The sequence below is a fragment of the Oncorhynchus clarkii genome, chromosome 21 (genome assembly GCF_045791955.1).
Source record: "Oncorhynchus clarkii lewisi isolate Uvic-CL-2024 chromosome 21, UVic_Ocla_1.0, whole genome shotgun sequence".
In the NCBI taxonomy this organism is placed as follows: domain Eukaryota; kingdom Metazoa; phylum Chordata; class Actinopteri; order Salmoniformes; family Salmonidae; genus Oncorhynchus; species Oncorhynchus clarkii.
Window position 1 is genome coordinate 12027711 of NC_092167.1, and position 144179 is coordinate 12171889.

Below are 144179 nucleotides of genomic sequence, written 5' to 3' on the forward strand. Positions count from 1 at the left end.
CGGAGCGCGCTGCCACGTTACCACGAGCAACAGTTTATATACAATAACATGACGTCATTTCATTGCTTCTAGAATGAATCCCCTCCTCCCGACCTAGAATCAAGTGAGGTTAATTATGGATGATGCGAATTTTCGCAGCTTTTTGTTAAAAATCGCGCAACATTTCAAAGTCCTGCTACTCATGCAAGGAATATAGTATATGCATATGATAAGTATGTGTGGATAGAAAACACTCTGAAGTTTCTAAAACTGGTTAAATCGGGTCTGTGGCTATAACAGAACGTGTTTAGGAGTACAAATCCCTGGTAAAACTGTTCACCAAAAACAAAACAAAAATATTCATCCGCCATTCAATCAATTGTTTAAGACCAGGGAAAATATATGCAAACCCCCTGTAAACGCCTACAGCTTCCACACGATGTCACCATTGCTATCAATATCCCTTCCTTCCCTTCTCCCTTCTTCTGACGCACCACAGGATGTTGTGAAACGGAAAAAATGGACGATGTTTTCCAGACTTGCTGCTATCGAATACAGATCGCACCGTGATCAATTTGATACATCATTAACGTTTATTAATACCTAAAGTTGGTTTAGAAACGTCGTTTGAAGTGATTTGTAAAAGTTTATAGGCGACTTTTGTAATTTTAAAAAGTGACGTTGCGTCTTGTAAATGGACTTTTTGCAGCATCAGACTGGCCTTCAGCAAATGACATTTTGGGTATACAATGACGGATTTAATCGGGAAAAAGACCCAATTGTGATGTTTATGGGACATATAGGAGTGCCAACAAAGAAGCTCGTCCAAGGTAATGAATGTTTTATATTTTATTTCTGCGTTTTGGGTAGCGCCGGCTACCGCAAAATCTGTTGTTTACGTGTCGTGCTGGTATTTTGGGGGGTGCATGCTATCAGATAATAGCTTCTCATGCTTTTGCCGAAAAGCATTTTACAAATCTGACTTGGTGGCTAGATTCACAACGAGTGTAGCTTTAATTCAGTACCTGGCATGTGTATTTTAATGAAAGTTTGAGATTTAACGAGTACTAAGTAAAGTACTATAGGTGGCGCTCTGAAAATTCCGCTGAGCTATCCCTCTGCAGGGATCACCTCCATAAGAAGTTAAAAGTTCATTCTAACTCACTAACACACTCACAGGTCACACAACATAACTGAATTCACTTTTGACCCCTCAACATTATCGATCACCACTTAGCTGACAGTTCTAATTAACAGAAAACCTAGGAATGCACTCACTGTCTTATCTAAAACACCCCAGAGCTAGGTTTAGTCGGTTCAACCATAGGTTATCTGTTTACTTAAACCACAACCCATTTCTTTCTTCCTAGTTGGAATGGTGTTCATTAACTTTAATTACTCCTTGTCTGTGTCACACAATTCCTTCTTATGAACTCATATTGTTAATCAGATATAATAAAACAGAGTATACGTTTACTTAGTTACAGTTCTATTTAAAATAAGGATATTGTTTATTCATTTATTCATAATATTTCTAACATTGCATGTGGAAAATTGCTGTTATTTCAGCTCATGAAACATGGGACCAACATTTAAAATGTTGCGTTTATATTTTTGTTCAGTGTGTATATACTGTATTCTAGTCAAGACCCATAGTATTAAACTGTTGATGTACATACAGTACAGTGCATTCGTAAAGTATTCAGACAACTTAACTTTTTCCACATTTTAACAGCCTCATTCTAAAATGATTAAATGTTTTTTTCCCTCATCAATCTGCACACAATACCTCATAATGACAAAGCAATAACACATTTTTATAAATGTTTGCACATTTATAAAAAACAAAAACAGAAATACCTTATTTACATAGGTATTCAGACTCCTCTAAATTGAGCTCAGTTGCATCCTGTTTCAATTGATCACACTTGAGATCTTTCTACAACTTGATCGGAGTCCACCTGTGATATAGTCAATTGATTGGACATGATTTGGAAAGGCACACACCTGTCTATATAAGGTCCCACAGTTGAGAGTGCATGTCAGAGCAAAAACCAAGCCATGAGGTCAAATGAATTGTCTGTAGAATGCTTAGACAGAATTGTGTCTAGACACAGATCTGGGTAAAGGTACCAAAACATTTCTGCAGCATTGAAAGTCCCCAAGAACACAGTAGCCTCCATCATTCTTAAATGGAAGAAGTTTGGAACCCCCAAGACTCTTCCTACAGCTGGCTGCTCGGCCAAACTGAGCAATTGCGGGAGAAGGGCCTTGGTCAAGGAGGTGATTATAATAAAAAATGACTCAAACCATCTGCCTCCCGTGTCTGCATCTGTGTCTCGTCTGGTGCCCTTATAGTCTGACAGCTATCAGTCTAGCAGTTGAACAGATTCACTGCCTGAAATACCCTAGACTGGGCCAGATGTGAGGGAGTGGACAGGTTTAACCTCTATGGTGGATTCAGGGAGGTAGACATAACAGATATGCCACCATGTAATTAATGACAGCTAAAATGGAAATTATACTTTATGTAGATAGTGTCTCATGTTTGAACCCAGCATCATGTCTCATTCACAGATCTAACAGTCAGGAACCTGCATATTGAAAATAGTTAATATAATCCTGTAAAATCAAATCCATTTAAATCAGACATTTGGGGACTTGTTTTGGGGGCTTAAGTGATTGTAACGTTGAAGCAATGTTGAGGTCATGACACCTTTTCTTTTACTTCTTATTTTGTATTTGGCAGGTATTGTGTTTTCAAAACCTCATAACATTTAGATGATCTTTCAGGTCATAAAAAATATAATGAGTCCATGATGATGATGATGATGATGAAGGAGAACATGTGATTTAAATGACACTTTCTACCCTTATTCAATGTTTCCTCGCTGCTCAGTGTTCCATGTCACTGTCTCTTCCCCCTCAGCACCTGCAGTAGGTCCCAGCTGTATCAGTACAGTCACTGTGCAGTCTGACTGAGGGAGGTTTTTGTACGGCTCTGTATCACTGTGTGAACACCCAGACACTGTTGAGGTAGTGTAAACTCTGACAGTAGTAATCTCCTGCATCTTCAGTCTGGACTCCACTGATGGTCAGAGTGAAGTCACTCCCAGATCCACTGCCACTGAATCTAGATGGAGTCCCAGACTGAAGGGTTTTAGCCCAGTATATTAGGAGTTTAGGAGCTCCTCCAGGTTTCTGTTGATACCACTGCAAAAAGTGTCCACTGCTGTCACTGTATACAGCACTGCTGGTCTTACAGCTGAGACTGACTGAGTGACCCACTGAAACAGCTTTCACTGCAGGAGTCTGGGTCACTGTGACCTGGCCTCTGGACTCTGAAACAGATGGCATGTGGTATTAGCATTCAATTGTTCATTCATTTGTCCATATAGCATATTCACTAAAACAGTAATAAGGTTATAAGCCTAATATTGCAATGGTCCGGAAAATGTTGTGTGAAATATATTACCTTGGAGACAGAGGGCAAGTATCCAGATGAAGATGGTGATAAAAGTCATGGTTGTTGTGGGTTCTGTTGTCATGAAGGACAGCTCTCAGTCATGAAGTGTTAAACTCACAGGGCTATAAACACTCCCAGACCACTGAAGCATGTGCTGCCAATGCAAAGTGTCCTCTCTATGCAAATCTCCCTCCTGGAGCAAGGCACTAGACAGGACAAGAAATTATATGGTGTAACTTCTGGATCACAACATTCCAATTGAATGCTTTTAGCCCGTACCATCCAATATTACACAAAACACACACACTCATAATATTGATTTATATGGAACTTGTTTCAGATAACGTATGCCTCATTTGGTAACTTATGGGATATACAATGAGTATACAAAACATTAGGAGCACCTTCCTAATATTGAGTTGCACCCACCCTTTTGCCCTCAGAACAGCCAACCTTTTTTTCGGGGCATGGACTCTACAAGTTGTCGAAAGCGTTCCACAGGGATGCTGGCCCATGTTGTCTCCAATGCTTCCCACAGTTGTGCCAAATTGGCTGGTAGTGGATCTCTACTCTGAATAGCTTGTTCCGTCTCATCCCACAGATGGTCATTTGGATTGAGATCTGGTGACTGGGCAGGACACAGCAGTCAGCTGAATTCACTGTCATGTTCGTACAGTTGAACCATTCCTGGACAATCCTAGCCTTGTGGCATGGGGCATTATCCTGCTGAAAAAAAAAAAATTGCAGATGGATGCATTGCTGCCATGAAGGCATGCATCTGATTGGTAATGATGTTCAGATATCCTGCCTGTGGCATTCAAACGTTGCTCCACTTTTGTCAAGGGACCCAATATGTGCTTTGAAAAGACACCCCACACCATCACACCACCACCAACAGCCTGTAATGTTGACACACGGTATGATGGATCCATGTGCTTGTGGTTTTCTCCATACCCTAGTCCTCCCATCAGCGTGAAACAGCAGGAACCAGGATTCATCAGACCAGGCAATGTTTTTCCAATTCTCCAGTGTCCAGTGTATTCGTTCCTTAGCCCACTGCAACCACAGTTTCTTGTTTTTTGCTGAAAGAAGTGGAACTCTGTAAGGTTGTCGGCTGCCATATCCCATTCATGTCAAGGTAAGACGAGTTGCATATTTTTTTATGGGTCTTTGGGCACCAATGTTGTACTAGTCTGTCAGTTAACTAACTGTAGCCCGACTGTTGCTCTGCACAATTCGTGTCAGCCTCCTTGGTCGTCTTGCATCAATGACCCATTTTCAACCACTTGCCTGTCGTTGGCTGGATGTGCTTTGGGTGGTGGGCCATTCTTGAAACACACAGGAAACTGTTGAGCGTGAAAAACCCAGCAGCATTGCAGTTCTTGACACACTCAAACCGGTGTGCCTGGCCCCCATCGCCATGCCCCATTCAAAGGCACTTTGAACGGGGCAATATTTGCTCTTACCCATTCTCCATCTGAATGGGACACATACACAATCCTTGTTTCCATTGTCTCAAGGCTTAAAAATCATTTTATAACCTGTCTCCTCCCCTTCACTTACCCTAATTGATGTGGATTTAACAAGTGACATCAATAAGGGATCATTGCTTTCACCTGGATTGACCTGGTCAGTCTGTCATGGAAGGTTCCTAATGTTTAGTCCACTCAGTGTATATCATCCATTGAGTGACTGTTTTCAGTTTAAGATGTTGGTTGGTCAAATAATAAAGGGAACAAATCTATGATACTCTCTAGACTGTAGTCCTCAACACTATCACTGGTCTAGTCCACAACACTATCACTGGTGTAGTCCTCAACACCATCACTGGTCTAGTCCTCAACACTATCACTGGTCTAGTCCTCAACACTATCACTGGTCTATTCCTGAACACTATCACTTTGTCTAGTCCTCAACACTATCACTGGTCTAGTACTGAACACTATAACACTGTCTAGTCCTCAACACTATCACTGGTCTAGTCCCTAACACTATCACTGGCCTATTCCTAAACACTGTCACTGGTCTAGTCCTGAACACTTTCACTGTGTCTAGTCCTGAACAATATCACTGGTGTAGTCCTCAACACTATCACTGGTCTAGTCCTCACCACTATCACGGGCATAGTGCTGAACACTATAACACTGTGTCTAGTCCTCAACACTATCACTGGTCTAGTCCCTAACACTATCACTGGCCTATTCCTAAACACTGTCACTGGTCTAGTCCTGAACACTTTCACTGTGTCTAGTCCTGAACAATATCACTGGTGTAGTCCTCAACACTATCACTGGTCTAGTCCTCACCACTATCACGGGCATAGTGCTGAACACTATCACTGGTCTAGTCCTCAACACTAACACTGGGCTAGTCCTCAACACTATCACGGGCATAGTACTGAACACTATCACTGGTCTAGTCCTCAACACTATTACTCGTTGTTACGAATCTCTTTTGGCCCGACAGTCTAGGGGGGGATGGTAGTGAGACCCGTAACATAACTCATGTAAATTATAACAGTGACAAAGTAAAAGTGAACGAAATAACCAGGACAACTGAAATAATACCGTCAAACTCAGGGTTTATTGTAAAACACACGGTAATGGGGGGGAGCAGGAAAAGGGGCTGAGCTGGACCCAAGGAAAGAAACAAATATGCAAAAACACCCCTAAGCTAGGCTAGCCTATTTCAACAACAGCTAACTAACTAACCAAAAATACAGTGGGTGGTCTGCCCAGTTCTAACTAGTGTGTTTTAACAAAGTTTACCTACGGGTAGTGTATGCCCATGGGCGACTTGTCTTGGTTTCCCCTTTTTCCCACCAGCAAACACCATAAACAAAAACAATACTCACAGGAGATGACAAAGTGATTTGGAGGTGCTCAAACAAAAGAAGAGGTTAATTATTACACAAAGAGCGAGATCTACATACATGGCATTTACAAAGAGATTGTGCTACTGAAATCTATCAAGAGCAGAGATCTACCAACATGTCATTACAAAGATTGAGCTCTCCTGAAATCTACAAAGAACAGCTATCTACCAACATGGCATTACAAAGATTGAGCTCTCCTGAAATCTACAAAGAACAGCTATCTACCAACATGGCATTACAAAGATTGAGCTCTCCTGAAATCTACAAAGAACAGCTATCTACCAACATGGCATTACAAAGATTGAGCTCTCCTGAAATCTACAAAGAACAGCGATCTACCAACATGGCATTACAAAGATTGAGCTCCTGAACAAACAAATGATGGGGTTTTTAAACCATGGGGAAGGAACTGTGATAGGGTAGGAAACAGGAGGAGGTGTGTCTTCTGATTGATGGGTTGATTGTTGACTGATTGGGGAGTGATGATTTTCACCTGTGAGGGGAGAAGGAGAGAAAAGAAACACACACAGGATACACACAGACACAGGATACACACAGACACAGGATACCTGTATCCGTAACACTCGTCTAGTCCTCAACACTGTCACTGGTCTAGTCCTCAACACTGTCACTGGTCTAGTCCTCAACACTGTCACTGGTCTAGTCCTCAACACTGTCACTGGTCCAGTCCCTAACACTATCACGGGCATAGTACTGAACACTATCACTGGTCTAGTCCTCAACACTGTCACTGGTCTGGTCCTCAACTCTATCACTGGTCTGGTCCTCGACCCTATTACTGGTCTAGTCCTCAACACTATCACTGGTGTAGTCCTCAACAATATCACTGGTGTAGTCCTCAACACTATCACTGTAATGAACAGTACTGAACAATATCACTGGTCTAGTCCTGAACACTCTCACTGGTCTAGTCCTCAACACTATCACGGGCATAGTACTGAACACTATCACTGGTCTAGTCCTTCCCCCCCGCTCTTACAGCAGGTTCCAGCTGTAGCAATGCAGTCACCGTACAGTCTGGCCGAGGGAGGTTTAATTACGGCTCTCTATCCCTACGGAACGTATCTGGGCTCCACTCATGATCAGAGTGAAGTCATTCCTAGATCCACTACCACTGAATCTAAATGGAATTCCAGAGGTGCGAGTTCTAATAGAGTGGATGCAGAGTTTCGTTTTTTGTCCAGATTTCTGTTGATACCACAATATACAATAATGTCCATGTGTGACGCACCATTGTAACAATAACTTAAAGGTCCAATGCAGCCATTTTTATACCAAAATCAAATCATTTCTGGGTAACAAGGAAGTACCTTGCTGTAATAAATTCCCATTAAAATAGGCAAAAATAGCTTTTAAGCAAAAAACTAGAATAATTTTGCTAGGACTGTTTAGGAGGGGTCTGAGTAGGGAGGAGAAAACTGAAAACTGGCTGTTATTGGCAGAGAAATTTGGAACTCTCTTTGTTATTGGTTTATTAACCAATTTGCCACATGGGGATGTCACCATGGAAAGCCGAAACTCCATCCAATGCAAACCTGCTAATTAGGTGTACTGTAGTAGGATGTCCCTTGGGGGTATCCGTACCTATGTATGACATGCGAGGGTTAGGTTAGTAAACATGCTGGAGATAGAACCTCGTTGTTGTGCGTCCTTATTTTAGATAATACTACATGGTGTCAGAAGTGGTTTTAAAATTCACATAAACGAGAAGGACGTACCAAGTAAATCATACATTCAAGCTGTTTCAAAGCAGGGAGGGCACATTGTTGGAGATAAAACAGCGCATATCATTATTTTGCTAGCTAACGAGCAAGGACTAAGTTACTGCTAAGCAACATGTTGCAAGAGGAAGAAGCTGGCGGGATTTCAGGGTTTGCGACTCCAAGTTTAACGGGCTCTGGCACAAACACGGACAGGCCAGTGGCTAGTGCTGACGGATTTTGCATTAGTCCCCCAAGAATTTTGATTGTATGGACATTCAAAACTGTCCGAAATGGATCAGGCGCTTTGAAAGGTACAGGGTAGCATCAGGCTTAAACGTGAAAAATGAGGCATTTCAAGTTAATACACTGATCTACTCTATGGGTGATGAAGCTGAGGATATATTAAATGCTTCAACGTTGACTGAGGAAGAGAAACTTAACCACAGTGCCGTTAAAGACTGTTTTGAAATGCATTTTGTATGGAGACACAACATTATATTTGAGAGAGCTAGGTTTAACATGCGCAAACAGGAGCAGGGTGAAACCACCGACAGTTTTATCACAGCTGTTGTAACGATTGTCGTAGGGAGAAGGAGAAGAGGACCAAAGTGCAGTGTGGTACGTGTCCATGATCACTTTAATAAACTGAACACTGAATATAAACGAACAAGAGAATAAAGGAAAACCGAAACAGTCCCGTATGGTGAAAACACTGAAACGGAAAATAACTACCCACAAATCATAGTGGGAAAACAGGCTGCCTAAGTATGGTTCTCAATCAGAGACAACGATCGACAGCTGCCTCTGATTGGGAACCATACCAGGCCAAACACAGAAATACAAAACCTAGACAACAAAATATAGAATGCCCACCCCAACTTACGCCCTGACCAAACTAAAACAGAGACATAAAAAAGGAACTAAGGTCAGGACGTGACAGCTCTTCACAAACTAACAGAACATTGTCAGTGTGGGGTGCTCAGGGAAGAGCTGATCCAAGATCGGATTGTAGTGGGAACAAGAAATATATCACTTTCCGAAAAGTTACAGTTGGATTCCCAGCTTACCTTGTCCAAAGCTGTAAACCAGGTTAGGCAGAGTGAGACAGTAAAAAGACAGCATACGATGCTGCACGACAGCAGCTCCTTGCAGAGCGAAGAGAGTGAGGAAATAAATGCATTTGCAAACCGAGCTAAAGAAATGGAGGGAAACACAGAACAGAGACAGACGTGGAGAAAACAATCACAGACAGTACCCGTAGCTAGTTCAAATGTTTGTCTCAAATGTGGGAAATCCCCTTTCCACAGATGGAAAGATTGACCAGCAAAGGATGCGGAATGCAGGAAATGTCACAGGAGAGGACACTTTCAGCTGTCTGTCGATTAAAGCAAATGCATGAGGTCTCAGAGGAGGTATAGCAGGACAGCATCTTTCTGGGAGAAGTAAGGGAAAAGAAGGCTGGCATTCAGACATTAAACTCAATGGGGAGGTTGTGTCATTTAAACTAGACACTGGGGCAGCAGTGACAGCTATCCCAACTAGGCTGTATAGCTAGCTATAGCAGAGATGGCCCTTTGCTCTCTACAAACAAAAAACTGTACGGGTCCAGTAATAAGATTTTACCAGTTGTAGGGCAGTTGGAGATTAAACTGGAGAGTAAAGACAAAAGTGCCATCCAGCCTGTCTTCGTCATTGACTCTCTAGCCAGACCGTTGCTGGGGCCACCAGCAATTGAAGCATTGCATCTCATTGAGAGAGTGAGCAAACTGGAGGACCCAGGTGAGGTTTTCAAAAATAAATTACCAAAAGTGTTTTCTGGTCTAGGAAGGATAGAAGGTGACTACAAAATCCACCTGAAAGAGGATGCTGTCCCCTATGCCCTTACCACCCCCCGCCGTGTGCCTATCCCTTTATTGGCCAGAGGAAAGGAAGAGTTGGGGAGGATGGAAGAAATTGGGGCGTGTCTAAAATAGAGAGTCCCACAGACTGGTGTGCAGGGATGGTAGTGGTCCCAAAAGCCAATGGGGACATTAGGATCTGCGTGGACATGACTAACTTGACTGAGGCACTCTGCAGAGAGAGACACATCTTACCATCAGTGGAGCAGTCGCTGGCTCTGTTGGATGGCACACAAGTCTTCACAAAGCTGGATGCCCGCTCAGGTTTCTGGCAGATACCGCTGTCATCAGAGAGTAGGGGACTCAGAACGTTTACAACACCGTTTGGCCGTTACTATTTTAATGTTTTGCCATTTGGAATCGCTTCCTGTCACGTTCGTTGTAATGATGAGACCACGGCGCAGCGTGAGTAGAGTTCCACATAATTTTAATAAACTGAAACTCACTGAACAAAAACAACAAACAACCAAACGAAACGTGAAGCTAATGTTGTGCACTCAGGCAACTAAATGTAGACAAGATCCCACAACACAAATGAGGAAAATGGCTACCTAAATATGATCCCCAATCAGAGACAACGATAAACAGCTGTCTCTGATTGGGAACCATATCAGGCCAACATGTACATACAAAAAAACCCTAGACAAAAACTACCCACCCTAGTCACACCCTGACCTAACCAAAATATATAGAAAAACAGGGATATCTAAGGTCAGGGCGTGACAGTACCCCCCCCCCCCCTCAAAGGTGCGGACTCACGGACGCAAACCTGAACCTATAGGGGAGGGTCCGGGTGGGCATCTACCCTCAGTGGCGGCTCCGGTTCGGGGCGTAGTCCCCGCTCCCTACGCTGATCCCTCCGCTTCTGTGGAACCAGACCGTGGATCATTGCCGGAGGCTCTGAACTGGGAACCACTGCTGGAGGCTCCGGACTGCAGATCGTTGCCGGAGGCTCTGGACTGGGAACCCCCGCTGGAGGCTCTGGACTGCAGCCCCCCACTGGAGACCCCGGACTGGGGACCATCGCTGGAGACCCCGGATTGTGGATCATCGTTGGAGGTTCCGGACTGTTGACCGTCGTTGGAGGTTCCGAGCTGTGGACCGTCGTTGGAGTTTCCGGACTGGAAACTGTCGCCGGAAGCTCTGGACTGGGAACTGTCGCCGGAAGCTCTGGTCTGTGGAGGCGCACTGGAGGCCTGATGCGTGGTACCGGCACTGGTGGTACTGGACTAGTGACACGCATCTCAGGGCGAGTGCGAGGAAGAGGCACAGGACCTACTGGACTGTGGAGGTGCACTGGAGGCCTAATGCGTGGGACCGGTACAGGTGGCACTGGACTGATGACATGCACCTCAGGGCGAGTGCGAGAAATAGGTGAACAGAAGGACTTGAGTTCCTGTATGTTGTTGTGACCACACCACGTCTCGTTAACCATAAGGCATACGCCCCCGCCCCTCTTCTTACCAGAAAGATGTTTGTTTCTGTCGCAGCGATGCGTGGAGAAACCAACTGGCTGCACCGATTCCGTTAGCGTCTCTCGAGTGAGCCATGTTTCCGTGAAGCAAAGAACGTTACAGTCTCTGATGTCCTTCTGGAATGCTACCCTTGCTCGGATTTCATCAACCTTGTTGTCAAGAGACTGGACATTGGCGAGAAGTATGCTAGGGAGTGGTGCGCGATGTGCCCGTCTCCGGAGCCTGACCAGAAGACCGTTTAGTTTCCCTCTTTTACGACGTCTTTGTTTTGGGTCGCAGGCTGGGATCCATTCCGTTGTCCTGGGTGAAAGGCAGAACACAGGATCCGCTTCGGGAAAGTCATATTCCTGGTCGTACTGATGGTGAGTTGATGTTGCCGTTGCTCTTATATTCAGTAGTTCTTCCCAACTGTATGTAATGAAACCTAAGATGACCTGGGGTACCAATGTAAGAAATAACACGTAAAAAAACAAAAAACTGCATAGTTTCCTAGGGATGCAAAGCGAGGCGGCCATCTCTGTCGGCGCTGGAAGATGAACCAAACCCCTGAGATACAACCAAACCCCTGAGAGACTTACTAGCCAAAGAAAATGACTGATCATGGGGTCACATGCCACAGGTGTCATTTGACAAAATCAAAGGAGACCTTGCCTCACAGAGAGTGCTGGCCCAGTACTGTCCCCACGCTAACACAACGGTATCAGCAGATGCATCATCCTTTGGGCTAGGGGCGATCCTCAGATAGATGCAGGACAACATGGATTGGCGTCCAATAGCATACATCTCCCGAAGCTTATCCGACACAGAGCATATGTATGCTCAAGTGGAGAAGGGGGCGTTGGCTATCACATGGGCATGTGAAATGCTCAGCCAATACCTTATTGGCCTGCAGTTTACAGCAGAGACTGACCACAAACCAATGTTGGCTCTGTTAGGGACAAAAGCACTGGACGACTTGCCTCCCAGGGTTCTGCACGTCCGCCTCAGACTACTGAGGTTCACCTACAAGATGGTGTATTTGCCAGGGAAGGCACTGATCACAGCAGATGCACTCTCCAGGGCCCCAATTAAACATTCATTATCAGACGAGGAGTGATGTCTAGAGGGTGAGGTACAGGTGTCCATTAATGCAATAAGGGACAACCTACCTGCATCTCAGACCAAACTGCAGCAGATTGCAGAGGCTCAACAAAGAGACCCCATCTGCCGACAGATAGTGCAGCACTGCAAAAAGGGATGGTCCAGGCAGGAGGAACTGCCTCAGCTGCTGAAGCCCTATTGGGTGCACCAAAGTGCGGAGATCTCATGAAAGTACAATGTCTAGTTATCCCAGAGACTCTACAACCAGAAATGCTAGACAGAGTGCATGAGGAACACATGGGGATAACCAAATGCAGACTGAGGGCTCAACAGTCGGTGTGGTGGCTTGGTCTGAGTACTCAGATTGCCAAGTTGGTGGCCCAGTGTGAGGTCTGTACAAAGTGTCAACCTTGTCACCCGGAGCCAATGATGGCAACGGAGCTGCCAAAACGGCCATGGCAAAAGGTAGGGGCAGATATGTTCTATCGGAAAAATGACACTTATCTGCTAGTGGTAGATTACTATTCAAGATACATTGAAATAGCAAAGACACCCATAACCACATCAGCTGGTTAACCACATCATTCCAGGCAAGGGGTCGCTGAGTTCCTGGTTACAGATAACGCTCCCCAGTTCTCTGCAAGCTCCTTTTCTACTTTTGCCGCAGAATATGACTTCACATGTGACCAGTAACTCCTACCATGCACAGAGTAATGGTGAGGCAGGGAGAGCTGTGAAAAGAGTCAAGGGGCTGCTGAAAAAGAACAAGGATCCATACAGGGCTCTGTTAGCTTACAGAGTTACATCACTGCATCATGGGCTGTCGCCTGCCAAGCTCCTGATTGGCAGGAGGCTATGTTCCACATTGCCTGTATCCCCGGCTCAGCATAAGGCCTAACAGGAAGGCCTTCGCTGAGAGGGACAAACGACTGAAACAAACACAAACTGGAGACTTTAATCGGAGACACCGTGCTACGGAGAGGCCAGAGCTGCCCGAAGGTCAACGTGTGTGGATTACAAACTCAAAGACACCAGCAATAGTGCTGAGGAAAGCGGATGCCCCACGCTCCTATGTGGTGGACACAGGCTCAGAAGAGGTACGAAGGAACAGAACACACCTCAGAGCTCTTCCAGATCTACCAGCCACACAGACTGAGGCCACAGAAAATGTACAAAAAGAGGGTGAAGGAGAGAGAAAGCTCACAGAGCCACAAGCACACTCCAAAAGGGATGTGAAGCCACCAGAGTGGCTGAAAGACTGTTACGTGAAGAGAAAACATACTGTTAGGGACCATACCCAGCAAAAAGAGACTGTACCTAAGTTAATGTTCATACTGTGTGATTTAATGTTTTCATACTGTTTCAGGATGTGAAGTAGCATGTTAGAGAATAATACTGGCTTCCAAATTGCATTTCAGTTATGCTTCAGTGGTTATGCATGTTGAGTTCTTGTTCATGGGAGAAGGTAAGATGTAGTAGGATGTCCCTTTGGGGTATCCGTACCTATGTATGACATGTGAGGGTTAGGTTAGTAAACATACTGGAGCTAGAACCTTGTTGTTGTGCGTCCTTATTTTAGATAATACTACAGTACAGTCGATCATATGTGTACAGGAGATCGTATTTTCAACCAGGAACTATCAGGAAATGACACTGATCCATTTTTTCACACTTTTTACAAAGTAATGCTAACGTTAAACATGTCATACTGGTATGCTTTCTGCTTGTATACTTTATACTTGTAATCTGCTTCATATCATATTACTGTTTGTGTTTTCTTCAGGTCTTTTAGCAATCTAACTTATATAGATTTTTTAAATTTAATTTTAATTAAATTTTTTATTTAACCTTTATTTAACTAGGCAAGTCAGTTAGGAACAAATTCTTATTTACAATAATATAATATTAATAATAATATTAATAATAATTAATAATATTAATATAAAGTTTTAGAAGTAATTTCCAAAGTACCTCGTTTTGATGTAGTTGTTTTGATGTAGTGCTGTGTTTCTGCCAGGTAACAATTCCCCTAACCTGACTGTCCTGCCCCCCTCTAGTGAGGAGCTGTCCCGTAAGACAATGGCCACGCTGACGTGTCTGGCCAACAAGGGCTTCCCCTCAGACTGGACCATGAGCTGGAAGGTGGATGGCAACAGCAAGAAGCAGGGCGGCAAAGACGGCCTGTACAGCCGGAGCAGCACCCTGACTCTGTGAGGCCTACCAGAGCTCCCAGCCTCCGGTCACCCAGACCCTGGGGAGTGCTGACTGTTCTGGGTAGGACCCACCAGTCACACACCCCTGTGGAGAGAGGATGTTGGTTCCTCGGCTTTGACTTTCTTTGTTCTAAGATTAGTTGTTCTCTGATTTAGTGATCACTCTCGTGTAGACTAACATGGGGCTTAGATTGAGTTTATGTGTCAATCCATTCTGTAGACTGAAATTTTGTTTGATATAGATTTAATGTGATCTGCGTTTATTCACTATCATGTTTGCTTTGATGCTTTGATCATGTAATAATGGATTAAAATAAAGATTTATTTTTGGAATGCAAATTTATGTTGTTTCTATTAATAAACTGGATCATATATACTAAACCTCATTTTCACTTAACATCATCGTTGACCAGTAATCACAATATAGCATGTTATAGTCTGTGATTTGAAGCTTAATACATGTAAAAATAAAAATAAATAAAAATTCTACAAGTGCCACTATTTCAAGAAATATAGAGCAGAGTGATAGTCTTCTCTACCTCCAACCCCCTGGGCACAGGGTGAACATCTGGTGACAATGCTGCTCTATTCTGGGACAAGCAGAACCACCCAGCTCTGTCTATGTAAATCTGTTTCACTTCCATAGTTTCAGTTTCACTGCCTGAACTGGGCCAGATGTGAGTGGGTGGACTCATTTTACTGTAACCTCTATGGTGGGTTCAAGGAGGGAGACATTCTTACAATGAATAAAGCACCATTTAATAGATGACAAATAAGATGGGTATTACTAAAGACCGGCATTGACCGTTACTGACATGTGTCTAATGTCTGAGCTCCACATCGTTTTCCTGAAAGCAGAGGGCAAGCATCCAGATGAAGATGGTGGAAAAATTAATTGTTGATATGGGTTCTGTTATCATGAAGGACAGCTCTCAGTCATGAAGTGTTAAACTCACAGGGTTATAAACACTCCCAGACCACTGAAGCATGTGCTGCCAATGCAAAGGGTTCTCTCTATGCAAACAGACTTTCATGGTCCCCCAGGGAAATTGTAGTTGAGTAGAGCTGTGTGAGCAGCAGAACTTTGAAAGTGTTGAGAGCTGATTGTCCAGCCAATCATGGCCTTGATTGATAAACATGCCTCTGCTGGAATCAATTAAAGACTGGGAAGGTGCTGGAAGATTTAATCAGGTTGTAGCAGGAACAAGGTGTTGTTTTAAGGGTACAATCATCTTCTCAACATATATGGTTGAATTGTTAATCAAAACCTAGGAGAACCAAGGCACTCTTAATATAGTAAAAATGCCTTTATTATGATAGCATGTTCAATAAAACAAAATATTTTAAACTCTGATGTGTTTCGACATGGCCGTCAGGACATGGTGGTTGAATAGTCCTCAACACTATTCAACCACCCCGAGACTGGGTTTTTTTAATTCTGAAATGATGTGAGACACTTATTCCACACAGATGGAGTCCATTCAAAATATTTTGTGACAATTTGAGGCAGTGTTTGCATATGAACTAATTAAGGTTTGCCATAACAAAGCGTAGGAAGACTTATGCAATCTAGAGACGCATGGTTGTTATTGCTTCAGGAACGCTTTAACGTGACGGTGCATGAGTTGACATGTTATCATCATTACTGGTATACACTCAGTTTACTCTTTCCATGACAAAGACTGACCAGGTGAACGCTACGATCCCTTATTCATATGACTTGTTAAATCCACTTCAATCAGTGTAGATGAAGGGGAAGAGACAGGTTAAAGAAGGATTTTTAAACCTTGAGACAGGGATTGTGTGGTAACACTTCACTTGACACCTAGCATCATAATGCTATGACACGGTCATAACCATGTCATATGTCCTAACAGCTGACATATCTTGTCATAATGGGGTCATAACACATATATTTAGACCTATTGTGACATATATATATTGCTTTATTTTATGGCTGGTTATGACACCTACATAAGAGTGACAAAACCCACACAACCTACCACACAAGGCAAAACATTCCATTACACCCTAGCCTACTTGTCAACAGTATGTTTATGTTATGTAACATTTCCTGAAATGTACCTTATCAAGTACGGTAGTATGGGTATTCGGCCACGGTCACTGTCTCTTCCCACTCAGCACCTGGAGTCAAACCCAACTAGCGCAGTCACTGTGAAATCTGAGGGAGGTTTTTGTATGGCTCTATATCACTGTGTTTCCACCCAGACACTGTTGGGGTAGTGTTCACCCTGACAGTAGTAATCTCCTGTATCTTCAGCCTGGACTCCACTGATGGTCAGAGTGAAGTCACTCCCAGATCCACTGCCACTGAATCTAGGTGGTATCCCAGAGTTACGGGTACTAATGAAATATGTAAGGAGTTTAGGAGATTCTCCGAGTTTCTGTTGATACCAGGCCAACCTCTGTCCATGTTTATCACTGTGTACTGCACTGCTGGTCTTACAGCTGAAACTGACTGAGTGACCCACTGAAACAGCTTTCACTGCAGGAGTCTGGGTCACTGTGACCTGGCCTCTGGACTCTGAAACAGAAATGTAATTAACATTCAATCGTGCATTAATTTGCTCATTGCTTTACAAAATAATGACTTTACAATAACATAATGGTATTTACTTTAATAAGGTTAAGTAACTACAGTCAGGGTAAATGTATGTAAAATATATTACCTTGAAAGCAGAGGGCAAATATCCAGATGAAGATGGTGATAAAAGTCATGGTTGTTTTGGGTTCTGTTGTCATGAAGGACAGCTCTCAGTCATGAAGTGTTAAACTCACAGGGTTATAAATACTCCCAGAGCACTGAAGCATGTGCTGCCAATGCAAACTGTCATATGTAAATAGTCTTACTGCTAGTACCTACATTCATAACTGTTAGCTATATAACTACATACAGATTATGCAGATACAGAATATTTTATCGTGTTATAAATAACTTCTACTGTAAATCAGTGATCTAAGAGGAACATGTAATTATCTAAGTGTGTCAGTGGATTATACTCATAACCCAGGATTATCAGTCCCTAATACATTATTCCAGTACTTCAGTACTATCAGTCCCTATTGTATTATATTAGTAGTTCAGTACTCTCTGTCCCTATTATGTTATATTTGTACTTCAGTACTATCAGTCCCTATTGTATTATATTTGTACTTCAGTACTATCAGTCCCTATTGTATTATATTTGTACTTCAGTACTATCAGTCCCTATTGTATTATACTCGTACTTCAGTACTATCAGTCCCTATTCTGCCCTGCAAAGGCAAAACTCAGTAACAACGAAACTGGTCAAAGATCTTTGATCTGTTGTAATGGCCAAGTATATTACCTGATTAACGTGGTATTTAGTTTCCTGACACAATAACAATAATAAAACAGTTGACAGAAATTGCTATCTGTCTATACAGAAAAATAATTTTAAGTCAGATTTTGAAGATTTGCCATTGTTTGGTATTATTGTATTATACTAACTAGCACTTCAGTATTCAGGGTGGGACTGAGAGTGCTCTGTGTGTTAAGGTGCCTGCCCACTCTTGTGTGATGGAGGTTTTTGTATGGCGACTTAACCATTATGAATCGTTGTGGTGGACTTTTGGAAGCGGAACAAAACTAGTGCTGAAAAGTAAGTACATTTTTGTCTTCTCTCATTAAAACAAAATGTAATCATACTATGAACAACATTATGAGATGTTATCATCTTCTCCAGAATAAATACTTTAAGGCTATAGAGATTTCTGGGGACAGATAGGTAGATTGGTAAATGGCAGTGTCACCAAAGTGAGAGAATTGTTCACGTACCACCAAGTTTATATTCTAAGGTGATTTAAAAAGAGGACATTTTGATACACAGTATTGCACGTCAGCTCATTGTTCTGTCAATTTGTAGCAACTACTTTTTCTATATTATAAGCAACACTTTGTATTTTATTCATCGTAGATGTTACCACTGACATGGTTTAAAGGGGAACCTCCTCTATAGTTTTAAAAAGTACTTTGCGGTCATTTTGGCTTGTGTCTCAGGGTAGATTTGACAACATTTACATGTAGATTTACAATTTTAATAGTATATACGATTATTAAATCTGAATATGTAATATCTGTTTACTGCATGTCTTTGTAGACTATGGGACGGTTTGTCAAACACATTGAGCTTAGTCCTGGACTAAAAAGCAAGCTCAATGGATAATCTTCATTGAAAGTGTTTTTTAGTCTAGGACAAGGCTTCATCTGTGTCCAGGAAACCCCCTCTTAGTATTTTGTTGCTCTTGGTGGGCTATACTGTAGAGCATGAATGTAACATACATGTTACATGTTAATCTGATGGATTGCTTTGTCTAAAAATATTTTCAGAGTTTATTTTTGCCTTTATCTTTATAGATTAAGTGTTTTGTTATCCTTAGTACTGTAGCTAGTTGTTTATCCTGTGTGTACTGCCTCTCCTCTCCTCTCCTCTCCTCTCCTCTCCTCTCCTCTCCTCTCCTCTCCTCTCCTCTCCTCTCCTCTCCTAATATATTCCATGATACAGTAGTAGCAGTAGTATCTGACCCTCCTCTCTCCTCTGTCCTCTCCTCCAGCTGGTCCCTCTATCAGACCCACAGTGTCTCTGCTCCCCCCGTCCTCTGAGCAGCTCTTCGGGGGCTCGGCCACACTGGCCTGCCTGCTGAGTGGCTACTCCCCCCAGGGGGCGATGGTGAGCTGGGAGGTGGATGGGGAGGAGGTGAAGGATGGGGTCCTGACCTCCACAGAAGAAGAGAAGGGCGGCCACTACAGCCGCAGCAGCACCCTGACCCTGAGCAAGGCACGCTGGGAAGAGGGAGAGGTGTACACCTGCAGGGTCGCCCATGAAGACACCAGTGATTCGGCCGCCTTCCGGAAAAGTCACTGTAGTGTCTAGGGACCGGAGAAGCCATTGTAGGAGGCTAGAGAGTCCACACATATTTGTGTTTTAGAGCTGAATGTTACAGTATTGTAGTGAATCAATTCAGGAGTGATGTGTGCCAAAATGAAGTATTTTGTGATTAAGTTGTAAATGTCATCTTGCTTCTGAGTTCAAATAAAGCTTGTTTTAATTGAAATATAACCACAAGAGTTACTTTAATGTTCATTCCGGTGATCACTATCTCATGAACAGGAAGCAAATTTGATACTAATTTATATAAAAGGGCATCTGATTCAACAAATACTCTGCAATCATTTCTACAAATGAACGATCCTGTTAGACTGCAGCACCAATAGCAGTGAGAATAATTAGTGATATTTGATAATAAACCTCTAAGATCTGCTCTCAGAACTGTCACGAACCTGCTCAGAGCCCATAACAAAAAGGGAGACAACGTAGAAATAAGGAATAACAAAAATAAATGTATTAACTAAAGTAAACTATTTACAATGAACAATGGTGTGTGCAGTCAGTAATCAGTAGTGTAAGTGAGTGGTTGCCTGCATAGATGGTGATAATGAGGGGTGTTGAAAGGTGCCATAGCAAACAAACAAACACAACGTCCACAAAAAGGCCACAACCAAATCCAACAGTGTGTCTGCATGGAGAGAGTCTCCTCAATGAATGGGGAAAAGGTGTATTTATCCCGGGACACACCCGGGCCCAGGTGTGTCCCATTTTGCTGACGACCCTCCCAGCTCCGCCCACCGACATCCTATTAAGGTAAACAAGAGCAAAGAATTCGACAGACAGAGTGGGAAGGTCGTCATAGAGCTCACACTGCTGAACAGTTACTTTCCATAACATACAGAGTGCATTCGGAAAGTATTCAGACTGCTTCCCTTTTTCCACATTTTGTTACGTTAGAGACAGGATTGTGTCGAGGCACAGATCTGGGGAAGGATACTAAAACATTTCTGCAGCATTGAAGGTCCCCAAGAACACAGTGGCCTCCATTATTCTTAAATGGAAGAAGTTTGGAACCACCAAGACTCTTCCTAGAGCTCCCTGCCCAGCCAAATTGAGCAATCGGGGGAGAAGGGCCTTGGTCAGGGAGGTGACCAAGAACCCGATGGTTACTCTGATAGAGCTCCAGAGTTCCTCTGTGGAGATGGGCGAACCTTACAGAAGGACAACCATCTCTGCAGCACTCCACCAATCAGGACTTTATTGTAGAGTGACCAGACGGAAGCCACTCCTCAGTAAAAGGCACAACAGCACACTTGGAGTTTGCCAAAAGGCACCTAAAGGACTCTCAGACCATGAGCAACAAGATTCTCTGGTCTGATGATGCCAAGACTGAACTCTTTGGCCTGATTGCCATATGTCACGTCTGGAGGAAACCTGGCACCATCCCTACGGTGAAGCATGGTGGTGGCAGCATCATGATGTGGGGATGGTTTTCAGAGGCAGGGACTGGGAAACTAGTCAGGATCAAGGGAAAGATGAACGGAGCAAAGATCCATAAATATCCAGAGCATACAGGACCTCAGACTGAGTTTCACCTTTCAACAGGACAACGACCCTAAGCACACAGCTAAGACAATGCAGGAGTGGCTTCGGGACAAGTCTCTGAATGTCCTTGAGTGGCCCAGCCAGAGCTTGAACCCGATCGAACATCTCTGGAGAGACCTGAAAATAGCTGTGCAGTGATGCTCCCCATCCAACCTGACAGAGCTTGAGAGGATCTGCAGAGAACAATGGGAGAAATTCTCCAAATACAGGTGTGCCAAGCTTGTAGCGTCATACCTAAGAAGACTCGGAGCTGTAATCGCTGCCAAAGGTGCTTCAACAAAGTACAGAGTAAAGGGTTTGAATACTTACCGAATGCAATGTATCTATAATGTTTCATTCCTAACGTGATTTTATTATATTAGATGTTTTAGCAATTGTTTTCAATAATGTGTGGTCTACACTTTTCCATTATTTCCCCCCTGGTCTTCTCTACCTCCAACCCCCTGGGAACAGAGTGAACATCTGGTGACAGTGCTGCTCTATTCTGGGACAAGCAGAACCACCCAGCCCTGTCTATGCAAATCTGTTTCACTCTTACAGCTACCAGTCTAGCAGTTGACCTGTTTTACTGCCTAAAAGACCATGGACTGGGCCAGATGGGAGGGAGTGGACTGGTTTGAACCTTCATGGTGGATTCAGGGAGGGTACAGTAACAGATATTTCAACATGTAATCTATGACAGATAAAATGGATATTATACATTATGTAGATATATCTAATGCCTGAACCCAGCACCATGTCTTACCCACAGATCTAACCTTCAGTAACCTCCTCATCAAAATAGTTAATATAATGCTAGATGATCACATCAATATCTGGTTGTGAGGTCTGGTTGTGAGGTGTATATGGGGATTGTATCTAGGGGGTGATGCTGATGCTGATGTACCATCACCTTCTTTTTCTTTACTTCTGTGCACCACTCAGGCTCCCGAGTGGCGCAGTGGCCTAAGACACTGCATCTCAATGCAAGAGGTGTCATTGCAGTACATGGTTGAAATCCAGGCTGCATCTCATCTGGCCATGATTGGTAGTCCCATCAGGGAGTGCACAATTGGCCCAAATTGCCCAGGTTTAGCTGGGGTGATCTGAATGATCTGAATGATGCTTTCTAAACATATTCAAAGTTGACTTCACTACACCAGTGGTCCATGTCACTGTCTCTTCTATGACAGAACCTCAGGTTGTTTTGATGGGTTATGATCATGTTATTTCATCTCAATAAATATGGTTGAATCTTTGCTAGAAACTCACTGGGGGACCTTGCAGAGACTGGGATATTTATTCTGAAATAATGTGAGACATTCTTTTACATGGAGTCCATTCAACTTATTGCCTGAAATGTTAATTAAAGGTTTGTTTGCCATTGCAGAAGGGAAGGAATCTGTATGTAGTCTGGACTTATGGGTGTTTTCAGTTCAGAAATGCTTATAAGTTCTGTGTCTTTGTACTGGATCATCTCCTCCCCTCATCACCTGCAGAAGGTCCCAGCTGTATCAGTACAGTCACTGTGCAGTCTGACTGAGGGAGGTTTTTGCACGGCTCTGTATCACTGTGTGAACAATCCACTAATGTGGTAATTCTGACAGTAGTAATCTCCTGCATCTTCAGCCTGGACTGCACTGATGGTCAGAGTGAAGTCACTACGAGGTCAATCTAGATGAAGTCCCAGACTGAAGTGTAAATAAGGAGTTTATGAGCTCCTCCAGATTTCTGTTGGTACCAGGCTAGATAGTTCTACACATTACTGCTGGTTGTACAGTTCAGAGAGACTGTCTGTCCTGGGAGGAACTGCAGGAATCTGGTGTCCCAGCGACCTGTCCTCTGGATTCTGAAACAGAAATATTTAAGATCTCAGAGAACATTTGGTCATGTTGTCTATTAAGGTGGTACTGAGAGTGCTCTGTGTGTGAATGTGCTCACTCTCATCAAATCAAATGTATTTATATAGCCCTTCGTACATGAGCTGATATCTCAAAGTACTGTTCAGAAACCCAGCCTAAAACCCCAAACAGCTAGCAATGCAGGTGTAGAAGCAAGGTGGCTAGGAAAAAATCCCTAGAAAGGCCAGAACCTAGGAAGAAACCTAGAGAGGAACCAGGCTATGAGGGGTGGCCAGTCCTCTTCTGGCTGTGCCAGGTGGAGATTATAACAGAGCAAGACCAAGATGTTCAAATGTTCATAAATGACCAGCATGGTCAAATAATAATAATCCCAGTAGTTGTCGAGGGTGCAGCAAGTCAGCACCTCAGGAGTAAATGTCAGTTGGCTTTTCATAGCCGATCATTAAGAGTATCTGTACCACTCCTGCTGTCTCTAGAGAGTTGAAAACAGGTCTGGGACAGGTAGCATGTCCGGTGAACAGGTCAGGATTCCATAGCCGCAGGCAGAACAGTTGAAATTGGAGCAGCAGTACGGCCAGGTGGACTGGGGACAGCAAGGAGTCATTATGCCAGGTTGTCCTGAGGCATGGTCCTAGGGCTCAGGTCCTCCGAGAAAGAGAAAGAAAGAGAGAAAGAGAGAATTAGAGAGAGCATAATTAAATTCACACAGGACACCGGATAAGACAGGAGAAGTACTCCATATATAACAAACTGACCCTAGCCCCCCGATACATAAACTACTTATTTGAAGGACTTCACCAGCGTGAATCACTGCGGTGGACTTTTGGAAGCGGCACAAAACTGGTGCTGTAAAGTAAGTCCATTTTTGTATTCTCTCATTAAAATAAAATGTAACCATGCAATTGAACAACGTTATGAGATGTTATCTTCTCCACAGGAAAGACTTTCAGGCCGTTTCTTTTTAATAATGTCTGTGGACACATTGGTAGAGGGCAGAGTCACCGAAGTGAGAGAATTGTCCACATACCATCAACCTTATGTAGCAATAATAAAAAATGAACCTCTAAGATCTGCTCTCAGAACTCACACTGCTAAACAGTTGCTTTCCATAACATATACAGTTGAAATCGCAAGTTTACATACACTTATGTTGGAGTGATTAAAACTAGTTTTTCTATGATTTGCTATTTCTGTGTTTGGCCTGGTATGGTTCTCAATCAGAGGCAGCTGTCAATCGTTGTCCCTGATTGAGAACCATATTTAGGTAGCCTGTTTTCTATTGTGTTTCATGGGTGATTATTTTCCGTGTTAGTACCACACGGGACTGTTTCGTTTGTTTCATTTTGTATTTTGTAGTGTTCAGTTTGACTTATTAAAAGGGACACTTACCACGCTGCAAATTGGTCCGATCTCTCTTACTCCTCATCAGAAGAAGAGGACGAGCGTTACAATGACATAAGTAATTTTTCCAACAATTGTTAACAGACAGATTATTTCACTTATAACTTACTATATCACAATTCCAGTGGATCAGAAGTGTACATACACTAAGTTGACTATGCCTTTAAACAGCTTGGAAAATTACAGTAAATGATGTCATGGCTTTAGAAGCTTCTGGTAGGCTAATTGATATAATTTGTGTCAATAGGAGATGTACCTGTGGATGTATTTCAAGGGCTACCTTCAAACTCAGTGCCTCTTTGCTTGACATCATGGGAAAAGGGCACAGCATGGAGGCGTCGCTGTGTTCTTTGCAAAATGAAGTCCCCCATCACCTGCACCACATGCTTGGTGACCCTCTGCTTTACAGCAGAAAGAGACTGCTATGGCACCTGGCATCAGCAGCACAATATTGTGTAGAGGACTGAGGGTCTTCCAAATATTGAAAGTGTTATTTTGTAAATGTATATTTTTTTTCTTCATGTTTTTTCTCCATTTGGGGGGGGGGGTATTAGAATACCATTTTGGTATTTTGTATATAGTTATTCCATTCAAAATGTATAACTTCACCAATTTGGCCACTTGGGTACATTTGGGCTACTTGTGTGGGACACCTGGGTGACTGTCATGTAGCACACTCATTTTGGAAGTTATCATTCTGAAACTTGCACAAGTACTATTGCCCTCTTATGTTTTTCACTGAAAATGTCCCCATCATCCTATCTGAATGTTTGTTTATCTTGTTCATTTTAAAGATGATACAACAATAAAAAATAAAAAACGTATGTTTTTTTCATTGTATTATCTAAACCAGATATATTGTGTTATATTCTCCTACATTCAATTCACATTTACACAAACTTCAGAGTGTTTTCTTTCAAATGGTACCAAGAATATGCATATCCTTGGTTCTGTGCCTGAACTACAGGCAGTTAGATTTGGGTATGTCTTCAGGCGGAAATTGAAAAAAGTAGGGGGGTAGCTCTAAGAGGTTTTAAGAGAAACCAGAAATACCCCAGTATCCCCTTCAGCACGATTTGTATCAGCTTCCACCAACACCATCATTCCAGCATGTTCAAGAGCAGTTACAGTCATTTTCTTACACATTTAAACAGTAACCAAAATCATCAAACCTCCTACATGTATAGGAGTAAACAATGAAAACAAAGTCAACATAACTTTTCCCATCACATTTCCAAATTTAGCATTAAACCAGTCACCAATTTGGTCAAAAACAGATTTTTCTGATTTTGAGAGTTTTACTAAGATCAGCAATCTTGTCAATTATTGCAGTCATATTCTCAGAGGAGTCAGGGAGGAGAATAACAAAATTTTCAGGATCAATATTATCTTGTACGTTAGTGTCCTCCTTCCTTCGCCAAAAGATAATCTAAAGCAAACTCATGTCGGCTGACAACTGCTTTCAGATTTTGGACATCTAATTGGCTAAATCCTTGGATTGTTAAATTCACATGGGCCTGTAAAGAATAGGTTAAACTGGTTCAATTGTTTACACACTTTCCTATGACAGCCACACCCCAGGAGGGTATGATTGACATACCAAAACTCTCACCCGGGTGTAGGACATGACCATAGGCTTCCTGATTGTCTGGGAGTCGTTTGGCACGCTGTAGTACCCCAGAGTTGGTTTTACCTGTCTCATTGAAAAGATCGGTGACCGGAATTCTTAACATGTATATTTCTGTTCTCCCCAAACAACAACACCCCCATCCAGGAGGTAAAGTGAGATACCCCTTATCACTGCATACCCACATCCACCCAAAAGGTGCTCCCATGCCTTCCTCTATCCTGGAAATGTTTAAAGCTGTCACCTGTTACTGTAAGTCTAACACACTAAAATCTCCTTTAGCATAGTTTCTCCTATCACTATAGTCTTCTCTTAGTTGACCCATATATTCATGACAAGCTCTAGTATCTCCCATATCTTCCCTCTACCACATTAGGTAAGTTTGCTCCCTTCTCGTGACCACCCCAACATACATGTGTCCCATAATCACCAAATGTTCAACAGTCTTTCTAGCCAAGCACTTTATCATACATAAAAGCAACAGCAAAACACAGTAGTCCTACCAGGAGTGGAACAATCATGGCAGACATGAACATCATTACCTTACCCATCACGTTTCCAAATACACCATTACACCAGTGTCTTTTAGCTCTGCCATTCGATCTGAAATTAATTTGCAAAGAACTGTTCAGCAACTCAGAAGCAAGTAATGTTGCTACTGTCAGTTCAGTTTTCCCCAGATAATAACACCCTTTCCATCCCATGGGGAGGAACATGTAGCCATTACACCCACAGGTCCAGAGATGATCCGGAGTTGTCCCCATGCCTTTGCCTATGTTTGACATATTTACCCTAGTTATCAATTGTTGCCCATCCAGTACATCAAAACTACTGGTATCTGTTTTTAGTCCTGTGTAAGACATTTAGGGGCTTTACACTACAAGTCAAATACTCTCCCCATTGTACTTCTGAAGGGTCCTATGCATTTAATCAGCTGGGAATTTTTACCTTGTTGTACGCTAGGAACCTACCTTGGCCATTTAGTCTCAATGTGCCCACCCTCGTTAAATTATTTAGCTGCATCTGAACTATTACCTACTGTCTTATTGGATAATCCACATTCCCATGTTGCTTCCTTCCCCCTAGTGACCGAACATCAGAGTAGTATAATTGCTGTTTCTTTGTCGAACCCTGGTATTGTTCCTTTGCATAAAATGGAGTAACTAACATCCAAAATCATTCTTTCCAATTGGTACTACCTGGATTTCCCACAGAGAGGCTGTGGAGGTGAGTTTATGGAAAATCATTACCTGTATGCCAGATGTGTTCCCCCTCCCCTGTCATCTTATGTATGTCACTGTTTTCACCCATTTATTATTCTCCACATCCCCATCCACAAAGGAAACGAGTAAGATTTGGAGAGCAATAAATACCCTGCATGTGTTTTTCCATAGTTGCGATTTTCTTGTTTCACAACCATAGTTTCCTAGACATCTGATGACTCTTCAGGTTCTGTGGCTGAACCCTCTGTTGGTTCTTCTGACCTTTGGTCTCGGCCTTCTGCTCCTTTCCGTTGGCTCGAACCTTCTTCCTCCTTCAGATGTTCTCGGGGCCCTGCTCTCCCTCCCTCCAGTCGCTCATCCATGGCTTCCTCTCTGGGAGACGCTTGCAGTGGGAGAGATGATGATGCTAGCCGGACCTCTCCTCTACCCTCAGGGCTTTTGGTGTTACCATGGTTACCTGGAACAGACCCATCCATCGTGGTTGGTTCCATTTTCGTTTGTGGACCCTGAGTTTCACCCATTCTCCAGCGTTTATGGGTAGCTCGTCAGGGTCTTCACCTGGGATTGGTTCTGTTGCTTTCCTAGCGTGAGAGGGGAGAAAACTTACAACAGAAGTTAGTTCCTTCATGTACTCAAGATGGTCACACTAAATCTCAGTTATCTGTCGGTCAGACATAGGTCTCACTCCTGGGATGTTCATTGGTCGTCTTGTTAACATTTCACAAGGTGTACACCCAGTACCTTTGTTAAGGCTGCTGCACATTTTCATACGGACAAGAGCATAGTTTGACAAGGGAGCCTTTCAGGGTCAAGATTAGCCCTCAGTAACTCTTGTTACTCTGCGGTTGATAGATGGACACAAACTTCTGGTCAACACCCATCATTTTGGCCATTTTGGTAACCACATCTCCTATGAGATGGGTCCCATTGTCTGCAGACAAACCTCAGGCACTCCGAACCTGAGTATAAACTCCCTAACTAGCAATTTTGCAACTGTTCGCGCATCACAGTTGGTGGTGGGATGGTTCCACCCACCTGGTAAACCTGTCAATTATCAACAGGCAGTATCTCTTTCTTTCTTTTCGCTCTACCATGTCTATGAAATCCATAGCTAGGTAGACAAAAGATCCTTTTGGAGTGGGGAACTTCCCTGGTTGCAGTGGATTTCCCTTGTCTATATTATATAACAAACATGTCGCACAACCATAAATTAACTGTTTTGCGTGCTAATTCAATTTTGGGTCAAATTTTCAAACATTCTCTTCCTCCATTCTCCTCTCATATCCCCCTTTGACGAATGACTCACTTCATGAGCCAATCGGCAAATTTGAAAGATCATTGGTTGATGGTAAACAGGGCATGCCAGAAAAAAGATGTAGCCATAAGCCAGACCTAGGACAGAGAGCACACCCTCTCTCCCTCCACACCTGGTGATTGAGAATATCAGCCTGCTGCTGTTTCTTAAGATCAGTAGTTTCAAATGACACAAACAACTAAAAAAATCAAATGCGTGTGCTTGACAACGGGAAACAGACAATTTGGCCGCCTCATCAATTCTAGCATTATCACACCAATCCGTGTATGCCTCAAACTTAACAATAGCCAATGTGTTATATTTTCGCATAGCTTCAATCAACTGTTCAACATAAGGTCTGTTTTTAATAGGTGTGCCTGTGGTATTAGTAAACTCTCTTGCTTTCCAAACCTTACTAGCATATGCTGAATCTGAGTAGAAAGTAAGGGCCTTCCCTTCCCCCAATTCACAAGCTGTGGTCAGAGCTAATAAAATCTGCCTGTTGCGCTGATAAATGGTTTGGTAGGGGTCATATAACCTCAATATCACCTTCCACATCTACTACAGCTAATCATACATGTTTCTACCCTGTGCTTTGATCTATATAAGCAAAACTATCAATGAACAGCACCATGTCAGAGTCAAGCAGAGGTTCATCAAACAGGTCTTTGTCAGTACACATTCCCGGGCTGTCCAGATGTCCCTGTTGTTGTTACTGATGATTTGCTCAGGGATGCTCCAACAACTTGTCCAGGTTTGCATGCCCCAACTTCCCACAGGTCCAGCGTTGAGTGTTTGTCCAGTAACGAGGGGATCTGGTGGGCCCATTTCCTCTTCCAGTCCATGGCTGTGGGTCTGTGGTTGTGGTGAGCCTGTAGAAACAACTTGAGCAGATGTCTTGCGTCTTCCAGTCTGTTCCTTTTTGTAGACTGAGTTGGGGTGGCGAGGAAAAACTCCCTCCAGGAATTGTGCCTCCTTTTTCTTCCAGCACCATAATTCCCATCACAGTTTCTGATACAAGGGCACTCGTCAACCCCTTCCGTTTGTGCATTTTTCTCGTCTGAATTATCTCCTTGACTAAATCCAACCTTGTCCTTGTCCTGAATGATCCAGCCATTCGATATCTATTTTCTCCTGCCATCTCTGTCCAGACATGCCATTTCTCAAAAGTGAATGTAAATTCTACAGCAGAATACTTCTCTTGCATATATTCAACAGGCGTGATAGGCTTCCATGCTCCTATCTCCTCATTCTGGTTTGACTGTGCCCTGGTGCGCCGGCTTTTTAAAATTGAGATAGTCTGCGTGTAATATGTTTTCCAATTTCTATAGGGTTATTCTAAAGTGGGTGTAATGTGTAGGAATATGCCTAAATAAATTATTTTCTATCTCCTTTCAGTGTGTGTTAAATAACAGTGGGCGACACTGTAATCCTAATGCTGCTCTCACTTAATTCAGGCTATAGTGAATGGTTCTACTTATACCAAATATATTTCACACACAGGCCTCACAGAGACAACCGCATGGCAGACTTCAATTCCTAATGTTATATCTTAACCTTTCTAGCACAGCGGAACCCCTCAACAACATTCTGCTGAAAAGGCAGCGCGCAAAATTCTAAAATATATTTTTGTAATATGTAATTTTCACACATTAACAAGTCTAATACAGCAAATGAAAGATAAACATCTTGTTAATCTACCCATTGTGTCCGATTTCAAAAATGCTTTACAGCAAAAGCACAACATATGATTATGTTAGGTCAGAGTCAAGTCACAAAAACACATTGACATTTTCCAGAGTCACAAAAATCAGAAATATAGATCAAATGAATCACTAACCTTTGATGATCTTCATCAGATGACACTCATATGACATCACATTACACAATACATGTATGTTTGGTTCGATAATGTGCATATTTATATCCAAAAATCTCAGTTTTCATTGGCGTGTTACGTGCAGTAATGTTTTGATTCCAAAACATCTGGTGATTTTGCAGAAATAGTCAGAATAAACATTAATAAAAGATGCAACTGTTTTTCACATAATTAAAGATAGACTTATCCTCTATGCAACCGCTGTGTCAGATTTCAAAAAAACTTTACTGAAAAAGCATAATCTGAGAACGGCGCTCAGAACCCAATCCAGCCAAATAAAATTCTGCCATTTTGGAGTCAACATAAGTTAGAAAAAAACACTAATAAATATTCACTTACCTTTGATGATCTTCATCAGAAGGCACTCCCAGGAATCCCAGTTCAACAATAAATGACTGATTTGTTCCATAAAGTTCCATAAAGCCCATCATTTAGCCACTTGTTGTTAGCGTGTTCAGCCCAGTAATACATCTTCATGAGGCGCGAGCACTTCCCCGAGACAAAAACTTGAAAAGTTCCGTTACAGTCCGTAGAAACAAGTCAAATGATGTATGCAATCAATCTTTAGGATGTTTTTAACATAAATCATCAATAAGGTTCCAACCGGAGAATTTCATTGTCTGAAGAAAAGCATTGGAACAAGAGCAAACTCTGTCGGGAGTGCGCGTCATGAGACCGAGGCTCTCTGCCAGACCACTCACTCAAAGAGGTCTCATGAGCCCCTCCTTTATAGTAGAATCCTCAAACCAGTTTCTAAAGACGGTGACATCTAGTGGAAGCCCCAGGAATTGCAACCTCATCCATATCTGACTGTGATTTCAATAGGCACTGTTTTGAAAATCGATTTCTCACTTCCTGTTTGGATTTCTTCTCAGGATTTTGCCTGCCATATGAGTTCTGTTATACTCACAGACATCATTCAAACAGTTTTAGAAACGTCAGAGTGTTTTCTATCCAATACTAATACTAATATGCATATATTAGCATCTGGGATAGAGTAGGAGGCAGTTCAGTCTGGGCACGCTATTCATCCAAAGTGAAAATGCTGCCCCCTATCCCAAAAAGGTTAAAGGTGTGGAGCAACAGTAATATGTTATACACCAGTGCCCCCTGGTGGTGATAAAATCACAAAATAACTTTTTATGAAAATGTCTCCAATACTGTCCTATGGTAGGAAAGTGTCACTAACAAATACGTTCAACCTTTAATTCAAATCATTTCTGTCCTACTCCTAACTTTTTATTCCGTCATTGGAACATTACCCAATAAACCCCACCACAATCCACAGACAAACAAACAATGAAACATACAATGCACTTTTCATAAACAACTCAATTCATTCACTATTACTAATTACTAATTACCACTATTCATAACCAACTCAACTCATTCACTGGGTACCTCTACAAAATAATAGAAATAACTAGTATCTTGGTAACTACCTTTTAACAAATAAAATTAGGTGATTAATGCTGAATCACCTCTGCAAAACTATCTAGTATTTAACTCATAACCGGCCACCCCTCCGTAGATAGGGCATGCCGCGTCAAACCACCTGTGCACAATAAATAACTAGTAAACGGGTACCTCTAACAAATCAAATTAAAACCGGGCAATTGTCGCTCTGAAGTGCCCCTAACAAATATAATTAAAACCATCAAGCTTTCATTTCATTCATCCTATATTGACATCATGCATTTCACCAATAGTCCGTTACGTAATTTCTCCAAACTAAAATTAGACATATCATCATGTCATATTCAAAGTGTATGCCTATATTTTAGATTGTGTGAGGTGCCACTTACTTGAGGGAAACCACACCAGTGAATGCCAATTATTTACAGACTTAGATTAAATGAGTGTCTGCTTACCTTTTTTAATATAGAGCTCTGGCACCATGGTGTGGAATCTCTGCCAACCGGGATGACACTCACTCCTGGCAAGCTCGCCAAATGTTGGGGTTTGTTTCCTAGAAAATTTGTGGGCAGTGCTGAAACAGCGTGTGCGAGCAAGGAGGCCTACAAAATTGACTAAGTTACACCAGCTCTGTCAGGAGGAATGGGCCAAAATTCACCCAACTTATTGTGAGAAGCTTGTGGAAGACTACCCAAAACAATTTAAAGGCAATGCTACTGTTGTGGTTAGTTTCCTTGTTCATCATTGGCTCAGTGGTGAAATTAATATTATGACAATATCTTTAATTAAATCATTCAAAAACCTTTATTAATGCAATTACAGACAGAAGTTGACAACTGGAACATAAAGCATGTTTCCGAGTAAGTTCTGTATCAAAGAAATGGTCCCAAGTTATTTTATTAAACCCAAAGTCCAGCCCGAGTGATGTCACTGCCTACATCATTATCTTTTACTCATGAGACCAAAACCATGCCTACTCAACACTAAAACTCTTGTTTATATAGCTATCTAAAAGCTTAGCAGTAAATGTCCAAGTTGATGTATAGTGGAACGTCTAACTAATCTCTTCTCTTACACTCCCCTGCAGAGTTCTGTCTTCATAGTCACACATTTCTCAGAGAGGTCTCTTTATAAGAGGCAAAGAGACCAGAAAACAGTGGTGGAACAATTATAAACATCTATAATGAATATGTATTGTTAATCTGTAGTCTAGAACCCTATAAATGTAAGGAGGGTGGGGTCTTATAACCCCTCCCCTTATATTAATACAACATAAGCATAATCAATTATTATAATACATCAAACATTTGGTAAGCCCCTATCATGACCCCTAGGTGAACCTCCTTCACTACCAAATACTAATGGGCTGTAAGTAAACTTCTGACCCACCGGGAATGTGATGAAAGAAATAAAAGCTGAAATAAATCATTCTCTCTACTATTATTCTGACATTTGACATTCTTAAAATAGTGGTGATCCTAACTGACATAAGACAGGGAATTTTTACTAGGATTAAATGTCAGGAATTGTGAAAAACTGTATTTAAATGTATTTGGCTAAGGTGTCTGTAAACTTCCGACATCAACTGTATATTTGTAATGTTTAATTCCTAATATGATTTTATTAAATTAGATATTTTTCCAATGGTTTTCAACAATGTGTGGTCTACGCTTTTCCCATTACATTTTCCCAGGTCTTCTCTACCTTCAACCCCCTGGGGACAGAGTGAACATCTGGTGACAGTTCTGCTCTATTCTGGGACAAGCAGAACCAACCAGCCATGTCTATGTAAATCTGTTTCACTCCCACAGCTACCAGTCTACCAGTTGACCTGTTTTACTGCCTTAAATACCCTGGACTGGGCCAGATGTGAGGGAGTGGACTGGTTTTAACCTCTATGGTGGATTCAGGGAAGGACACATAACAGATATGCCACCATGTAATTAATGACAGATAAAATGGAAATTTTACTTTATGATAATAGTATGTAGTGTATGTATCTACATCAATGTGTCATGTTTGAGCCCAGCATCATGTCTCATTCACAGATCTAACAGCTCATGAAAAGAGTTAATACATGCTAGATGATCACATCAATAACTGGTTGTGAAGTGCATGTAGGGAATTGGTTTGGGGGGCTGATACTTTTCCTCTTTCTTCTGTACATCTTACTCTACTATGGACTGGTATTGTCTTCCAAAACTACAAATAACTTTTACTGTATATACACTTTCAGTTCATGTCCAATATAACAAGTTACAACCATGATGACGATGATGACGTTGGGAGAACGTGTGATTTTTATGATACTTTCTAACCATTTTCAAAGTTTACCCCCTCTACTGATCATTGTTCCATGTCACTGTCTCTTCCCCCTGCTGTATCAGTACAGTCACTGTGCAGTCTGACTGAGGGAAGTTTTTGTACGGCTCTGTATCACTGTGTGAACACTGGACCACTGTGGAAACTCTGACAGTAGTAATCTCCTGCATCTTCAGTCTGGACTCCACTGATGGTCAGAGTGAAGTCACTCCCTGATCCACTGCCACTGAATCTAGATGGTATCCCAGAGTTACGGGTACTAATGAAATATGTAAGGAGTTTAGGAGATTCTCCGAGTTTCTGTTGATACCAGGCCAACCTCTGTCCATGTGTATCACTGTATACTGCACTGCTGGTCTTACAGCTGAGACTGACTGAGTGACCCACTGAAACAGCTTTCACTGCAGGAGTCTGGGTCACTGTGACCTGGCCTCTGGACTCTGAAACATAAATGTAATTAACATTCAATCGTGCATTAATGTGCTCATTGCTTTACAAAATAATGACTTTACAATAACATAATGGTATTTACTTTAATAAGGTTAAGTAACTACAGTCAGGGTAAATGTATGTAAAATATATTACCTTGAAAGCAGAGGGCAAATATCCAGATGAAGATGGTGATAAAAGTCATGGTTGTTTTGGGTTCTGTTGTCATGAAGGACAGCTCTCAGTCATGAAGTGTTAAACTCACAGGGTTATAAATACTCCCAGAGCACTGAAGCATGTGCTGCCAATGCAAACTGTCATATGTAAATAGTCTTACTGCTAGTACCTACATTCATAACTGTTAGCTATATAACTACATACAGATTATGCAGATACAGAATATTTTATCGTGTTATAAATAACTTATACTGTAAATCAGTGATCTAAGAGGAGCATGTAATTATCTAAGTGTGTCAGTGGATTATACTCATAACCCAGGATTATCAGTCCCTAATACATTATTCCAGTACTTCAGTACTATCAGTCCCTATTGTATTATATTAGTAGTCCAGTACTCTCTGTCCCTATTGTGTTATATTTGTACTTCAGTACTATCAGTCCCTATTGTATTATATTTGTACTTCAGTACTATCAGTCCCTATTGTATTATATTTGTACTTCAGTACTATCAGTCCCTATTATGTTATATTTGTACTTCAGTACTATCAGTCCCTATTATGTTATATTTGTACTTCAGTACTATCAGTCCCTATTATGTTATATTTGTACTTCAGTACTATCAGTCCCTATTGTACAGACAGAAGTTGACAACTGGAACATAAAGCATGTTTCCGAGTAAGTTCTGTATCAAAGAAATGGTCCCAAGTTATTTTATTAAACCCAAAGTCCAGGCCGAGTGATGTCACTGCCTACATCATTATCTTTTACTCATGAGACCAAAACCATGCCTACTCAACACTAAAACTCTTGTTTATATAGCTATCTAAAAGCTTAGCAGTAAATGTCCAAGTTGATGTATAGTGGAACGTCTAACTAATCTCTTCTCTTACACTCCCCTGCAGAGTTCTGTCTTCACAGTCACACATTTCTCAGAGAGGTCTCTTTATAAGAGGCAAAGAGACCAGAAAACAGTGGTGGAACAATTATAAACATCTATAATGAATATGTATTGTTAATCTGTAGTCTAGAACCCTATAAATGTAAGGAGGGTGGGGTCTTATAACCCCTCCCCTTATATTAATACAACATAAGCATAATCAATTATTATAATACATCAAACATTTGGTAAGCCCCTATCATGACCCCTAGGTGAACCTCCTTCACTACCAAATACTAATGGGCTGTAAGTAAACTTCTGACCCACCGGGAATGTGATGAAAGAATTAAAAGCTGAAATAAATCATTCTCTCTACTATTATTCTGACATTTGACATTCTTAAAATAGTGGTGATCCTAACTGACATAAGACAGGGAATTTTTACTAGGATTAAATGTCAGGAATGGTGAAAAACTGTATTTAAATGTATTTGGCTAAGTGGTCTACGCTTTTCCCATTACATTTTCCCAGGTCTTCTCTACCTTCAACCCCCTGGGGACAGAGTGAACATCTGGTGACAGTTCTGCTCTATTCTGGGACAAGCAGAACCAACCAGACATGTCTATGTAAATCTGTTTCACTCCCACAGCTACCAGTCTACCAGTTGACCTGTTTTACTGCCTTAAATACCCTGGACTGGGCCAGATGTGAGGGAGTGGACTGGTTTTAACCTCTATGGTGGATTCAGGGAAGGACACATAACAGATATGCCACCATGTAATTAATGACAGATAAAATGGAAATGATACTTTATGATAATAGTATGTAGTGTATGTATCTACATCAATGTGTCATGTTTGAGCCCAGCATCATGTCTCATTCACAGATCTAACAGCTCATGAAAAGAGTTAATACATGCTAGATGATCACATCAATAACTGGTTGTGAAGTGCATGTAGGGAAATGGTTTGGGGGGCTGATACTTTTCCTCTTACTGCTGTACATCTTACTCTACTATGGACTGGTATTGTCTTCCAAAACTACAAATAACTTTTACTGTATATACACTTTCAGTTCATGTCCAATATAACAAGTTGCAATCATGATGACGATGATGACGTTGGGAGAACGTGTGATTTTTATGATACTTTCTAACCATTTTCAAAGTTTACCCCCTCTACTGATCAGTGTTCCATGTCACTGTCTCTTCCCCCTGCTGTATCAGTACAGTCACTGTGCAGTCTGACTGAGGGAGGTTTTTGTACGGCTCTGTATCACTGTGTTACCACCCAGACACTGTTGGGAAGGTGGAAACTCTGACAGTAGTAATCTCCTGCATCTTCAGCCTGGACTCCACTGATGGTCAGAGTGAAGTCACTCCCAGATCCACTGCCACTGAATCTAGATGGAGTCCCAGAGTTACGGGTACTAATGAAATATGTAAGGAGTTTAGGAGATTCTCCGAGTTTCTGTTGATACCAGGCCAACCTCTGTCCATGTGTATCACTGTATACTGCACTGCTGGTCTTACAGCTGAGACTGACTGAGTGACCCACTGAAACAGCTTTCACTGCAGGAGTCTGGGTCACTGTGACCTGGCCTCTGGACTCTGAAACAGAGATGTAATTAACATTCAATCGCCCATTAATTTGCTCATTGCTTTACAAAATAATGACTTTACAATAACATAATGGTATTTACTTTAATAAGGTTAAGTACCTACAGTCAGGGTAAATGTATGTAAAATATATTACCTTGAAAGCAGAGGGAAAATATCCAGATGAAGATGGTGATAAAAGTCATGGTTGTTTTGGGTTCTGTTGTCATGAAGGACAGCTCTCAGTCATGAAGTGTTAAACTCACAGGGTTATAAATACTCCCAGAGCACTGAAGCATGTGCTGCCAATGCAAACTGTCATATGTAAATAGTCTTACTGCTAGTACCTACATTCATAACTGTTAGCTATATAACTACATACAGATTATGCAGATACAGAATATTTTATCGTGTTATAAATAACTTATACTGTAAATCAGTGATCTAAGAGGAACATGTAATTATCTAAGTGTGTCAGTGGATTATACTCATAACCCAGGATTATCAATCCCTAATACATTATTCCAGTACTTCAGTACTATCAGTCCCTATTGTATTATATTAGTAGTTCAGTACTCTCTGTCCCTATTGTGTTATATTTGTACTTCAGTACTATCAGTCCCTATTGTATTATATTAGTAGTTCAGTACTCTCTGTCCCTATTGTGTTATATTTGTACTTCAGTACTATCAGTCCCTATTGTATTATATTAGTAGTTCAGTACTCTCTGTCCCTATTGTGTTATATTTGTACTTCAGTACTATCAGTCCCTATTGTATTATATTTGTACTTCAGTACTCTCTGTCCCTATTGTGTTATATTTGTACTTCAGTACTATCAGTCCCTATTGTATTATATTAGTAGTTCAGTACTCTCTGTCCCTATTGTGTTATATTTGTACTTCAGTACTATCAGTCCCTATTGTATTATATTAGTAGTTCAGTACTATCAGTCCTTATTGTGTTATATTTGTACTTCAGTACTATCAGTCCCTATTGTATTATATTAGTAGTTCAGTACTCTCTGTCCCTATTGTGTTATATTTGTACTTCAGTACTATCAGTCCCTATTGTACAGACAGAAGTTGACAACTGGAACATAAAGCATGTTTCCGAGTAAGTTCTGTATCAAAGAAATGGTCCCAAGTTATTTTATTAAACCCAAAGTCCAGCCCGAGTGATGTCACTGCCTACATCATTATTTTTTACTCATGAGACCAAAACCATGCCTACTCAACACTAAAACTCTTGTTTATATAGCTATCTAAAAGCTTAGCAGTAAATGTCCAAGTTGATGTATAGTGGAACGTCTAACTAATCTCTTCTCTTACACTCCCCTGCAGAGTTCTGTCTTCACAGTCACACATTTCTCAGAGAGGTCTCTTTATAAGAGGCAGAGACCAGAAAACAGTGGTGGAACAATTATAAACATCTATAATGAATATGTATTGTTAATCTGTAGTCTAGAACCCTATAAATGTAAGGAGGGTGGGGTCTTATAACCCCTCCCCTTATATTAATACAACATAAGCATAATCAATTATTATAATACATCAAACATTTGGTAAGCCCCTATCATGACCCCTAGGTGAACCTCCTTCACTACCAAATACTAATGGGCTGTAAGTAAACTTCTGACCCACCGGGAATGTGATAAAAGAAATAAAAGCTGAAATAAATCATTCTCTCTACTATTATTCTGACATTTGACATTCTTAAAATAGTGGTGATCCTAACTGACATAAGACAGGGAATTTTTACTAGGATTAAATGTCAGGAATTGTGAAAAACTGTATTTAAATGTATTTGGCTAAGGTGTCTGTAAACTTCCGACGTCAACTGTATATTTGTAATGTTTAATTCCTAATATGACTTTATTAAATTAGATATTTTTCCAATGGTTTTCAACAATGTGTGGTCTATGCTTTTCCCATTACATTTTCCCTGGTCTTCTCTACCTCCAACCCCCTGGGGACAGAGTGAACATCTGGTGACAGTTCTGCTCTATTCTGGGACAAGCAGAACCAACCAGCCATGTCTATGTAAATCTGTTTCACTCCCACAGCTACCAGTCTACCAGTTGACCTGTTTTACTGCCTTAAATACCCTGGACTGGGCCAGATGTGAGGGAGTGGACTGGTTTTAACCTCTATGGTGGATTCAGGGAAGGACACATAACAGATATGCCACCATGTAATTAATGACAGATAAAATGGAAATTTTACTTTCTGATAATAGTATGTAGTGTATGTATCTACATCAATGTGTCATGTTTGAGCCCAGCATCATGTCTCATTCACAGATCTAACAGCTCATGAAAAGAGTTAATACATGCTAGATGATCACATCAATAACTGGTTGTGAAGTGCATGTAGGGAAATGGTTTGGGGGGCTGATACTTTTCCTCTTACTTCTGTACATCTTACTCTACTATGGACTGGTATTGTCTTCCAAAACTACAAATAACTTTTACTGTATATACACTTTCAGTTCATGTCCAATATAACAAGTTACAACCATGATGACGATGATGACGTTGGGAGAACGTGTGATTTGTATGATACTTTCTAACCATTTTCAAAGTTTACCCCCTCTACTGATCAGTGTTCCATGTCACTTCTCCCTCAGCACCTGCAGTAGGTCCCAGCTGTATCAGTACAGTCACTCAACAGTCTGACTGAGGGAGGTATTTGTACGGCTCTGTATCACTGTGTGAACACCCAGACACTGTTGGGAAGGTGGAAACTCTGACAGTAGTAATCTCCTGCATCTTCAGCCTGGACTCCACTGATGGTCAGAGTGAAGTCACTCCCAGATCCACTGCCACTGAATCTAGATGGAGTCCCAGACTGAAGGGTTTTAGCATAGTAAATAAGGAGTTTAGGAGCTCCTCCGGGTTTCTGTTGATACCAGTGCAAATAGTGTCCATTGCTGTTACTGTGTACAGCACTGCTGGTTTTACAGCTGAAAATGACTGAGTGACCCACTGAAACAGCGTTCACTGCAGGAGTCTGGGTCACTGTGACCTGGCCTCTTGACTCTGAAACAGAAATGCAATGTATATTTATAATTTAATTGTTCATTTATTTGTCCAGTATAAAATCATTCCTTTATATTGTCAGGGTCATTTTCTGTAAATTATATTACCTTGGAGACAGAGGGTAAGTGTCCAGATGAAGATGGTGATAAAAGTCATGGTTGTTGTGGGTTCTGTTGTCATGAAGGACAGCTCACAGTCATGAAGTGTTAAACTCACAAGGCTATAAACACTACCAGAGCACTGAAGCATGTGCTGGCTATGCAAAGTCTCCTCTCTATGCAAATGATGTTCCGAGGAACAGCTATCACCATCAATGAATGATGAGAACAGGATTTGTTTCAAAGGCTATCTCACCGTGGTATCTAAAAATAACATGAGTAAGCAAAAAGTAGGTGCCTGTGCTTCTAGAATTCAAGTGGCTTCTTACTGTGAGGCTCTGCTAGAGACAATCTGTTGAGGATAAAATGGATGTGGTCTCAATCTCTCCGCAGTGGTTAGAGCTGGTAACAACATAAACCTCAGTGTTTCAGTGAACCTAGATAGAGGTTAAAACACACTGAGAGAAAAAATATACCACAGAAACATACATGATATAGTAGCCAAACTCCACTCAAAGGAATTTAATCTAAATTGGTTCACTTGAAAAAAAGGCCTAAGAGCACAGAGTTTGCTAAAAACACAAATTTACATCAAATATACAAATAGAGTGCCTTGCGAAAGTATTCGCCCCCCTTGAACTTTGCGACCTTTTGCCACATTTCAGGCTTCAAACATAAAGATACAAAACTGTATTTTTTTGTGAAGAATCAACAACAAGTGGGACACAATCATGAAGTGGAACGACATTTATTGGATATTTCAAACTTTTTTAACAAATCAAAAACTGAAAAATTGGGCGTGCAAAATTATTCAGCCCCCTTAAGTTAATACTTTGTAGCGCCACCTTTTGCTGCGATTACAGCTGTAAGTCGCTTGGGGTATGTCTCTATCAGTTTTGCACATCGAGAGACTGAAATTTCTTCCCATTCCTACTTGCAAAACAGCTCGAGCTCAGTGAGGTTGGATGGAGAGCATTTGTGAACAGCAGTTTTCAGTTCTTTCCACAGATTCTCGATTGGATTCTGGTCTGGACTTTGACTTGGCCATTCTAACACATGGATATGTTTATTTTGAACCATTCCATTGTAGATTTTGCGTTATGTTTTGGATCATTGTCTTGTTGGAATCTCCGTCCCAGTCTCAGGTCTTTTGCAAACTCCATCAGGTTTTCTTCCAGAATGGTCCTGTATTTGGCTCCATCCATCTTCCCATCAATTTTAACCATCTTCCCTGTCCCTGCTGAAGAAAAGCAGGCCCAAACCATGATGCTGCCACCACCATGTTTGACAGTGGGGATGGTGTATTCAGGGTGATGAGCTGTGTTGCTTTTACGCCAAACATAACGTTTTGCATTGTTGCCAAAAAGTTCAATTTTGGTTTCATCTGACCAGAGCACCTTCTTCCACATGTTTGGTGTGTCTCCCAGGTGGCTTGTGGCAAACTTTAAACAACACTTTTTATGGATATCTGGCTTTCTTCTTGCCACTCTTCCATAAAGGCCAGATTTGTGCAATATACGACTGATTGTTGTCCTATGGACAGAGTCTCCCACCTCAGCTGTAGATCTCTGCAGTTCATCCAGAGTGATCATGGGCCTCTTGGCTGCATCTCTGATCAGTCTTCTCCTTGTATGAGCTGAAAGTTTAGAGGAACGACCAGGTCTTGGTAGATTTGCAGTGGTCTGATACTCCTTCCATTTCAATATTATCGCTTGCACAGTGCTCCTTGGGATGTTTAAAGCTTGGGAAATCTTTTTGTATCCAAATCCGGCTTTAAACTTCTTCACAACAGTATATCGGACCTGCCTGGTGTGTTCCTTGTTCTTCATGATGCTCTCTGCGCTTTTAACGGACCTCTGAGACTATCACAGTGCAGGTGCATTTATACGGAGACTTGATTACACACAGGTGGATTGTTTTTATCATCATTAGTCATTTAGGTCAACATTGGATCATTCAGAGATCCTCACTGAACTTCTGGAGAGAGTTTGCTGCACTGAAAGTAAAGGGGCTGAATAATTTTGCACGCCCAATTTTTCAGTTTTTGATTTGTTAAAAAAGTTTGAAATATCCAATAAATGTCGTTCCACTTCATGATTGTGTCCCACTTGTTGTTTATTCTTCACAAAAAACATACATTTTTATATCTTAATGTTTGAAGCCTGAAATGTGGCAAAAGGTCGCAAAGTTCAAGGGGGCCGAATACTTTCGCAAGGCACTGTATATAGCCTTTTGTTTGGCAAATAATAACAAACAAAAATCTAGAAGTTCAGAATGTCATGTGGTATTGACCAATTGTCGTTAGAGGATTACCTCAATCCAATCCCTTTCAAATATGTTGCTTCGTTAAGTTCAGGTCCTTATGTCACAACACATGTGCACTTACAGTGAAATACATGACAATAAACATCAATAGTCCTTTACACTTAGATTTAAGCACCGATACAAAGGTTAAATACGTGTCTGTTTTCCGACAAAGAAAAGTGAGATGGATGTTGAGTCTCTTCAGCAATATTCAACATAGCAACACTGCCTCTGAAATAATACAGTACCTCTCCGAAAACAACGCAGGAGACAGAAGACACAGGTCATTGTAATTGTTTATACACCTCTTTTCCAGAAGTCATTGTTGAGTCATTGCATCTTTCCTGTGGCTCTACAAAACTGTCTTCAGATGTTCACTAATGTTTCCTCGTTGTCAGATTGGAATAATACTGAGGTTCAGTTGTGTTGCCCTTGTCTGGCACTGCTCTGCTGTTTTCATGAAGCCCTGGTCAGCCATCATTTGAGAGATCTCTGTATACATGTGTTCCATTTCAGTGTTTCCCCTCAGGTCCTCTTGGATTCTGACACTGCCCCATATGCCAAGGAGGGCTTCAGTCTCCTCAATGCTCCAGGGGAGATCTAGTTCCCACGGTGATGGACAGCTGCCTGATTCTGGAGAGACTGAAAAAAAAAAAAACGTAAACGAAGGCCCAACGTTGATAGTATAACGTAAAACAGCCTTTACTGTACAGAGACTGGGAGATTGTTTCCCTTACCAGTTCCTTGGACTTGGCCACCTGGGACCTCTCCCATGTCTGTGGCACCATTCGATTCCTCAGCCAGAGAGTCACAGGGTAGATACTTGTTCCCGAATATTTGCACAAACTGATCGTAGAATTTGCACTCAACTTTTTCCCCTCCAATCCTGGGAAAATAGAACATAACATTTGGTTGTTGATTCAATACTTATTCCTCATATCTGGTTAGTTAATGAGCTTTGCTTATCTAACATGAGCATGGCAAACCTCTGACCATGAATACACAACTATATGGCGTCTTCATAATCCATTCACAATTATAAATAGTGGTTATCAATTTCATATGCATATCTTTTCCCCCATGGCTTACTGTTTGCTCTCGCAGAACTGGCGAAAGTTGGCCTTTAGCCGCTTCACTCTAGACTGGCACTGTTCGGCTGTCCTCAGGTAGCCCTCGTTGGCCATGGCCTGAGAGATCTCAGTGAAAATGTGTCTGTTTTTAGTGCAGCCCTTCAGATCCTCCTGGACCTCGTCACTCCCCCAGATACTGAGGAGGACCTGGGTCTCACTGTCACTCCAGGAGAACTTGGAGCCGTCAGTTAAAGGACGGCTAGCTGAAGACAAAGACACCCAATGAACACATTGTTTACAATGGGAAGGGGGTTAGTGTAAATAAGACAACTCATAGAACATTTAAAGGTATGGTATGGCTTTGCTTTACCTTTCCTTTGGTCAACTTCAAGTGTAGGCTCCCAGACAGCAGCTTCCTCATTGTCTAACGAATCTTCGGCCAAACTGTCAACGTTGAGCTCCCTCGAGAAAATCTCCTCCATCTGGTCGTAGAACTTACATTCCATTCTGAGGAAAGGGAAGATTTGACTATTTAATTTCAGTTGAATCATCATATCCTCTGACCACATGTACTACGTAACAATAACAGTGATAAAAACAAGACTGCAATTACATTGTTTACTCATGTGATGAAAATAAGTAAAGCATTGATTTGTTGACTTAAAGATATTGCGTCAATTTATATCCGATGATGTGGCGTGATTTTTAAAGTAAATAACTAGACATGAAATGGTAGTTATAAATCTTTTGCATTCACTTGTCATGGTGGAAGCTGGCCTTGAGTCGTTTGATGCGGGTGTGGCACTGCTCAGCTGTCCTGATGAACCCCTGGGTCGTCATCCTCCGTGAGATGTATTCAAACACATGTCTGTTCTTCAAGCAGCCGCGGAGGGAGAGCTGCACATGGTCCTCACCCCAGACCTCCAGCAGAGCCTGGGTCTCCCGATCGGACCAGGGCATCTTTCTGCTGGACTCCGCCACAGCGTAACTGACTGAGCCCTGGCCTTCAAAAAAATATGTTTTTGGGAGGCTTTAGGTGGCTACTAAGTACATTTTTGAAGATTGATTATGACTAAGGTCCTGATTTGACCTGACCAAGACAAACAACTGTTGGCACTGACACAGGAAAAACACAGGGCCCTAATTACATTAGACTTTGAGGGTAAGGATAATGAGGAGGCACCATACCCGTTTCCTGATCTGGTTCCTCAGTGGGATCTGGATTGAAGTCATCACACAAATCAACAATCTCTGCATCGAGGGAGAGCGTGTCGTTGCCTAGCACCGGCTCCAGGAACCTGTAGTATCTGAAGAGTAAGGGCTCCCCTCCGTTTCTGTAGGTACGACCAGAGGTAGAGGGAAGTGGGGGGTTCATTTGTAACAGGTACCAATTTAGGCACCATGACTCACCTTACTCACAAATAATCGGTGCTTTGCACTTACGCCCTGCTGTGGAGACACCGTCGGTAGGTTTTCCTCAGCCGCTTAACCCTCGAGTGGCACTGCTCTGCTGTTTTGAAGTGCCCAATGGTGGCCAGCTTCTCCGCTATGTCGGCGAAAATGTGCCCGTTGCGGACGCAACCTCGTAGACTGGCCTGGACATCCTCGTTCCCCCACAGCTCAATGAGGGCCAGCGTCTCTGGCTCTGACCACGGGATGCATCTCATCCCATCAGCACCTGCTCCGGGAGATATATACATTGGAAACATCCAGTGTCTTCAGTGTAAACAGATAACTGTCTGTATTACCACCGTACCTGTGTCCTGGTCTACTGTTGGATCGTCTCTTTCATCATACTCATCAATGGACGCCGCTTCATGCCCAAGTATTCGCTCCAACTGATTGTAGAACTTGTATTCCACTCCCTTTCTTCCACATCTGAGAACAGCAGACAGAAAAGGAAGCCATTTAAAAAAATTAGATGCAGAATTGTGGCTACGGGTTAGATTAGAGTACACTTATTTGTATGCTTCTGCAAATGAAAATCAACATAAAGGGTCCAATTTAAACCTGTTTTGTACACATACTTTTTCCTGTCGTAGCACTGACGGAAGTTGTTCCTCATGGACTTGACTTTCCAACGACACTGCTCTGGGGTCTTGGAGTACCCTTGGTCATGCATCTTTTCTGATATGTCCATGTAGACAGGGCCGTTATAGACAAAGTCTCTCAGCACCCTCTGAACCTCATCCTCCCCCCAGATGTCAATGAGGGCCAGGGTTTCAGGATCCAACCATGAGCCTGGTGTGATCCTCTCAGAAGTGGTGTAGTTGTCCACTTCTGTACACTCTAAATACAAAACAGCCCAATAACATGAAAGTGTCTCTGTTTAGACTTGGCAAAGGAACTTGTGTTGAGGGGACGGCACCTACAGTAGAACCAGTAGTTAAATAGACTGCTCAAAAAAATAAAGGGAACACTAAAATAACACATCCTAGATCTGAATGAATGAAATATTCTTATTAAATACTGTTTTCTTTACATAGTTGAATGTGCTGACAACAAAATCACACAAAAATTATCAATGGAAATCAAATGTATCAACCCATGGAGGTCTGGATTTGGAGTCACACTCAAAATTAAAGTGGGAAAACCACACTAGAGGCTGATCCAACTTTGATGTAATGTTCTTAAAACAAGTCAAAATGAGGCTCAATAGTGTGTGTGGCCTCCACGTGCCTGTATGACCTCCCTAAAACGCCTGGGCATGCTCCTGATGAGGAGGCCAACTCCTGGACAGTCTGTGGTGCAACGTGGCGCGAGACATGATTTCCCAGATGTGTTCAGTTGGATTCAGGTCTGGGGAATGGGCGGGCCAGTCCATAGCATCAATGCCTTCCTCTTGCAGGAACTGCTGACACACTCCAGCCACATGAGGTCTAGCATTGTCTTGCATTAGGAGGAACCCAGGGCCAACCGAACCAGCATATGGTCTCACAAGGGGTCTGAGGATCTCATCTCGGTACCTAATGGCAGTCAGGCTACCTCTGGCGAGTACATGGAGGGTTGTGCGGCCCCCCAAAGAAATGCCACCCCACGACTGACCCACCGCCAAACCGGTCATGCTGGAGGATGTTGCAGGCAGCAGAACGTTCTCCACGGCGTCTCCAGACTCTGTCACATCTGTCCAGTGTGAACCTGCTTTCATCTGTGAAGAGCACAGGGCGCCAGTGGCAAATTTGCCAATTGTGGTGTTCTCTGACAAATGCCAAACGTCCTGCACGGTGTTGGGCTGTAAGCACAACTCCCACCTGTGGACGTCGGGCCCTCATACCACCCTCATGGAGTCTGTTTCTGACCGTTTGAGCAGACACATGCACATTTGTGGCCTGCTGGAGATCATTTTGCAGGGCTCTGGCAGTGCTCCTCCTGCTCCTCCTTGCACAAAGGTGGAGGTAGCGGTCCTGCTGCTGGGTTGTTGCCCTCCTACGGCCTCCTCCACGTCTCCTGATGTACTGGCCTGTCTCCTGGTAGCACCTCCATGCTCTGGACACTACGCTGACAGACACAGCAAACCTTCTTGCCACAGCTCGCATTGATGTGCCATCCTGGATGAGCTGCACTACCTGAGCCACTTGTGTGGGTTGTAGACTCCGTCTCATGCTACCACTAGAGTGAAAGCACCGCCAGCATGTGTCTTGCTAATTGCCTATAATTTCCACCTGTTGTCTATTCCATTTGCACAACAGCATGTGAAATTTATTGTCAATCGGTGTTGCTTCCTAAGTGGACAGTTTGATTTCACAGAAGTGTGATTGACTTGGAGTTACATTGTCTTGTTTAAGTGTTCCCATTATTTTTTTGAGCAGTGTATATAACAAACAGGGTTCAATCTGACATAGCCATGCTGGGTGTCAATAGAACGTTTGCATAGTTTGAAATGAGCTGAACTTTTTACCTTGAAGTGAGTCACTGTTTGATTCATCTGATATGTCATTGGTCAAGTCTGTCACCACTGTGCTGGTAGAGGGAGGCTGCCTCTCAAGTATTTGATCTAAAATATTGTAGAACTTAAAATGAACCTGCTCAGATCCAGATGAACTAGGAAGAGCACAGGTAGAGAGAGATTGCAAAATTAGAATCAAATACGTAATCCAATTCACATTAGCAACATGACAAATGTATCAACAATAGAAGTTGAAATGCAATGGCCACCTGATGGTTTCCTGGCACTGCCGATAGCTGGCTTTCAAACGCTTTATCCTGGTGTGGCACTGCTCTGCAGTTCTGTGATAACCACGGATGTTGAGCTTTTCCGAAATCTCTGAGTATATGTGACCGTTGTGCGGGCAGCGCTTCAGGTTCTGCTGCACAGTGTCGTCTCCCCAGAGCTCCAGAAGGATCACTGTCTCACCGTCCACCCAGGGGATCTTCTTCCTGTCCTCTGGCACGCCCACCACAGCCTCTGGATGGATCAGAGTCAAAGGGAAATAGTGTGTGAGAAGGATTGGCCCAATCCCAAACCATCTACTCACCCTTGTCCCTAAAACCTTGCTGACTTCGTCTCACAGATATCAAAGAATGAGTCAGATATGCTATGTTGAGTTTCTTCCCAGTCCTTCAAGTTGATCTTATTATAGTATACTAGTGAAAGAGGAACTGGTTAACCAGTAGAGAATGTGACCATACCCCTCTCCTGGGAAGAGTTAACAGAGCACTCGTTGTCTGCTGACCATGCTTCTCTAGAGTCCATGTCAAGACAGTTTTCTGACACCTCCACGTATGAGGGAAGCTCATTCCCCAGTATTCTCTCCAGTAGGTCATAGAATTTGCATTCTACTTGCTCTCTGCCTTTCATGCTGTGTTTGGGGAAAGAAAACAAAGCACATTTTCAAAACAAATAATTTTTCTGGCTCAAATAGACCAAATGTAAGCCATCACAGGATCACAGTGGGACTCCCAATGCACAAAGAAAATGATTGTTAAACTATAACTGACATACTTGTTCTCGTAGCACTGTCGGAAACTCCGTTTCAGTCTTTTAACCCTTGTCTGGCATTGCTCTGCAGTCCGGATAAAGCCCTGGGCAGACATCTTTTGGGATATCACAGCAAAAAGGTGCCCATTTCTATGCATACCCCTCAATTCCCTCTGCATTTTGTCATCTCCCCATATGTTGATTAGGGTGAGGGTCTCCAAGTCTGTCCAGGGAACACTTCTTGTTCCTTCAGTGGAAATAGAGACAAACACAAGCGCAGTGATCACTGATTATTAATCATTTGATTGATTTAGATGAATCACATTGCAAATTCCAAATGTAAAATCAGCTGTATTAACATTCAAGCAGTTTGACCACTTTGTAAGGTGGTGGGCAACATGCTGCAGGCAAACACACATTAGCCCCTTTCCCAAGAGACAATATTATGTGATTTACCAAGAAAGGCACAATCGGACCATACCCATATCTTCTAGACCAGAGTGGCCAGGGAATTCCCAATCATCAGTGTCTTCTAGATGGTCATCTGTCACCTCTTCAACATCATAGGTGACCTCAGGAACCGTTAAGGGGGACACATTCCCAAGTATTCGCTCTAGCTGGTCATAAAATTTACACTCCACTCTGTATATAGGGAATGGTTTCAGTGTGAGAATATAGATAAGCACATTCCAGTGATATTGTCCATAAGAAACAAAAATATATTATAATAATAAATTCTATATACATTGCAAATGTTCTTTAGTAGTGTACTCACTTCTGCTGGAGAGACTGACGAAAGCTGTTCTTCAATCGTTTGATCCTGGTCTGACACTGCTCTACAGTTCTCATGTAGCCTCTCTCAGACATGTTTTTGGAAATGAGAGTGAACACGTGGCGATTTTTGACACAGCCTTTCAGAACTCGCTGCACAGAGTCTTTTCCCCAAATGTCTATGAGGTTTAGAGTCTCATCATCCGACCAAGGGACTTTGATGTCAGTCGTCATGGGATAGGCAGCATCTTGGGGTTCTTGACACAAAAGGGTAAGTAAAACTGTCATGCATTTTATTTTACCATGTACTGTATTTCAAATTTCATTCAGAACGAACAGAGATTCCACACCTGTGTATTCTCCCCATATCGAGATGAGAGGAGATTCACTAAAAGATTCGATATTCACTGGAGAATCCCTGTAAAAGAGGAAGACAGCAATGTATATAAAGCAGAATTAAAATCCCCCCCCCCCCCCAAAAAAAATGGAATGACATCAAAGGCATGCTGGGAGACACACCAATATAAGCTACTTCAATATCAGTTCTTACTGAAACAGAGGTGAATCTGCTTGCCGTTTCCGGGGAACCTCCGAACTGTCGCTCATTTTCCTCTTCGAGGGCAGAGTCTGCCCTCGCCTACTCTCATTTGCTGAAAATGATGTTCCCTCCTCCACAATTTCATCTGTTTCAATTCTGTCCCTCTGTTCATTTCGCTTCTGTCTTGTTCTCTCAGATATCCTCCTCTTGCCAGTCTCCAGATTGGATTGGTCAATGGGAATCTCAATAATCTCTTCTTTATTTGGATGGTTTGAATTTGGTGTGGCATCTTGCAGGTGTTTTTGAGTTTGTTTGTCAACAGTAGTCCCCAGTTTTGTGACTGGAGGGAGAGACAGAGAGGAGAGGATGCAGTCGTCCATAGGTAAAGAGCAAGTGTCTGAGAGAAATAGAGAATGAGAGGCTCAGTAAATCACTGCGACTTCTCACCCGTTTAGCTACAGTCAAATAATAAATGTATAATTTTAACAATCAAAGCAAAGTAATACAGTAGCAAAGATCATGACTCATCAGTCATAATTATCTACTAAGCCAGCCTTACCTTTTACGTCAACATGTCCAAGATTTCTGTGATGTTCAATTAAAGCCTTCATCTCCTCTGGCGGAGTCGCTGATTGCAAACACTCATCCAGAACTGAGGGGGCTCCATCAAGCCATGACACCATCTGAGAAAGAGCCCTTAGTCATTAGCAGTGGTAGGTTAAAGTTGAATACAATACATGCTGTATTTTGAAGGCAATTGTCAAGGTGCGTATGTGAAGTATAATGTTGAGTTCAATGGTAGCACCTGTGCAAAGTCTGGTACAGGCAGCAGCTCCTCCAGTCTGGAGAGGAACTCCCAAAGGAGAATCTCCAGTGCTGTGTCATACTTCTGGCCGTACTGTACTGGGAACACCTCCTGGGGGAGTTAGAAGACATAAAAATGGAACTGTGAGTGAGGGGTGGGGGGGGGGGGAGAGAGAGAAAATTAGGGAGAGTGTCATCATCTCACCAGGAAGAAGTCCTCTTTCACACCTGGGTCTTGAAGAAGGGTTTGGACCAGCTCCAAGAAATTGGCCCCGGAATCTTCTACTTGTGCATCAGTCACCTTTAACATGCACACACACCGCGGGAGATGAATTTTCACCTTTATTTAACCAGGTAGGCAAGTTGAGAACAACTGGAATTACCCAAACTATGTGTGCATTTCTTCCTATTGATTAAATGTATTTTATGCACAGGAGGCTGCTGAGGGGAAAACGGATCATAATAATTGCTGGAATAGAGTGAATGGAATGATATAACACATGGAAACCATGTGTTTGATAACATTCAATTTATGCCATTGCAGACATTACTATGAGCCCGTTCTCCCGAAATAAAGGTGCCACCAGCCGCCTGTGGGTTAATGTGCATAGTAAATCACCCACACAGTGGTCCCTGGGTGTAGTAATGGAAGCTTTGATTCTGTCCAGGTGGGGTTGGATGGTCTTAGGGTCGACTTGGTGATCACCACGACACAACTCCAGAACCAGCTATGGTCACAAAAAAAAGTATTTAAACGTTATCATCTGCGCTCTTGATACGCTTTCAGCAGTGCGCTACGTGTTTACTGGTTCAACTATCAACCACTGTACGACAGATTGGAGGGAACTAATACGGTTGTTAGCAATAGCTAAATGTACAAAAATAAAATACATTTCAGCCATTAAACAAATCCATATGCAGACACACATGCACACACATGCTAACCCTGGCTCTCAGTCCCAGGATGAGTTGGGCCCTCTGCCGGTAACTCAGCAGCTCTGGAACCATCTCTGTCACCGAGGTGACAAACTCCTCCAGCATCCCATAATGCATGACAAGTCCTTTCTGCACAACTTGCCACATAGCAGCTGACATAAGTTGCAGGGGTGGGGCCAAGAGCCGTAAATAAGAAATTGATAGAAGGGGATCTGTGAGAGAGAGAAATAATTATAGTCGCACATTAAAAACACTACTGAGATCTACCAGCTCATTGGGTATTTGCTGTTTCAAAGACATTACGTCATAGGACTGACTGGCCAACATTAGTGTAAGGGAGCCCTCTACTGGCCCTTCAAGACAAAAACAATGCCACATTATTTATTTAGCCACCCCATGCTTATACTGTAATTTGAGAATATTCATTAGCAGTGAGACTCTGTGTTTAGTGAACATATGAGACACGTAATCTTAATTTTTGCCTTTAAAAATTGCACATAGCCTAAACTAAATATGAGAAGCAGGATAAACGTTCACGAGGATGGCACCAGCATGCAGATTCATTACAGACTCAACTATATAATGCTGCATTCAGGTCGGCACGAGGAAACTCGGAAAGTTCCGCTATATACACGTTGTATGTAAAACAATGATCGCAAACAGGTTTGTATAAGAAACGTAGGCCAAACACTGCCCAGGTGGTGAAAGAAAATCATTATTTCAATAGTCACGCACCTTTGTAATTTTCTGTATGGCTTCTTTCCATTGCTTGTTTCCAATTTTCAAAAAATATCCGACAGTGTCGCAAATATATCTAAATAACAATGTTATTTAGCTTGTGGTAGTAGTGTCAACGCAAACCAAAATGCTCTGACGCTATCTTGGTCAAATGTGGATGTATTTCTAATAAAAAACGTGCAGAATTATCATAATCATTCTGCAGATCGAAGTAGATATCTTTGCGCGCATAAATCATTCAGAAATATAAGGAGAAACTGCTTCTCTCAGTTTGAATTTGGATGACCGAAAACCAAGATTCTGGTCTAATCCGCTTTGGTCCGGATCACATGAAGCCTGATTCCCCCATTGGTTGTGGAGAACCACAATAGCCCGATTTTGCTAATGAAGTCCACTAGGCGGAGTCACCGCCACTTCCGGGTTGATTTTAAGGCCTATGGAGATATAGGCCAAAACAGCCATATAATTATCCATATATCATGTATCCATATAATCATCCATATATGACTAATCCCCTTTAAACAATCAGTTGTGTGTGTGAATTACACCCATGACACGCGGGGGGGTCTCCATTTACAAACTCTGCGGTACTGTATTTACTGTCTTTGCTTTGGCCTTTTCCATACATTTCGTTTTTCTTTCATCACAACTGAGGAGGAAGGGTGTAGCCACAGCAACAATGCCAGACTTCAGGGAACGCTTGCGAAACAGACCACGCCGAGGTTAGGGATTTAAGAAGTCAATGAGAGAAGTGAAAAATTATTCCTGAGTTGTTCATTTTCTCGAAATCTAAAGACACAACCTAGATCCGAACCAATGTCTTAAGTAGTTGAACATGTTATTAATCTAACCTCGTTAAATTGACAAAATGACACGTTTTCATTTTCGTCAAAAACGACTTAATATTGAAGGAATGCCTTTGATTTGACTGCCCGCACCTGCGCAGTTTGGCACGAGTGACCGTGACGTCTTTGTACGCATGCGCTTTGCTAGCCAACGTCGTCATGACATCGCCCAGTGCGATCAGGGAGTTCTATTGGAGAAGCAGTTTTAGCCTATCTTCATACTGTACTGTCTTTGTTGTAGCGGAAGCCTGTGGTCCACTGTCCTAAACCAGGAACAACAGTCGCGCAAGTCATTGCGAGATGGCTCAGCAATTGTTATTAAAATTAATTTGCGATCATCAGGGAACATTGGACTATGCACATCTGGCAGATGTTGGGTTTGGGGCAGATATTATCTGCGCTCTTGATAAACTTGTTGAAAACGATTTATTTTCTATAGCGCTGTGCAATGGAAACAAACGCATTATTGCGAAAACGAAAGTTAGACGCTGCAAAGCGCAGCAATGTGATGGCTGCAATGATTTACACTTATGTAAATTTTATCTATTTGGGGACTGCAAGAATAGTAGGGGAAGGTAAGCATAAAATATGTTTTATATGACGTGCGCTAAATAGGATGCGTTTTAGACAGGCATTCCAATTCGAAACTTATTTCCGATAATCTGATCTTTTTTAGAGTTTATGTGATTTTTTTTCAGTGGACCAATTATTTTTTTTAAATATCAGAATTGGACTGCCTTGTCTAAACGCAGCGATAGGCCCAGAGAAGTAAAGTAAGACAGATTGTTTTGCGTGGCCCGGTTAAAACTCTGCTCTTCCGGGGCACCAGGCCATGCAAAACGAACTCGCCCATTTTTTGACTGTGTACATGTATCATTGCAACGGGTTATTATTATTACTATTTTTACATTTGAGGTATTTCAGCCCAAAACATGAAACTGCAACATTGTTGAAAAATTATATGGGGTTTAGAAGTTGAATTAATTCAGCAAACTGCATTGTGCTTTGTATGTTTCTTGATACTTTTACTCCCAGACGGACATGCCGCTTTGGCCATGACCTTCACTCCGAACACAACTCCATAGTTTTGAGAGAGCATAAACTTGAGACGCTGAGTAGACAGGAACTCCGGCAGCTATTATTACAGAATGACAACTCTCTCCTTCCACCGGTAAGAGCCAACCGTTTACCTCTAACTGCTGATGTGGATCAGTGGAATGTGTGTGTGTGCAGGGCCAGCTCCAGACATAAGCGACATAAGCAAAGGGGTGGGGGAGTCGTGTCTCAACTTGTTGTTGAGCGTTAGAATAGTGTAATACACAAAGGTGCAAGTTCGAAATGTGTTTGTGTGTCAGCAATTTTTCTCTTATTAGGTCATTCACTGACAGTCACTCAATTAGTCATGTCAGCTAACCATTTTTAGATTGGTCAATTAGTCTATCCAGCTATCTAAACTTATAGTAATCATGGCCAAATAACGACCAGGCATGCAGGGCACATGCCCAGGGCGCTGACCTCCAGAGGGCCCCTGTTGATTTTGTTAGTCACTCTCACTCAGATATCATTAACATGGCAAAATGTGGCTGCAATGTGTGTGTGTCTGTGACTGATGAAGAGGTGCTGTCTGCACATATTAAAAGCCATTTGAATTCAATCACTTTTTGACAGCATCCCTTTTTATGTAAATAACATTTTCCACATGTTTGCCCATGGAAGAATTGGTCAGAAAGTGATCTTTTGGACTTGAAAAGTAGGCTACCTGTGCATGTTTGTCCACTCCAAAATAATTCCAGCGTTAAAACTGCATGTATACTCGTGCCATTTGTTGTGTCTTTACTATCATTCAATTGAAGACTTCGTTTTTATCAAAGATTCCTGTAATTAGTATTACCGATTTAAACTGAATAATCATGTAACTAATTAACTAGGAAGTCGGGGCATCAAGGAAAGTATTCAGATTACAAAGTTATAATTTCCCAATATAACCTTTCAGATATTTTCATGTCTGATCAATAGTCTGATTAATGATTTATTTATTTTACCTCACGTTAGTCTCATTCCAAACGTCGTAAATTGTTGGTTATCTGCACGAACCCAGTCTTCACTATGAGTCATCCATACATCAATTGTCTTAAATCATTTATTTATTCCTAACTAAGTAATTCACAGAAATGCATAAACAAACAAACATGGTAAATGTGGTTACATTAAATGATAGGAAAATGTGCCCTAGTGGGCTGAACCGGCTTGGCGGCTTGTTAGACAAAGGAGAAGTGGGGGTTGACTAAGAAGTCACTACAGAGTTAATAATTATAACAATTGAAATGCTAATCCTTTACACATGAACGCTCACTCATTCGGGAACAATTTCAATCAATATATATATTTACGCTCAGTGTGTCGTCTTGATCGCTGGTGAAAAGTCTTTATTTTGTAGAATTGTCCGTCTCTCTCCCCCTCTCTGTCTTGGTTAGAGGGGATAGTTCAAAGTGACATTCGTTATAGAATAGATGTTTCGGCGGTTGTCGTTCTTCACGTTCAATGATACCGAATTCCTAGCTGCAGATTAGTAATTAATATCAAAGACTTGTTCTCATTCTGTCGCTATCGATAGTCTAAGAGTTTAACCACGTGGTACGGTTAAAATATTCAGCAATGGTCTGCAACCTTTAGCCATCTCGTAATTGAGGTAAGCTCGGTCTACAACCTTTGTACTCCCGTGATTGAGAGAAACATGGTCGGGTGATAATTTCTCAAAGTTTGGTTTTATTCGGAATGGCAGAAAAGGTCTGTCCCAGGATGTCTGACCCTAACTGGGCTCAGGGGCGGTCCTCTGATTTAGTTCAAATCCAGTTCCCTTTTTGAGTTTTCCTTCATTAAACAGTCCAAAATCACATTGTAAAATTGTGTAAACAGTATCATACTCACTCATTCATCTTATACAACAATTAGATGTAAACCTTATATCTGGGGCTATTATATAAACAGTGTAATGTAATGGTAATGTGGCCACACCGTCTCTCATGAGCTTCCCCAAGTTGTGACAAACGGACCAGTTCATAGCTGGATTCTTCACCGATCTTTTACACTTTCTCCGGAACATGACATTTGTTCATACCTCAAGTTCTGTGAGGTGGAAGGATTTCCTTTGTCTCCATGAAAAACTACTCTCTATAACTGTGTGTCCATGAGGTCTTCACAGGAATTTAGGACCTCTGACCACAGCAGCCTAGTTGAAGGGGGAGAGGGGGATGGGCTTGCTATACCCAAAGAGGCCAACGTCATGACACATTGTAGTGGAATATTGACTCAGAAATAAAACACTCTTACTGGAACTTGTGAATTCAAATGAGACTTTAATACAAAGTAGCAAAGCCGTGCTGATCCATGGAACAACCAACTTTCCATGCACGGAGCTCTGCATTTTTATAGCTTTGCAGCCTCACACACAGCATATGGATACACCCCATAAGTAAATTAAATAACTCCCCTTGTCCTTTCGCCACCATTATCTTCCATCTGAGTTCTTGCTTGTTCACGCTCAGTAACGCCCTCATCTGCTTCGGGTTTAGACTATAATGGTGGCAGGACCCCTTATGTAATACAAAAAATAATAAAACATTTTGTATATTGTCAAAGGAATTTTATTCCTATATGTTCATCAACCAATCCAATTTGAGACCAGTCTCAAAATCAATCCGTAGCGTTTATTCTCGGGAGTACTGATCATAATACAATGTACATTGGTTTATATACATCACATTTCGTCATAGCGTTTTGTATGCTGCTCCTCCTTCTCCGATACAATGGCAATATAGTTCACAAGCCTTCCCACATTGTCTGCCACCTGTTAAACAATCTACTACAAGCCCAAGGTCTCTCCCCTCCCTGGGTAGAGACAGAATGTCCTGTAAGGAACACAGCATTCCAGCCGGTCTGACGATAGCTCCATTCGTTTCTAACAAGGAACAGAAAGTCCTTGTTCTAATTCTTGACGAAAACGACACACATTACATTCAGTATTATGATTAAACAAAGGTTTCTGTACCAAATATTAAGTTCTGCTTTTCTGATGTATCAAATACTTATGTCGTGCAATAAAATGCAAATTAATTACTTAAAAATCATACAGTGTGATTTTCTGGATTTTTGTTTTAGATTCCGTCTCTCACAGTTGAAGTGTACATATGATAAAATGTACAGACCTCTACATGCTTTATAAGTTGGAAAACCTGCAAAATTGGCAGTGTATCAAATACTTGTTCTCCCCACTGCACATTGGCTAATGGGATCTTTAACCTGAGCTTTCCGCAGAACCAGCTAATGCACTTGGTGACATAATTCTTATCTTTAGTCAATCGATTTTTTTTCTCCCACACCATTTGATGAATGGAAATAGACATCTGTCACAAAACACCAAAAAGTGTACCTAAAGATATTCAGGGATTACCATTTATTAGTCTACATTAACTGATGTGTCTTTCTGGCAAATACCTTTTTTTTTTTGTAGCCTGAAAAGTCATGACAACTGAAACGGGGCTGAACCTGTCCTGGGAAAAATGGGATGGTCATCCTAACACACACGGTCAACTTTACTAGACTAGGCTATAATGTGAATTACCATTAACTTCTAATAGGCCTACCGGTAGCCAGTGATGTAGTGTTAAAAAATAGGTGAGTAAACTCTGATTGCCGGTCACAGGGAAAAAAGTATCGCTCCCTATACTGCATTTTTCTGAAAATGGCGTTTACTTGCGTTTCCCCTCCACTAGGCCCACACCCCTGCCGGTAGCCTACCCTGTCAGCCGAGGCAATTTTACACACATGAGCATACGCACAACAGGTAGCCGACATTCAATATAATAGGCCTATGATTTGAATCAAAACATTTTTACACCCTACAGTGCATTCGGAAAGTATTCAGACCCTTTGACTTTTTCCACGTTGCTACGTTACAGCTGGATACAAATTCAACAAAATCTACACACAATACCCCATAATGACAAAGCAAAAACAGGTTTTTAGAACATTTTGCAAGTGTGTGTGTGTGTGTGTGTATGTATGTATGTATGTATGTATGTATGTATGTATGTATGTATGTATGTATGTATGTATATATAAATGAAATATCACATTTACATAAGTGTTCAGACCCTCAGTACTTTGCTGAAGCACTTTTGGCAGTGATTACAGCCTTGAGTATTCTTGGGTATGACGCTACAAGCTTGGCACACCTGTATTTGGGGTGTTTCTCCCATTCTTCTCTGCAGATCCTCTCAAGCTCTGTCAGGTTGGATGGGGAGCATCGCTGCACAGCTATTTTCAGGTCTCACCAGAGATGTTCGATCAGGTTCAAGTTCAATAGGTTTCCTATGGAGGATCGACAGTATAATTTAAAACAACATATATTCCCATTCAAGTCAACATTCTCTGATATGTGCACCTCCAACAATCTTTCTGGAACCATTTTGAAAGTAGACATTGCAATTGTATTCCCATTTTAGTACATTTATCAGCCAAAACATGACACCCACTGTGTATTCTAGAGCATGTTGTGTCTCAACTGATGGCGGACACAACATAATAGGGTCTAAGCTACAACATTGTTTTGATTTTTTTTTGTGATTTTTTTGTTTTGTTTTGATAATTGTAAAAAATATTAACCCTTTACACTCGTACCCATATACAGGTTGAAAATGGCAGATTTGGGCACTCAGTGGCAGTACAGTAAGGTGCTCTACATCTTGTCAGACACCCTTGTTAGACCTCTTGTGCTCCACAATGCTGTATGGGTTTTGACTGACAGACATTCTGAACTTTAGCACCTCACATGACAAGAAGTTTCCCCCATCCCTCCCACTAATTGGGCAAATTTTGTAAATGTTTTGTTGACTGAGTGAGGGAAATGCTGTAAATTAGAGGTCTCAATGTACAGTATATTGAAATGTGAGATGTTGAGGATTATAATAAATACTGCTTTGATGTCATACAAGCAAGCCAAACACCTGTGAGTCCAAATGTGCACTTCACATTTCCATATCATAAAACTCATATACTGTTTCAACATTTATGATCACTATGTTTGATGTAGTTACAAGATGACATGGCATCATACCCTGAACAGAATGAGCCTGTTTGTCTACTGTGAAGAAGATTTGCCGCTGCACACACACACACCTGAATGTACTCATGACTCCTTTTCCATGTGCACTAAAATTACACTCTGTTTCCCTGAATTGCATTGTGAAAGCCTGACACTGTAATGTCATATTTTATCATTTAGCTAGTCTTGTTGGCAATAGAACAACCTTTCAAATCATGCCCACCTGGACCTAGATTGAGATTTATGTTTTTGGATTATGTAAATAATAACAGTAATTGTATGGTGGCAGGGCTTGTGTGCCAAACAAATCAACTACAAGTGTGCTTCCTCTAGTTCCTCAACAGCACAGCAAGGAGAACTCAAAAAAGCCCCTTTATAGTTGAAGACTCATCTTTGAGTCATACAAGAGTGTTCAAATCACTTAGGAACTGTGCACACGTTGGAGAGGTGTGTGGTCACTTGGGGACACCAGTTAGTGCGCTCACTCAAACCCTGTTGTTTTATGTTGCACCGATCCCACATTTTCCTGGGATAGTCTTATCATGTCACTGAATGTATCCAGAGTATTTTCAGATGGTGTTATCTAGTAAATGTCAAATGCATATAAAATCAACAGTGTAATGTTTTGGTTTCAGTCTTGTCACGTGCTGTTGTGTCCTTGCCTTTTGGTCTGATCCTTTTCCCATCTCCAAACTGTTCCCTTTCAATTTGTTATGCGTTTCATATTTCTTCTGTAAGAAATAATTCAATGTCTTAATTGTTTATTATTATGATAATTTAATTGATTCTGATATTTCAGGGGGTGGCAGCACCCCTACTTCCTGCGGCTATGGGAATAACCAATGGCATTGCAGGCTGTGAAATGTATAGCACACTTCAGACAACCACGGTGAATGTGACTACAGTGAAGGTTAGAAATGGTAAAACGTTTGATACAATTTTCACCTGACACGATCACTCTTAATTCTTGCCTAATATGTTGGCATGCATAAAACATTTTTTTTTTTAACAATTCCCATATTTTCAATAATGTGAAACAGTATAATGTTTTAACTGTTTTGTATAATATTACCGTTATATCTACGCATGACCAATTTATGTGTCTTTATTAACAATGTCATATTCTGCTTGAAATAACATGTAGGTTAATGAAATAATCAAAAGAAAAATGTGATTTGATTATTAGCCCAATGGTAGGCATTATATCATGTGAATTAGGCCTTATGTGAAATCATTGTCAAAAGCGCAACAGGTACCGTTGCATGTAGGCCTAGATTATTTATGGGTGGATCATATAGAAATATCAAAACATTCTTTCAACTCCAAAGCAATTGCCTGTCTATGATGCCGGAACCACTGACTCGCTACCTTTTTCTATAATCAAGACACCTGCTGGTAACTCTTAAATTGGTTAGGACAGCTCACGAGGTGTCCTCAATATCTGTCGACTAGGTGTGACTCTTACGACTAAAGAGGCTTCTTGCATAGCTTCTATTTTTACCCATAAGAGTAGGAGTAAAATGTCTCTATGCTCAGCACTTATGACCAATTGTCTACCCTGAGATGCTTTGTGGATACAGGCCCAGCTGTCAGATTCTCAAGGAAGAGGTTGATTCCCCTCATCGGTGAGATGCACGTAATCCCCAAGGTACTGCCCAGGGACACAGTGCTTTATGGCAGAATGGTGGATTGTGGGCATGCGCCTGTCACAGAGAAATGCAAACACCAGCTGGTTGACAGAGCACCGGGCCATCTCTTTGTGCTTGTTGCTGTCCTCCTCCCACTGGAACTTCCAACTCCTTTACTGTGTGATGTCAGAGTAGATCACCGTTGTCCCGGGGAACAGTTGGATGGCAGCCTCCAAATCAGCTCACATCTGACGCACCTTTGTGTGTCCCAAGTCGTTTCCGAGGTGGATGACTATGATACATTCACGGTTGCGCCTTGCCTTGGTGAGAGAGGATATTTCAGAACTTTTCCTTTGAGAACAGCTCATCCATATTTCACGCTCCTGTCGTCATCTAGCCAGATACATTGTGTAATCCCATTGTAAATATTTGCTTCAGTCTTTGCTCTCACCAATTTGCTTTGAGCAATGATCAGTAGGATTATGAGCTGGGATCTTATCAATAAGGCAATTACAATTATATATAACGGTATAGATATGTACAGTACCAGTCAAACGTTTGGACACACCTACTCATTTCAGGGTTTTTCTTTATTTTTACTATTTTTCTACATTGAGGAATAATTGTGAAGACATCAAAACCACAAAATAATACATATGGAATGTAGTAACCAAAAAAGTATTAAACAATGCAGAGATCATCCGTTCACCTACTCAACGTCTCACAAAGACACGGCAGTTGGAACTAAAAATGTCAAATTTGGACTCATCAGACTAAAGGACAGATTTCCACCGGTCTAATGTCCATTGCTCGTGTTTTTTGTCCCAAGCAAGTCTCTTCTTCTTATTGGAGTCCTTTTAGTAGTGGTTTCTTTGTAGCAATTCGACCATGAATGCCTGATTCACGCAGTCTCCTCTGAACAGTTGATGTTGAGATGTCTGTTACTTGAAATCTGAAGTGCAGTTCATTTGTGGCGAACTTATCCTCTGCAGCAGAGGTAACTCTGGGTCTTCCATTTCTGTGGCGATCCCCATGAGAGCCAGTTTCATCATAGCGCTTGATGGTTTTTGCAACTGCACTTGAAGAAACTTTAAAAGTTCTTGAAATGTTCCGTATTGACTGACCTTCATGTCTTAAAGTAATGATGGACTGTCATTTCTCTTTGCTTATTTGAGCTGTTCTTGCAATAATATGGACTTGGTCTTTTACCAAATAGGGATATCTTCTGTATACCCACCCCTACCTTGTCACAACACAACTGATTGGCTCAAACGCATTAAGAAGGAAAGAAATTCCACAAATTCACTTTTAACAAGGAACACTTGTTAATTGAAATGCATTCCAGGTGATTACCACATGAAGCTGGTTGAGAGAATGCCAAGAGTGTGCAAAGTTGTCATCGAGGCAAAGGGTGGCTACTTTAAAGAATCTAAAATATATTTTGATTTGTTTAACACTTTTTTGGTTACTACATGATTCCACATGTGTTATTTCATAGTTTTGATGTCTTCATGATTATTCTACAATGTAGAAAAGAGTAAAAAATTAAGATAAACCCTTGAATAAGTAGGTGTGCCAAACTTTTGACTAGTACTGTATATCATTTGTCTGTATGTATTTTTAGATATAAGCCTATTGTAAATGTGTATTATTGTTGCATCAACATCTTTACTATAAACATAAATACAAGTACAATCAGAACTTTAAGCTACATATTATTTTGCACGAGGTCATGAACTGTCCATTGATCAGCCCAGCAATTGATCAAACAGGACCATGTTTGAAACACAAGTGGTTCTGCGCTGATGTCAATATTACGCAGGGAAGCTAACAGTTACTGAAATGAGGAATGCAGGTAGGATGTATCTATCTGAGATACTGTGTCCAACACACCACCACCTGTTGGGCACATACAGACCAAAAAAGGATGTTTCAATGATTGTTAAAATAAAGGTTTAAGAAAATACAGGCATGCACCACATTACAAGACAAAACAGCTCAATCAAGCCTGATCGTCTTGTAAGTATAAAAGCAAAGCTTGCTGTAATTTTTTTTTTTTTTTCAAGCATGAAAAGATACCGTAATGGTATAATGTCCTACTATGGTGTGAAGAATCCAATGCTTTACCTTGTATGTGGTACAAATCACATTATTGTGGAAGCACCCCCTCTAAGAGTCTGAATTAGGCTGTGTTTTTCTCACTTAAAATAGTTTTTAATCTCTTGAATGTTTTGGCATTCAACTTCAAAAAGTGTAGCACTTGGAAGGGAAGGTTTTGTTCAAATCAATAGGGGTTCTGTCAAAAAGGGATTGAATTCAAATGGATTTACCCAATAGCTCTGTGTGTTCATCTCATGCTTTCTTGCACATAGAGTATGGTACACAAGTATTTTAAAAGCCTCGTCTCTCACTCTTTCAGGTGTGCAACTCTTATAACAAAGGCACCGGGCAATATGGCAACTGCCCTGATCAGGAGGGGTGCAGGAGACTTCACGTGTGCGACAGGTACATCAGAGGAACCTGCTCCTCGGGAGCCAACTGCAACAGGTGTCATGACTTCTTCGAGCCACACCCACGGAGGACCCTGCAGCAGAGGGGAGTGCCAAACGATCTAATGACATCCATGTTGTCCACCTACCAGAACATCCAGGCCATGAAAAGTGAAGGTGCCGGCGGTGCTTCTTCCATCAACAGGCCCCAGAGCTGTCCTCAGAGGAATACAGGTAGATGGCTGCAGGAGCAAACAACAGGGTTGTGTTCAGTGGGGAATAATGTTTCAGAACAGTCGCTATAGTTACCTGCAAAAGTATTTCTCTATGGACTTGCTTGCCAGCCAGGGTTGGGGTCAATTGCATTTAAATTCCAGACCAGTTGTCACGCCCTGACCTTGGAGATCCTTTTTATGTCTCTATTTTGGTTTGGTCATGGCGTGAGTTGGGGTGGGCATTTCTATGTTTTGTGTTTCTATGATTTTCTATCTCTATGTTTTGGCCGGGTATGGTTCTCAATCAGGGACAGTTGTCTATCGTTGTCTCTGATTGGGAACCATACTTAGGTACCCTTTTTCCCACCTGTGTTTGTGGGAAGTTGACTTTCTTTATGGCACTTAGCCTTAAGCTTCAGGGTTTTGTTTTGTCGTGTGTATTGTTTTGTTCGGCGTCTTTTCTTAATTAAAGAACATGTACGCTCACCACGCTGCACCTTGGTCCGCTCCTTTCATCAGCCATTCAATAAGTACACTGATATTCCAATTCTCTTCAATGCTTTTCAATAACCAGGTTTCCATCCAACCTTTTTATGCGAGTAAAGTACATGTTGCATGAAAATGAACATTTCTTGGTAAACTTTCCAAACGTCGACAACAAAATACGCTAGATATCGTGTGGTTTTTTGGGGGGGTCAGTAAAAGTGATTATGCGAGAAATGGCTGTGGAAATACTCATTCTCAAATATTGATGTAATAACCATAATATTTAAGTAAACTTGGAGTCACGGGGTGACATGTTGTGTGGTCCTACTACAACTGGAGAAAGCATACAGTTTATTAGGCTACAGGTGAAATAAGTTATGAACTTCTCAGGGGGGTGAAAGTGCACGGTGACACGCTTGATGCTCCTTTCCAATAAACATCAAGGGTCTTATTCTGGTGACATGATCATCAATGCTTGGCTGCCATTTGACAAATAAAAATGATCTTGTTCTTTTGTCTATAATAATGTTTTATTTGTTTTAAATTTATTTCACCTTTAGTTAACCAGGTCGGCCAGTTGAAAACAAGTTCTCATTTACAACTGCAACCTGGCCAAGATAAAGCAAAGCCGTACAACAACAAAAACAACAGAGTTACACATGGGATAAACAAAAGTACAGTCAATAACACAATAGAAAAATCTAGATACAGTGTGTGCAAATGGGTGTTCATGTAAGCTATACCTGCACTGTATCTGCGAGCTGTTGGCTAGAGCGCACGTGCCAATAAGAGTGGGCACATTCGCTATATAACGCAAAAACAATTATTCGGTACTTGGGAATTTAACCGCAAAAGTTATTTTTATGTGCGCTATGTCATCATGCACAGCCTTTTATCCGCAACAAGTCAATTTGATGGAAACAGATCTCTGGTAGGAAAATGTGCATATAGTTTGGATGGAAACCTAGCTAGTGAGGAAAAGGTGGAATTGGAATTTGGTTTACTTTCTGAATTGACTGGAAATGAGATGGTATTGACCTCAACCCTGTTACCAACTTTGATTTCATGTAACTAAATGTTTGTTTGTTTATTTGTTCTTTATTTACAGTGAGGAATGAGATCTGCCTGTTCTTTGTCAAGGGGGACTGCAAACAAGGAGGTACATTTAACGAGGGAGATATTGTGTGTGGTGGGAGAGTGTCTGGAGGATAGCGTTCCCATGTTTGCTTTCACAGAACACCGGCAAGGGCCTTGCCTGATTTTTACTCAGGTCGAAGCTATGGCACCCGGCCGGATATGAGTTTATCTATAACTTTCAAGGTTGTCAGTAGAGACACAATACAAACCCCGTGAAACCACAATTTAGGGACAAATCAGGCTGTTACCCAGGTGCAACAGTGATACTCAGCAACATATCACATCTCACTAAAAATGTATGACTTTCAGAGAAATGCTGGAGAGTCCACTTCAAAATGCCCTACAAGTGGGAAGTGAACGATGGACAGACTTGGTCAGCTCTGCCAGCAAACGAAGAAATCGAGAGAGACTTCTGTGACCCTTCTAAGATACACAGGTACAGTATGTTATGTCATACTAGACTCAGCGATTTCCTCAACAACTAAGAGAGTTGGAGCGCAAGACTCAGCTTCCCCACTGTTTTGGTCCTGCAGCTACCACGCTGTAACAGCGAAGCGAACACGTGCAAATGCTCAGATATAGTACTGCGTGTGACTGTCTTGCATCTCAATATCTGCGGTGCTGCTTGTGGTAATATCATTTTGCTCAGCGCCAGCTGTGCCATCAGAGTCCCTGGGTTCGCGCCCAGGCTCTGTCGTAACCGTCCGCGACCGGGAGGTCCGTGGGGCGACGCACAATTGGCCTAGCGTCGTCCGGGTTAGGGAGGGCTTGGTCGGTAGGGATGTCCTTGTCTCATCGCGCACCAGCGACTCCTGTGGCGGGCCGGGCGCAGTGCGCGCTAACCAAGGTTGCCAGGTGCACGGTGTTTCCTCCGACACATTGGTGCGGCTGGCTTCCGGGTTGGATGCGCGCTGTGTTAAGAAGCAGTGCGGCTGGTTGGGTTGTGTATCGGAGGACGCATGACTTTCAACCTTCGTCTCTCCCGAGCCCGTACGGGAGTTGTAGCGATGAGACAAGATAGTAGCTACTACAACAATTGGATACCACAAAATTGGGGAGAAAAAGGGGTAAAAAAAAATATAATGATAAAAAAAATAATAATAATATCATTTTGCTGAGTCTACCTTTAACTAGAAAAACGATGTCGACCTGTGAATAAGGTACAACAGCCATTTTTTTTTTTACCATTTACATTTGTCATGCCTTCACAGTGAGGGATCTGAGCGTGTGCGTTTCGACTCCATGAGCCACGGGTTACGGCAAGTTCGCCGTCTCTCCACAGTTTCCTCTGTGACCCAGCCCACATACGTACTCACCACAGAGTGGGTGTGGTTCTGGGAAGACGAGTACGGCAAATGGGTCCAGTACGCATCCATCGTAAGTGGTGTGAAACACTCAAAACAGGCTGATGTGTTACGAGGACAATAATAGATATAGTAAACTGTTGTTCCCCTTGAAATATATGTTTTTTCTCTATAAATCACAGAAAGAGATGCACAGATTGTCGTCCATCACCAGTGAAGACCTTGAGACAAGGTTCCAGGAGGATCAAAGTGCTGTGGTGAAGTTCACTGCAGGCCAGCAGTCTTATGAGCTGAGTTTCAGAGGTAACACATTTCAAACTCTTGAAAAACAGCTCTCATGTGCAACCTTCTGTTATAATAATAAAAGTATATTTTAGTTATAAGCGCTTAGCACAAGTTACAGTTAGGCTACTCTTATACACTACCAGTCTAAAGTTTTAGAACACCTACTCATTCAAGGGTTTTTCTTTATTTTTTACTATTTTCTACATTGTAGAATAATAGTGATGACATCAAAACAATGAAATAACATATATGGAATCATGTACTAACCAAAAATATTAAATAAACCAAAATATATTTTATATTTGAGATTCTTCAAATAGCCATCCTTTGCCTTGATGACAGCTTTGCACACTCTTGGCATTCTATCTACCAGCTTCAGCTGCAATGCGTTTCCAACCGTCTTGAAGGAGTTCCCACATATGCTGAGCACTTGTTGGCTGCTTTTCCTTCACTCTGAGGTACAACTCATCCCAAACCATCTCAATTTGGTTGAGGTCGGGGGATTGTGGAGGCCAGGTCATCTGATGCAGCACTCCATCACTCTCTTTCTTCGTAAAATAGCTGAAGCTGGTCCCATTAAGCCCAAACCAGATGGGATGGCGTATCGCTGCAGAATGCTGTTCGCCATGCAGGTTAAATGTGCCTTGAATTCTAAATAAATCACAGACAGTGTCACCAGCAAAGCACTCCCACACCATAACACCACCTCCTCCATGCTTTACAGTGGGAAATACACATGCAGAAATCATCCGTTCACCCACTCTGTCTCACAAACCAAAGACGGTTAGAACCAAATTGGTCTGGAGTCCAAATTGGACTCCAGACCACAGATTTCCACTGGTCAAATGTCCATTGCCCATGTTTCTTGGCCCAAGCAAGTCTCTTCTTATTATTGGTTACCTTTAGTAGTGGTTTCTTTGTAGCAATTTGACCATGAAGGCCTGATTCACATATTCTCCTCTGAACAATTGATGCTGAGATGTCTGTTACTTGAACTCTGTGAAGCATTTATTTGGGCTACAATTTCTGAGGCTGGTAACTCTAATGAACTTATCCTCTGCAGCAGAGGCGACTCTGGGTCTTCCATTTCTGTGGCGGTCCTCATGAGAGCCAGTTTCATCATAGCGCTTGATGGTTTTTGCGACTGCACTTGAAGAAACTTTAAAAGTTCTTGAAATGTTCTGGATTGACTGACCTTCATGTCTTAAAGTAATGATGGGCTGTCGTTTCTCTTTGCTTATTTGAGCTGTTCTTGCCATAATATGGACTTGGTCTTTTACCAAATAGGGCTATTTTCTGTATACCACCTCTACCTTGTCACAGCACAACTGATTGGCTCAAACGCATTAAGATGGAAAGAATTTGCACACATTAACCTTTAAGAAGGCACACCTGTTAATTAAAATGCATTCCATGTGACTACCTCATGAAGCTGGTTGAGAGAATGCCAAGAGTGTGCAAAGCTGTCATCAAGACAAAGGGTGGCGATTTGATATATTTAGATTTTAACACTTTTTTGGTTACTACATGGTTACTTATGTGTTATTTCATAGTTTTGATGTGTTCACTAGTATTCTACAACGTAGAAAAAAGTTTTAAAAAAAGAAAAACTCTTGAATGAGTAGGTGTTCTAAAACATTTGACCGGTAGTGTACGCCCCTCAAATTCTATTACTAAAATCGGCGGCAGGTAGCCTAGATGTTAGAGATGTTGAATGGTAACTGTAAGGATGCTGGTTCAAATAGTTAATCTTGTAATTACAGACATGACACAAAAAAACAAAGCATATGGTACTGTAAGGATGGTCAGACGACGTCCAGTCTTTGTTTCAACTGTGGACGCACAAGCTGCAAGGAGCAGGTAATAAATGAATGGAATTGGACTGAGAATGGGTCTATGTTATGAATCGAACCATTTCTATATGTACCTAATAGATGACTTATAATCATAATACTTTTTTCTTGTATGTGAAGGTTATTTTTCATATGTCATTTCAGGAGAAATGGACCACGCAATTTCAGAGCTGTTCCTGGATCTTGGGACAAGTCTGCGATACCCGACATTGGATACAAGGTCACTTGTTTACATGTGATTCTCCGGCTTTGGATTGCAGGGAAGTTTAACATTAACAATGCCCTGTCAGCTGTGACAACCATTTTGTTTTCCCCCTCCTGCAGACAGTCTCTCTTCTGAGTTCTGACAGGGACTATCAGAAGGTCCAGGGACTTTTCAACCAGACCATGAGGGGCTTTCAAATCACCAGCATCGAGAGGGTCCAAAACAGAGACCTCTGGGAAGTCTTCCAGTGGTATGTTTACATCAACTCTCACACACAATCCCAGCGTGTTACTTCCAAAATACTATGTAAACCCTGACTTGAACAAGATTATGGGGAAGTAGTGTTAGGAATTGAAAACCTGGTCAGGGTGTGTAGAAATGCGAGATACAACATATAAGGTGACCATCTCCTATCTTTAAAAGGTTTATTAGACAAAAGAGAGACATATGCATAGGAGAAGACAGACATGTTCATGTAAGAGGTCTAGAGCAAATCTCACCCCCTCCCCTCTGACGAGAGGGCTGACCTAAACACTCTTGCCTATCTCTGTTCACTGCCAAAGCATTAAATCAAGGTGGAGACGTTGGGGTTGAATAGACTATACATTTGAAACATCTTAATCGCTTAAAGACGCCCATAAACTATTTTATGTCTCAGGGGCCCAGATACCAGTTACTGAGAGCTGCTTTAAGGTGACCTCTGGCCTTACAGAGGGTACCTAGAGGCCAAATTTCAATAGGGAATAACCATCGAAAAGTATCAATCTCAACAGCAGCTAATGGTGATTTCATACAGTAACAGCAGCTAATGGTCATTTATTCTTTCTCAGGAAGAGAGATTTAATGAAGAAAAACAATGGAGGTCAAAACAGCAAGGAGCTACATCTCTTCCACGGAACGGACCCAAAACACGTAGAGGCCATTTGCAGAGATAACTTCGACTGGAGGCTGTGTGGAACCAACGGAACTGTGTACGGCGAAGGTACCTCATGTTAACCATCTGTCAGAAGTGTAGTCAGATTTTAGAAGCAGTCATTATCTCACTATAGTCTGTCATTTTGTTTTACTGATGATCTTCTCTGTTTAAGGGAGTTACTTTGCCAGGGATGCCAAGTACTCACACAGCTACACCAGCCACTCAGGAGTGAGGTCCATGTTTGCTTGTCAGGTGCTTGTTGGCGACTACACACAGGGGAACTCGGGGCTCCGTCGCCCCCCTCCAAAAGGCGAGGGAAGCCCCACTCTCTATGACAGCTGTGTGGACAATGTCCTGAACCCATCCATATATGTGGTGTTTGAAAGGCACCAGGTTTACCCAGAGTTCCTCATCAAATATGATGGTAGCGTCATGCACTGGTCCACATCGGCTCCAGCTCCCCCCAAAACTGTCTCTATCCAATCCACTTCCTTAACCCCAACATCCAACCGGATTCAAGCCACAGCTGCTGCCACCCCATCGAAGAGAGTTCCATCCACTTTGAATCCATCTAAAACTGCAGCAACCACTTCCTCAAATCCAACCCATTCTCGTCCCACTTCACGTTTTGTCCATCAGTCGCTCCCAAAACCTGCCCAAGCCCCATTGATATTCATTCAATCTCCAGTCCTCATAAAGCCAGCCACAAGTTCTCAATTAGTGGATATCACCCGAGGCCCAGATTACACTTCCTCATTTGCAAACCTCTCTCACACACTCACTACCCCAGCCAGTACACCCTCTCGTACGTTCACTACCCCTGCCAGTACACCCTCTCGTACGCTCACTACCCCTGCCAGTACACCCTCTCGTACGCTGACTACCCCTGCCAGTACACCCTCTCGTACACTCACTACCCCTGCCAGTACACCCTCTCGTACGCTCACTACCCCTGCCAGTACACCCTCTCGTACGCTCACTACCCCTGCCAGTACACCCTCTCGTACGCTCACTACCCCAGCCAGTACACCCTCTCGTACGCTCACTACCCCAGCCAGTACACCCTCTCGTACGCTCACTACCCCTGCCAGTACACCCTCTCGTACGCTCACTACCCCTGCCAGTACACCCTCTCGTACGCTCACTACCCCTGCCAGTACACCCTCTCGTTCGCTCACTACCCCTGCCAGTACACCCTCTCGTACGCTCACTAGCCCAGCCAGTACCCTCTCTTGTACTCTCCCTGCTCCAGCCAGTACCCTCTCTTATACACTCCCTGCCCCAGCCAGTACCCTCTCTTATACTCTCCCTGCTCCAGCCAGTACCCTCTCTTATACACTCCCTGCCCCAGCCAGTACCCTCTCTTATACTCTCCCTGCTCCAGCCAGTACCCTCTCTTATACTCTCCCTGCTCCAGCCAGTACCCTCTCTTATACGCTCCCTGCCCCAGCCAGTACCCTCTCTTATACGCTCCCTTCCCCAGCCAGTACACCCTTTCCTACACTCACTACCCCAGCCAGTACCCCATCTTATACACTCCCTACCCCAGCCAGTACCCCCTCTTATACACATCCTACCCCAGCCAGTACCCTCTCTTATACATTCACTACCCTAGCCAGTACCCCCTCTCCTACACTCACTACCCCAGCCAGTACAGCCTCTAGTAGACTCGCTCCCCCAGCCAACACCACCTCTCGAAGACTGGCTCCCCAACCCCCCACCCCCTCTCCTACACTCACGCCCTCACCCAGTGCCCCCTCTTGCACACTCACGCCCTCACCCAGTACCCCCTCTTATACACTCACTGCCCCAGCCAGTACCCCCTCTTATACACTCACTGCCCCAGCCAGTACCCCCTCTTATACACTCACTGCCCCAGCCAGTACCCCCTCTTATACACTCACTGCCCCAGCCAGTACCCCCTCTTATACACTCACTGCCCCAGCCAGTACCCCCTCTTATACACTCACTGCCCCAGCCAGTACCCCCTCTTATACACTCACTGCCCCAGCCAGTACCCCCTCTTATACACTCACTGCCCCAGTCAGTACCCCCTCTTATACACTCACTGCCCCTGCCAGTACCCCCTCTTATAAACTCACTGCCCTAGCCAGTACCCCCTCTTATACACTCACTGCCCCAGCCAGTACAGCCTCTCGTAGACTCGCTCCCCAACCCCCCACCCTCTCTCCTACACTCACTCCCTCAGCCAGTACCCCCTCTCGCACACTTTCCCCCTTAACTGGCACCCTATCTTGGGCTCACACCCGCTCAACAACCACTACTCGCACTCTCTCTGACAGCAGTTCTTCTCACCCACTATCCCCTTCATCCTCACTGAGCACACATTATCCCACACTTTCTCACTCATCCTACTCCCCCACTTACACACAAACTCCCTCACGCACTTCCCCCTCCACGTCAAGCCATTCTTCTAGCACACTCTCCCCCTCAGATAGGTTGCTATCTCGGGTGTTCTCTCCCTCGACAGGTGCCTCCACTAGATCTCCTCCTGAGTCACTGTACAGTGTTCCAACAGCTCATAGGAGGGACACCAAACAAAAGAACAAGTGCCTTCTCCAATAACTTGCCTTTGTCAGGGTGGAGCAGTAAGTTAATAGAAGGTTTTGATGGCGAACTTCACATTTTCAAAAACAGAACATGTATTAAAATGATGAATGATAATGCATTTGCATACTAAATATGTTTTATAGCTGTGTATCTTTACCTTGTAGGGGCTTAATCATAGTAAAGCTGTTCACAACTAACCAGACGTTGGTAATTTTGCACAAATATGAATTTGATGAGCATGTTTCCTTTACTCAGGTCTGCTGACAGTCTATACATTTTGTAAATGAAACAGGTTTGATTTCTGTTTTAAACTGAATAAACTCAAATAATTGATTGTGGATGTTTTTTTGGGACAATCCTACTCTTTTCTAAGAGATTTTGAAACACTCAAATGTCAGAAACATATTTTTTGACAAATATCATCTTTATTGACTTTAAACTGAATCAATGATTAACTACTGCTGCTACTGTGTGTCTAACAGGCCTATTGTGATGTAAATTAAGGTTCCACATGCCACTCGGCCAGAGTTCAATGTGACGAATTTAAAAGGCTGTGTACCGTCATTAGTGTGTTCTGTTGCCCGTTTGTTATACTTGGCTAACTTCATAATAGGGGAGTGGTTAAATACACTAAGTTTCATTTAGTCAGAAATGGTTGTCGCATGCTGGTCATCTGTTTGTAGTTAATGGAGAGCAGAGTTCAACTTCATATTTGACTATATATGTACAGTTCATGTAATTGCAAGGGCCAACAGTCAGGTGTCCTACGGTGACGGACATGGATACAACAGCTCTGATCTACAAGGTCCTCTGTGCCCATAATGGGTCCTTTGAGCTGGGAGAATTGCGTGCCAACATTAGCACCATAGAAGATGACCTGGAAAGTGTGTTAGGGAATCAGGAGATGTTTACCTGTGCTGTCTCTAAGGGAAACAAACAGATAGTTGCCAAGACGAAGATGAGGTTATGCAGCGCTAAAGGATGTAGTGGCTGCAGCAGTTTACACCTGTGTAAGTTCTACCTGTGTGGAACATGTCCATCCAATGAGAGGTAAACCTTTTTTACTTTTCTGTTTTGTTTTTACTCTTGCAGTCATTTTACTTTTACTACTGTGCATTCTACTATTTTATGTCTTCCATTTTCTAAATTCACATGGTCTTACAGAATGTGACAGAGGTAATGCACTACACTATGTCAATTGCTACAAGTTCATGGCAGTTTGTAGATTTGACATTTAAGCCATTTTTTTTTTAAATAAAAAATTAAGAGCCAAATAAGAAATCGGCTCTCGCTCTTCTTGTGATTTCCAGACAAGGATGCCGTCTCTGCCATGAGCTGACGTCAGAACACAACATCAGAGTCCTGAGAGAGCACCACCTGGAAGAACTGGACAGGAAGGAGCTGTTTACATTACTGCTGCAGAATGACAACGCCCTTTTACCCCCAGTATGTGCGTTATAGGCATTCAGAATTCAGTATTCAGACCCCTTGACTTGATCAAAATGTTGTTACGTCACAGCCTTATTCTAAAATGGATTCAATATTTTATTCCCCTCATTAATCTGCACCCAATACCGCATAATGACAAAACTAAAACAAGCTTTTAGAAATTTGTGCAAATGTATTCTACATAAAAAACAAATACCTTTTTTTACATAGGAATTCAGACCCTTTGCTATGAGACTCGAAATTGAGCTCCGGTGCATCCTGTTTCCGTTTATCATCATTGAGATGTGGACTCCAGTCGAGTTGTAGAAACCTGTGGTAAATTCAATTGATTGGACATGATTTGGAAAGGCACACACCTGTCTATATTTTTTATCTTACCTTTATTTAAATAGGCAAGTCAGTTAAGAACAATTTCTTATTTTCAATGAGGAACAGTGGGTTAACTGCCTGTTCAGGGGCAGAACGACAGATTTGTACCTTGTCAGCTCGGGGATTTGAACTTGCAACCCTTTCGGTTACTAGTCCAATGCTCTAAACACTAGGCTACGCTGCCACCCCGGTCACACAATTGACAGTGCATGTCAGAGCAAAAACCAAGCCATGAGGTGTAGGAAATTGTCCGTTGAGCTCCGAGACAGGATTGTGTCGAGGCACAAATCTGGGGAAGGGTACCAAAATATTTCTGCAGCATTGAAGGTCCCCAAGAACACAGTGGCCTCCATCATTCTTAAATGGAAGAAATTTGACTTTTCCTAAAGCTGGCCGCCCAGCCAAACTGAGCAATTGGGGGAGAAGGGCCTTGGTCAGGGAAGTGACCAAGAACCCGATGGTCACTCTGGCAGAGCTCTAGAGTTCCTCTGTGGAGATGGGAGAACCTTACGGAAGGACAACCATCTCTGCAGCACTCCACCAATCAGGCCTTTGTGGTAGGGTAGCCAGACGGAAGCCACTCCTCAGTAAAAGGCACATGACATCCCGCTTGGAATTTGCCAAAAGGCACCTAAAGACTCTCAGACCAAGAGAAACAAGATTATCTGGTCTGATGAAACCAAGATTGAGCTCTTTGGCCTGAATGCCAAGCGTCACGTCTGGAGGAAATCTGGCGCCATCCCTACAGTGAAGCATGGTGGTGGCAGCATCAGCATCAGCAACAGCTGCTGCCACCCCATCGAAGAGAGTTCCATCCACTTTGAATCCATCTAAAACTGCAGCAACCACTTCCTCAAATCCAACCCATTCTCGTCCCACTTCACGTTTTGTCCATCAGTCGCTCCCAAAACCTGCCCAAGCCCCATTGATATTCATTCAATCTCCAGTCCTCATAAAGCCAGCCACAAGTTCTCAATTAGTGGATATCACCCGAGGCCCAGATTACACTTCCTCATTTGCAAACCTCTCTCACACACTCACTACCCCAGCCAGTACACCCTCTCGTACGTTCACTACCCCTGCCAGTACACCCTCTCGTACGCTCACTACCCCTGCCAGTACACCCTCTCGTACGCTGACTACCCCTGCCAGTACACCCTCTCGTACACTCACTACCCCTGCCAGTACACCCTCTCGTACGCTCACTACCCCTGCCAGTACACCCTCTCGTACGCTCACTACCCCAGCCAGTACACCCTCTCGTACGCTCACTACCCCTGCCAGTACACCCTCTCGTACGCTCACTACCCCTGCCAGTACACCCTCTCGTACGCTCACTACCCCTGCCAGTACACCCTCTCGTTCGCTCACTACCCCTGCCAGTACACCCTCTCGTTCGCTCACTAGCCCAGCCAGTACCCTCTCTTATACTCTCCCTGCTCCAGCCAGTACCCTCTCTTATACACTCCCTGCCCCAGCCAGTACCCTCTCTTATACTCTCCCTGCTCCAGCCAGTACCCTCTCTTATACACTCCCTGCCCCAGCCAGTACCCTCTCTTATACTCTCCCTGCTCCAGCCAGTACCCTCTCTTATACTCTCCCTGCTCCAGCCAGTACCCTCTCTTATACTCTCCCTGCTCCAGCCAGTACCCTCTCTTATACGCTCCCTGCACCAGCCAGTACCCTCTCTTATACGCTCCCTTCCCCAGCCAGTACACCCTTTCCTACACTCACTACCCCAGCCAGTACCCCATCTTATACACTCCCTACCCCAGCCAGTACCCCCTCTTATACACATCCTACCCCAGCCAGTACCCTCTCTTATACATTCACTACCCTAGCCAGTACCCCCTCTCCTACACTCACTACCCCAGCCAGTACAGCCTCTAGTAGACTCGCTCCCCCAGCCAACACCACCTCTCGAAGACTGGCTCCCCAACCCCCCACCCCCTCTCCTACACTCACGCCCTCACCCAGTGCCCCCTCTTGCACACTCACGCCCTCACCCAGTACCCCCTCTTATACACTCACTGCCCCAGCCAGTACCCCCTCTTATACACTCACTGCCCCAGTCAGTACCCCCTCTTATACACTCACTGCCCCTGCCAGTACCCCCTCTTATAAACTCACTGCCCTAGCCAGTACCCCCTCTTATACACTCACTGCCCCAGCCAGTACAGCCTCTCGTAGACTCGCTCCCCAACCCCCCACCCTCTCTCCTACACTCACTCCCTCAGCCAGTACCCCCTCTCGCACACTTTCCCCCTTAACTGGCACCCTATCTTGGGCTCACACCCGCTCAACAACCACTACTCGCACTCTCTCTGACAGCAGTTCTTCTCACCCACTATCCCCTTCATCCTCACTGAGCACACATTATCCCACACTTTCTCACTCATCCTACTCCCCCACTTACACACAAACTCCCTCACGCACTTCCCCCTCCACGTCAAGCCATTCTTCTAGCACACTCTCCCCCTCAGATAGGTTGCTATCTCGGGTGTTCTCTCCCTCGACAGGTGCCTCCACTAGATCTCCTCCTGAGTCACTGTACAGTGTTCCAACAGCTCATAGGAGGGACACCAAACAAAAGAACAAGTGCCTTCTCCAATAACTTGCCTTTGTCAGGGTGGAGCAGTAAGTTAATAGAAGGTTTTGATGGCGAACTTCACATTTTCAAAAACAGAACATGTATTAAAATGATGAATGATAATGCATTTGCATACTAAATATGTTTTATAGCTGTGTATCTTTACCTTGTAGGGGCTTAATCATAGTAAAGCTGTTCACAACTAACCAGACGTTGGTAATTTTGCACAAAAATGAATTTGATGAGCATGTTTCCTTTACTCAGGTCTGCTGACAGTCTATACATTTTGTAAATGAAACAGGTTTGATTTCTGTTTTAAACTGAATAAACTCAAATAATTGATTGTGGATGTTTTTTTGGGACAATCGTACTCTTTTCTAAGAGATTTTGAAACACTCAAATGTCAGAAACATATTTTTTGACAAATATCATCTTTATTGACTTTAAACTGAATCAATGATTAACTACTGCTGCTACTGTGTGTCTAACAGGCCTATTGTGATGTAAATTAAGGTTCCACATGCCACTCGGCCAGAGTTCAATGTGACGAATTTAAAAGGCTGTGTACCGTCATTAGTGTGTTCTGTTGCCTGTTTGTCATACTTGGCTAACTTCATAATAGGGGAGTGGTTAAATACACTAAGTTTCATTTAGTCAGAAATGGTTGTCACATGCTGGTCATCTGTTTTGTAGTTAATGGAGAGCAGAGTTCAACTTCATATTTGACTATATATGTACAGTTCATGTAATTGCAAGGGCCAGCAGTCAGGTGTCTTACGGTGACGGACATGGATACAACAGCTCTGATCTACAAGGTCCTCTGTGCCCATTATGGGTCCTTTGAGCTGGGAGAATTGCGTGCCAACATTAGCACCATAGAAGATGACCTGGAAAGTGTGTTAGGGAATCAGGAGATGTTTACCTGTGCTGTCTCTAAGGGAAACAAACAGATAGTTGCCAAGACGAAGATGAGGTTATGCAGAGCTAAAGGATGTAGTGGCTGCAGCAATTTACACCTGTGTAAGTTCTACCTGTGTGGAACATGTCCATCCAATGAGAGGTAAACCTTTTTTACTTTTCTGTTTTGTTTTTACTCTTGCAGTCATTTTACTTTTACTACTGTGCATTCTACTATTTTATGTCTTCCATTTTCTAAATTCACATGGTCTTACAGAATGTGACAGAGGTAATGCACTACACTATGTCAATTGCTACAAGTTCATGGCAGTTTGTAGATTTGACATTTAAGCCATTTTTTTTTTTTAAATAAAAAATTAAGAGCCAAATAAGAAATCGGCTCTCGCTCTTCTTGTGATTTCCAGACAAGGATGCCGTCTCTGCCATGAGCTGACGTCAGAACACAACATCAGAGTCCTGAGAGAGCACCACCTGGAAGAACTGGACAGGAAGGAGCTGTTTACATTACTGCTGCAGAATGACAACGCCCTTTTACCCCCAGTATGTGCGTTATAGGCATTCAGAAAGTATTCAGACCCCTTGACTTGATCAAAATGTTGTTACGTCACAGCCTTATTATAAAATGGATTCAATATTTTTTTCCCCTCATTAATCTGCACCCAATACCGCATAATGACAAAACTAAAACAAGCTTTTAGAAATTTGTGCAAATGTATTCTACATAAAAAACAAATACCTTTTTTTACATAGGAATTCAGACCCTTTGCTATGAGACTCGAAATTGAGCTCCGGTGCATCCTGTTTCCGTTTATCATCATTGAGATGTGGACTCCAGTCGAGTTGTAGAAACCTGTGGTAAATTCAATTGATTGGACATGATTTGGAAAGGCACACACCTGTCTATATTTTTTATCTTACCTTTATTTAAATAGGCAAGTCAGTTAAGAACAATTTCTTATTTTCAATGAGGAACAGTGGGTTAACTGCCTGTTCAGGGGCAGAACGACAGATTTGTACCTTGTCAGCTCGGGGATTTGAACTTGCAACCCTTTCGGTTACTAGTCCAATGCTCTAAACACTAGGCTACGCTGCCACCCCGGTCACACAATTGACAGTGCATGTCAGAGCAAAAACCAAGCCATGAGGTGTAGGAAATTGTCCGTTGAGCTCCGAGACAGGATTGTGTCGAGGCACAAATCTGGGGAAGGGTACCAAAATATTTCTGCAGCATTGAAGGCCCCCAAGAACACAGTGGCCTCCATCATTCTTAAATGGAAGAAATTTGACTTTTCCTAAAGCTGGCCGCCCAGCCAAACTGAGCAATTGGGGGAGAAGGGCCTTGGTCAGGGAAGTGACCAAGAACCCGATGGTCACTCTGGCAGAGCTCTAGAGTTCCTCTGTGGAGATGGGAGAACCTTACGGAAGGACAACCATCTCTGCAGCACTCCACCAATCAGGCCTTTGTGGTAGGGTAGCCAGACGGAAGCCACTCCTCAGTAAAAGGCACATGACATCCCGCTTGGAATTTGCCAAAAGGCACCTAAAGACTCTCGGACCAAGAGAAACAAGATTATCTGGTCTGATGAAACCAAGATTGAGCTCTTTGGCCTGAATGCCAAGCGTCACGTCTGGAGGAAATCTGGCGCCATCCCTACAGTGAAGCATGGTGGTGGCAGCATCATGCTGTGGGGATGTTTTTCAGGGGCTGGGAGACTAGTCAGGATCGAGGGAAAGTTTAATGGAGCAAAGTACAGAGAGATCCTTGATGACAATCTGCTCCAGAGCACTCAGGACTTCAGACTGGACAAAGTTTCACCTTCCAACAGGACAACGACCCTAAGCACACAGCCAAGACAACGCAGGAGTGGCTTCGGGACAAGTCTCAATGTCCAATGATCGAACCCGATCTAAAATCTCTGGAGAGACCTGAAAATAGCTGCTCAGCGATGCTCCCGATCCAACCTGACCGAGCTTGAGAGGATCTGCAGAGAAGAGTGGGAGAGACTCCCCAAATACAGATGTGCCAAGCTTGTAGTGTCACACCCAAGAAGAATCGAGGCTGTAATCGCTGCCAAAGGTGCTTCAACAAAGTACTGAGTAAAGGGTCTGAATAATTATGTAAATGTTTTTGCTGTGTCATTATGGGGTATTGTGTGTAGATTGATGAGGGGGGAAAAATTATAATACATTCAATGCATAAGGCTGTAACAAACGTATTTTTTTTAAGTCAAGGAGTCTGAATACTTTCTGAATGCACTGTTTATGTCAGCCTCTGTACAATTTCAGTTGAATACACGCATAAAAAGTGTCACGTCGGTCATAATGATTGGACCAAAGCGCAGCGTGCGTAGAGTTCCACATATTTAATTAATCAAAACTCACCAAACAAACAGGCAACTATTCGTAGACAAGATCCCACAAAGCACAATGAGGAAATGGCTGCCTAAATATGTACCCCAATCAGAGACAACGATAAACAGCTGTCTCTGATTGGGAACCATACCAGGCCAACATAAACCATTAATCACCTAGATGACCCACCCTAGTCACTATCACGCCCCAACCAACAGAGAACAAACAGCTCTCTATGGTCAGGGCGTGACATAAAGATGCAATGCCAGAAGGGAACACAAGCTGATTCTTACTTTTGATTCACAGGCATTGTATATTCAATGTTTATTTCCCCATGTCCAAAATGGCTACTGATAAATGCACAGACTTGAGGCTGTCATCCAAGTGTGTGTACTAAACTGAGCATGCAGATATCTGTACAAATAATGAATTTGAATTGGGACTGATGCACTTAAACAGAGTTGGCACTTATCCAATGTCCTTATCAAGCCCTCATCAGGAGTGGTCTGTGTTTGTCTCCAGGTTTGCTTCACATACAACAAAGGTAGTGGAGAGTACGGATACTGTCCTGACAAGGAGAAATGCAGAAGACTCCACGTCTGTCAGCGCTACATTACAGGAACCTGTGCTGCAGAGGTGGACTGTGACAGGTCTCACGACTTCTACGAGCCCCACCCGCTCAACATCCTGCAGCAGAGGGGAGTACCTAATGAACTGGTGGCATCCATGTTGTCCACCTACCGCAACATCCAGGCAATCAGGGATACAATTGATGATAGTGACAACCCACGTTGGTAAGAGACCTTGTAGAGTAGCCTACACTATCCTCGTCTCCGGGCTCAATTGCTATTGGATATAAATTCAGAGAGAAAGCTAGCAGGTGGCTGAGATTATACTGTACTGACCTGTATTTTCTTATAATGCTGTCTAACTTTCTCTACTCCTCCTCAGCAAAAAAGACTCTAGTAACCGCCTGCAGAAATCCAAAGCTTTACCAAATCACTGGGATAAATCTTCAGTGCCTGAAACTGGATTCAAGGTTCATAATAATGTTCTAACTCATAAGATCTTCCATCTGGTCAGAAGGCAGTGAAATATAAAGCTATTACATTGGTAAAAGGAGGTGTTCTTTTCAAACACATTCTCTCTAGAGGGTTGCTGTGCAGAGTTCCTCAGCTGAGCACAAGAATATTCTGGATCTTTTCCACCAAACTATGACTGGCTTCAGTGTGACGACTATTGAGAGGGTGCAGAATCGGATCCTGTGGGAGGTCTTTTCGTGGTAAGAATCACAACTCCTCATGCCAAAAGAAATGTAAATCTACCCAGGAAATATATTCGTATTGTCTGTGTTAATCAAAGCAGTGACAACATACCATATGGAAACAGATGTAGCATGTTAAATGGTAACTGGTACTTTCTAGTTTTCTAGCAGCAAACGAGCAGACACATGCAAATGCTATGAGGTGACATGCCGATGAAGATACTGACAAATGCATCTGTTGTTCCTCTCCCAAGGCAAGGAGATGTGATGAGAAAGACAAACGCAGGGAAGGAGAATGAGAAGCAGCTCTTCCATGGAACAGACTCTAAACACGTGGATGCTATATGCCTGCAGAACATAGACTGGAGGATGGGTGGAACACAAGGAACACCCTATGGGCAAGGTGAGTTCTGCATTTCACGTGATATCTAATGGATTTTTAAGTTTACATAAGAATTTATGTTACGTGGAAATGGCATTGGACCACATCTTTGTGGAAATACAGTGAAAAAGTCGACAAAACAAATGTCTTTGTAATGTCACTGTGATTGTTCTAATTCTAACCCATCTCTTTCCAGGAAGCTACTTCTCCAAGGATGCCAAGTTCTCCCACAGCTACACCAGCCATTCAGAAGTCAGGTCCATGTTTGTTTGTCGTGTGCTGGTGGGAAACTACACACAAGGACACACCAGCTACCTCTGCCCCCCCTCAAAAGATGGAAGTCACACCATCTATGACAGCTGTGTGGATGATATCTACAACCCCACTGTATTTGTGGTGGTCGGGAAGCATCAGGTTTACCCAGAGTACCTTATTCAGTACAGGGAAGGGTCCAGGCCTGGGACCTATGTTCCACCACCTAACTTTGTCCAGAACCAGAGCCACCACAACATGCACTGGACATCTATTCCAGTCATGCTACGCTCACCAGCCACCCCTGAGCTGCCCAACAATGCAAGGTTCAGATCTCCTTGCCCAACAGGACCTGCCTTTGCCCAGCCCACACTCAGTACCCAGCCACTATTTTCACACTACTCAAACCCACCCAGGCCTCCCTCCAATCCCTCTGTTTCAAACCATTCAAGACAGAGAACCCCCAGACCTACCTTGACACATGCTTCTGCACAGTTTGGCTCCCTTAACTCCTTGACACATCCATCGTTTCAGCCAGGCCTGATGACTTACGTCCCTCATCCACCACCCTGGGTCGGCTCTATGACCTCCATTCCACGCGCACCTCCACCCAGGACAAGATCACAGTTTGCTAAAATGAAAGCAAAAAGTACATCAATGGCATCACTAGATAATCTATAATCCTTGGTAGTCTATTTTTATTTATTTAGAGGGAAATTACCTTATGTGTAAACAAATTGTATTTATGGATAAAATTTTGAAATGTGTCCTTTTTAGCTCAGTTGGTAGAGCATGGTGCTTGTAATGCCATTGTAGTGGGTTTGATTCTCAGGACCACCCATAAGTAAAGGGAATGCACACATGACTGTAAGTCACTTTGGATAAAAGTGTTTGCTAAATGGCATTTATTATATAATGTGTAGTTCAGTGTTGACAAAATAATCCGAATTGGGCTGCCTGTGTAAACGCAGTCATAATAGTTTCTGAATGCACCACCGCATAAAATAAAATGTTCATGTTTTTTCTACTTTTTAAGGCGTTTGCTTCCCCCTAGGGGTGAAGTTGCTGAAATGCACCCTACTTATTCTGCATTACTCCTCACATCTAGTCAATTACTTTCTATTGGTCATTGAGTTTATTTAATTAAACACAGAAATCCAACTACTTTACAAAATGTGTCAGCAGACCATAGGAAACATGCTCATCATATGCCTTGTTACTAGTTGAACATCACAGGAGGTTGCTGAGGCGAGAATGGTTCATAATAATGACCGAAACGGAGCAAATGGAATGGCATCAAACCCCTGGAAACCATGTGTTTGATGTATTTATCATTCCACCAATTCCTCTCCAGTCATTACCACAAGCCCGTTCTCCCCAATTAAGGTGCCACCAGCCTCCTGTGTTGAACATCATTCTTGCTTGTTGCAAGGGTTTAACACACCAACTATGCATATTTGACATGAAAATGGAATTATCATTCAGAAACACTACAATTTGTCAAAAGGTTGAACTTTAACCAGCAAATTGTTTAACTCCTGCACTCCAGATGATGTGATAGTAGCAGAAGATGTGTCAGAAGTAGTGCTCGATGTGGAGTGGTGAGACCCCGAGAGTGTGGAGGAGTCTGTGTAAGTGGGGGAGTATGATGAGTGAGAAAGTGTGTGATAAGGTGTGCTCAGTGAGGATGAAGGGGATAGTGGGTGAGAGGTACTGCTGGCAGAGAGAATGCGAGTAGCTCTTGCTGAGAGGGTGTGTCAGTTGAACGGAAAGTGTGCGAGAAGCAGGGGTAGTGAGTGTGCAAGTGTGGGCAGTGCCAGGGCTAATGAGTGTATGAGAGGGGGCACTGTTTGAGAGAGAGGGAGAGTGTGTGTAAGAGGGGGCACTGGCTGAAGGAGTGAGTGTGTGAGAGGGAACACTGGGTGAGGGAGTGAGTGTGCGAGAGGGGGCACTGACTGAGGGCGTGAGTGTGCGAGAGGGGATGCTGGGTGGCCAAGTGAGTGTATAAAAGGGGGTACTGGCTGTACGAGAGGGGGTACTGGCTGGGGGAGGGAGTGTAGGAGAGGGGGTACTGGCTGGGGTAGTGAATGTATAAGAGAGGCTGCTGGGTGGGGTAGTAAGTGTACGAGAGGGGGTGCTGGTTTGGATAATGAGTTTTTGAGGCAGAATAAGGGAGTGTAAGACCAATTAGCTTGGCCTAGGGTGGTATCCAACAACTGAGAACTTGGGGCTGGCTTCATGAGGACTACAGCTTGACTGAAACCCAGGCAGTTCAGGAAGGTTTTGGGAGACGTGAAGGGGGAAGAGAATCGGTTGGATTAGAGGAAGTGGTGACAGCTTGAGATGGACTCAAAGTGTAGGAGCAGCTGTTGCTTGAATCAGGTTGGATGTTGGTTATTGGACTTTGTAAATGGATTGGAGAGAGACAGTTTTGGGGGGAGCTGGAGCCGAAGAGGACGAGTGCATGACGCTATCATCATACTTGATGAGGAACTCGGGGGAACACCTGGTTCGTTTTAAACACCACATATATGGGTCCAGGACATTTCCACACAGCTGTCATAGAAAGTGGGGGTTCCCTCGCCTTTTGGGGGGGGGGGGGGGGGGGGGACTCCCTAACATTAACAGAGAAGATCATCAGTAAAACAAAATGACAGACTATAGTGAGATAATGACTGTTTCTAAAATCTGAGTACACTTCTGACAGATGGTTAACATGAGGTACCTTCGCCATACACAGTTCCGTTGGTTCCACACAGCCTCCAGTCGAAGTTATCTCTGCAAATGGCCTCTACGTGTTTTGGGTCCATTCCGTGGAAGAGATGTAGCTCCTTGCTGTTTTAACCTCCATTGTTTTTTACTTAATGAAATCTCTTATCCTAAAGAAAGAGGGATAAAAACAGCTGCTTCCCCATAATCTTGTTCAAGCCAGAGTTTACATAGTATTTTGGAAGTAACATGCTAGGATAGTGTGTGAGAGTTGATGTAAACATACCATTGAAAGACTTCCCAGAGGTCCCTGTTTTGGACCCTCTCGATGCTGGTGATCTGGAAGCCCAGTGTTGGTGTTGTTGAAAAGTCTCTGGACCTTCTGATAGTCCCTGTCAGAACTCAGAACTCAGAAGAGTGACTGTATGCAGGAGGGGGAAAACAAAATGGTTGTCACTGCTGAAACAAAAAGCTGAACACTAACCTTCCTGTAAGCCTAAGCAGAATAACCACATGTAAACAAGTGACCTTGTTTCCAGTATCAGGCATGGCAGACCACAGGGGGAAGTGTGGATGGAAGGTGATCTTCACTGAATCCGTGGCTCATGACTTCAAAATGTACACACTTGGATCCCTCACTGTGAAGCCATAAGAAAACGTAAATGGTAAAGCAATCAATCCCCATGACCAATTCCCATTACAAGAATGTACTTAATTCACACTGCAAATTATTTGTATCTAGTTTAATATGACATAACATACTGCACCTTTGTATCTTAGAAGGGTCACAGAAGTCTCTCTAGATTGCTTCGTTTTTCTGGCAGGGCAAACGAAGTCTGACCATTCTTCACTTCCCAATTGTAGGGCCTTTTATAGTGGATGCTCCAGCATTAATCTGAACAGACGTTAGGTTTATATAACAGACATTACATTTATGTAACAGTCTGTCATGAGAGACTTGTGTTAGCCAGAAGGACAAAATCATATCCTGCCATGGCCTCCATTCACAGAATTGATGCTAGGCTTCTAGTGTTGCTTTCAAAGGTTTATCAAATTAGGCACATTAGTACATTATTGTGGATGTACAGTATATGGTTGATGTTGTCCTATGAGGAGGATATGGTATTGTGTATCTACTGACAACCTTTAGATCTAGATAAACTCATATCCAGCCAGCTATCCTGGATTATTTTGGAGTAAGAAAAGGGGCAAAAAGTTCCCCTGATCTCAGGTGTTCAGCCAAAGCAAATGTGGGAAAATTAAACTTCCCAGCAACGCTCTCCCTCTTAAACTTGACCTCCTTGTTTGCAGTGCCCCTTGACAAAGAACAGCCAGATCTCATTCCTCACTGTCAACTAACAACTAATGTGTCATAAAAGAAATGCACCATCCTCCCCAATGTTAATATTTTCAATCGACCCTCCCCTTGTACTGCAAAAAAAAATGAACAACCTCTCCCCTTATAAACTCAGCAAAAAAAGAAACGTCCCTTTTTCAGGACCCTGTCTTTCAAAGATAATTTGTAGAAATCCAAATAACTTCACAGATCTTCATGGCAAAGGGTTTAAACACTGTTTCCCATTCTTGTTCAATGAACTATAAACAATTAATGAACCTGCACCTGTGGAACGATCGTTAAGACACTAACAGCTTACAGACGGGAGGCAATTAAGGTCACAGTTATGAAAACTGAGGACACTAAAGAGGCCTTTCTACTGACTATGGAAAACACCAGAAGAAAGATGCCCAGGGTCCCTGCTCATCTGTGTGAATGTGCCTTAGGCTTGCTGCAAGGAGGCATGAGGACTGCAGATGTGGCCAGGGCAATAAATTACAATGTCCGTACTGTGAGACGCCTAAGACAGTGCTACAGGAGACTGGATGGCAGCTGATCCTCCTTACAGTGGCACAACACCTGCAGAGGGTCGGTACATCCGAACATCACACCTGGATGGCAACAACAACTGCCCGAGTTACACCAGGAACGCACAATCCCTCCATTAGTGCTCAGACTGTCCGCAATAAGCTGAGAGAAGCTGGACTTAGGGCTTGTAGGCCTGTTGTAAGACAGGTCCTCACCAGACATCACCGGCAACAACGTCGCCTATGGGTACAAACCCACCGTCGCTGGACCAGATAGGACTGGCAAAAAGTGTTCTTCGCTAATGAGTCGCGGTTTTGTCTCACCAGGGGTGATGGTCGGTTTCCCGTTTATCATCGAAGGAATGAACGTTACACCGAGGCCTGTACTCTGGAGCGGGATTGATTTGGAGGTGGAGGGTCCGTCATGGTCTGGGGCGGTGTGTCACAGCCTCATCGGACTGAGCTTGTTGTCATTGCAGGCAATCTCAACGTTGTGCGTTACACAGAAGACATCCTCCTCCCTCATGTGGTACCCTTCCTGCAGGCTCATCCTGACATGATCCTCCAGCATGACAATGCCACCAGCCATACTGCTCGTTCTGTGCTTGATTTCCTGCAAGACAGGAATGTCAGTGTTCATACAAATATTTACACGTTAAGTTTGCTGAAAATAAACGCAGTTGACAGTGAGAGGACGGTTCTTTTTTTGCTGAGATATATATATATATATATATATATATATATATATATATATACACACACAGTTGAAGTCGGAAGTTTACATACACTTAGGTTGGAGTCATTAACTTGTTTTTCAACCACTCCACAAATTTCTTGTTAACAAACTATAGTTTTGGCAAGTCGATTAGGACATCTACTTTGTGCAAGACAAGTAATTTTTCCAACAATTGTTTACAGACAGATAATTTCACTTATAATTCACTGTATCACAATTCCAGTGGGTCAGAAGTGTAAATACACTAAGTTGACTGCCTTTAAACAGCTAGGAAAATTCCAGAAAATGGTGTCATGGTTTTAGAAGCTTCTGATAGGCTAATTGACATAATTTGAGTCAATTGGAGGTATACAAGTGGATGTATTTCAAGGCCTACCTTCAATATCAGTGCCTCTTTGCTTGACATCATGTGAAAATCAAAAGAAATCAGCAAAGACCTCAGAAAAAAAAATTGTGAACCGCCACAATTCTGGTTCATCCTTGGGAGCAATTTCCAAACGCCTGAAGGTACCATGTTTATCTGCACAAACAATAGTATGCAAGTATAAACACCATGGGACCACGCAGCAGTTATACCACTCAGGAAGGAGACGTGTTCTGTCTCCTAGAGATGAACGTACTTTCGTGTGAAAAGTGCAAATCAATCCCAGAACAAGAGCAACGGACCTAGTATCTATATCTACAGTTAAACGAGTCCTATATCGACATAACCTGAAAGGCCGCTCAGCAATGAAGAAGCCACTACTCCAAAACTGCCATAAAAAAAGCCAGACTACGGTTTGCAACTGCACATGGGGACAAAGATGATACTTTTTGGAAAAATGTCCTCTGGTCTGATGAAACAAAAATAGAACTGTTCGGCCATAATGACCATTGTTATGTTTGGAGGAAAAAGAGGGAGGTTTGCAAGCCGAAGAATACCATCCCAACCGTGAAGCACGGGGGTGGCAGCATTATGTTCTAGGGGTGCTTTGCTGCGGGAGGGACTGGTGCACTTTCACAAAATGGATGGCATCATGTGGAATGAAAAATATGTGGATATATTGAAGCAACATCTCAAGACATTGTCAGGATTTGGCCAGGATTGTTCCGGTTTTGGCCACTAGATGCCCCTATTGTGCTTTTTTGACCCTTTTGTTCCCAGTTATTATTTGCACATGTGCCTCGTTTCCCTTGAATGTATTTAAACCCTTAGTTTTCCTCAGTTCTTTGCTCTGTGTTTGAACGTAAGCACCCAGCGATGCTGTGAACATTTGTTACTCCAGTTGGACTCGTGGTACTGTTTTTGTTCTCGTTTATTTTTTTTAAAATTATCTTGAGGCTTTTCCCCTGCTGTACCTACTACCTTGTGGATTTACCTTTTCACTTGGAGAATTACCTTTTTCTCTTGGAATTACTTTTGACGTTGTGGATTTATATTTTTGCCTGAAGTACTTATCTTTTTATTTTATTAAAACACCGTCTCAAGTACTGCTGTGTCTGCCTCATCTTCTGGGTTCTGACGACTATTAGTGGCTCAGTTTGCTAAGTGACTGTTTCTCACACTGGAGACCTGAGTTCGTAACCGGGTCCTGACAGACATCAGTCAGGAAGTTAAAGCTTGGTCGCAAATGGGTCTTCCAAATGGACAATGAAATGGACAAGCACACTTCCAAAGTTGTGGCAAAATGGCTAACAAAGTCAAGGTATTGGAGTAGCCATCACAAAGCCCTCCCTAAATCCTATAGAACATTTGCGGGCAGAACTGAAAAAGCGTGTGCGAGCAAGGAGGGCTACAAACCTGACTCAGTTACACCAGCTCTGTCAGGAGGAATGGGCCATTATTCACCCAACTTATTGTGGGAAGCTTGTGGAAGGCCACTCGAAACGTTTGACCCAAGTTAAACAATTTAAAGGCAATGCTATCAAATACTAATTGAGTGTAAACTTCTGACCCACTGAGAATGTGATGAAATAGCTGAAATAAGTCACTATTATTCTGACACTTCACATTCTTAAAATAAAGTGGTGATCCTAACTGACCTAAAACAGGGATTTTTTACTAGGATTAAATGTCAGGAATTGTGTAAAACTGAGTTTAAATGTATTTGGCTAGGGTGTATTTAAACTTCAACTGTATATACACACAAACACCATTTTTTTCTAAGTGTGTAATTTATTACTCGTGTCAACAGCACCCCCAACCTAAAACATCTCCCCCCCCGTCAACAGCACCCCCAACCTAAAACATCTTCCCCGCCCCTGTCAACAGCACCCCCAACCTAAAACATCTTCCCCGCCCCCGTCAACAGCACCCCCAACCTAAAACATCTTCCCCGCCCCCGTCAACAGCACCCCCAACCTAAAACATCTCCCCCCGTCAACAGCACCCCCAACCTAAAACATCTTCCCCGCCCCCGTCAACAGCACCCCCAACCTAAAACATCTCCCCCCTGTCAACAGCACCCCCAACCTAAAACATGTTCCCCGCCCTGTCAACAGCACCCCCAACCTAAAACATCCCCCCCCCCCATGTTAACAGACCCCCAACCTAAAACATCTTCCCCGCCCCCGTCAACAGCACCCCCAACCTAAAACATCTCCCCCACCCCTGTCAACAGCACCCCCAACCTAAAACATCTCCCCGCGGCCATGAACCTACGCAGAACATATTGACAAACAGATTGAAAGGTTAATAACGTCACCTTCTGTGCACAGCCCTCACTCCTTGCATCATCATCTCCGGTAGATAAAGTATAATTGATAACCGGATCAAGAGATCAGTTCAGGGTAGAAATACTCTGTTGAATCTTCATAGGATAAGATGAGAAGAGCTCTATGATAAAAGACTCAGTTTCTAGAAAAGGAAGATTTATTTTTGTTCTCGTTTTAAAAACGGTGTTTTGGAAAACCACAACCGGATTAAAACCAACAATGTGCAATGCTACTCCGAGGGGATAACATACCGGAATCTAGACACTGGAATTATTGTCCCTGGGCTGTGATTCTGGGATATGGCTCTCTCCAGACACAGAGACAGGGAATAGATAGATTTGGGATTTGGGATAGAGCCGGAACTCTGTGTAAATATCAATGCTTCAGGACATGACATACTATATTACTCAAGGTGCCAACCAGCCACATAGAACCAACCCACATTTGGCTTTTTAAAGAGGCAGAGACCAAAGCACAGAAAATATCAGGTTTAACACAGAAGCTGCATTGAAAAGGCATTAGGCCTGGCCCCCATCATCATCATCACAGTGATAAGTAGCTTACAGAGTGGGTGGGGCCAGAGCGGCATCGTTCACTTTCCACCTACCCCTCCCATCTCTGTCCAAATCAGACGATAGCATCAAAGGCATTTAGAATGTTCATTTTGTTGTTCTCATTGTAAAAAGGCAAAAAAATATTGAAACATTTCAGAGAAAACAAATGTGTTCAAATCTGTCTGAACCATTTGGTAGAAGTCAAATCATTTGTTCAGCCGACTCGGAACAGAGCTTAATTCCTATTTCACAACAATGACATTATCATCAATATTAAAGGACGAATCAGAAATGAGGTTTGTGTGTCAGGCCAGAGGTTACCTCCTCCCAGATCCATCAAAGACTGGCAGAGGATATCACTCACACAGTTAGCATGTTAGCGGCTAAAGGGTCAGTCTATGCATTTCCTTTGGGAGAGAGATCACATAACTCTTGGGGTGAATTCACCCCTTATAGACTAGACCTGTGGCAGTTCCACTGCATCTGTTAATAGACTATATAGAGTACATAAGACACCATTTATCCACAAACCAGTACACAGAAACAAGAGGCAGTCCTGCAGTTCATAACCATTCCTTTGTAAAAAATGAACCACCCTTCACAGACACTCAGACAAATATTACACTTTAAAAAAAAGAAACATTGTCCTTTGTCTTTTTTTTTTTTTTCAATTATAAAACATTTCATCACTTGACAGTACAGGTACACACAGACAAAGCACTCTCACATGGAGAACACCCCCACCCCCTGTACATACACTGACACACAAGTCTCATTCCTGTCAGTGTGAGTGTGGGTGAATGTGTATCATAGTGGCTTGGGGGGGTGGGAGTGAGACTGTGTGTGGATCAGAGCCAGAGGTCTTTAATACTGTCAGTGTGTAAGTGTAATTAAGGTGATGTAAGTACGACTCCGCAAAAGACAGGGAACCAATCGAGGGACCCCTTGTTTCCCCTATAAAGGTTATACGTAAGCTTACCACCTTTAAAGTGCAGTTCAATGTCCTATTGAGATTGACAACCACACAAAGATCAGTGTCCGCAATAATACTGTATGTGACTGGTCCTGCTTCCTCTGTAGCCACCATCTGATTGGTCAGTCTTGCTTTCCTGTAATTTGTACTGTAGTGGCACACTGGCACCATTTGGAAACAATTTCCCTCAAGGAGTTCTGCCCAAACTCCAAAAGACAGAGAGGGGTAGAGACACAAGGGTGGTGGGGTGTAAGGCTACATTGTAAACACCGCCCCATTTAATCTATCACTATGACAACGTCACAGAGTTCCAAAGTCGCAAGCTCGGTGTGGGTGGTGCCAAACCCACAGTGTGAGGGGTACAAACTCAGACTGGGTGGACACTAGCTTAACATGGGAGGAGTCTAGCTCAGTGTGGGAGGAGCATGCGTTCCAGGGCACACTGTAGGTGCTCCCAGTTCTTCCAAATGACCACCAGTAGGGACAAACCCACGCAGGTGAGCGCCAGGTGCACGCGGCTCCGCAGGAGGGGCGCGGTGAACTTGGCCGCCGTGGAAACACACACCAGGATCACCGTGACGATGGCCAGCATGATGTTGATGCATTTCCCCAGCAGCACCTTGGCATCTGTGTTCTCCACCTGTACCGTCTGCTGCTGCTGCTGCTGGAGCTCCAGCTTAGAGACACGCGTCTGACACGACTCCAGAGCCTCCTGAAAACACAGAAAAACACACGCGTTCAGTTAACATTTGACACACAAGCTTAGATAAAGTTACTGACCATATACAGCTTAGATAGATTTGCAGAGGGCATGTTTGTATGCATGTGTGTGTATGTGTGTGCGTGTATATACCTGGATGTCCCTAGCTCTCTCGTAGGCCTGGTAAGCCACCTTCTCCTCGATGCTGGCCAGCTCCTGCTTCAGGTTACTGGTCTCATGCTGGTGCAACTCTGTCAGGTCATTTAACTGGTCCTCTAACCGCTCAAACCTATTAGGGAGAGGGAGAAAGGGAGGGGGGATAGAGAGAGAGAGAGAGAGAGAGAGAGAGAGAGAGAGAAGGGGGGAGAGAGAGAGAAAGGGAGAGGGGATAGAGAGAGAGAGAGAGAGAGAGAGAGAGAGAGAGAAGGGGGGAGAGAATGAGGAGTCTTATTATTGAATGCACAGCTTTAAATCCAAAGTAAACCTGTGTGTCCATCTCTTCCTTCACCAATGTGTGTGTGTGTGTGTTCTCTGTTTGTGGTGTGTGAAGCATTATCTACATAAGCATGTTGATACATCAGCCCCAAGTTGACAGTATCAACAGCCAACAATATTAAAAACAAGATTATGGTTCAAGGTGGGAAATAGTGAAGCAGGCCTAGATAAGCATAAAGTGAAACAGCTAGAACGATGGTGGAGAATGTTGTTGGTGCGTCTGCATGGAGGACGTTGCTGGTGCCTCTGCATGGAGGACGTTGCTGGTGCGTCTGCATGGAGGACGTTGTTGGTGCGTCTGCATGGAGGACGTTGTTGGTGCGTCTGCATGGAGGACGTTGTTGGAGCGTCTGCATGGAGGACGTTGTTGGTGCGTCTGCATGGAGGATGTTGTTGGTGCGTCTGCATGGAGGATGTTGTTGGTGCGTCTGCATGGAGGATGTTGTTGGTGCGTCTGCATGGAGGATGTTGTTGGTGCGTCTGCATGGAGGATGTTGTTGGTGCGTCTGCATGGAGGATGTTGTTGGTGCGTCTGCATGGAGGATGTTATGGTGCGTCTGCATGGAGGATGTTGTTGGTGCGTCTGCATGGAGGATGTTGTTGGTGCGTCTGCATGGAGGATGTTGTTGGTGCGTCTGCATGGAGGATGTTGTTGGTGCGTCTGCATGGAGGACGTTGTTGGTGCGTCTGCATGGAGGACGTTGTTGGTGCGTCTGCATGGAGGACGTTGTTGGTGCGTCTGCATGGATGATGTTGTTGGTGCGTCTGCATGGAGGATGTTGTTGGTGCGTCTGCATGGAGGATGTTGTTGGTGCGTCTGCATGGAGGACGTTGTTGGTGCGTCTGCATGGAGGATGTTGTTGGTGCGTCTGCATGGAGGACGTTGTTGGTGCGTCTGCATGGAGGACGTTGTTGGAGCGTCTGCATGGAGGACGTTGTTGGTGCGTCTGCATGGAGGACGTTGTTGGTGCGTCTGCATGGAGGACGTTGTTGGTGCGTCTGCATGGAGGACGTTGTTGGTGCGTCTGCATGGAGGACGTTGTTGGTGCGTCTGCATGGAGGACGTTGTTGGTGCGTCTGCATGGAGGACGTTGTTGGTGCGTCTGCATGGAGGACGTTGTTGGTGCGTCTGCATGGAGGACGTTGTTGGTGCGTCTGCATGGAGGACGTTGTTGGTGCGTCTGCATGGAGGACGTTGTTGGTGCGTCTGCATGGAGGACGTTGTTGGTGCGTCTGCATGGAGGACGTTGTTGGAGCGTCTGCATGGAGGACGTTGTTGGAGCGTCTGCATGGAGGACGTTGTTGGAGCGTCTGCATGGAGGACGTTGTTGGTGCGTCTGCATGGAGGACGTTGTTGGTGCGTCTGCATGGAGGACGTTGTTGGTGCGTCTGCATGGAGGACGTTGTTGGTGCGTCTGCATGGAGGACGTTGTTGGTGCGTCTGCATGGAGGACGTTGTTGGTGCGTCTGCATGGAGGATGTTGTTGGTGCGTCTGCATGGAGGATGTTGTTGGTGCGTCTGCATGGAGGATGTTGTTGGTGCGTCTGCATGGAGGATGTTGTTGGTGCGTCTGCATGGAGGATGTTGTTGGTGCGTCTGCATGGAGGATGTTGTTGGTGCGTCTGCATGGAGGATGTTGTTGGTGCGTCTGCATGGAGGATGTTGTTGGTGCGTCTGCATGGAGGATGTTGTTGGTGCGTCTGCATGGAGGATGTTGTTGGTGCGTCTGCATGGAGGATGTTGTTGGTGCGTCTGCATGGAGGATGTTGTTGGTGCGTCTGCATGGAGGATGTTGTTGGTGCGTCTGCATGGAGGATGTTGTTGGTGCGTCTGCATGGAGGATGTTGTTGGTGCGTCTGCATGGAGGATGTTGTTGGTGCGTCTGCATGGAGGATGTTGTTGGTGCGTCTGCATGGAGGATGTTGTTGGTGCGTCTGCATGGAGGACGTTGTTGGAGCGTCTGCATGGAGGACGTTGTTGGTGCGTCTGCATGGATGACGTTGTTGGTGCGTCTGCATGGAGGATGTTGTTGGTGCGTCTGCATGGAGGATGTTGTTGGTGCGTCTGCATGGAGGATGTTGTTGGTGCGTCTGCATGGAGGATGTTGTTGGTGCGTCTGCATGGAGGATGTTGTTGGTGCGTCTGCATGGAGGATGTTGTTGGTGCGTCTGCATGGAGGATGTTGTTGGTGCGTCTGCACGGAGGACGTTGTTGGTGCGTCTGCATGGAGGATGTTGTTGGTGCGTCTGCATGGAGGATGTTGTTGGTGCGTCTGCATGGAGGATGTTGTTGGTGCGTCTGCATGGAGGATGTTGTTGGTGCGTCTGCATGGAGGATGTTGTTGGTGCGTCTGCATGGAGGATGTTGTTGGTGCGTCTGCATGGAGGATGTTGTTGGTGCGTCTGCATGGAGGATGTTGTTGGTGCGTCTGCATGGAGGATGTTGTTGGTGCGTCTGCATGGAGGATGTTGTTGGTGCGTCTGCATGGAGGATGTTGTTGGTGCGTCTGCATGGAGGATGTTGTTGGTGCGTCTGCATGGAGGATGTTGTTGGTGCGTCTGCATGGAGGATGTTGTTGGTGCGTCTGCATGGAGGATGTTGTTGGTGCGTCTGCATGGAGGATGTTGTTGGTGCGTCTGCATGGAGGATGTTGTTGGTGCGTCTGCATGGAGGATGTTGTTGGTGCCTCTGCATGGAGGATGTTGTTGGTGCCTCTGCATGGAGGATGTTGTTGGTGCGTCTGCATGGAGGATGTTGTTGGTGCGTCTGCATGGAGGATGTTGTTGGTGCGTCTGCATGGAGGATGTTGTTGGTGCGTCTGCATGGAGGATGTTGTTGGTGCGTCTGCATGGAGGAAGACTCATGGGGAGAAGTATCTGAAATATTAGGTTATTTTATACCCAGAAATGAGGGTGTGTTTGTGCTTGCTTGCTGTGTTGATTTGTGTGTGTAGGTCTGTGTGTGTGTGTGTGTGTGTGTGTGTGTGTGTTCGTCATTGTGTCTGCACCAACCTGTATCTCTCCTCCTGCAGCGTCTGTGTGATGAAGCTGTAGTCACTCTTGAACTGGCTTTTCAGTGACTCCATGTCCTCGGCCAGCTGTGCCTGGGCCTCCCTAATCTCCCTGACCTCCTCCAGCACCTCCCCCAGCCTCGCTTGAGAGTCTGACCTCCCCGGCCCACCCCCTGACCCCAACCCCGACCCCCCCGCCGGGTTCCCGTTGGAGTCTGCCGACACAGAGGTCCCCGTGGAACATTCGTCGTCGCTGGGGTACTTGGCCTTGGCAATCGTGGTGGCGCTGCCGCTCAGCGCCCGGGCCCCGCCTTCCGTCTGGAGCCCCGCCCCCGTCTCCATGGAGCTCTTCATGTGGGCAATGTTGTCGGCGCTGCCGAACTTGTTGCGGATGAGGTTGGCGAACTCCCGCGACTTGTTGAAGAAGAAGGGGGGCGAGAGGGAGACCCCGGGGCCGATGGTCTTGACCTTGTCCATTGCCGGGTTGCGCGCGCTGGCCGAGCTGACGTCCCGCAGGCTGCCGTCCTTTTGGACCTCCTTGCCCCCCTCCCCCCGGGCATCCCTGGGCGGGTGCTTGGCCCCGTTGGCCTCCTCCTTCATACGACGGTGGTACTGCTCCAGCTTCCTCTGCAGCTGGGCGATGCTGTGGGCAGACTTCTGGTTCTTCTTCTCAAACACCTGGCAGGCCCACAGGAGAGGCAAAGGGTCAAATTAAAGATACTGCTATAATTGCTGCATTTTCTTTAAAAAAGAGGCTTGTAAACATTCAGCGCACTTGGCAGATGCAGTTATGTAGCATCATAAAAGGAGAAATCAGTGGGATGTAATTGGACTGACCTGGCGTATGCGTGCCACCTGCTGCTTGTCAGCGTTGTTGACCAGTTTGAGGTACTCTGCCACGTTCTGGTCCCTGGCTGTCTGTTCCACCTTGATCTGCTCTGTCACCTTGGGGGAGATCAACGAGTCAACACAGAGACTAACACACATGTGCTCTCTCTTTCTCCATCACACACACACTCACCTTGAGTATCTTCTGCTGCAGGCTGTCGATGGCCAGACGGCCCTTAGTGAAGTCCAGGCCCACGCCCCCCTCGCCCCCGTCAGACACCAGGTTGGACTCAGAGCCCCCCCGCCGCATCGGTACCGGGAGGCTGAGGATGTTGTTACCATCGCTGCCACGCTCCGCCTAGACACACACACACACACAGAGACAGAGACACACAGAGACAGAGACACACACAGAGAGAGACACACAGAGAGAGAGAGAGAGAGACACACACAGAGAGAGAGAGAGACACACACAGAGAGAGAGAGAGACACACAGAGAGAGAGAGAGACACACAGAGAGAGAGAGAGACACACACACACACACACACACAGACATGTAAGACATTGAGAATGTCACTTCAAAGAGAATGTTGTCAATTCCATGTACACTACAGTAAATGACTCATGCATGTATGATAGGACAGTATGAGCTCAGCCAAGTTTATGGTAAATCTCATAGCAACGTATAGTTAGTAAGATAGATATTGATCATTTTATTGAGTGGTAATTGTTTTATCACACTGTAATACACTGCCATCATAATCTCATCTCTTGTAATGTAAACACAAGCTCAATTTCTAGGACTGACTGACTGACTGTGCACTTGTGTCAGTCTGTGCGCCTTCTAACCCATTCCCCAGTCTGTGCGCCCTCTAACCCATTCCCCAGTCTGTGCGCCCTCTAACCCATTCCCCAGTCTGTGCGCCCTCTAACCCATTCCCCAGTCTGTGCGCCCTCTAACCCATTCCCCAGTCTGTGCGCCCTCTAACCCATTCCCCAGTCTGTGCACCCATTCCGGCCTTGAGAAAAATAACTGAATAGGAGGATAGAGGACACAAGATGCATGAAACAGAGAGCTCTAAGTCTCCTCTCTCTGCCGACTTTGATGGCTCTACTGAGTGGCTAGAGAAGTTGGTAGCCTCTGGGTTTACAGGCGCAGCCTCTGATGCAGAAACGGCTTTGACTGTTAACTACAGGGACAGAGGATGATTGCGTAATAAACCAACTGGACTTCAGTACAACTGGACTGTCTGTAACCTGACTATATAACTACACTGTTACCTTGGCAGCCAGCAAACAAAGCCAACACACACACACAGACACATAACCACACACACACACACACAAGGCATAGCCAGCTTGTCCTCATCTATATTTTACAGGGCAGAGTCAGGGCCCCTTCTCATGTCTAACAGTAACTGATGAGATTAACACATACAGTCTCTCTCTCAGATTCCCCACACTTCTCCCTCCCTCCCTCCATCCTCAGATACCCCACACCTCTCCCTCTCTCCCTCCCTCCATCCTCAGATACCCCACACCTCTCTCTCTCCCTCCCTCCCTCCATCCTCAGATACCCCACACCTCTCTCTCCCTCCCTCCATCCCTCCATCCTCAGATACCCCACACCTCTCCCTCTCCCTCCATCCTCAGATACCCCACACCTCTCTCTCCCTCCCTCCCTCCCTCCCTCCCTCCCTCCCTCCCTCCCTCCCTCCCTCCTCAGATTCCCCACACCTCTCCCTCCCTCCCTCCCTCCCTCCTCCGATTCCCCACACAACTCTCTCTCTCTCTCTCTGTCAGTACCAGTTAACTAGGTCACAAACACTATCCTGTAGCACTCGGGCCCAGGGCACAGATGGCCCCACCAGTCCGTAACCAGGCTATTCTGCCTGGGTTAGAACCTACACCCACACACACATTATTGAGTCAGTGTGGCCAGAGAATTAGCTGACCCTTTTTCTTTTTTATTTTACTAGGCAAGTCAGTTAAGAACAAATTCTTATTTAAAATGAAGGCCTAGGAACAGTGGGTTAACTGCCTTGTTCAGGGGCAGAAGGACAGATTTTTACCTTGTCAGCTCGGGGGTTCGATCAAGCAACCTTTCGGTTACTGGCACAACGCTCTAAAAACTAGGCTATCTGCCGCCCCGACAGGCTACCCTTACATGACCCCAACAAGCCTGAGGGATGAGGAACAGCAAGCGCTGACATGTCGTCTGTCCCGTCTATCACACAGACACAGTACACGCCACTTCCTGCCCACCTCATCAAAGTATGGTAACTAACATTTATGTGGTGTCTCAGTCAGTATTCCAAAAAAGAAGAGGGTGGAGTCTGAGAAAGGGAAGAGAGACACACACACACACACACACACACACACCATATGTTACAAATCTACATATGGGGTGTGTTGTGTTGACTGTCCCCGGGCCAGTGCTGAACTCAGGTCAGTATTTGTCCTCCAAGCAGGGCTGGTATTAAAGCCAGTCAGATTACAATTTCACATTTGTTGTGCAGATGGGCGCACGCACACACACACACACACACCAGCCTGTGCCCTCTTCCTCTCTACTCTGTCTAAACACCCAACTGAAAAAGAACACAACACACACTGCAACCCAACAAAACATGATGAGGCAGACACACTGCCTGGAGAGAGATATTTGTTAGTTGTAGCGTTGCGTGTTGTATGTAGGCCAGAGCTGCTCAGCTCAGCGTGTTTCACACAGGTCACACACACACACACATCTGAACAACGTCTCGGTACAGGAAATCACAGTATGACCTCGCCTGAGAGACAATACACACTGGCATCGATGTACTGGATTTTCTCATAAAAACGAACACAAATCAGAACAGAAGAAAAGAAAAGCCAGAAACAAAGTCATTGTCTGGAGATTAACAGTTCTAGAAGAGGCTTCAGTTGGTGTGAAATTCATGACCAAGAGGTGGTAATAGGACGTAGGCTACTTGAGATTGTCAAACCCATTTGATAAGCCCTAGCTAGCATGGATCTGTCCTATCAGTAGAAGGGCGATTTCCACGCCAGCGGGAGCAGAGTATTTCCTGTAGATCGTTGACAAAAAAATTACAATTAAATCTAGTTTTATCTCACCTTGTAACACATCAAAATGTGGAAAAAGGTCAAACAGTGTGAACACATTCTGAAGGCACTGGATAGGTCTAAAAAGGCACACAGATAAGTGTGTGTGTGTGTGTGTCTGAATGAGCTGATAATTGAGTAAAAGTAGGTGATGGAGAGTTGTAAATAAAGATAAGTTGAGAGTCAGTGGATGAGAGAAGAGGCCGTCTTGACCTGTTTGTATTATGTGGGTTATAGCCTATAGCCTGTCTGATGTAACCCAAATAGGATCATAGATCAAATCATACATCAACCATTCTATTTTGTTCCCGTAGAAGCGAAAACTCACACACCACCATTAATAGTCTATCCATCCTGACCCACATCAGACTGCAGTGCACACACTCTAAACCATTTGGGTGTGTGTGTGTGTGTGTGTGTGTGTGTGTGTGTGTGTGTGTGTGTGTGTGTGTGTGTGTGTGTGTGTGTGTGTGTGTGTTCATGCGCGTGAGAGAGAGCCTGTGAGGGAGAACGTCAATGAGATTGGTGAGATTCAAATAAAGGGAATTGGTTTAAAGAGATGAGACGTCACAAACTATCCCCCTGGGACGTCACTCACAGGAAGTGACCTCACAGTGGACCCGTCATGACCCCACCAGCCATTCTACAACAGCATTACCCAACAGCCTAATCACTACGATCTAGGACATCACAGGTGCTCTGTGAGTTAAGTAGCACTGTTGTGGTACCACACCTCTGGTTCTTATACAACCTGCCCACCAGCCACCTACAGTAACCATACTTGAATCTGACACTGAGAAATCCACATAGCAGATCAGAGGGCAAGGTGAAGATACTACCATATTGCCTACTGTAGTGTATAGCAGAACTTCCCAACTCTTTCCAATCTACATGAAGTGCTAATGGACTGCTATTGGTATAGGGGTTGTCTGTGGACTGCAGGGCCAGACAGGGTTTATACACTCCACAGTGTTGAGCGTGATACGGACTAGCCTATCCTTGGTGATTTGTAGCACAGCCTCCTCAAACACTGGAGAGGCCAGGCTCACTGCATCATTCTGTCAACCCATGGCCTTGCAAAGCACAGCCCAGAATAAATGTGTTGCAAACCTACTCAACCTGCATAACAATATATCGACCATTTAGTAGTTACGTTCAGAACACTGCTCCCTCCATCTGCTCCCAAAAAGACCTGAAATATAGGACTTCTAAATGTTTTGATCTCTATATTTTTTTAAAGCGCTGAATCATTGACGGTCCGGTGATTGTTCTGGTTGGGTGTATATATAAAATCATTGATTCCTGTCCTGTATTTATCCCCCTCTGGGCTACTAGTCTTCCTCTCCTCTGCTCCCACTTCCCACCTGTTCCAACTCCACTGTCTACTAGCCTACTGTTTGTCTGGTCATTGTTTTGAACTGTTCTGCCTGCTGTGCTGCCTCTTAGCCTGGCTAGCACTGTGAATGAAAAGAGGCCCCCAGACCGATGCTTGACATGGGCAGGAGCTCAGCGGAGCTGAGTACCAGTACTTTAAATGTTCTACTGCTTGAGCTCGTGTTCCTCTTATAGAATATTAGCAAAAAAGTATTGTGGAGCTCCTGCGCCTAAATATAAACAGTACCAGCACACAAAATGAGTACCGGGAACCTATTTCAGTCCAAGTCAAGCAATGCCACAGACTCGCCTGATATGATTAAATAACCGATTTTAAGGGCTGGAAATATTTAGTTGGTTGCTGAGTGTGTGTGATGTGAAATTGAAGTGAAGTGTTTGAAGTGCAGCCAACCCAAGGCTCCAGGCTCTATAGGGGAAAGGGGAGCAGTAGGGACTGTGTACCCAGGGAGGGTAGCCTACTTTGGGGCAGACGAACTATCAGGCCCCCTGGGGCTCCTCTGCAGAAGGTTGTGCCATTTCCACTGAGATGGATGCAACATTAAACATAAAACACACACTGCGCAAAGAAACGCGCACACACACACAGAGACAGTAGCCACACCCCCAAGCGTATATCTGCATAACATAATCCAGTTTAGTGTGAAATGGTAGTTGATGAGTCAATTTCAGCAGAACCGGGTTTTGACCAGATCTCAGACCCAACCAAACGGATTCGCTCTGCAGTCCGCAAACCAGCACACACACACTTCAGGGAGAACACCCCCCCCCACACACACACACACACACACACACTTCAGCAAGAAAAAAAACCTGTGTTCTGTCAACTCAGCCCTACTCTCAGAGACAGGTGAAACAGAACACTCTCTCTCTATGAGTGTGTGTGTGTGCAGCAGTGGCAGCTTTACCTTTGGTTTTACACTCAACGAGCACTCACACACACTTACTAGTAAATCAGGTCAACCCCTGGGCTGGGCTAATATAGGGCTGGGCTCTGACAGTTAAACATACCTGGGTTACTGCTACATGCCTTGACCTGCAGTGCATACATACACTACCCACACAATACACAATACACACTACACACACACACACACACACACACACACAGAGTGAATGCAGGTAACACAGGACAGCCACAGACTGTACCACATGATGGAAGAGTGTTTATGGTATTTAAGCTACACTGAGCTGCTCTCCTCTTGCCCACTCCCCTGTGTATGAGTGTAGAGAATCACCACTTGGATTTCTATATAACCAGCTCAGCACTGAAGTGACAGAGGGCTAGGACGTGTGACTGTGTGTGTCAGGGAGTCATCCCTCCTGGGAAGCAGACTTTCTTAGACAATGTTCCAGCAGAGAGAACGAGAAAGAAAACAAAAGAGAACGAGAAAGAAAACAAAGAGAACGAGAAAGAAAACATGAAAACAAAGAGAATGAGAGAGACGGTGAGAAATAGAGATCAAAGTATGACAGCCAATTTCTAAGCTAGAGATAACAAACTCCTCCAGTTTCTCTCAGTCTTTTTAAGTGTACAGATAAAGTCTGATGAACCTTTAGCGGGCCTGCAGTGGAACACATCAGCCCCAGAGGTCTCATTAGCCCCGACTTGGACGCATCCCGGAGAGGAGTGTGTGTGTCTAATTAATCATTTGGGGTGGTTTCAAACCTAATAAAGTGACCCTGCTACCAGGCCCCGAGCAAGTAGAGCACAGCCCTCAATATCTCACTGCTAAGGGCCAAGTACATTAACACACACTCTTATAGAGACGTAAAGAGGGTGGAGACGTAAAGAGGGTGGAGACGTAAAGAGGGTGGAGACGTAAAGAGGGTGGAGACGTAAAGAGGGTGGAGACGTAAAGAGGGTGGAGACGTAAAGAGGGTGGAGACGTAAAGAGGGTGGAGACGTAAAGAGGGTGGTGGAGACGTAAAGAGGGTGGAGACGTAAAGAGGGTGGAGACGTAAAGAGGGTAGAGACGTAAAGAGGGTAGAGACGTAAAGAGGGTAGAGACGTAAAGAGGGTAGAGACGTAAAGAGGGTAGAGACATAAAGAGGGTAGAGACGTAAAGAGGGTCCCCAAAGTCAGGCCAAGGACGAGGTCAGCACTCAGATGGAGAGAATATGTCATGTAACAGGGAGAGAGAGAGAGAAAGAGAGAGAGAGAGAGCGAGCCAGGGGAGGTGACAAAAGAGAGAGATCCATCCTAGAAAAATCAATAGACTGTTAAGGGCCCAGTGTGGTCAAAAACAAGATTTTCCTGTTTTATATTTATTTCCAAACTATGAGGTTGGAATAATACTGTGAAAATGATGTTAATGTACTTTTCGTGTAAGAGCTGTTTGAAAAGACTGCCTGAAATTTCAGCCTGTTTTGGTGGGATGGAGTTTTGACCTGATTGATGACATCACCAAGTGGAAATTAGTTAATAGACCAATAAGGAAGAATTCCAAACCTCTCTGCCAATAAAAGCTCGTTTTCAGCTTTCCCCTCCCCACAATTTGAATTGAAAACAATCACAGTAAGGTATTTAATTGTTACCCAGAAATGAGTTGATATTGAGATGAAAATGGCTGCATTGGATAACAACATGTACACGCACTAATTAAAACACCGGTGGATAAATAAAGATACACAGTACACAGACATTGAACAAAACACACGCACAAATCCAGGAACACACACTATTCTTGTAACATATGGGAGAGGTAAGGCTGGGAAGAAAATGTGTATGTGTGTACGTGGTGTCTGCCTGTACGTACGTGGTGTCTGCCTGTACGTACGTTCGCACGTGGTGTCTGTCTGTACGTACGTTCGCACGTGGTGTCTGTCTGTACGTAAGTTCGCACGTGGTGTCTGTCTGTACGTACGTTCGCACGTGGTGTCTGTCTGTACGTACGTTCGCACGTGGTGTCTGTCTGTACGTACGTTCGCACGTGGTGTCTGTCTGTACGTACGTTCGCACGTGGTGTCTGTCTGTACGTACGTTCGCACGTGGTGTCTGTCTGTACGTACGTTCGCACGTGGTGTCTGTCTGTACGTACGTTCGCACGTGGTGTCTGTCTGTACGTACGTTCGCACGTGGTGTCAGTCTGTACGTACGTTCGCACGTGGTGTCAGTCTGTACGTACGTTCGTACGTGGTGTCAGTCTGTACGTACGTTCGTACGTGGTGTCAGTCTGTACGTACGTTCGTACGTGGTGTCAGTCTGTACGTACGTTCGTACGTGGTGTCAGTCTATACGTACGTGGTGTCAGTCTGTACGTACGTTCGTACGTGGTGTCAGTCTGTACGTTTGTACGTGGTGTCAGTCTGTACGTTCGCACGTGGTGTCAGTCTGTACATACGTTCGTACGTGGTGTCAGTCTGTACGTTTGTACGTGGTGTCAGTCTGTACGTTCGCACGTGGTGTCAGTCTGTACATACGTTCGTAAGTGGTGTCAGTCTGTACGTACGTTCGTACGTGGTGTCAGTCTGTACGTACGTTGTGTCAGTCTGTACGTACGTTCGTACGTGGTGTCTGCCTGTACGCACGTGGTGTCTGCCTGTACGCACGTGGTGTCTGCCTGTACGCACGCGGTGTCTGCCTGTACGTACGTACGTACGGTGTCTGCCTGTACGTACGTACGTACGCGGTGTCTGCCTGTACGTACGTACGTACGCGGTGTCTGCCTGTACGTACGTACGTACGTACGTACGTACGCGGTGTCTGCCTGTAGGTACGTTCGTACGCGGTGTCAGTCTGTACGTACGTACGTACGCGGTGTCAGTCTGTACGTACGTACGCGGTGTCAGTCTGTACGTACGTACGTACGCGGTGTCAGTCTGTACGTACGTACGTACGCGGTGTCAGTCTGTACGTACGCGGTGTCAGTCTGTACGTACGTACGCGGTGTCAGTCTGTACGTACGTACGCGGTGTCAGTCTGTACGTAAGTACGCGGTGTCAGTCTGTACGTACGTACGCGGTGTCAGTCTGTACGTACGTACGCGGTGTCAGTCTGTACGTACGTACGCAGTGTCAGTCTGTACGTACGTACGCGGTGTCAGTCTGTACGTACGTACGCGGTGTCAGTCTGTACGTACGCGGTGTCAGTCTGTACGTACGCGGTGTCAGTCTGTACGTACGCGGTGTCAGTCTGTACGTACGCGGTGTCAGTCTGTACGTACGCGGTGTCAGTCTGTACGTACGCGGTGTCAGTCTGTACGTACGCGGTGTCAGTCTGTACGTACGCGGTGTCAGTCTGTACGTACGCGGTGTCAGTCTGTACGTACGCGGTGTCAGTCTGTACGTACGCGGTGTCAGTCTGTACGTACGCGGTGTCAGTCTGTACGTACGCGGTGTCAGTCTGTACGTATGTGGTGTCAGTCTGTACGTACGTGGTGTCAGTCTGTACGTACGTGTGAGGCCAGGACCTCCTCATCAAAAAAAGCCTGAAAAGATGTAATCCTCTCTTTTCTGTAATCTGACATTTAATCTCTTTTTTTCCCCCAGAGCCAAGATTACCCAGCAGCCACCACCCTCAACACACTCTTTTAGATGGAGAGAGAAGGATGATCACAGAGATGGAGAGAGAGGTGGGTGAGGATAAAGAGAGAGAGAGAGGGGGATGGCTATAAAAAGAGAAAGTAGTGAGGGATGGATAGATAGAGTAGGAGAAGAGTTGAAGAAGTGTAGCAGTGTAATCCTGTTGTAATGAGTCTTAACTCTACAGGGTTAAATCAGAGAGGGAACCCCGAGGCCTGGGGTTTTATACTGAGATTGTCATCAGACGCTTTAGCAGCCAACACACACAGTGCTCAATCACACTCCTCACACAGACAAGCGTGTTCACCGTCCTTTTGGAGAAAGAGAGTGGGAGTGAGAAAGTTAAAGAGAGAGAGAGAAAGAAAGAGCGACAGGTAGTAGCAAAGCTGCATTCCACACATCACAGACCCTCCATGGCAGGCACAGGACACACACCTCACAGACCCTCCATGGAAGGCACAGCACACACACACACCTCACAGACCCTCCATGGCAGGCACAGCACACACACACACACAGACCCTCCATGGCAGGCACAGGACACACACACACACCTCACAGACCCTCCATGGAAGGCACAGGACACACACACACACCTCACAGACCCTCCATGGAAGGCACAGCACACACACACACCTCACAGACCCTCCATGGCAGGCACAGCACACACACACACACACAGACCCTCCATGGCAGGCACAGCACACACACACACACACACACACACACACACACACACACACACACACACACACCCTCCATGGCAGGCACAGGACACACACACACACACACACGTGTCAGAGGTCTTAGGAAAGCAGTTTACCGACCAGGCTTCCACATCCGAAAATGTGCCAGAGGAACCAATGGGCAGAAAATTGATCTAGCTTGCTCTCTTTAACACACACGCCACTCCCCTGTGTGTTACGTAATCTACACTGATCTAGTCAACTCAATCTCTGAGCCTGGCTGTGTGTGTGTGTATGGTACAGTAGATTTCACACTCTCACGCTAATCTAGTGGGAGTAGCTCGCTGATATGAACCAGCTGTATTCCTATGTGTGTTTGTGAATCAGTGGAGGCTGCTGAGGGGAGGACGGCTCATAATAATGTCTGGAATGGAGTGTAACGGATGGAAACCATGTGTTTGATACCATTCCATTTACTCCATTCCAGCCATTATTAGGAGCTGTCCTCCCCTCAGCAGCCTCCACTGGTGTGAATAGGCTGTGTGCACACACACACGTGTGCAGTCAGCAGGCTAGAGTGTTTAATGCTTTATAATATGACAGCTGGGCTGTATGGACATTAATTGAGTCGATATTATGGTCGGCAACAATTTGCATCATCACACAAGCTTCTACAGGTGGAGATTGGTTAGATAATGACTGACTAAAAAGATCCAGTCCGCTCTGAGCTGGTGGTATGATATGTTAAGACAGCTGTGTGATACAGAAAATCATTTGGATGAGTGAGTGTGTGTTAATCCGAGGCTGTGTTACTCACTATACCCGGCATCTCTGTTAGTTTGTCAGTCCACTGTAGGCTTAGCTCACTCTCAATCACGAATCCAACACACACACACACACACACACACACACACACACACACACACACACACACACACACACACACACACACACACACACACACACACAGAGAGAGAAGGGAAGATAGAGGGCTAGAGAAATTCCTAAAAAGATGTGCCAACTAGTATTCTGCCAATCTGGTCCCAGATATGTATAGCTTCAGCTAAGTCTTCTGACTATCGAGAGGAGAGGAGACAGGCCGCTAGCTAGTAGCTACTTTAGTGCATTAAATCAAACCCCTGTTTGCTCTGACTAGATTCCCTCTTCATCTCTTCCTCCCACAACACGCCACTCTGCCTGAGGACTCTCTCTCCTCTCCTCTTCTCCCCTCCCCCCCAATTGTTATAACTCTGTCCTCATTCCCAGAAAGATCCTAGCCCAAAGACCATGGATAACCCATATCCTACCCACCAACTCACACAACTCAGGGCGAGTCCATGAATATGGTACACACACAGACAGAGAGAGAGAACAGTTGATGTCACAGAGACAGGATAAAGAGAGAGAGAGAGAACAGTTGATGTCACAGAGACAGGATAAAGAGAGAGAACAGTTGATGTCACAGAGACAGGACAAAGAGAGAGAGAGAGAGAGAGAACAGTTGATGTCACAGAGACAGGATAAAGAGAGAGAGAACAGTTGATGTCACAGAGACAGGATAAAGAGAGAGAGAACAGTTGATGTCACAGAGACAGGATAAAGAGAGAGAGAGACAGAGAAAGACAGAACAGTTGATGTCACAGAGACAGGATAAAGAGAGAGAGAGAGAAGCTTTAGAGCAACACCCCCAAAGTGAATAAATGCCTTTGAGCATCATTCATGCACAGAGACAGAGAGAGAGGAGAGAAGGGAAGCGAGAGAGGGGGGGGGAATGGGGAGCATAGAAAGATTTCAGCGGCAAAGCCTGTATAAGATTGGGGGGTGGGGAAGGGGTGAGACTTCTGTGGTTGCCCTGACAACAGAAGGGAACGACAGCTGCTAGGCTACCCCTCACCACAATGCCCGTTGGAGCGTCTCAGAGACTAGGCACCCATAATTCAATACATTGAGGCCTTTCCTCTCCCTCCTACCCACCCTCTCCCTCCTACTCACCCTCTCCCTCCTACCCTCCCTCTCTCTCTCTACCCCTCTCCCTCCTACCCACCCTCTCCCTCCTACCCACCCTCTCCCTCCTTCGCCCAATTTCAGTGATTTACGGTGATTGGACACTAGTTTGAGGTATGTGTGCTCTCTAATTGAGGTGGTCAGATTGTAGACATGAATACTGTATGCATCCAGACTGAAACAGTGTCTGTATCTATCATGATGCCCTGGGAAACAGCAGCAACATTAAATGAGAACTCAAGAGCTTGAGGCTGGCTCATTTAATCACCTATTGTAGAACTATTGTCCTGTTTGTTTTTTTATTTGGTCTGAGAGCACACTGTTTTTTATCTGTTTTTTTTTATTCTTTAAAACAACAACAACACAACACAAAGACAATACTAATGGCCGCTCCCACCATGGTCGCTCTGGTCAGTGGGTGTGCTCGCCCCCACCCGCCCTGAGATGCCGAGCCCAAAAGGATTTTCATAGGGCGGGGAGAACCAAGCCCTGCCCGACCACCGGGCAGGCATGGAAGCGAGCGCAGCCATCATCACCAGGGCCAGCACACACCTCTCACAGCATGAAACCAAAACACAAAACATAAATAGTCAAATGCAAAACATACAAATTCCCATCCCCACCTCAAACATTTATACTGTACATTTGTGTATAAAATTATTCCAACACTCATCAATTCCACCCTTTAGACAGCCACAGATCAACCCATCTTTCCCAGTAAATCCCCATTCTACCATTTCCTCTTCTAACGCATCCCTCCATTCTCCCATGGTGTCTCACTAGGAACCTCCCCATCATTCTACCACGGTGTCTCACTAGGAACCTCCCCATCATTCTACCACGGTGTCTCATTAGGAACCTCCCCATCATTCTCCCATGGTGTCTCACTAGGAACTTCCCCATCATTCTCCCATGGTGTCTCACTAGGAACCTCCCCATCATTCTACCATGGTGTGTCACTAGGGACTTGAACCTCCCCATAATTCTACCATGGTGTCTCACTAGGGACTTGAATTTCCCCATCATTCTACCATGGTGTCTCATTAGAGACTTCAACCTCCCCATCATTCTACCATGGTGTCTCACTAGGGACTTGAATCTCCCCATCATTCTCTTATGGTGTCTCATTAGAGACTTGAACCTCCCCATCATTCTCCCATGGTGTCTCAATAGACTTGAACCTCCCCATCATTCTCCCATGGTGTCTCACTAGAGACTTGAACCTCCCCATCATTCTCCCATGGTGTCTCACTAGAGACTTGAACCTCCCCATAATTCTACCATGGTGTCTCACTAGAGACTTGAACCTCCCCATAATTCTACCATGGTGTCTCACTAGAGACTTGAACCTCCCCATCATTCTACCATGGTGTGTCACTAGGGACTTGAACCTCCATCATTCTACCATGGTGTGTCACTAGAGACTTGAACCTCCCCATCATTCTTCCATGGTGTCTCACTAGGGACTTGAACCTCCCCATCATTCTACCATGGTGTGTCACTAGAGACTTGAACCTCCCCATCATTCTCCCATGGTGTCTCACTAGAGACTTGAACCTCCCCATCATTCTACCATGGTGTGTCACTAGAGACTTGAACCTCCCCATTGACAACATTTCTGCTGAAATTGCCCCAAAAAGAAACATTTTACCCAAGAGCACAATGATATTTCCTATTGGCTGACTGTGTCCTTCAAATCCTCCAGCAATAGCTGGCAGGTCCAACACCACCCTGATATTATGGCATAACAACCATGCCTGGACCTGACTCCAAAAACAAGCCAGCGATGGACAGTGCCAAGAGAGATGCTCTACTAATTCTGTTTTCTGCATGGCAGAGTCTGCACCGGTCCGACTGTTGAATACCCCATATACTGAGCATTCTGTTTGTAGCGAGAATTTAATATAATAGCTTAAATTGAAAATAACAAATTAATGCATCAATTGTTGTTTTGTATATCAGTTCATAATCCCGATGCCATGGTATTGGGACATTGGAAATCTGTTCCCAACTATCGTGAATTTTATACGGGATAGTTGTCAACCCTCTTGACTGCGAAACTGATACATTTCACGATTTATATTAGTTTTCATCAGCCATTTATGATATTTCATTAGTGGCATAAACTATACTGAACAAAAATATAAACGCAACATGTAAATTGTTGGTCCCATGTTTCATGAGTAGAAGTTAAAGATCCCAGAAAATTTCCATACGCACAAAATTTCTATAATATCTCTGAACTTTTGGGCACAAATTTATTTACATCCCTGTTAGTGAGCATTTCTCCTTTCTCCACAACACAATGCCACATATGTCTCAAGGAACTGTGTAATTGGTATCCTGACTGCAGGAATGTCCACCAGAGCTGTTGCCAGAGAATTTAATGTTAATTTCTCTACCATAAACTGCATCCAACGTTGTATTAGAGAAGAGATTTAATGCCTTGATATTTAATAGTTTTAGCCATCCAAACTCATATTCATTATATAAATAGATCTGTTTAACTTTCTTGATTTCCATTCTAAATTAAATGAAATGGTTTTTGCTCACATTGCTTTTTCAAGTTCTCTCCTAGAGTCGGTAGAGCCATGAATAGATACTGTGATATGACTAGAGAATTAATCAGTGTCTTTTTCCCATAGACTGACAGGTGTTTCCCTTTCCATGGTTTCAAGATCCTATCTGTTTTCTATCCAAATTGATAGTTTCAAGATCATTCAACTTTTCAGGAATGTGTATACCAAGCCCAATCAACAGCACCATCCACCCAGGTAATCGGGAGACCACATAGCAATTTCAAGTTTGTGACTTTTAGAGACCCAATCCGTAATATAGTACACTTATCATAGTTGATTTTTAATCCAGATAAACTGGAAACATTATCCAGGTCCTCAATAAGACCATTCAGGGTTAAAGATTGTGAACTCGAGAAAAGAAAACTTGAATCATCAGCATACATTGATACCTTTGTTTCTAACCCATACATTTTTAACCCCTTACTTTTAAAAATTGGATCTGATTTTTATAATTAACTATTCAATGGCCATAGCAAACAAGTATGGTGAAAGAAGGCGACCCTCTTTTACACCCCTTAACAATACAAACCTTTGAGAAATAACCATTATTTATCATTTTACATAAAGGAGTGTTATACACATGACGTTTACCCATTTTACAAGAGATTCTCTAAAGTTGAAATAATCCAGGCACTTAGAAATACATTCAAGTCATACTTTTATTTAAGGCTTTCTCAAAATCTGCTATAAAAATGATGCCTGGTTTCCCTGCATTCTGATAGTTTTCAATTATTTCTAATGTCTGTTATCTCCAATAGATCCTCAATGCATACTTTTTTCACTTTTGGCACCATAGAAAAGGATACCAGAAAGTCATCAATCCGACTAGCTTGATATTTCCTAATTGCTGAAGACCAAGAGGCCATTAAGGCCTTTGGAATGTGCCATCAGCCACTTCTCTCTCTCCAATGCACTGGCCCTGGGGACACAGTAAATTGCACTCACAACACACTGTTTAATGGCCTGTTACTACACTGCCAAAAACAGCTCAGCAATAAACAAGTGCACAAACACGCAAACTCACACACACACACTCGCTCTCTCACTCATACACTCGCTCTCTCACTCGCTCACTCGCTCTCTCACTCATACACTCGCTCTCTCACTCATACACTCGCTCTCTCATACACTCGCTCTCTCACTCATACACTCGCTCTCTCACTCGCTCACTCGCTCTCTCACTCGCTCTCTCACTCGCTCTCTCACTCGCTCTCTCACTCGCTCACTCGCTCACTCGCTCTCTCGCTCTCTCACTCGCTCACTCTCTTTTTATTCCTGTGTTGAGTTGGAATAAGACCTCAGGTAGTAAAATTCCAGTCTTTAACTGAGTGGAGCAGGCTGGGAAAAACACAGCCTTAAGAAACGTACTCTGCCCAAGGGCAGACTTCCAGGGAGTAACTTCTCTAGTTAAACAGAGGAGAAAGGACAGAAACATATTCTACCCATAAACTTCTGACATGCGGCACTATACTTCATACATATACACACAGACACACTATGCGACAGTACACCACACACACACAGTGAAGCTGACCTTTGTGTAATCAGTACTTAAGATGGAAAGACTAGCGAGGCACTAATGAATAAATAACAGCCAACCTTAATAACACTCTCCATCAATCACACGCCTGTCTGACTGTCTGTGTCTGTCTGCTTGTCTGTGCCTGTCTGACTGTGTCTGTCTGCCTGTTTGGCAGATTAGAATTCGAGCATCGCTGTTGATGTAAAGGGTTTGAAAGTTTCATCCCTCTGAAATCCCTTTATATTCAGTGAAATGTGCCAGCTTCAGTCAGTGTGTGTTATTAAATATGAATGAGTGGGGATGGTGGCTGAGCAGAGGCAGGGGAGGAAGAGGGACACATTTTTTTATATGACAGATGCCAAATGGACACACACTGACTGTCGAGTGCTGCTGGCTACAACGTGTGTGTGTGTGTCATCATCACCAGTAATAACAACAACATATGGATTTGTCTTCCATAATGTAAATGCTAGTCTGCGGATGTTAAATCTAGGCCACTTTCCTTCAAACTGCAAAACATGTCAACCATCCTGTAATGAAAATATGGGGCATGTGTAGTAGGGAGGGTGAAAAGTGTATGTTCTGTCTCTCAGCCTCTCCTCTCCCTGCTCTGTAGTCTGTTCCAGCCACGATTATGCCGTCCCAGTTGACTCACAGGCAAGCCGCCACTCTCCAGCCATGCTAATTAACGTATGGATGGCTGGCGAGAGCCCGGGAGTCCCCAAACGCTCCTGTCCACTCCAGTAGCCGTTACCGACCAAGGGTTTCCACTGTCAGATAGAATATGTGGAATATGCCAGTGCCATCCCCCTGCCTTCCCCTTGACTCACCTCCATGATCTCAATCCTTTCCCCTATGCCTACCCTCTATATGGGATATATAGCTGAATACCAGCTAGACCCCTGAGTACATACCGTTCTTTACATGTTCACTCTTTCATCCAATCATTGAGGGGGTGGTTTGTCATATACTAGGATAAATAGCTCGATGTAGTTTTGCATAGCCTATCCCCTAAATGGGTCATGGTATGGGAATCAGCTATCAGTGTCGTTGTTTGTGCTATAAGTATAACTCGTCACTGTATCTCACCCACGACATTACAGTTAAGAATGAACACAAACACCAGGGACAAAACAACTATACCGTTGCAAACTATTTAGTGTTGGAATGACCGTATAAAGCAAAGCGTTTTAGGGGCCACGTCCACCACAAACATCTGGCTGCACATTCGCTCCCGACAAAACAATTGGGGTAAAGGAACCGAATGACTAAAACCTACTTCGTAAATTTGTTCAACAGCTGTTGTGTTAATGCACTTGACAGAGAGGTCGCACGCAATAGCTACGTGGTTTGTGGAAAAAAAAGCTGCTGTTGCCTTCAATGAAACACCTGCCCAGCAGTACAAATCCTTGACTAACCGGGTTATACCTGGCTGTCAAAACAGATACAAACACGGAGTGTATAAATAATTCAGTTAGACATGTGTTGGCTAGATACAAAAAAAATCTAAAGCAATAAAGACATTACCACAATTTATAAACAGCCTATCTTTAATTATGGAATTATCTGAAAAGATTCCTAAACATGTCCTGTTGCAATTAACTACAGTCTCACATTGTGTAATGGATATGCTGCACATAATTTCCAAATCAAGTCGCCAACACTTGGGACTGCACGATGGAACGGTTCCGAACTCGACTATCAGTCACCGATAAGGTATAGCCTTATACTTTGTAAACTACGGTTAGTTGGGAATGGGATAATTCACATAGAGACAACTGGTTGTTACTGCCGATTTGTCCACAACAACCGCCACGAAGAAGTGATTGATTGTACGCTACCGAATAACAAACGTGACAAATGTTGGCTAGCTCTACAGACGCAGTCAGATACGTGACACCAATGTGATCAGGAAGGCATATTTACCATTTCGCCGCAGATGTTATATCTCTCTACTTCTGATGAACTTGTATCGGCACTGGGCATAGTCCCGTACGTAGTTTGGTCCGTGAATGTGGACTTGACGTTCCACTACAAAAGCAAAGTTACAAACTGTCCATCGCGTTCACGCCGTCCAGGTCCGAGAGCTGTCACTCACTTCTGTCACCCACCACAGTTGTCGGGTGATCAGTGTCTCCGGAGGTAATCTGCATCCGAAGCACAGGACAGAGTGGGAAGCCACTAGACTCCTCCCACTACTCCAGAAGGGAGGGGGGTCAATTCATTGATATATTTAACCTACACAATTATGACTTGCCCATGTAATTAACCCGTTAGGACTCTGAATTAACCTCACAATCATGTATCTAAAATCTACGTTTTTAACTGTAGCCAGAGTTGAGTTGGGTGAGAGTGTGTTGCCTATGTTGAAATAAACAACCATCCACGATGAGAAATAGGAATATGTAGTAAGTAGCCTAGAAATGGAGAGAAGACATCAAATGTCAGTCTCCCCATACATGGGACGACCTGACATTTTATTAATGGCATGTCGAATTAATATAGCGCTAGATACAATGAAGTTCATTGTCATTTTCCACCGAATGCGAGATGTCCATTTAGCGCGGTCCTGGTCACAGTGGCCGCGCCTCATGACCTCCCTGATAACTGATTTCATCAAGCGTCCGCACCTGTCGGTGACTGGCACATCTTTGTTCTAGAATATTGGTTCCCGAAATAATATCCTATTGGTGAGCCAATTTGTAAATGCAGAAGTTTTTTTAAACTTAGTTATAAGGAATTCTTATCACTTTACAAGGTCCCTGTAACACCTAAAGGTTTTGCAATTGTTTTAGATGCCATTCCCTCAGGTGTTGCTCTGTTATTCAGGAACGTGTGAAGACCTGACCCTCAGAGCCTACATTCCATTAACCCTGTTGACTCATCAGTAGGAAAGATTTGTTCCTCTTTTGGTCCATTCAACAACAGAGCGATACGAACCTTGTTTCAGCAGGATGTTGTATCTATCTATATACCTTATGTCATGCCTTATTGGAACGGTTTTATTGATAATATATGTGGAGGGAAAAGTTTGGATTTTGCCACACACATACCTACTTGTTAACAAAATGAAGGAAGTTTCCTTTAAAATTATTCATAAATATTATTCTGCCAACCACTACATGAAGAAGTTTAAGAGAAACATAAACTCAAATTGTACCATTTGACCACCCAGAAACGGTGTTGCATCTTTTTTGGCATTGTATTCATGAAATTCATGTAAAACTGTGGCAAGACATCAGTAGATTTATAATTGAACACATTTATGAAGATTTTACACTATTGTGGAGAGGTGTACTGCTTAGATTCTACGATATAAATAAGTTGAAACAATTTTAGGTAATTAATTGCATTATACTTTTGGCCAAATTTCATATTCAGAAATGCACATTTACAAACAAAACACCACATTTTATTACCTTAAAAAAAGAAATGTAACTATATTTTAAGACAATGAAATACTCTACTAACAAAAAAGTGGTTAGTATTGTAAGTGTAGGTCTGTCTGTCCCTTAAGGTACTTGTGTAATGTGATGTTGTACCCACTAGCCCCGCCCCTATCCCTGCCCCCTAGCCCAATGGTCCTTTGTATAGTCTTTATATATACTTGTGTTACCCCATGTAAAAAATAAAGACTGCATGCATGTGTGCTACAGAGATCGGCTTGGTAAGATAGCTGATAAAAATCGAGCATTTCTATAGTGAGTTAAGTGAGGTAGCCTTGGCCTAAGCATGTCACCCTTTGGAAGAGGTAGTGGATACCCCATCATTGTCTCCAAGGATAAAGGTCCCCATAAATAATTCAATAAGAAAATCTCTTTTGTTGTGTCATCCATTTTTAAAGACACAGTTGGCAGCCCACTGTGCTGCTGGCTAGCTGATTAGTCCAGTAGCTGTGTCGGTGACCCAGGCCCAGGAGGTTGTTGTTATTTTACTGTCCATTAACAGAACAGCGCATTTCATCCTCAGCTTATTCATATGCAGGCTCCCACCTGGTAAACCAGCTATAACAAACCTGATCAGTAAGCAAACACACACATATGCACATAGGCACATAGGCCACCATATTGGAGGTGGAAATGCCAAAAGCCAAGAAGGAATATGGAGGGAAACTCATTCATTGATTTGAGGCAGAGAGATGATGAGGATTGCACTAAACTGCACACACTGTATAAGGTGGATGTCGGTTGTGAATAACACATTGGCCTACACGCACACACACACACGCACAATCACACAGTATATGAAAATGGTAGCCAAGGAGGGAATATATACAATAAAATGTATTAATAGATTTGAGGCAGACAGATAACGGCGATCGGATTGCAGTTTCATACACTGAATGAATGTGTGAAAGTACTGCTTAAAAGTGTGAGTAACACACACACACACACCCTGCATTGATACCCTAGACTCCCAACGTGCCTGTGGAGTCAGATGTGTGAAGGTAAGACTGGGCTGGCAGAATGAGAGCAGCTCCTCTGGTGGCCAGTAGAAAGAGAGAGAGAGAGAGAGAGAATACTGAAGGAGTCACACAGCCGTTAATCGCCATAACGACCGGGCCGGTGACAGGTAGACGTTCCGAGACTGAATGAATCACCTTGGAGGGAGAGAACATCACCTGGCACAGAGGGCACGGTGGGCACAGAGAGGGGTGGCATGAGTGCCAAGATGGGATCCGATGGAATCTGGCTCTGGAGTAATTCATTCATTAGATACGGAGTCGATTGGAGAAGGGAGAATATGTTGATACATTTGGTGGGGGTGAATCATTAATAAGTTATTTACATGCTGAATATCAGAAATACTGCAGCAGCCAGAGACCGTACAATTCCATCAGGTGAGTAGTCATCATGTCTTCTTTACCTTCTCACTCTCAACACAGGCTGAAAACAGCCCCTAGCCTGGCCCCACTTAGCCCCTTCACTGTTGGCAGATCTGAAGAAACCAGGTAAACAACATGGTGATGATCTATCAAGCCCTCAAATGGGTTTATGGGAGCTTCAACCATATTGCTTCCATCTATTTCCATACTAGAAACACAAAATAGACTTCTTGAGCCGGCAGGTATCCTAGCGGCTAGTTTGAATCCCAGAGCCGACAAGGTGAATAATCTGTCTGTGTCCTTGAGCAAGGAAATGAACCCTAATTGCTCCAGGGTCGCTGTTAATAATGGCAGACCCTGGCCATGACCCCACTCTCCGAGCGTGTCCCAAGGGGGAGTTGGGATATGCAACAAAAAAAACATTTCCAATTCACACATGCGTATAATACACACTTGTACATGAAATAGGACAAATATAAGACCCACCAAATTATTATTAGTAGTTTTATAAATAAGGTCAGAGAGGTAGAGGGTACAGGGATTGGGGACAGATCTCGCTGCTTTGCTCAGACCATTTAACTAATCCACTTCTAGTCCATTATCACCTATGGCCTGTTGATTAGTTCAAATGTGTTTGATTTATAATGAGGAATGGAATGTTCATTTGGTCTAAATTGGTGTTTGGCTGCATTGATTTGTCTTGGAGCACCATGTGTGCCCAAGACACGCAAACACACACATGCACGCACACCCACAGTCTGCTCATTTAACCCACTTTAACCCACTTTGAATTGAGCACTAATCAGAAGTTCATCAGCCATGAAACTCTAGTACAGCTACTACACTGGTCTCAACGGCAAAACCAAGTCAATGTTTATTCCTTGTGCCGCTCTCTCTCTCCCTCTCCCTTTCTACTGCTTTCTTAATCACACAGAAGTCTCATCCCTCTGAGGGCTGAACTACCTGCAGTGTGTTTGCTCTTTATAAATACACACACTCTCCTTTGCAGCAATATCTTATAGAAATGGTACTCGTGGTCTCGCTTGATAGTCCAGCTCCTTGGAGTTGATCATCCGATTACTCTGAAAGAAAAGATTGTCCAGGAATATTGACTTTGCATAGGGAGACAGTGGGCTATAGTTCATCTGGTGTGTCCTCGTGCGTGTGCTGTTTATCGCAAAGACTGCCATTGTTTTACTTCCCCCTAGAGTTGTGTTCGTTCTACACTTCCTGCGCCACTTCCTGTCTCTGTCCCAGACGTCACCCCAATCTGACCTCTACCTTCCCACGTGGTTCCAGAAGGGAATATTGAGGTGGAGTTATGGAATGTTGATGTAGAGATCTGAAATGTTTTGATGGGATCCTAATGAAGCCTCTATAAGGGTCATACTGGCTCATAACTGACCCCAAAGCTTCCCTCTCAACACTGGCTCATAACTGACCCCAAAGCTTCCCTCTCAACACCGGAGTGTGTGTGTGTTTGTGCGTGGGTGATTGTATGATAATCTTACGAAGAACAAGGAAATTGAAACGAACAGACGATTCCCCCTGGTAAGGCATTGGAACAGACTGCTCTGAGGAACTCTGTCCCTTCTCCTTCCTGTGTGACTCAGTGAGATGCAAGGGCCAGATTAGGTCACACACACACACTCTCTCTCTCTCTCTCTCTCTCTCTCTCTCTCTCTCTCTCTCTCTCTCTCTCTCTCTCTCTCTCTCTCTCTCTCTCTCTCTCTCTCTCTCTCTCTCTCTCTCTCTCTCTCTCTCTCTCTCTCTCTCTCTCTCTCTCTCTCTCTCTCTCTCTCTCTCTCACACACACACACACACACACACACACACACACACACTCCCTGTTTCAGTCCTGTGTGCACCATTGTGTGTATGGAGTACATGTGACAGTGAGTGTGACAGTCTGTGTGACAGCTTCCCTAATCTCGACGCAGCAACGCGGGTACTCTGAAGAGATTCAGTATACTGAGGCAGAGTGAACAACACACACACACACACACACACACACACACACACACACACACACACACACACACACACACACACACACACACACACACACACACGGTCCTTGTCTCTCAGTAATTGGGGCAGTGTGGTTGAACTGGTTTGTGATGACCTAATCCTACACCCTAGTTCTGTTCAGAAGAAAAACAACCTCATCTCTCTCAAACCCTTATGCGTCATTCTGCATACCCCTTAAAACACTCTCTTCCCCCTCCAAAGCACCATCTTTTTCTCTCGCTCTAAAATCACTCTCTTCTCTCGGTCTGTCTGTCTGTCCATCTGTCCGTCTATCTGTCTGTCTCAGTCTCTCTCTCTCTGTCTCTCTCTCTCGTCTTACTTAACAAGTTTTACATTAGTGGAGAAGCTGTACTGCTTCCTCTCCACTCATTTCTGATACGAGCTGCTGATTTTAGACTCAGTGAGAACACACACACACACACACACACACACACACACACACACACACACACACACACACACACACACACACACACACACACACACACACAGCCACTGTGTCTATGGAGGGATTGCTCTGACAAACCAATCAGTCTCGTCTACTTTCTGACTGGCAAACATTATTAAACACACTCAGAGGACAGACTGGGACGAATCAACACTGGCGTGCTAAAATTACATTATAAGTCACAACAGGACTGTACTAAACTGGAATGGCAGGCCTATTTGTGGGGACCAGCAGGGAGAAACTGTAGAGAGGAAAGGGCAGGGAGTGGAATAGACAGAAACTACCTCCTCTCTCTCTCTTCTCCTTCCCCTTCTCTTGTCCTCTCTCTCCCTCCTTTCCCGTTGGACCCCCTGCTTCCCCCAAACAGCTCTCCTTTTCAGCCAGACATCACGCTATTGAGAAAGCCCCTCCCCCTTTACCCCCAACAAAACACCCCTCCTTGCCCCCTGTCCTCCTCTACTCCTCCCATCCTGTTCTATTCAGACCCAGAGTGAAATGATGGATCAAGAGACCCATCCACATGCCACTAATCCCCCCCACCTCCACGGTCTCTTTTGTCCGATTCCACGCTTCAAGAGACCGATTCCACGCTTCAAGATTGCTTCGGTCACGTGGACTGGTACATGTTCCACATAGCGTCCGACAATAACATTGATGAATACGCTGATTCGGTGAGCAAGTTTATTAGCAAGTGCATCGGGGATGTTGTAGCCACAGCGTCTATTAAAACATTCCCCAACCAGAAACCGTGGATTGATGGCAGCATTCGAGCTAAACTGAAAGCGCAAACCTCTGCTTTTAATCAGGGCAAGGTGACCGGAAAAATGACCGAATACAAACAGTGTAGCTATTCCCTCCGCAAGGCAACCAAACAAGCTAAGCGTCAGTATAGAGACAAAGTAGAGTCTTAATTCAGACACGAGAGGTATGTGGCAGGGTCTACAGTCAATCATGGACTACAAAAGGAAAACCAGCCCCGTCGCGGACCATGATGTCTTGCTCCCAGACAGACTAAACAACTTCTTAGCTCGCTTTGAGGACAACACAGTGCCACTGACACGGCCCGCTACCAAAACCTGCTGTCTCTCCTTCACTGTAGCCAACGTGAGTAAAACATTTAAACGTGTTAACCCTCGCAAGGCTGCAGGCCCAGACGGCATCCCCAGCCGCGTCCTCAGAGCAGACCAGTTGGCTGGTGTGTTTACGGACATATTCAATCAATCCTTATCCCAGTCTGCTGTTCCCACATGCTTCAAGAGGGCCACCATTGTTCCTGTTCCCAAGAAAGCTAAGGTAACTGAGCTAACTGACTATCGCCCCGTAGCACTCACTTTCGTCATCGTGAAGTGCTTTGAGAGACTAGTCAAGGACCATATCACCTCCACCCTACCTGACACCCTAGACCCAAATAGGTCCACAGACGACACAATCACAATCACACTGCACACTCCCCTAACCCCTCTGGACAAGAGGAAAACCTATGTAAGAATGCTGTTCATCGACTACGGCTTAGCATTTAACACCATAGCACCATCCAAACTCATCATCAAGCTCGAGACCCTGGGTCTCGACCCCGCCCTGTGCAACTGGTTCCTGGACTTCCTGCCATGCACACCTCCAACTCAATCATCAAGTTTGCAGACGACACTACAGTGGTATGCTTGATTACCAACAACGACGAGACGGCCTACAGGGAGGAGGTGAGGGCCCTCGGAGTGTGGTGTCAGGAAAATAACCTCACACTCAATGTCAACAAAACAAAGGAGATGATCGTGGACTTCGGGAAACAGCAGAGGGAGCTGCCCCCTATCCACATCGATGGGACAGTAGTGGAGAAGGTGGAAAGTTCTTCGGCGTACACATCACAGACAAACTGAAATGGTCCACCCACACAGACAGTGTGGTGAGGTTGGAGGTTGAAGAAATTGAGGTTGAAGGAGTTGGAAGAAATTCGGCTTGTCACCAAATACACTCACAAACTTTTACAGATGCACAATTGAGAGCATACTGTCGGGCTGTATCCCCGCCTGGTACGGCAACTGCTCCACCCACAACCGTAAGGCTCTCCAGAGGGTAGTGAGGTCTGCACAACGCATCACCGGGGGCAAACTACCTGCCCTCCAGGACACCTACACCACCCAATGTCACAGGAAGGCCAAAAAGATCATCAAGGACAACAACCTCCCGAGCCGCTGCCTGTTCACCTCGCTATCATCCAGAAGGCGAGGTCAGTACAGGTGCATCAAAGCAGGGACCGAGAGACTGAAAAACAGCTTCAATCTCAAGGCCATCAGACTGTTAAACAGCCATCACTAACATAGAGTGGCTGCTGCCAACATACTGACTCATCTCTAGCCACTTTAATAATGAAAAATTGATGTGATAAATGTATCACTAGCCACTTTAAACAATGCCACTTTATATAATGTTTACATACCCTACATTACTCTAATCTCATATACATCTCATATGTATATACTGTACTCTATACCATCTACTACATCTTGCCTATGCCGTTCGGCCATCGCTCATTCATATATTTGTATGTACATGTTCTTATTCATTCCTTTACACTTGTTTGTATAAGGTAGTTGTGTTGAAATTGTTAGGTTAGATTACTTGTTAGATATTACTGCATGGTCGGCACTAGAAGCACAAGCTTTTTGCTACACTTGCATTAACATATGCTAACCATGTGTATGTGACAAATCAAATTTGATTTGGCAAAAAAATGGGGCACATGAATACAGGGCTGGTAGAGGTGGTGATGGTAGGAGGGGGCCGGTAGTATTCAACCTCAGTGGTCAATCTGACTGGACTGTGTGGCAGAATATCATTAAAGAGAGTGTCTGTACCTGATTAACCACAGACACAACCGCCAGAGAAAGAGAGAGAATAATATATATAAATATTTGTTTATTTAACTAGGCGAGTCAGTTAAGATCAAACTCTTATTTACAATGACGGCCTACTTGGGCCAAACTCGGACGACGCTGGGCCAATTGTGCGCCGCCCTGTGGGACTCCCAATCACGGCTGGTTGTGACACAGCCTGGAATCAAACCAGGGTGTCTGTAGTGACACCTCTAGCACTAAGATACAGTGCCTTAGACCGCTGCCACTCTGGAGGAGAAGAAGCCAGGCTGAGAGAGAGAGGAGAGAAAGGAGAGCGAGAGAGAGAGGGGGGAGAGCGAGAGAGGAGAGAAAGAGAGAGCAGAGTCCCTGTCAGATGGAGATGGATTGATAATAACAGACTGATGCATCCTGCCTGTCAGCGAGCGAAAGCACACTCAGCTGTGAATAACACGCGTAATCACACCAGATAAAAGATAGAGAGAGGGAGAGATTAAGGGAGAGGGAAAGAAAGGAGGCACTTTTTTAGTTTCATTTTCACTCCATTCACACAAATGATGAGTCAGGCGCTGGTCAATAGAGTGAGAGTTGACATATAGAGAGAGTTTCACTCAGCATTCACATTTTCTGTTCAACTTCTTTGATTTGGCACTAAAACAGACCTCCTGTAGGAATATGAGAGGTTGTTCCAAATACAACTGTCTTTTCTGTTGACATAATGGGAGGAGGAGGGGGATTAATGGGTGGAAAGTATCACCCTGAGACAATTAACTGAAAGTAGCTAATGTTGTTGCCTATTTCCAGTGTTTGTTTTGTACTTTGAATTGCAAGATTAGAAGGGTTTATTGGGATTAAGTGTTTTCATTCAGTTTCACGTAATTAGTTCATTTGCTTTATACATCCACCATACACAGCCAAGTTCAACACAATTAAGCATGTGTGTGTGTGTGTGTGTGTGTGTGTGTGTGTGTGTGTGTGTGTGTGTGTGTGTGTGTGTGTGTGTGTGTGTGTGTGTGTGTGTGTGTGTGTGTGTGTGTGTGTGTGTGACAGACAGTGCATGTGTGAGTGGCATGCTAGCAGGCCACCTGATGGCCAAATTAAATTGCGTTGAAATTGGAATCAAAGTACGTTTGCTGGACAAATAATATCTTGTTCCCATGGTAACTCATCCTCACGGACAGGTCGGAGAGTGTTTTCATCAACAGAACATTAGGAGGTGATGACTGACGTGTATGACGGGGATGGGCTGAGGTAATTATCACTAATGTACTGGGTTTGGAGTCTTGTGGCTGTTTTCTAATCAGGAGCACAACAAGAAAGGCTGACTAGTATTCTCCCCAGATGAACCTCACACAGCATCGCTCCAGATTCAGCTGCTGGTGGGGGGGTTACAGCAGACTGGCTGGGTTGTGTAATGCAGTACCCCCCCCCCCCCCCCCTACCCCCGGGGTGTGTGTGTGTGTGTGTGTGTGTGTGTGTGTGTGTGTGTGTGTGTGTGTGTGTGTGTGTGTGTGTGTGTGTGTGCATGTGTGTGTGAGAGAGAGAGAGAGAGAGAGAGAGAGAGAGAGAGAGAGAGAGTAAGAACCCTGGGTGGAGCGAGCACTAAATGTTTACCCAGCACCTTCATTCACACAATCTCACAGAGGCACACACACCACTAACAAGCTAAAACAATAAGACCATGTTGACACTACATCAGAGATGTGTCCCCGAGTTACCCACCACCTACTATGTGATAAACAACATGAAAGAGCTCAGCAAAACTGACCAAGGCCTCCAAGCTCCTTGTATCTAAGGCAACGAGTTACTAAGGCGTTACCATGGCATCTAATATTTATTTATTCAGGTAAGAGTTTAAGGACTTCTATTATTAGAGTTTCTGTACACGCACTTAGAGGTTGGGTGTGGAAAGATTTCAACATTTGTCTAACACACACGCACACAGTAACCTAATGCATCCCTAACATAAAGGTAATGGTATATCTCCATGGTGAGAGACAGCATCAAGATAGCCAGGGTCAGATTTACCAGAGAACAACTGACAAGCCTTAAGCCTACCTCTCCACCATGCATCTCTTCTTTCTCTCCCTCTCTGTCTCTTTTTTCACATTAGTGGTCCGTGGCAAGACAGACTGGAAGAGAGACATTTTATACACACACACACACACACACACACACACACACACACACACACACACACACACACACACACACACACACACACACACACACACACACACACACACACACACACACACACACACACACACACACACACACACACACACACACACACACACACACAATCACAACAACTACCACTACCAGGAGGCACTGCTCAGCACTCACACACTGGAGCCAGGAATATGATGTCATTCTAACACAGAGACATATAGTCAACATCATTCAACATCATTCAAGATAAGAATAAGAGAGGCACAGACACAGGCTCGCGCCAGCTACAGTAGGGCACAGAGCCTCATCAGGTATAAATAACTATATGTACTGAATTCCACTGAGAAGGAGAGAGAGGAGAGAGAGAAAGAGAGAGGTATTAAAGGTAAGGAAGGGGTGATTAGAGAGAGAGAGAGTTAGAGAGAGAGAGAGGCAGAGAGAGAGAGACAGAGCGAGGGAGAGAAATAAAAAAACAGGCAGGGCAGAGAGAGAGATTAATGATGGGGTCTGGATAACTAAAAGCAGATCAATGATCTATGACTGACTGGTTTTAAAGACATCCCTCTGGCATTAGGCAAGCAGCATAGTACAACTATACGTGCGAGCGCGCGCACACACACACACACACACACACACACACCACACAGGGGCAAGACACAACACGTCTGACACAACCTCTCCCTGCTTGGCTCTTTTTCTGTAACACTACAGTCTGTTTACCTGGTGTTTATATCCACCCAAATGCCCCCCCCCCCCACACACACACACACAGCTCCTCATGTGGTGCTTGTCAAAGTCTGCCTATTAACCGTTGTCATATAAACACACACGCTAACAGCATGTGACTACAGTTCTGACTACGTTTAGACTGGAAACAGCTTGGAGACTGTAGTACCTTGAGACATACAGTCTCAGTCTTAGTCACACACGCACACACACACCCTACCTCTGTGACGTGGATGAGTGGGATGGTCGTGAAGTGCTTCTTCATCTCTCCTCGTCCTCAGGGTTAAGGGCCAGAGTGTGTGAAGTCAAAGTTCATTTCTACGAACTTCAGAAGACGCTCAGTGATCATCAAAGAGCTGGCAGCCTTTTAGAGGAACAGCCACTGTGGGAGGAGTGTGTGTGTGTGTGTGTGTGTGTGTGTGTGTGTGTGTGTGTGTGTGTGTGTGTGCGTGCGTGCGTGCGTGCGTGTGGTTTCCCTCTGGCTCTGGTGAAAACCCTTCCTTCCTGTCAGTGGTGATAAAGATGTGCCGTTACAAGGCCCGGCTCGGACCTCCCTTCCCAACACCCTAAAAATCCAAAGATACACTCCTACACACACACACACGCTCTGAGCCCGTTCCCTTCCGCACCAGGCACTACTGAACTGCTGTCAGTCCGCTGTCTTGTTCTGTCCTGTCCTGAGGTGCATTCAGCAGTCTTTTCTGTACTGTTCTGTTCTGCATGGTTCTGCCCTGTTCCTGAGTTCCTGAGGGGTTGGCAGAGTCGCCCTCATAAGGCAGTAATCAGCCCCCACCCCCCACCTGAGGTCTCTGATTCTTATCACCCTCCCTCCTTGGCCCGCCCGGGCACACTTCACCACGGCATTCATTTATTACCTCTGAGGCCAATCAGGAGTCAGCAACCAGAACAACAGGCTGAGAGGTAGTAGGGATGTCTGACAGGTTCGGAGAGGGAGGGAATACAGGACCTTCGTATACTGCTGTTGGGATAGAGTTGGTAAAGTTAGTGAAGTAGTCTCTCCCCCCTCCCCCTGCTCTGTCTCAGTGGTGAACACATTCAGACAGAGCCGTTAATCTGCACACCCCTAGATAACAGCCGGCCTGGGCCTCTGTGTGTGTGCGCGCGTGCGTGTGTGTGCGCGTGTGTGTGTGTGTGTGCGCGTGTGTGTGTGTGTGTGTGCATGTGTTTGTCTCTCAACGCAACTGGGCTCTGCTCCCACTGCCACACTTATTCAAATATACCCCCCAACTATCATTCACTAAGGCTAAGCCCATTTGTTTCTGAGAACCATTCAGTGTGTCTTTTTCACTCTCTTTCTCTCTCTGTCTCTCTGGGCCCATTAAGAGCTGTGACACACAGGGGAGGTGAACAGAATAGGGCCAGGGGTATTTTTACAGCACTGTGCTCAAGAGGAAGTCTAAAGGCCTGAAAACCCTACAAATAAATGTTTTGACGCCCCGCCCCCTCTGACCCATTAAACATCTACAGAGTCGGGAGGCTTGTCTTCCTGTCCAGGAAATACTACAGACTCATCATATGTCATCTCCAGAGGAATACAGATATGAATACGATATGGACAGAAGGAAGAACGGAAGAGACAAAATGAGGAGTGTGGGAGGAAGGAGAGTATAAGGGTGATAAGGAAATGTAGCAGAAACAGAGGGAGGGAAAAGAAAAGAGGGAGTTTGCTCAGAAGGGATAGAATGGGGACAGACAGACAGGTGGTGAGGTGAGGGATGAGGGTACCAGGGGGCAGAGGGGAGAGGGATGAGCCCTTATATTCCCTCTGGTGCTCAGCTGGCATCACCACCAACACAGCTGCCACCTCATTATACATACACACACACACAAATGGAGAGAGAGAGAGAGAGAGAGAGAGAGAGAGAGAGAGTTGCAGAGAGAAAATGGAGAGTGAGATGAGAGATGTGTTGAGTGTTCACTGACCTTATAATTAGCCACAAGGAAGTATCGCCATGGCAGTACAAGTCCTCTCACTTAAATCAGACGCCATTTTACTCCATTTACACAAATGACTCAGAGACAGTAGCTGAAACACCAGCGACACAGCCCTGATATCCTACACACACTAAACCTAACCAACTAAACATGGCAGACTTGTGTTACTTTACAGTAGGTTCCAATAAACCCTAAGCCCTTTATACTAATCCCTTAGACCTTAAGCACCAGGAGCTTCAACCCACTGAGAGACAGTGAAGTTGGAAACACATGTAAACACTCCAGTTAATTCGAACGCCTTTCAGTCACTGCGATAAAGCGCAGCCGCAAGGCGCCAAAAGATTACTCGGGTTCTTTATGAAATTGTCCCCCGGTCCCTGTCCTGGTGCCTATGTGACTGGCTTCCAAATGAATGCCGGCCGCATTCTAGTGAGAGGTAGCTGGATATATTTCAACACCTGGAACTGCTGACCTTTGGCAATGTTATTTCACATCAACAAAGACCTCCTCAACAACAGCCATTTACATGTTCAAAAGCCAAGTGCTCATGAATTTCGTTAGATGTAATTATGATATAGCTGAGGTGTGAGTGGAATGCCGACTATATCAGGGGAAACAGTGACCCCAGGTGGATGGATCAGTCATTACCGGTCTTCCTGACATTGACAGATGGGAAAATGGTGTGGCACCTTTCCAATAACTCTTTAAAGACACAGTGCAGTCAAAAATGTGATTTTTCTGTGTTTTATATATATTTTCACACCGTGAGGTTGGAATAATACTGTGAAACTGTGAAAATTATGATAATTTTAGTGTAAGAGCTGAAATTTCAGCCTGCTTTGGTGGGATGCAGTTTTGGCCTGCCTGGTGACATCTCCAGTTCGTAAATGAGTTAATAGACCAATAAGAACTATAGTTCCAAACCTCTCTGCCGATAACAGCTAGTTTAAATAGTTCCCCTCCCAACTCAGACCACTCCTAGGGAGTCCTAGCAAAATTCTTGTTAGAGATATTGATCTTTGCTAAGAAGCTATTTGTCATGTTTCTGGTCACAGGTTCAGGAATGGCTGAAAACCCACAACATTTATCTCAAATGAACACTGTTGGGAGATTTAGAAAACCATCGCCAATCAATCAACAATATAATAATACTTTTAGTAAAAATATTTATCTTACAATACTATGCGATTAGACAGGTTCAGAATTCATGTGAAACATCACAGCACAGTTAAAAAACATATGGCACATGGAAATCATAAGAGGGCGGTTTACGGAGATAGGTGGGATGGACTGAGAGTAGCTGAGGGGTGGGGTTAGGGAGATAGGTGGGAAGGGCTGAGAGTAGCTGAAGGGTGGGGTTAGGGAGAAAGCTGGGATGGACTGAGAGTAGCTGAGGGGTGGGGTTAGGGAGATAGGTGGGAAGGACTGAGAGTAGCTGAAGGGTGGGGTTAGGGAGAAAGCTGGGATGGACTGAGAGTAGCTGAGGGGTGGGGTTAGGGAGATAGGTGGGATGGACTGAGAGTAGCTGAAGGGTGGGGTTAGGGAGAAAGCTGGGATGGACTGAGAGTAGCTGAGGGGTGGGGTTAGGGAGATAGGTGGGATGGACTGAGAGTAGCTGAGGGGTGGGGTTAGGGAGATAGGTGGGATGGACTGAGAGTAGCTGAGGGGTGGGGTTAGGGAGATAGCTGGGATGGACTGAGAGTAGCTGAGGGGTGGGGTTAGGGAGATAGGTGGGATGGACTGAGTAGCTGAGGGGTGGGGTTAGGGAGATAGCTGGGATGGACTGAGAGTAGCTGAGGGGTGGGGTTAGGGAGATAGGTTGGATGGACTGAGTAGCTGAGGGGTGGGGTTAGGGAGATAGCTGGGATGGACTGAGAGTAGCTGAGGGGTGGGTTTAAAAGATCATGTTATATAATATGTAAAATGTGTGTATGAATACAACAAAATAAAAAGCTGTAAAAACAAAAGTTATTTTTGTCCTCTGAAGAGGGGGAACGGTGGATGGGCCCCCCCACAAAAAAAGTATACTTTTTTTATCTAAGAAAATCAGCTATTTTTGTTTATTTTTAAACATTTTAATAGAAAACAATCACAGTATGGTACTTAATTGTTACCCAGAAATTATGTTACATTGAGATAAGAAAAAAAAGAAGGCTGCATTGGACCTTAAACATGCATCCTTCCTTCCTCTCTCCCTTGGAGTAACCACTGACCACTAACACAATTGGGACAGTGGCTATTTATGAGGGTTTCACCTGTCCAGCCATGTAATTTCATTTCAGTGAGGGGGCATTTAAAATAGATTCAAACAGCCATATAAAAGGATAGAGAGACTGACCTCATCCTCTGCCTCCTCACTGACCCCACGGCCAAATAGCGTTGACAGCGTAAACCTTCTCATCTAACAGCCCAGACCGCTGGAAGCAAAGGCAGCATTAGCATACCAATAAACCCTGAGTAACCAAGCTTCTGAAAATATGAATGTCCTTACTAAGGTACAGACTACAGTAGAATAGCTATTATGATGCCTACAAGTAGATCAACTCTGCAATTTTTTCAGTGTAGAAGAATATCTACATAAACACTATATGAAAAGATTCACCAGGGACGAATACAGTATTCTGCACCAACAAGGATAGTCAAACTATGGTCTTAACTTCACATTTACAGTAGAGAATTGTCTTCCAACTGACAGATTGGTACTGGATTGAGAAACACTGCTCTTATATATTGCAAATGGCTTTGATATAACTAATACCTTCAGTCAATAGTCAAGAATGGGCCACAAGCCGAGAAGAGTTAACTCACCTCTCATAGCACAGCAGAGTCCCCGAGAGGACAGAGGGACTGGAGCTGGGAGTGTCTGCCTGTATGAATGTGACAACACCCTGCCCACAATATCACCCTGATGTGATAGCCAGTCAGCACAGACATGCTCCTAGTACCCCCATGTGAAATATTGCAGCCTTTTCTCAGCTCAGCAATATCCTGCTGTCTGCAACACACACACAAATCAGACCATCTAACACCCTCAGAGAAACTCAGAAAAATATTACCTCATAATCTGCACCTCTACAATGGTCCAGTCTAAGTCAGTCTTAAAAAACCTCTCAAACAAACTCATGTTGCTAACATTTTTATCCCAGACTCGTGGAGAGCTGGTCATTAGTCAGCCAACTAGTCACTAGTGACATAACAGCCCACAGTTTCACACAAAAGGACTGAGCAATCACCAGTGTCCATATAGATTACATTTTATTTAGAAGCAAAGAAAGGAAGGAAGCAAGGAAATCACACTAATTTACAGAACAAGGTCATGGGTCAGAAGTTGAAGGTCAGGTCAGGTCACAGCAGGGTCACTGAGCCTTTGGGGGCACCCACTCGTGGATCTTCTTGCGGGTGGTGGAGTAGGGCACGTACGCCTGGGCCGAACCACTCACGTTGAACTGGTGGACCTCCGCCAGGAACTTCTTAGGTGTAGGGGGGTGTGTGGTGGGAGGGTTGTCTGTCATACAGTGGAGCCAGCGATGCCTGAGGAGATTTAAGATTGGGAGTTAGAATCAGGTACTCATTTAATCAATAGGCTAGTTCATCAATAGAAGGTTCGTAGACGGTAAAAACACAATTAAGACACCAGTACATCAACTCAATAAGTTCCACCCAGATCTGTTACAATTCCATATTGAGGCCAGCAATTTTACTATAAAGGCCAGTATCTCCAACATGGCAATGGCCAAGTCACTGCGCTAGAGGCAACACCACCTGTGTCAAACCAAGTGAGATGCATTTACCATTCAGCGGGCACCATGCTGCCATCCACCTCCCACATGGTGTTCTTTCCATTCATCTCCGTGGTGTAGATCACCCAACGGTGACGACCTGACAAGGAGAGGTGTTACTCTGAGTACACTACAGGTCTTTGAACAGCCCTCTCTACTACACTTTTCTACTACTTGATTTCCCCACAGGCTGACCAATCAACTCATATGTAAAATATAACATTTGCGGACTACATTCAGAGATATGATAATTGTCACTGCAGTACATAGCCGAAGGCCATTACTGGTCATGTGAGCTGAGGTTTCGGTCTGTTCAACCTTACCAAAAAAGTAGCGTGTGTCCTCAAAGTACTTGTTCCCATACTTGTCCACGCCAATCAGCGCTCCCGTTTTCACATCATTTGCCCTGTAACAAAAACATAGTCTAGCTGACTAGTCCATTAGCCCATCCACTAGCACTATGTCTAATTTGTCAAACCGGAGACAGGTCAGAGATCACATAATCAAGTAGCCTTAAAACAGCCTTTAAAACAGAGCAGTGAGTCCGTTTGTTTGTTTACTACAGCAGTTAACTAAGTAGGTAGTTAGTGCTAGCAGGTCGACTGGGGACACACTTATTTATCTCGAGTAAACGCATTGAAAGTGACAACCACCTCTATAGAATACAAAACACCTTATATCGCTCTTATACTGACCTGAATAACTGAACAAATAAGCCTTTCACACCACCGTGACCTCCTAACTGTCCCAAAGCCCTTCGAACGACATGTATATACTCCGCCATTTTTAGACGGGACTGATTTGGGTAACGGACACTGTTGTACTTTCCGGCTGAAACGCTTCCCGGTCCACAATAGTTCCGTCAGTGATTTCAAGTCTAACAGTAGTTAGTCAATGAACAGCATTTCAAGCAGTTTCATGCGCTGTTTCTCTTCTGTTCTGTGATGACAGTAAAATCAGTAAAGTAAACCGTAGTTAGAAAATGTTACCACCTAACTGTACATTTTGAAGTGTCTCAATATTAGAAACCATTTGATGACAAGCCGGGTAACCTATTGTAAAAAAATAAAAAATAAAATGTTTAAATAATAACGTCACCATGATAACAGTCTTGTCTCAAGTGTCTCTTACTTATGAGCAAAATGTGACGACTATATTATAGAAAAATTCAAGAAGCTAACTGTCCTGTTTCAAGTATCTTTAGAAGCTAAATGTAACGACATGCTGCTTAGTTATAATAAAATGCTCCCAAAATATGGATAATAGTAATACATTTAAAACGTATTTTCATACAGTGTCTTCAGAAATGATTCACACCCCTTGACTTTTTCCACATGTTGTTGTGTTACAGATGTTGTGTCACTGGCCTACCCACAATACACCACAATGTGAAAGTGGAATTATGTTTTTAGAAATTTGTTCACATTGAAATGTCTGTGTCAATAAGTATTCAACCCCTTTGTTATGGCAAGCCTAAGTTCAGGAGTAAAATTGTGCTTAACAAGTCACATAATAAGTTGCATGGACTCAATCTGTGTGCAATAATAGTGTTTAACATGATTTTTTAATGACTACCTCATCTCAGTACCCCACACGGTCCCTCAATCGAGCAGTGAATTTCAAACACAGAATTAACCACAAAGTCCAGGGAGGTTTTCCAATGCCTCGCAAAGAAGGGCACCTATTGGTAGATGGGTATAAATAAAATAAAAAAGCAGACATTGAATACCCATTGAACATGGTGTAGTTATGAATTACACTTTGGATGGTGTATCAATACACCCAGGCACGACAAAGATACTGTTGTTTGCAATAAGACACTAAAGTAAAACTGCAGAAAATTTGGCAAAGAAACTTTATGTTATGAATACAAAGCGTTATGTTAACACGTTAACGTTAACACAAAACATAATTGAGTAGCACTCTTCATATTTTCAAGCATGACGGTGGCTACAGCATGTTATGGGTATACATGTCATCGGCAAAGAAATAGAATAGAGCCAAGCACAGGCACAATCCTAGAGGAAAACATGGTTCAGTCTGTTTTCCAACAGAAACTGGGAGACAAATTCACCTTTCAGCAGGACAATAACCTAAAAGACAAGTTGCTTACCAATAAGACATTGAATGTTCCTGAGTGGCCTAGTTACAGTTTTGACTTAAACCGGCTTGATAATCTATGGCAAGACTTGAAAATGGCTGTCTAGCAATGATCAACAACCAACTTGACAGAGCTTGAAGAATTTTAAAAAGAATAATGTGCAAATATTGTACAACCTAGGTGTGCAAAGCTCTTGGAGACGTACCCAGAAAGACTTACAGCTGTAATCGCTGCCAAAGGTGATTCTAATATGTATTGACTCAGGGGTGTGAATACACATGTAAATGCAATATTTCTGTATTTCATTTTAAATACATTTCCCAACATTTCTAAAAACGTTTTCACTTTATCGTTATGGGTATTGTGTGTAGATGAATGAGAGAAACAAAATCTATTTCCTCAATTTAGTTCCTATTAGTTCCACCACCCACACATGCAATGACATCTCCTGGTTTCAATGATGTTTCTAGACACAATATCTCTCTCTTCATCACTCAATACCTAGGTTTACCTCCACTGTATTCACATCCTACCATACCTTTGTCTGTACATTATACCTTGATGCTATTTTATCGCCCCCAGAAACCTCCTTTTACTCTCTGTTCCAGACGTTCTAGATGACCAATTCTTATTGCTTTTAGCCGCACCCTTATCGTACTCCTCCTCTGTTCCTCTGGTGATATAGAGGTGAATCCAGGCCCTGCAGTGCCTAGCTCCACTCCTATTCCCCAGGCGCTCTCTTTTGACGCCTTCTGTAACCGTAATAGCCTTGGTTTCATGCATGTTAACATTAGAAGCCTCCTCCCTAAGTTTGTTCTATTCACTGCTTTAGCACACTCTGCCAACCTGGATGTTCTAGCTGTGTCTGAATCCTGGCTTAGGAAGACCACCAAAAATTCAGACATTTTAATTCCAAACTACAACATTTTCAGACAAGATAGAACTGCCAAAGGGGGCGGTGTTGCGATCTACTGCAAAGATAGCCTGCAGAGTTCTGTCGTACTATCCAGGTCTGTACCCAAACAATTTGAACTTCTACTTTTAAAAATCCACCTCTCTAAAAACAAGTCTCTCACCGTTGCCGCCTGCTATAGACCACCCTCTGCCCCCAGCTGTGCTCTGGACACCATATGCGAACTGATTGCCCCCCATCTATCTTCAGAGCTCGTGAGCTAGGCGACCTAAACTGGAACATGCTTAACACCCCAGCCATCCTACAATTTAAACTTGATGCCCTCAATCTCACACAAATTATCAATGAACCTACCAGGTACCTCCCCAAAGCCTTAAACACGGGCACCCTCATAGATATCATCCTAACCAACTTGCCCTCTAAATACACCTCTTCTGTCTTCAACCAAGATCTCAGCGATCACTGCCTCATTGCCTGCATCCGTAATGGGTCAGCGGTCAAACGACCTCCACTCATCACTGTAAAACGCTCCCTGAAACACTTCAGCGAGCAGGCCTTTCTAATCGACCTGGCCGGGGTATCCTGGAAGGATATTGATCTCATCCCGTCAGTAGAGGATGCCTGGATAGTTTTTTAAATGCCTTCCTAACCATCTTAAATAAACATGCCCCATTCAATAAATTTAGAACCAGGAACAGATATAGCCCTTGGTTCTCCCCAGACCTGACTGCCCTTAACCAACACAAAAACATCCAATGGCGTTCTGCATTAGCATCAAACAGCCCCCGTGATATGCAGCTGTTCAGGGAAGCTAGAAACCATTATACACAGGCAGTTAGAAAAGCCAAGGCTAGCTTTTTCAAGCAGAAATTTGCTTCCTGCAACACTAACTCAAAAAAGTTCTGGGACACTGTAAAGTCCATGGAGAATAAGAACACCTCCTCCCAGCTGCCCACTGCACTGAAGATAGGAAACACTGTCACCACTGATAAATCCACCATAATTGAGAATTTCAATAAGCATTTTTCTACGGCTGGCCATGCTTTCCACCTGGCTACTCCTACCCCGGTCAACAGCACTGCACCCCCCACAGCAACTCGCCCAAGCCTTCCCCATTTCTCCTTCTCCCAAATCCGTTCAGCTGATGTTCTGAAAGAGCTGCAAAATCTACAACCCCTACAAATCAGCCGGGCTAGACAATCTGGACCCTTTCTTTCTAAAATTATCTGCCGAAATTGTTGCCACCCCTATTACTAGCCTGTTCAACCTCTCTTTCGTGTCGTCTGAGATTCCCAAAGATTGGAAAGCAGCTGCGGTCATCCCCCTCTTCAAAGGGGGGGACACTCTTGACCCAAACTGCTACAGACCTATATCTATCCTACCATGCCTTTCTAAGGTCTTTGAAAGCCAAGTCAACAAACAGATTACCGACCATTTCGAATCTCACCATACCTTCTCTGCTATGCAATCTGGTTTCAGAGCTGGTCATGGGTGCACCTCAGCCACGCTCAAGGTCCTAAACGATATCTTAACCGCCATCGATAAGAAACATTACTGTGCAGCCGCATTCATTGATCTGGCCAAGGCTTTCGACTCTGTCAATCACCACATCCTCATCGGCAGACTCGACAGCCTTGGTTTCTTAAATGATTGCCTCGCCTGATTCACCAACTACTTCTCTGATAGAGTTCAGTGTGTCAAATCGGAGGGTCTGCTGTCCGGACCTCTGGCAGTCTCTATGGGGGCGCCACAGGGTTCAATTCTTGGACCGACTCTCTTCTCTGTATACATCAATGAGGTCGCTCTTGCTGCTGGTGAGTCTCTGATCCACCTCTACGCAGACGACACCATTCTGTATACTTCTGGCCCTTCTTTGGACACTGTGTTAACAACCCTCCAGGAAAGCTTCAATGCCATACAACTCTCCTTCCGTGGCCTCCAATTGAGAGTATATTTCTCTAGTCACCCCCAAAACCAATTCTTTCTTTGGCCGCCTCTCCTTCCAGTTCTCTGCTGCCAATGACTGGAACGAACTACAAAAATCTCTGAAACTGGAAACACTTATCTCCCTCACTAGCTTTAAGCACCAACTGTCAGAGCAGCCTACAGATTACTGCACCTGTACATAGTCCACCTATAATTTAGCCCAAACAACTACCTCTTTCCCTACTGTATTTAATTAATTAATTAATTTTGCTCCTTTGCACCCCATAATTTTTATTTCTACTTTGCACATTCTTCCATTGCAAATCTACCATTCCAGTGTTTTACTTGCTATATTGTATTTACTTTGCCACCATGGCCTTTTTTTTGCCTTTACCTCCCTTCTCACCTCATTTGCTCACATCGTATATAGACTTGTTTATACTGTATTATTGACTGTATGTTTGTTTTACTCCATGTGTCGTTGTATGTGTCGAACTGCTTTGCTTTATCTTGGCCAGGTCGCAATTGTAAATGAGAACTTGTTCTCAACTTGCTTACCTGGTTAAATAAAGGTGAAATAAAATGTTTAAAAAATTTAAAAAATTGAATTCAGGCTGTAACACAACAAAATGTGGAATAAGTCAAGGGGTATGAATACTTTCTGAAGGCACTGTACATATGCAGAATTATCTTATTCAGAGGAAGAAAGGAGCTGAGTAAACCCACAGAGAGTGAACGTTGGAGTTGTGGGTAAATATGAGTCATATTTTGAAATACTCTTATCTCCCTCAACACAGTGCTTTGATCACTGAGCTCAAAGCAGAAATAAGACATCCGAGGAAGACTTCTTTATCAGTGTCAAACTTAAACACACACACACACACACACTCGCGCCTCAAACACACACACACACATGCAAAGAATCCACACCCACAAAGAAATGCCTGCACCCACACATCAATCAGCACTATGCAATAAAATAACTCAGTGACAGTAATCTGAGGCTGAAAGATGTATTAACTCCCTCATCCCTTGATGTCTCAAAGCATGAAATTAGGCCAAGATGCAAAGTCACTTTCAGAGGTTTTATTAAAAAGTGGTGCCTGACAGTTCTGCAGAAATATTATTTACAGACGAGACACGATGGTTCTCTAGTGATTGTGTTTAAGGATGGAGGGACATTTAGTCACTGTAAAATATGATCTGTTTTGAGTTATCCCTAATGCTTCTCTGCGTTATAAACTTCATTTCCCATAAGGCCAACTGCCACAATGGTGTAGTAGTGCAACCTGATTAGTACATTTGAAGTACTAAATGTAAACTCAAAACAATTTTCAATTTAAATACATAATGGATATTTACACTGTTAAATGTCAGATGGGCCGGCCAAAGTAGTCACTGTGATAATATAATATCCTAATTCAAATGAATAATTAATGAAACAATGCACCACATAATGAAATAACGTTTTCTGTATCTATATTATTACAAGATAATTGAGCATATTTAAGGCACTGTCTGGATGTTGCTTTATTGCTAGTGAGCATTTCCTAAGGGATACATTTCATTCTCCATTCCATGTCTAGCTCAAAAGACAAACATTCTTTTGTAATCTGTCCACTTTAAATTATTCAATAAAAAAATTATACAAATGAGGCCTGGATTAAAAGATTCCTCCTAATGAATCCAACAAGTCTGTTGTGGCAGTTTAAAACAAACTAGTGAGGCATTGTTACAACACGTGCTTTTACAACCATCATGGCATACAATACAAAAGGTAGCTACTACTTATTACAAAAGTGACAAAGATAGTATCCGTTATCAAATAAATCATATTTCTAAAATCGCATAATTATGGACAGTGAGAAATGTACAGTTCTATATAAATATTATCTCTTGACTTTTAGAAGAAAAGGTATATTTTACTCTCCCAATTCTACATATTACCCAACCACCGCTTCTGAGTCTAGCATATACTCTTTAAAAATGCATTTGTTCTATAGGCTGTGTAGTAAAATATTGACATTATGCCATTTCCAGTTTTATCCAGTATACTGCATTATACATGTGGTAGATGTACTGAGTTAAGCCTAACAGAGAATAACAATATAAACCGACCCCTGTAATCTTGCTATATTTCTAAGGAGCAAAATGCTCATCTCCTGTGTCTCTGTGGCACCCTGTTTTTTTCACAGTTCAATCCAACCACTGGCAGTGCACCAGAGAAGCTTCCCTACTCAGAGAGAACCCACTGCTTTCTCACCCTTCTTTGTAACTGGTATCCATCCCATCATGCAAGGTTCCCACTCTAATCATCATTCCAATTTCCATAATTCATCAATATTTGAGTTTAAACTTTTCTTACAATACGTTACCCCCCCCCCCCCCCAAAAAAAAAAATGTAACAAAATCCTTTAACTTTTCAAGGATAATGTAAATCAATTTAAATCAAATCCTTTTCAATGACTTTCAAGGCTTTTTGTGGACCGTGGGAACCCCTGTATAAGGTAGCAGGTTGTCCACAGACAATAATTCTGTTAACACTTCCACACACACACGCTTCAGGACATGACCTTTGACCCACAGCTGTGACACATAACATTTCCATCTAAGATCAAGAGCAGATAGATATGCAGCCTGTGAGGCTCAACATGCCCATAACCGCAGAGCTCCACTGGAAGCATAGTAGTTTTACCAAGGTCAAACTTTCAACGGATCCCAACATTTACAATGAATGTAATGTAGAGCTGACACAAAGCCCATATTTTCACTAGAAAGACAATGATGTCTGTTCTTCACACCACTGGGACTCTGGGGTCTCCTGGCAGGCAGCCGGACCGGTTCATCAGGGCTCGGGGTGTGGGGAGTGCTTCCTGAGCTGCTGACCCCTGACATGTGTCTAGAGGTCAAGGATCAAAAGGTGTCCGTGTCCACTGGCTCCAGGGGAAGGACATGAGCTGACTGGTTTAGGTGTTAAAGAATCATGGCCTCCTGGAAAGCCTCTATCCACCTGAGAGAAAATTGAGAAACACAACATGAACTTTATTGCAATGACAGCTGGGGGAAAAAAACAAACTCATCAATAAACGTTATATTGATAAAATAACTATATGAATGCTTTCACCCTCCCACGCTCTGGTGTTACAGCGTGGTCCCCTCCTGATTGATGGATACTCTATTGATCCCTAAGCCAAAGGGAATTTCCATTACCTCTGTGCAGTGGGGATGTCGTCAGCCTTAAAGATATAGAACAGGGTGTTTTTGTGGTACAGTTTAAACTGCAGCTTCTGGAAAGGGCCACACTTCTCCTCCCGCAGGAAGAATCCTAGCAGAGGCTGGCTCTCTAGAGCAGCTACGTCCTGGAGAGAGGGAGAGAGGTACACATGTCACACACACACACACACACACACACACACACACACACACACACACACACACACACACACACACACACACAGGCACAAACGTGTGTTTGTGACTAGAGTGGCGTAGGTGTGTTACCTCGCTGGCGGCGTAGGTGTACAGGACTTTGTTCTTGATGACGAACCATAGCCTCTTCCATTGCTTCTTGTTGCCCTTCGACCTCTGTAGGTAGCCACTCATGGAGGAGTTCTCTGTGTTTGCAGACACCTCTTTGAGGGCAGCTGGGATCTTCTTCTGTTTCCTGGAGAAAGAGAATCCCCCAGATCTGGCAGTAGGAGACAGCGCCCCAGAAGCAACACGGTCACCTAGGAAACACACGAACACAAAGCACCCTCTGACATACATAATGAATTCACAATAACAAACAACACAGGGTTTAAATCATTACTTAACTTCAATTCATTCCATCTTTAATATTTGAAATAGCTAAATGACTTTAATATTTCATATGTATTCATGTAAAAGACGCATACTGTTCTCCTGTAGCTTGACGAAGCAGTGGTCACACACACGAGCCGGCTGGTTCTTCAAGTACTCTAGATAGAACTTATTGGACGAGCACGTCTGACACACCACCTGCAATACACACACAGTGAGTGAGAAAACCACTACACACACACACACGTATGCACACACACACACACACATCCTACTGAGTATAGTGGTGAACCATTGTAAACTAGGGCCCTTGTCCCTTCCTTACCTTCCCGCAGGCTCGGCAGTGGTGGCGTCTCCAGGTGAGGGTGAACTCACAGGTACAGACCATACACATGGTGGCCCTCAGGTCTGGGATCCAGATAGGGGCCTTAGAACCCAGCGGGGCCCCACTGTCACACACGCCATCAGCCTACACAGAGAGAGACGGTTATAGCCATAACAAGTGGATTGTAGCAAAATTATACTGACGATGGTAACAGTGGGATCTGAGTGTTCCCATATTCAGTCAGTCGAATGGGCTGGAACTATACATGTTACAAGCACTCTCTCACACACACACACACACACACACACACACAGCCTCACCTCCTCCTGACACACACACTGCCTCACCTCCTCCTGACACACACACTGCCTCACCTCCTCCTGACACACACACTGCCTCACCTCCTCCTGACACACACACTGCCTCACCTACTCCTGACTCACACACTGCCTCACCTCCTCCTGACTCACACACTGCCTCACCTCCTCCTGACTCACACACTGCCTCACCTCCTCCTGACACACACACTGCCTCACCTCCTCCTGACACACACACTGCCTCACCTCCTCCTGACACACACACTGCCTCACCTCCTCCTGACTCCGGCTGGAGATGAAGGTGATCTTCTTCCTGGTGTGGTCATCTATCGCCGTGGCGATGGCCGCCAGCCACTCATCTCTCTCTGTGGCCGAGCTGCCAGGCAGAAACAACAACAGAAGCCTTTGTAACCAATCAAAAGCTATTACAATGGTCCCCACAACCAATTAGAAGGGTGACTCATCAGAATGTCCATAATGTTAGGCGCCACGTTCAGGTGTTCAGGTGTGTCGGTGACCGGGTTCTCACCTGGCAGACAGGATGAAGGAACGCTCCACACTCTCAATGTTCAGTTCATTTTGATACGCCTCCTGACTGGGCTTACTCACCTGAACACAATAAACACATGTTTTCGATGAGACTTCAGAAGAGTATTGTTCAGGGTAAATGTGTGTTCAGCCCTGCCTGTACTCACCTTCATGCCCGCCAGAGAAAGCATGCTGTTGAGTTTATACTGACCAGACTGAACTGGAGTGGTGTACAGAAGAGTGTCATTGAACTAGAGAGACAGATACACACGCCACATCAACATACAGATACTGGGGGGGGGGTAATGTTCTGGTCTACAGACCGTGTTGGAACTGTAACGGGTCAGGTATCACACTGAGACCTCCACTACCCCCGGGGGCATCAGTCAGTACTCACCAGGAAGAACATCCGTGGCTGCATGACCTTCCTGGACAGCTTCATCAGAGTGCCCTCCTTAAGAAACACCTGGGGACAAGAGGTGATCACAACAGATGAGATCACAGGTGTGTGTGTGTGTGTGTGTGTGTGTGTGTGTGCGCGTGTCATAGTGCTGGACACTCACCCTGCCTGGCTGAACAATCTCATGCTGTCCGTTCAGACTGTACTGAATGTGCATCAGCTTCTGAAAGTTATCCTGAAAGATAAGAGACACACCGGGGTCAGAGGAAATGCAATGGGATGCCTTTGGCCGAATTCTCATGAGGATGGACATGGTGTGACGTCTCACCCCTTGTTTCATGATGTCGTTGGCATGGTTGGCCACCTCCTTCACTATGCCCAGAGCAGCTGTAAGGTCAACATGATTAACATGCCGTGAGAGTGTCTGTGAGAGAGAAATGGCATCTCACCGGACATTGTCACACACAGCCTGATCAACATTGTTCCACTCACCCTGCGTGTCTTTGTAGTCAGACGAGTCCTCAGGAAGGTTCTTCAGATAATCTGTAGAAGAGCAGGAAGTTACATCAGTCCCAGATCACACTAAATCATGCTACATATATAAGCAGTTTATACATGTGGAGAACTGTGTCTGCTGTTACACTCTGTGTCCTCTAGGTGGCAGAGTGCTGCCGGTGCACTAAATAGTGCAGGCTCCATGGGATGCCGTAGCACAATAGCCACGGGAAGTAGGGGTGACGAGGGTGATACAACACCCCCTGAAAAAATATACACAAAATAATACAAAACTAGTGCACTGGGCCTCTACTAGTATTAGTGGGCCCATATAGACCTCTGTAGCACAGGCCCATATAGACTGTAGCACAGGCCCATATAGACCTCTGTAGCATGGGCTTATATAGACCTCTGTAGCACGGGCCCATATAGACCTCTGTAGCACAGGCCCATATAGACTGTAGCACGGGCCCATATAGACCTCTGTAGCACGGACCCATATAGACTGTAGCATGGGCCCATATAGACCTCTGTAGCATGGGCCCATATAGACCTCTGTAGCACGGGCCCATATAGAACTCTGAAGCACGGGCCCATATAGACCTCTGTAGCACGGGCCCATATAGACCTCTGTAGCACGGGCCCATATAGACCTCTGTAGCATGGGCCCATATAGACCTCTATAGCATGGGCCCATATAGACCTCTGTAGCACGGACCCATATAGACTGTAGCACGGGCCCATATAGACCTCTGTAGCACGGGCCCAAAAAATGTTTCAGCATCTCTGCTTTGGGAAAAAAAAGGTACTTGTATACCTTGATTGAATTTGATTAAGAACAGTATATTGCAGGATACAGTAGTTGGAATTGTCCCTTTCTCTGCTATAGTCATTCTAAGGGAATCCAGAAAGAACAAAACCCTGTCCCTTTCTCTGCTATAGTCATTCTAAGGGAATCCAGAAAGAACAAAACCCTGTCCCTTTCTCTGCTATAGTCATTCTAAGGGAATCCAGAAAGAACAAAACCCTGTCCCTTTCTCTGCTATAGTCATTCTAAGGGAATCTAGAAAGAACACAACTCTGTCCTCAAACACTTACATCAAAAGGTGCAAAGTTATGAGCAAAGACACAAAACATCCACATCAAATTAAATAGTTTTCTTGATCAAATAACATGGTAAACAACCTCTTTTTATGCAGTATTAATTTACCATCCTTACAAAACACTTAATGGAAATGGACATTACTGTATTGTACATAGGCTGATCATCTTGGTTTGTACCTGTAGACTTTCTATCACCATGAAGGAAAACAATGTACAATACAGTAATTAAGTACATTGATAAATGAAGTGGTTGGTGATGATGTGTTGTGATGATGTGATGACGTGATGACGTGATATGATGATGTGATGTGTTGTGATGATGTCATGATGTGATGTCATGATGTGTTGTGATGATGTCATGATGTGTTGTGATGTCTTGATGATGTGATGTGATGATGTGTTGTGATGATGTGTTGATGTGATGTCATGATGTGATGATGTGTTGTGATGATGTGGCTCAGCAGGTAGAGCATGGTGCTTGCAATGCCAGGGTTGTGGGTTTGATTGAAAATGTATGAGCTCACTACTGTAAGTTGCTCTGGATAAGAGCGTCTACTAAAATGGAAAAGGAATGAATCCACCATTTCAGTTTTCGCACTTGCAAAGTATTTCGAGAAACTGTAAAACTGTATATCAAGCAAGTATTTTTCTACTCCAGAAGTATTATAATACTAACTCAAGTAGTATCATACTAACAGACTCAAGTTACAAATGCTGGTAAAAGTCAAATACATGTAGTTTAAAAATAAAAAAATCACAAAAGCAGTGCACTGGGCCTTTCCTAGTCCTGTATCAGCAGACTGATAAAGCAGTGCACTGGGCCTTTCCTAGTCCTGTATCAGCAGACTGATATAGCAGTGCACTGGGCCTTTCCTAGTCCTGTATCAGCAGACTGATATAGCAGTGCACTGGGCCTTTCCTAGTCCTGTATCAGCAGACTGATAAAGCAGTGCACTGGGCCTTTCCTAGTCCTGTATCAGCAGACTGATATAGCAGTGCAC

The 144179-nt window shown here is 43.9% G+C and overlaps 6 protein-coding genes and 1 gene segment (V, D, J or C); 3 read left to right on the forward strand and 4 right to left on the reverse strand.

Moving 5' to 3' along the window:
- The first annotated feature begins 18265 nt into the window (after positions 1 to 18265).
- Positions 18266 to 19682, forward strand: LOC139378576 (Ig kappa chain C region, B allele-like). The segment is given in 2 exon segments: positions 18266 to 18354; positions 19307 to 19682. Coding segments are annotated over 2 exon segments (402 nt in total).
- A 21224-nt stretch (positions 19683 to 40906) lies between these two features.
- LOC139378571 (uncharacterized) lies at positions 40907 to 52880 on the reverse strand. The gene is made up of 23 exons (XM_071120860.1): positions 52486 to 52880; positions 51760 to 51962; positions 51438 to 51542; positions 51020 to 51115; positions 50816 to 50926; positions 50570 to 50693; positions 50023 to 50407; positions 49823 to 49890; positions 49477 to 49729; positions 49183 to 49343; positions 48726 to 48948; positions 48413 to 48582; positions 47939 to 48188; positions 47682 to 47824; positions 45811 to 46072; positions 45540 to 45661; positions 45227 to 45461; positions 44972 to 45117; positions 44541 to 44787; positions 44154 to 44290; positions 43803 to 44046; positions 43451 to 43599; positions 40907 to 43355 (listed from the first exon to the last, which is right to left on the reverse strand). The coding sequence occupies exons 1-23, from the start codon at positions 52514 to 52516 to the stop codon at positions 43108 to 43110; spliced, it is 4113 nt and encodes a 1370-aa protein (XP_070976961.1). The 5' UTR covers positions 52517 to 52880; the 3' UTR covers positions 40907 to 43107.
- Positions 52881 to 53504: 624 nt separating this feature from the next.
- Positions 53505 to 72859, forward strand: LOC139378534 (mucin-2-like). The gene is made up of 12 exons (XM_071120804.1): positions 53505 to 53908; positions 54369 to 54504; positions 63484 to 63787; positions 65363 to 65413; positions 65701 to 65827; positions 66603 to 66768; positions 66878 to 66998; positions 68744 to 68840; positions 68978 to 69053; positions 69158 to 69288; positions 69869 to 70020; positions 70127 to 72859. Exons 1-12 carry the CDS (start codon positions 53634 to 53636, stop codon positions 72538 to 72540), a joined length of 4050 nt encoding a protein of 1349 aa, XP_070976905.1. The 5' UTR covers positions 53505 to 53633; the 3' UTR covers positions 72541 to 72859.
- A 316-nt stretch (positions 72860 to 73175) lies between these two features.
- On the forward strand, positions 73176 to 83126 carry LOC139378536 (protein mono-ADP-ribosyltransferase PARP12-like). 2 transcript variants are annotated; one of them, XM_071120806.1, is made up of 7 exons: positions 73176 to 73575; positions 73836 to 73971; positions 80726 to 80997; positions 81155 to 81242; positions 81355 to 81485; positions 81722 to 81870; positions 82046 to 83126. In XM_071120806.1, the coding sequence occupies exons 1-7, from the start codon at positions 73304 to 73306 to the stop codon at positions 82780 to 82782; spliced, it is 1785 nt and encodes a 594-aa protein (XP_070976907.1). In that variant the 5' UTR covers positions 73176 to 73303; the 3' UTR covers positions 82783 to 83126. The 2 variants fall into 2 exon arrangements, with proteins under 2 accessions (XP_070976907.1, XP_070976906.1); XM_071120805.1 differs by lacking the exons at positions 73176 to 73575; positions 73836 to 73971 and adding exons at positions 77702 to 77993; positions 78256 to 78391.
- Positions 83127 to 90113: 6987 nt separating this feature from the next.
- On the reverse strand, positions 90114 to 114579 carry LOC139379312 (transmembrane and coiled-coil domain protein 3-like). The gene is made up of 6 exons (XM_071122114.1): positions 114403 to 114579; positions 96858 to 97022; positions 96674 to 96781; positions 95838 to 96514; positions 92484 to 92619; positions 90114 to 92342 (listed from the first exon to the last, which is right to left on the reverse strand). Exons 1-6 carry the CDS (start codon positions 114460 to 114462, stop codon positions 92040 to 92042), a joined length of 1449 nt encoding a protein of 482 aa, XP_070978215.1. The 5' UTR covers positions 114463 to 114579; the 3' UTR covers positions 90114 to 92039.
- Positions 114580 to 130108: 15529 nt separating this feature from the next.
- Positions 130109 to 132144, reverse strand: LOC139379314 (NADH dehydrogenase [ubiquinone] 1 alpha subcomplex subunit 12-like). Its single transcript, XM_071122115.1, has 4 exons — positions 131964 to 132144; positions 131592 to 131674; positions 131281 to 131368; positions 130109 to 131020 (listed from the first exon to the last, which is right to left on the reverse strand). The coding sequence occupies exons 1-4, from the start codon at positions 132050 to 132052 to the stop codon at positions 130846 to 130848; spliced, it is 435 nt and encodes a 144-aa protein (XP_070978216.1). The 5' UTR covers positions 132053 to 132144; the 3' UTR covers positions 130109 to 130845.
- Positions 132145 to 138609: 6465 nt separating this feature from the next.
- The window catches only part of LOC139379601 (FYVE, RhoGEF and PH domain-containing protein 6-like), a 30635-nt gene continuing 25065 nt past the window's right edge, over positions 138610 to 144179 (reverse strand). The window contains exons 9-20 of the mRNA XM_071122396.1: positions 142072 to 142122; positions 141908 to 141966; positions 141743 to 141814; positions 141577 to 141645; positions 141347 to 141430; positions 141181 to 141260; positions 140925 to 141027; positions 140335 to 140478; positions 140105 to 140207; positions 139710 to 139936; positions 139419 to 139567; positions 138610 to 139218 (exon numbers count right to left, since the gene is read on the reverse strand). Coding sequence (XP_070978497.1) covers positions 139182 to 139218; positions 139419 to 139567; positions 139710 to 139936; positions 140105 to 140207; positions 140335 to 140478; positions 140925 to 141027; positions 141181 to 141260; positions 141347 to 141430; positions 141577 to 141645; positions 141743 to 141814; positions 141908 to 141966; positions 142072 to 142122 — 1178 coding nt within the window. The 3' untranslated portion in view covers positions 138610 to 139181. The remainder of the gene's footprint in view (positions 139219 to 139418; positions 139568 to 139709; positions 139937 to 140104; positions 140208 to 140334; positions 140479 to 140924; positions 141028 to 141180; positions 141261 to 141346; positions 141431 to 141576; positions 141646 to 141742; positions 141815 to 141907; positions 141967 to 142071; positions 142123 to 144179) is intronic.

Excerpts from the sequence above, each read along its gene's own strand:
- LOC139379314 (XM_071122115.1), bottom strand. The coding sequence starts at position 132,052 with ATGGCGGAGTATATACATGTCGTTCGAAGGGCTTTGGGACAGTTAGGA. Across the intron at positions 131,675-131,963 it reads TTATTTGTTCAGTTATTCAG|GGCAAATGATGTGAAAACGG; the intron begins GTCAGTATAAGA and ends TTTTTGTTACAG. Across the intron at positions 131,369-131,591 it reads GGACACACGCTACTTTTTTG|GTCGTCACCGTTGGGTGATC; the intron begins GTAAGGTTGAAC and ends TCTCCTTGTCAG.
- LOC139378536 (XM_071120806.1), top strand. The coding sequence starts at position 73,304 with ATGGATACAACAGCTCTGATCTACAAGGTCCTCTGTGCCCATAATGGG. Across the intron at positions 80,998-81,154 it reads GATAGTGACAACCCACGTTG|CAAAAAAGACTCTAGTAACC; the intron begins GTAAGAGACCTT and ends ACTCCTCCTCAG. Across the intron at positions 81,243-81,354 it reads TGCCTGAAACTGGATTCAAG|AGGGTTGCTGTGCAGAGTTC; the intron begins GTTCATAATAAT and ends CATTCTCTCTAG.
- LOC139378534 (XM_071120804.1), top strand. The coding sequence starts at position 53,634 with ATGGCTCAGCAATTGTTATTAAAATTAATTTGCGATCATCAGGGAACA. Across the intron at positions 65,828-66,602 it reads GACCCTTCTAAGATACACAG|TGAGGGATCTGAGCGTGTGC; the intron begins GTACAGTATGTT and ends ATGCCTTCACAG. Across the intron at positions 70,021-70,126 it reads CGGAACTGTGTACGGCGAAG|GGAGTTACTTTGCCAGGGAT; the intron begins GTACCTCATGTT and ends TCTCTGTTTAAG.
- LOC139379312 (XM_071122114.1), bottom strand. The coding sequence starts at position 114,462 with ATGCCCAGTGCCGATACAAGTTCATCAGAAGTAGAGAGATATAACATC. Across the intron at positions 96,515-96,673 it reads AGGTGGCACGCATACGCCAG|GTGTTTGAGAAGAAGAACCA; the intron begins GTCAGTCCAATT and ends TGGGCCTGCCAG. Across the intron at positions 92,343-92,483 it reads AGAGAGCTAGGGACATCCAG|GAGGCTCTGGAGTCGTGTCA; the intron begins GTATATACACGC and ends CTGTGTTTTCAG.
- LOC139378571 (XM_071120860.1), bottom strand. The coding sequence starts at position 52,516 with ATGGAAAGAAGCCATACAGAAAATTACAAAG. Across the intron at positions 50,927-51,019 it reads TGAAAGAGGACTTCTTCCTG|GAGGTGTTCCCAGTACAGTA; the intron begins GTGAGATGATGA and ends TAACTCCCCCAG. Across the intron at positions 48,583-48,725 it reads CGACAGTGCTACGAGAACAA|CATGAAAGGCAGAGAGCAAG; the intron begins GTATGTCAGTTA and ends CCCCAAACACAG.